The sequence below is a fragment of the Loxodonta africana genome, chromosome 2 (assembly GCF_030014295.1).
Source record: "Loxodonta africana isolate mLoxAfr1 chromosome 2, mLoxAfr1.hap2, whole genome shotgun sequence".
Taxonomy (NCBI): domain Eukaryota; kingdom Metazoa; phylum Chordata; class Mammalia; order Proboscidea; family Elephantidae; genus Loxodonta; species Loxodonta africana.
The window spans coordinates 176,713,520-176,857,698 of record NC_087343.1 but is presented as its reverse complement, the minus strand read 5'-3'; the positions used below and the strand labels follow the sequence as shown (position 1 = coordinate 176,857,698).

The 144,179-nt window shown below is 42.9% G+C and overlaps 2 long non-coding RNA genes across 4 annotated transcripts; both read right to left on the bottom strand.

Annotated features, from left to right (window-relative positions):
* Positions 1 to 24,673: 24,673 nt before the first annotated feature.
* Positions 24,674 to 136,113, bottom strand: LOC135229446 (uncharacterized). 3 transcript variants are annotated; one of them, XR_010320154.1, is made up of 4 exons: positions 112,408 to 136,111; positions 77,554 to 77,697; positions 75,625 to 75,864; positions 24,674 to 32,693 (listed from the first exon to the last, which is right to left on the bottom strand). It is a non-coding gene; the product is annotated as an uncharacterized LOC135229446 (long non-coding RNA). The 3 variants fall into 3 exon arrangements; XR_010320157.1 differs by having other exon boundaries at positions 75,625 to 75,775; XR_010320150.1 differs by having other exon boundaries at positions 24,678 to 32,693; positions 75,625 to 77,697; positions 112,408 to 136,113.
* On the bottom strand, positions 99,476 to 112,401 carry LOC111751299 (uncharacterized). The gene is made up of 2 exons (XR_002786385.2): positions 103,302 to 112,401; positions 99,476 to 102,403 (listed from the first exon to the last, which is right to left on the bottom strand). It is a non-coding gene; the product is annotated as an uncharacterized LOC111751299 (long non-coding RNA).
* Positions 136,114 to 144,179: the final 8,066 nt, after the last annotated feature.

The following is a 144,179-nucleotide window of genomic DNA, read 5'->3' as shown; positions in this document are numbered from 1 at the left end:
GAGACTGACTTGATTTGTAAACTTTCACTTAAGCACAATAAAAATTATTAAAAAAAAAAAAGTTTCCATTAAGTCAAACCCAGATCATGGTAACCCCACGTGCATCAGTGGAGAACTGTGCTCCACAGGGTTTTCAATGGCTGATTTTTCAGAAGGAGATCCCCAGGACTTTCTTTTGAGGTGCCTCTGAGTAAACTCAAACCTCCAAGCTTTCAGTTAACAGCTGAGAGTGTGAACTGTTTGCACCACCCAGGGACTCAGAGCTGCAAATTCCTAATGAGGGGTCGCCCAGCCACCCAGTGCCGTAGAGCAGCCACCAACTCCAACTCTCAGGAGGCAAGCTAGAGCTAGGACACCTCTTTCCCTCACACAAGCTGTGGGCTCACTCCAGGTGCTCAATTGCTCTAAGGAGTCGGGGAAGAGGAGTTTAAATCCTCTGTAATCGCCTTCAATGCCTCCAGCATTCCCCAGCAAATAAACCTGCAGTTGTCACTTACTATGTAAATAAAGCCTCACGATATATCTCCAGCATCTTGTTGCATTTTGCTGACTATGTTGAATTATCACACATGTTGAATTTTTGAAAGTAGATCACTGGGCCTTTCTTCTTAGTCTGTCTTAGTCTGGAAGCTCTGCTGAAACTTGTCCACTATAGATGACCCATGACCCTGCTGGTATTTGAAATCCTGGTGGCATAGTTTCCAGCATCTTAGCAACACACAAGCCACCACAGTACAACAAACTGACAGGCAAGTGGTAGTTCCAAGCATATTGTTGTTGTTGTTGTTAGCTGCTGTCAAATCGATTTCAACTCACAGTGACCCCATATGACAGTGTAGAACTGCCCATAGGGTTTTCTAGGCTATCTGTTTACAGGAGCGGATCTCAACGTCTTTCTCCCACAGAGCTGAGGGGTGGGTTTGAATCACCAACCTTTGGTTTAGCAGCTGAGCATTCCAAAAACCCTCCTCTGTCTATATTGAGACTGCCACTGTTGGAAGACTATCTGTCCCCTGACTCTCAGTCTATGAGAGGGGCCAGCCCCTGAGATGGCAGGGCCCTGGAGGTCAGGCCTGAGGAGAGGTGCCCCAAGCAACGTAAGGACCAAGGCCCTCTAGAATGTGGTAGTATCCTCAAAGCCTGTGCTCAGACTCCAGTGCAGCAAGGGAAGACTGGCTGACCAGACACTTGACAGAATTGGAAATATGTTTCTTCAATGTCCAGATTCCTTCCTACCCCAGCTAACCTGTGTACCCTCAGGATGAGGTGGAAGATATTTCTCTTCAAGGTCGTGAGCAATCTAAAAGCAGAACTGGGTCTAGAAATGGGTCTCCTGACACACCCTAACAAGGGTTATTCAATCATCTCATCATCCAGAGATTAACTGGGAGATTCCTTTTAGGACTTTTAAAAACAGAAAGCTTAAACCAAAAGGGTAAGATGATAAAATATCAGGCCACATGGCAGGTGAATCAGGTGAGTTCTCTTCTCCCCCCTGCAGGGGAGGGTGAATTCTGAACCCCACCTGCTTGCTTCTGAGCCTCCAAACCTGCCTTTAAAACAACTCAACCTTTTCCCACCAAAAAAAAAAAAAAAATAGATCTGTCCCTTTTATTGGATGCAAGAGACAGATGTGTGAAGAGAAGCACACATTTGCTTTCCCCATTTATAACAGATGGATACACTGAACGAGGGTTCCATTTTGAGAAGGGAGCACAAGGACACTGGGCAACTTAACTTTTGCTAGACATTGCCCAAACCCCCATCCTTTTAAAGAGCAAGAAACAGAGGTCCAGAAAGGGGATATGACCTTGAGCAAGGCCACAGTCATATCCCAACCTCAGACCCTCTGCTACCCACAACTACTCCATGAGACAATAGTGCTTTTGCGAAATCAGCCCATTGGTGGCTTCCCGAGTAGGGCTTCCTACGAACCCTCTCGGCCCTAGTCAGTTGGCTCAAGATAATCAGAGGACGTCATTCAGCTCATTGTCTTAATGAACATTATGATCTAATGTTGGCCCTGTCTTGGTAACTAGTCTATTATAACAGCAGTTTGGAGTATTTCATCCTAAAGGTGGCACAGGCATAGGAGTTCTTCAGGCAGGGTGGCAGAACAGCATGGGGAGACAGACAACTTTGGCTGAAGACCCTTTTTTATAGGAGACCCTTGGTTCACCCCATAGAACTGATATCAGTTGCTCCCTGATTTAATAGGACAAACAACAAATACACCTCCTTTTCTTGTTCCCTACAAATGCCATTTGGCTTTTTGTTGCATTTTACAGATGGGAACACTGAGGATTGATATTTTTCCCAGAGTCAACAGGCAAGTTTGTAGCCACAATCTAAGGTTCACCTGAAGTCACCCAACCTCAGGGACAAAATATTATTAACCCATAGGCTACACTCTTTCCACAGTATGGTGAAAAGAGCCCTGGATTTAGTGCCAGGGGACCTGGACTCCAAAATCTGCAAATTTCTTATTGTGAGATTTTCTTCCCCTCTCCTGCTTCCCCATTTGTAAAATTAGGAGAGTGACCTGGAGGACTTCTAAAGGCTCCAAATTTTTCTGAATTCCAGATTCTCATCTGTGAGATCATGTACTCAGCTCACTCCTGAATGCCCTTCAAGTCTTCACTCAAGCTCCCAATAAGAAATCTTTTTTTGAGTAGATGTGTTAAAAGCCAGACTGATTCAGCTCTTGAAAAGGATAATTAAAGCCACTAGTAAGTCAATTGAAAACCTGCTGACTGGCTAAGCATTAGCATTAGCAAATCACAAATATAGACTGGGGGAGGGGAGGGGAAGGGAGGCAGGTGGTAGGGAAGGAACCTGAAGGATATTAAGATAACTCCCAAAGAATACAAGCAAAATGTTGTGTGCTCCATTTATGCTCCCAGCTCCTGAACCGGGTGTTCACTGGGCCCCTGTCTCCTAAACCTGACCCACCTCACCAGGCTCAAAGCCTAGTACCACAAGGAACATCAGCAGAACATTCTAACAGGACTTAGCAGGAGCTTCATACAAACTACTTGCCATTCTGAACACATTTTGTACTTTCTAACCTCGGTGTCTTTGCTGGAGCCATTTTTCCTATCTAGAATGTCTGCTCAGAAAGCCCAGATCTCACATTCAAATTGCTAAGAACACTTCCTTCATAAAGCTGTCCCTAGTCACTGAACTTCCAAAGCTCTTTGCACATCACTTGTGGAGTTCAGTACAGGCTCACCTCTTGTCACTCATGTCTGTGTTTTATCTCTCCTGCTATAATACCAGATCCTGAAGTCACAGGTAGTGAACGATTCACCTTAAGACTTCCCAAGGCTAGCACCATCCTTGGCCAATGGTAGCAGTGAATTGGCTCATTGTTCCCCCATTTAGTGCTGACCTCAAGTCTAGGAGACAAAGGTGGGGAGAGACAGTTCCCTAGCTCTCCCCATACCAGAAAGGCCTCCTCCCTTTCTTCTGTTTCCCAAAGGCAAAGTCTAGATGACGATCCAATGGTCAAAGTTCCAGGAAATTCAATTGTTTTCGAGTGCCTGATAACTATGCCTTAAAAGGGCTCCAGCTGTGTTGTAGATTCCTCTGTCTTGCATTGCTTTCTTCCATGATGCCAGCCAGCACACCTAGGCTGAGACTCCCCCCACCCAGGAGAAGGCCAACCTCTCTTCTGCTCCCTTTTCTCTCTTCTACTTTGGGCCATTGGGCTCAGTTCTAAATAATTTTTGTTTCCATATGAGTCGGAATCAACTCGACGGCACTGGGCTGGGTATCCTGGTAATGTTCATTGTGGTATTAATCTCAGGGCAGAGAAGTAGGGGGGTGGGAAGATGGGTCCCACAAAGGGGAAAAGAATTGATTGTCCATGTGGAATGTAGAAATTCCTGAGTTCTATGCCTATGATGCTACCAAAACACCATCAAAATTGTAATCGGTATTGTTATATCCGCATTTTACAGGTCAGCAAACTGAGGCTCAGAAAAGAGAAGTAGCTTGCCAAGGATACACTGTTAACAAGAGACAGAAGCAGTAGTCCAAATCCAGATCAGACTCGCAGCCCGCTATATTAACTACCAGAGAAGCGGGAGGGCCCAAACATGACCTCCCAGCCCAGTCTGCCTCATAAACTCCCTCACAGTCTCAGTCCGTACCTCCAGCTGCTTTAACTTTCCAGCCTCCCTCTAAACACTGACACTGAGCCTGGGAGAAGGACTGGCACCCTACAAGCCATGTTGACATTGGCCCAGCTCTAATTGCAGCTCCCACAGCTGCTGGAGCAACGCCTCATAGACAAACCAAGCCAGAGGCATGCTCATTCCCAGCCCGACTGGCTCCCACCACAGGCGGCTTGCTCAAGTGGCTTTCAAAGAGCCCAGCCTGAACCCCTGATGTGGGAGGAATGTGCCCAGCCCTGACTCTCTTCTTATTTTTAATTATAAGTCCCCATTAAAACCACTACAGCAATGAGGCACACACCAGGCAGCATACTTCAGGACAATTAGCACACTCCTCAGGTGGCTCAAATGGCCCTGGCCCTGGCCTAGGGCCGACATAATTGCACCAAAACATACGGCCTACAAGGAGGCTCCCATTTTAAGTGGAAAGAAACAATTAGTCACACAATCTATTGGGCAGATCTGTAGGAAGTTATGCAGTATACATAATTTAAAAGTTTGCCAGGGGTTGAGATATATAGAAATCATCTTTTGCCCAAGGCTCAGTTTGCCCAGAAGCAAGCCTATCCTGCCCCCCATGCATGGTCCTCACGCTCCGTGTTTGCTTGCATACACCTACTGCATGAAGCAGACTACTGTAATTCTGTGTCCAGATCACTGGAGACCTGAGCATTCCATTCCGGGATGTGGGAAATAATTAGTGGGGCAAAGAGGTTCTGGAACCCCATCTTCCTTGCTGCCTCTTTCTGAATCCCCAAGCTGCTAATTAAAACCTGCCCCTAAGGTGGCTCCTAGCCAAGTCATCCTGGTGATTCTGAGAAGTAAATAAGAAGAGCAAATTAGAAGACCAGAAAGACCTTTCTGAACACCAGGAGAGCCACAGAAAGTCACCCCGAGGCTCCCCAATTTCTATCTGAAGCCACACTTTGCGATTCCACATGCAGAAGCCTTCTCATCTGCATTCGATCACCTCTTTCAATTGCACCTCCCACAGGCCAGTGGTGCCACTATAATTAATATTCAACTGGCATTTCCACTGCGCACTCAAAGCCTGTTCTTTCAGCCTTTTCAAATCCAATTCAAACCAAAGTAATCTTTGCCCTTGCGTTTTGGTTCAGGCGGCAGTGATCATTGGGATTGCAGATCATGGTTTATCAGCATTTATTGAACAACAAAGGAAGCCTGCATGACATTGGTTGTCACTAGGCCTCTGACTCCCAAATGAAAATTAACAGGCAAGCAGGACACAAATACTGGGGCAGAGAGGAGGCAGCTTCTGGGAGAATTGTTGTCATTTTTCATACAAGACTGTGGAGGTTGTGAGGTTTTGAAAAAAGGGGCCATCTGATAGGAGGCAACCATTGTTCGATCAATCACTTTTCACCTTTCAGGCTTCATTAGTTGTGGATCTAAAAAAAAAACAGTTGCCATAGAGTCAGTCTGACTCATGGCAACCCCATGCGTATAGAACTGTGCTCTACAGGGTTTTCAATGGCTAATTTTTCAGAAATAGATCATGAGGTCTTTCTTCTTATGAGATGCCTCTGGGTGAACTAAAACCTCCAACCTTTTGGTTAGCAGCTGAGTACTTTAACCGTTTGCGCCACCCAAGGACTTCAGGTATATATTACCTGTCTTTAAAAGACCAGACAAGGTCATATTTCCTCTGAAGCCTCCTCTGAACACTCCAACCCACAAAGAGCTCCTGTAGAGATTTTCTGTCACCTGGCTTCCAAAGCACATTAACAAATTACCATTTTATATGTTGCACTGGTCAAGGCCCTAGCAAGAAACACATTCAAATTAGAGTATTTGAGAAGCACTTAATAAAGGGATACTAGAAAAATTTTCTTTTTTTTACAAAGGGATGAGAAGGTTGTAGGGAACCACAATACTAGTGCCAACCCCAAACGTAGTAACAGAGGCTTCCATAACTACTTCTGTAAAAGGGTGAGGGAGGAACGCTTGTGGTTAATGGAATCCAGTCCAATACAGAGAAGGCAGAGTGGAGAGGACCACCTTACAGTAGTTGAGACACCCAGTGTCAGAAATGAAATAACCCCATAAGTAATACTTCAACCCTGCTCTCTTTCCTCTCATCCTCAATCCCTCCCATCTCTTACTGATACTCCTCACTGACAGAACACAACCAGGGCTAAAGGGCAAGGGACTTCAAATTTTAACATGCATCAGCACCACCGGGAGGGCTGTTAAAATAGATTGCTGAGCACCACCCCAGAGTTTCTGACTCAGTGAGTTTCAGTCAGAACCTGAGAATTTACCACGGGTGATGCTGGTGTGATGCTGATCCTAGGCCCACAGGTAATGCTGGTGTGATGCTGATCCTAAGACCACACTTTGAGAACTACTTTCCTAAATCCTACCATACAGGCCAGCCAGCTGATGTTCAGAACAAGGTGTAAGAGGTGGGAAGTTGATCTAAATTAGCAACGGGAGAATATCCAGCGCACATGCATACGTTGAGTCTATACCCTTAGACCAGGAGTCAACAAACTTTTTCTGTAAAGAGCTAGATGGTAAATATTTTAGGCTTTGCAGGCCATACAGTCTCTATAGCTACTACTTAACTTTGCCTTTGCAGAGCAAACACAGTCATAGACAATACCTAAATTAATGAGCATGGCTGTGTTCCAATAAAACTTTATTTACAAAAGCAGGCAGTGTTCCATAGTTTGCCAGCCTGCATCTTAGACCATAAACTCACTGAAGTCTTATCCACTTTGATGTCTCCACCATGTTCAAAAACAAACACCATAACCATTCACTGACCATCCACAAGTATATGCCAGGAACTTTATGTGCATTATCTCTTTGCTTCAAGGAAACCTAGATGTAATCTGCTCCAGTTAGGCTCAGCACTTGGGTAGCTCCCATGCACTCATTTGTTAAACAAACACTGAAGCCCTACTGTGTGTTGGGAACTGTGCTAGCTCACCCGGGATCCAGAGGTGACTGAGACAGCCCCAGTCCTGAGCTTTTGGGGTTTAACCAACTAATAAGAAGGTGTCAAGGAAGAATACTAAGATGCTGATAGGCTTGAAGAACAAACAGGACGACTATCCCTCAGAAAGAACAGAAATAGCTCTGACCTCACCAACAAGAGCTACCAACACCCAGGTTCTACTCTCTGGATTCATAGGTAAAGCTTTTGCCTTAATCTTAACCTTTTAACCCATTGCCATCGAGTCAATTCCAACTCATAGTGACCCTGTAGGACAGAGCAGAGCCGCTCCATAAGGCTTCCAAGAGTGGCTGATGGATTTGAACTGGCAGCCTTTTTGGTTAGCAGCCAAGCTCTTAACCGCTGGGCCACCAGGGCTCCCTTAACCTTTTAGGTGAGTTTAGAAGAACCCCATCTCAGATGGAACCCTAGCTTAAGTAGTTTTAAAAACTCCTGCATATGATTCTTATTTGCAACTAGAATTGACGACCACTGTTTTGGGCTCTTGCCTAGTTGCTTTGCAGCAACAGAATTATTTTGGTTTTTCTCTTATGTCTTTTATATTCTGGTTTTTAGTAGGCTACTGACTCCTAATAAACTTACAGTAAACTTTATAAAACTCACTCCAATTCCCCAAAGCCTTCCAGGTACAGTAGACAATGATATATCCATGTTTACACCACTTATTTTTTTTTTTTTTCCAAAGCACTCTCAGATGTATTTGTCTCAAGTGGACCTCATGACTGCCCTAGGAGAGAGACAGCACAGCTGTTATCAGTCATTCCTAAGAGAAGGAAACTGAGGCTCAGGTAACTGACGTGCCAAGCTCATGCTGCAAGTGAATGGCAGCGCTGGGACTAGAACCCAGGTCTCTAAAGAGCAGTGGCTCTCCAACTTTAGACACACCCGGGAGTCCCTTAGTGGTACAAATGGTTAACACACTCAGCTGCTAACTGAAAAGGTTGAAGGTTCAATTCCACCCAGAGGCACCTCAGAAGAAAAGCCTGGCCATCTACTTCTGAAAAAGCAGCCATTGGAAACTCCTACAGAGACATTTCTGCTATGGCACACATGGGGTTGCCACGATTTGGAATCAACTCATTGGCAACTGACTGGTTTGTTTAAGACACACCTGGGATATTTGTCCCAATGCATTTGTCCTAGGCTTCAAACCAGGAGGTTCTGGTTCAGTAAATATTGAGTGACATACAAGTAGTTACATGGTCATAAAGCTTGCCCAGGTGATTCTTTCTCTTGGTGAAACACTGCCATTGAGGATATCATTTAGCCCATAAACCCATTGAAAACCAAACCTATTGCCCTCAAGTCAATTTCAACTTATAGCAACCCTATAGAACAGAATAGACCTGCCCTACAGAGTTTCCAAGGCTGTAATCTTTATGGACCCCCACGTGTCTGTCAGTTTGTTGTACTGTGGGGGCTTGTGTGTTGCTGTGATGCTGCAAGTTATGCCACTGGTATCCAGATACCAGCAGGGTCACCCATGGAGGACAGGTTTCAGCTGAGCTTCCAGACTAAGACAGACTAGGAAGAATGACCCAGCAGTCTACTTCTGAAAAGCATTAGCCAGTGAAAACCTTATGAATAGCAGCAGAACATTGTCTGATATAGTGCTGGAAGATGAGCCCTCTAGGTTGGAAGGCATGATGGAAAACTCAATATCATCAGTCAGAACAAGGCCAGGGGCCAACTGTGGAACAGACCATCAATTGCTCATATACAAGTCAAGGTGTAACTGAATAAAACCAGAGCAAGTCCACGAGAGCCAAAATACGACCTTGACTATATCCCACCTGAATTTAGAGACCATCTCAAGAACAGATTTGATGCATTGAACACTAATGACCAAAGACCAGATGAGTTGTGGAATAACATCAAGGACATCAAACATGAAGAAAGCAAGAGGTCATAGGAAAGAAAGAGAAGACCAAGAGGGATGTCAGAGGAGACTCTGAAACTTGCTCTTGAATGTCAAGCAGCTAAAGCAAAAGGAAGAAATGATGAAGTAAAAGAACTGAACAGAAGATTTCAAAGGGTAGCTCGAGAAGACAAAGTAAGGTATTATAACGACACGTGCGAAGAGCTGGAGATAGAAAACCAAATGGGAAGAACGCACCACGTTTCTCAAGCTGAAAGAGCTGAAGAAAAAATTTGAACCTCGAGCTCCAATACTGAAGGATTCTATGGGGAAAATATTAAACAACTCAGGAAGCATCAAAAGATGGAAGGAATACACAGAGTCATTACACCAAAAAGAATTAGTCAACTTTCAACCATTTCAAGAGGCAGCATATAATCAGGAACCAACGGTACTGAAGGAAGAAGTCGAAGCTGCACTGAAGGCACTGGCGAAAAACAAGACTTCAGGAATTGATGGAATATCAGTTGAGATGTTTCAACAAACAGATGCAACGCTGGAGGTGCTCACTCATCTATGCCAAGAAATTTGGAAGACGGCTACCTGGCCAACTGACTGGAAGCAAACCATATTTATGCCTATTCCTAAGAAAGGTGATCCAATCAAATGCAGAAATTATCGAACAGTATCATTAATATCACGTGGAAGCAAAATTTTGCTGAAGATCATTCAAAAGCGGCTATAGCAGTGTATCGACACGGAACTGCCAGAAATTCAGGCCGGATTCAGAAGAGGATGTGGAACCAGGGATATCACTGCTGATGTCAGATGGATCCTGGCTGAAACCAAAGGATACCAAAAGGCTGTTTACCTGTGTTTTATTGACTATGCAAAGGTATTCAACTGTGTGGATCATAACAAATTATGGATAACATTGTGAAGAATGAGAATTCCAGAACACTTAATTGTGCTCATGAGGAACATTTACGTAGATCGAGGCAGTTGTTCAGACAGAACAAGGGGATACTGAGTGGTTTAAAATCAGGAAAGGTATGCGTCTGGGCTGTATCCTTTCACCATACCTATTCAATCTGTATGCTAGGCAAACAATCCAAGAAACTGGGCTATATGAAGAAGAATCAGGCATCAGGATTGGAGGAAGACTCATTAACAACCTGCATTATGCAGATGACACAACCTTGCTTGCTAACAGTGAAGAGGACTTGAAGCACTTACTAATGAAGATCAAAGACCACAGCCTTCAGTATGGATTACACCTCAACATAAAGAAAACAAAAATCCTCACAACTGGACCAATGAGCAACATCATGACAGACAGAGAAAAGATTGAAGTTGTCAAGGATTTCATTTTATTTGGATCCACAATCAACAGCCGTGGAAGCAGCAGTCAAGAAATGAAGAGACGCATTGCATTGGGTAAATCTGCTGCAAAGGACCTCTTTAAAGTGTTGAAAAGCAAAGATGTCACCTTGAAGACAAAGGTGTGCCTGACCCAGGCCATGGTATTTTCAAACACAACATATGCACATTAATGCTGGAAGATAAGGAAGGCCGAAGAAGAATTGATGCCTTTGAATTGTGGTGTTGGCAAAGAATATTGAATATGCCATAGACTGCCAAAAGAATGAACAAATCTGTCTTGGAAGAAGTACAACCAGAATGCTCTTTAGAAGCAAGGATGGCAAGACTGTGTCTCACATGCTTTGGACATGTTGTCAGGAGGGATCAGTCCCTGGAGAAGGACATCATGCTTGGTAAAGTATAGGGTCAGCAGAAAAGAGGAAGACACTCAACGAGATGGATTGACACAGTGGCTGCAACAATGGGCTCAAGCATAAAAAGATTGTAAGGATGGCACAGGACCGGGCAGTGTTTCATTCTATTGTGCATAGGGTCACTATGAGTAGGAATCGACTCGACAGCACCTAACAACAACAATCTTTATGGGAGCAGACTGCCACATCTTTGTCCTACAGAATAGTTGGTGAGTTCGAACTGCCAAACTTTCAGGTTAGCAGTCAACTGCTTAACCACTTCACCACCAGGGCTCCTTACATTGAATATTATCTTGCCCAGAAGGAAGGGAGTGAACCAGCTAACCTAATCAAAACCTCTTCCAAGCCTATGGTATTTCATTTGCTTTTGTCTTCATCCTCTCTTATTACCTACAAATATTAGCTTTCCAGAGAAATTTTTTTTAATTAAAAAAAAAAAAAACAGTTGCCATAGAGCTGATTCTGACTCATGTGCGTCAAAGTAGAACTGTGCTCCATAGTGTTTGTGATGGTTGATTTTTCAGAAGTGGATCACCAGGTCTCTCTTCCAAGGCACCTCTGAGTGGACTCAAACCCCCAACCTTTAAATTAGCAGTTGAGCATGTTAACCATTTGCACACCACCCAGGGACTCCAGAAAAATAATAGTCAAAGACAAACTCTAGGTCAGTAATGACCAACGGGTTTCAGTTCAACATGCCAACTCCAATCCATCTGTCATGGCTTCCTAGGGCCTTGGGTGGAGAAGTTATGAGGCTGTACCAGGCATAGCAGGAAAATGTGCTGCAATCAGTGATGTCCGCCACAGACACAGTGAGGGTTTGGGCAGCCTAGTATTTTCATTGCACTAGATATTGCTTTATCCCCAGTTCTGTTCTTATTTTTCTACTTACAGAATATTTCTACAAAAAGAGACCTAGTTCCGGACTGTAGATAATGAGAAATGATTTTTTTAAATTGCTTCCATGCTGCGCATAAACTATGGGTTCTGCTCGAGACACTCTGGATGCAATGATTCAAATGTAAATATCCCCTGAAATCCATCAACGTCTAGGTAGCTGATTAAGCCCCATGGACTATGACAGTGTTCCCTTTTCTGATCTTCAGGCATTTTTGATTTTTGTGAGCTGATCTATTACCACAGTGAGGAGGCTTTCTCACACATTCTGCTCCTGATAACAGATGAGGTGTGAAATTGATTCTGAACACCTAGGGGGGTTATGATTTATCATCATACATTAGGCCCTGTGGAGCTTTGCTGGATGAATTCCAACTACACTCAGAACATGGCCACACTTCTGGAAAGAGGACATTTTATTGACTCGAGAGACATTTAAATACAGATGTTTCACAGTTAGCACTCAAGAAGAAGGAGCTACCCTTTATTCATTCAATCAGCAAATACTTACTGAGAACCTAACATGTGCTAGGTACTATTCCAGGAGCTGCAGACAGAGCACTGGATGAGGGAGACAAGGCCTCTTCTTTTATCACTAGAGCAGACTGCCCTCCCTAATTGTAACTTATACTTACTGTAGAGTGAGCACCCCGACAGCCTGGTCCCTGGGGACTAATACTTGAGGTGGCCTAAGAGGACATCATCCCACACTTTTCTGGGTTGTAGATACTTGGAGGAGCCAACCTGATGATGGTTAATGCTGTACCTTCAAAGGCTGTTACCCTCAGTACAGAGAAAGAGGAACCCATGGAAATCTCTGGAACAATGCGTACAGCACATGAGCCTCTCAGGAAGTCAGTAAGTGGAGGAGGAGTTTCAGGCAAAAGCTTTACCTAACTGGAAATATGATAAGTACCTGGAAAGAAATCTCTCTTCTCTCAACCAAATGCCTAAAACCCTATTCTTAGCACAGGATTGGGCAAGGGAAAAGAAGGGTAACCCATCAGAATTGCATAGTGATATGAACTAAATAGTGTCCCCCAAAAATATGTGTTGTAAATCCTTATGATGCTATGCACCAGGTTACCCTAGAGTATCAGACAGCTAGTACTACAATACTTCTGCATCACAAAACATTCCAAAATGCAGTCGCTTGCAAGAGCAAGCATTTTTTTTTTTTTTTTTGCTTACAGGACTGCAGGCCTGCATTTGGCTTCAGCTTCAGGTCAGTCTCTGTCTGCTCCACTTTTCCACTCTGGTGCTCAGGCTGAAGGGGCAGTGGTCATCAGGAACATGTTCTTTTCAGAAAGTCCTGGCAAACTGTTACTTTGCCCACATTCCATCAGCCAGAATAAGTCCCAAGGCCAAGCCCAACATCAGCAGAAGGGGTAAATGTCCTCTTCCTTCTCTAGTACACGGCAAGGTCACATGGCAGAGGGAGGGAGTGAAGAACTGAGACCAATAATTCAATCCACCACACCACGTCCATTGACAAAGTACCGCAAGACTTCCAGAGTAGTTGGTAATGAGATTTTCTCTACTTATGGATTCTACATTAGGTCACCTAATAACCCTGCCCATGTCTAGCCACAGAGGCAAGTCATGGGGCCTGGGAGCAGTGCCCACATGTGCGTGGACAGCCCTGTGCTGCCGCTGAGTGTGGTGAGCAGTGATAGTGGGAACAAGGTGTGCGGAGATCCACCTACTACCTTGGAGGGGCCCAACCATGGTAAGGCAGGCCCCACCTCCATCCCTGCCTTTGGGGTCAAGTCCATATGGGAACCCTTGGCATCTGGGTATGTACTCATTGCCTCACTCATAGGCAGCACTCTTGACCACCGGCATCATTTAGCCAATAGCAGCTTCATGGAAAGGGCACATCAACAAAATCTCAAAACCAGCAAAGTAGTTGGAACTTAGAATGATTTTATAAATGATATGTACCATAGCTTAAACCCTTTGGCAAGTAATTTTTATAACTATATGATAGATTGGAAAAAAGAAATTTTAAAATTTAGTTTTAGATTATTTTATATTTTAATTTTTTGTATTACCAAGCAAGTTACTAAATATTTCTAACATGGCCCTTGCATACTACATGCCATAGGAATTACAATCCTGTTTATTCTTGTACTTCTCTCTCCTGTTAGACTGTGACCCATTCCATTCCGGAGTGCCTCTGCTCCTATTGCAGACTAGCACTTGTCCGGTAAATACCTGAATCACAGACTCATACAGCTGAAATGGACTTTAGAGATTACATCCAGGATTCACTTTACAGACACTTGGGAAAACTGAAACCTGGAGAGAGAAACTGACTTGCCTATTATATAACCAGCTATGACTAGGACCCAGGCCCCCACCCCACTCTCAATTCAAAGGGACACTCTAGCCTAATGATTAAGAACTTGGGGAGCAGAGAAACAGAGAAACAATTCCACCTCTGCCACTTACTTGCTGTACGATCTTAGGTAAATCGTTTAATTTCTCTGAGCCTCTGTTTGCTCATTTGCAAAATTTAGGTACTCCTTCCTTCTAGGGTTGTTGAAATAATCAATGAAACTAGGTACGTGTACACATAGTTGTGTGTATATGTGTAATATATACAGGTACAAACACATATAATATACGCATATGTATATATTACGCTCTCGTTATTATCATTATAGGAACCCCTGGGTGGTGCAAACAGCTAACATGCTTGACTTCTAACTCAAAGACCGTCAGTTCGAGTCCACTGAGAGCCACCTTGAAAGAAAGACCTAGCGATCTACTTCTGAAATCAGCCATTGAAAATTCTATGGCAATTGCAGCTAATGTCACAAAACAATACGTGTATAAACTTTTGAATGAAAAATTACCTTGGGTTGTAAACTTTCACCTAAAGCACAATTAAAAAAAAAGAAAAGAAGAAAAGAAAACCCTAAGGAGCACAGTTGCACTCTGACTCACGTGCGGTCACCATGAGTCAGAATTGACGGCAACTGGTAATCAATAATGATCGTATGGCTTTTCCTACTGCTCCAGGGAAGTCTCTGTTGTTTTCTCATCATAATCCAAGCATCCCTCTTCTAAGACACCCCCTCCCATGACCAAAAAATGAACATGAAAAGACAGGATGAAGAAACAGAACAAGATTCGATTGACCCTAATGTCAGTAACAAAGCTTGTCTAGGTACCTCTGTGGCCATGCCGGGCAGGGTTATTAGGTGACTTGCTGTAGCCTCAGTGAGTGGAGAATTTCTGTTTATCAACTACTCTGGAACTCTTGCAATATTTTAACAAATGCCATGTTTAGAAGTAATACAAATAGCCATAGCTTTAATATTTGTTGGCTTTAATGCCAGGGTGGATCTGAGGTACCATCATGGTCTCTAAATTACTTGTAAAATGTTGCTGGGGAAAGCAGGCCAGCGTTCAGACACAGGGCTCAAAGCAGTATGCTCTGTAGCCTGAACAAGCCAGTTCTTGGGTGGGTGGGTCATCAGCACCATAAACTCACTTTTGGCCTAGGAAGCACTTTCCAGGGAAAACCCTTGTAGGCAGACACAAGAATTCAGCACTAGCAAAACACCCTAACAACTAATTTAATTAGGAAAGAAAACCAAAACTGTAGGTCTATAAAACTCCTACCAAGGTCAAAATCACCTAGAAAATAGATTAGGTACAAGCCATTGATTCTCAACTCCTAGTAACCCCATGTGGCAGAGCAGAGCCACCCCACAGGCTATAATCTATACAGGAACAGATCACCAGGTCTTTCTCCCAAGGAGTAGTTTTCCTTTAGATGCCAAGCTCTTAACTATTGTGCCACTAGGGCTTCTCAGACGCAAACTAGCAAAGCTTAAACAAAACCAAGTCTTCCAGCTCCTGCTTTGGGCCTTTTCTCCACATGGGGTCAAATTTAAAATAAACACAAATTGGACTTCAAAAGTCTCAAAGAGTGACAAAAGTCTTTAACGTGCAAAAAGGGGAAATATGCCATACCTAGAAAATAAAACTTAACTTCCTAAAAGTCCTCCCTGGTCATCCATACCTCCTTACCAATGGCATCACTAGGGGGGTGCAAGGGGTACAGACCACACTGGGTGACAGTGTCAGAGGGGGGACACCAAAGTGGCTGTCTATAAAAGTTTTATGCAGTGTTTCAGCAGAAATTAATTATTTTATATGAACCACCAAAACCAAACCCACTGCCATCCAGGCGATTCCGACTCATAGCGACCACATAGGACAAAGTAGAACTGTCTGATAGAGTTTCCAAGGAGTGCCTGGCAGATTTCAACTGCCAACCTCTTGCTTAGCAGCCATAGCACTTACCCACTACGCCACCAGGGTTTCTATTATTTTATATATATATATATTTCTGTACTTAGCTATAACCACAAAAACATTTTTCGTAACCCCAGCTTACATGTATCAATATACCTACAAGGCTAAAATTCTATGCTAATTTACTTTTTGAACCTTCTAATGCTCTCTGGTCAGAACTGTCATTAATACCTAATTACAGTGACGCTTCAAATCCGTGGTTTTGTCTGCACACGCTACAAACACGCGCTGCTGTTTTCCTTGCTGCCAGTATTTTTATCAATCCTACCAAGCCTGTTGCCTTTGAGTCATTTTGACTCACAGCGACCCTATAGGACAGAGTAGAACTGCCCCATAGAGCTTCCAAGGAGTGCCTGGTGGATTTGAACTGCTGACTTTTTGGTTAGCTGCCATAGCACTTAACCACTACACCACCAGGGTTTCCATAAAAGCTGGTTTTGTCAAATTTCCATTTTAGCTACAATATTGTGGTAATTAGTATTTGTAAACCTATATCAATAACTTTTTTGAGAATGAAGCAGTAATTAAAGGAAAAGAAGAAGTGATATATGGGAATTATGATTTACAAGTGACAGTAGTAAAAAAAAAAAAAAAAAACATTACTAAGGACTCTGTATGGTCTGGTACAGGAAGGGGCCCATGGCGGGGACAGCGGGAGGACATTACGAGTAACCACACTGGGAGACACCAACCCTAGTGACACCACGGCCTCTCACCAAAGTTGCCCTGACTACAGCCGTTCTCCTTCATGACTCCACGCAGTACGGTTCTCCTTCATGACTCCACGCAGAACCTCTCAGCTGTGTCCCACACCCATCTGTTCCACCCTCCAGGTGGTGGCCTCCCTGGTCGCCTCCTGTCTTCCTTCTGCAGCACCTCCGTCTCCTCCCACGGTCTCAGCTCTGTGACTCTGCCCACAGCCCCAGTCAGCACTGCAAAGCCCGGAGGCTGAGTAACCAGAGGCAAGACCAGGAGACCGTGAATATTTATTCTTTAGTATTTTCTGCCCTAAAAAAAAGAAATTTTTTTTTAGTGCCATTAAATACATTTAAAGCCATAGTAAACTAAGTTATAAAAGCCACCATCACAAGCATTGAAAGTCAGTGACTTGTTTCCTGAATCATTTTCTTCTCCTACTGCTCAAAATGGATCACTCTAGTTTGGGAATCTCTTGGGGCAGAGTCACCTAAAAGTGTTACTTTCAGTACACTCTTCTGTTCTTCTTCTTAAGGTTCTAAAGGAGCCCCTGGTGACTTGAAGTTTAATCTCTTTTGTTTTGGGACTCCCTTGTTTCATTTTCCCAAGCCTCAGGCGAATGCATGGGAACCACATGACCTTTACTCAAACCTTGCCATTTTTAAAGGGCACATTTTCCTAGGCCTGGATTTCTGTGAACAGTTGAGAAGGTGACATGTAAACCAATTTCTCTTAAATTAATCCAGAGATGGGCACGCTGGTTCTCCTGGGAGGGAATGCCATTCTGTTGGGTTCTGTTTTAAAGGGGTCTAAACTGAATTACGAAACCCTGGTGGCACAGTGGCTAACAGCTCTGCTGCTAACCAAAAGGTGAGCAGTTCAAATCTACCAGCCACTCCTTGGAAACCTTACGAGGCAGTTCTAATCTGTCCTATAGGGTCGCTATGAGTCAGAATCGACTCAACAGCAACCGGTTTCATTTTTTTTTTTTTTTAGCTGAATTACATTATGTAAAAATATTATGTGTGTTTTGGGGTACAATCATAAAACTATGTTATCTCCAAACCACAGTGGCTCAGGATTATGACAGTGTAAAATAGGCACACTAGGATGCCTGAGAGCAAAAAGCCTTTGCCTCATTCCTGAGCTGAGTTTACTGTTGCTGCAAAGGTGGACATGCTGTAGTGGAAAGGCCACAGGCCCTGAAGTCACAGTACCCAAATTCAAGTCATGGCCCTTCCTCTAAGGGCTGGGACCTTGGCCAAGTGGTATATTGACTGATCTCCTAGTAGATTAAATATGACCACAAATTCTTTGCAGCATCTCCCATCAAGAGGTAGAGTTTCTCCAATCCTTGAATCTGGAGATCTTGTGACTTGCTTTGATCAAAAAGAATATTGCAGAAGCAACGTGTGCGAGCTCTGGAATCTTACAGCTTTTGTGTCCTCTATCTTGGATTCTGTCTTGAGCTGCCACATAGGGAAGCCAGTCTAACCTACTGAAGGACAAGAGGCCACGTAGGGGAGAACCAAGGCCCCTAACCAACATCCAGCACCAACTGCCAAGTACAGGTAAGGCCATTTTGGCCCTTCCAACCCAGCTAACCCTCCAGTATCCATCCACATGAGTGAGCCCAAGGACAACCAGCAGAGAAACCACCCTGATGACTCACAGAATCATGAAAAATGAGTCATTGCTGTTTTAAGCTGGTAAGCTTTGTGGTAGTTTGTTACACAGCAAAGGTTGACTGAGCCTCTGTTGTTGGATAATATAGATCCAACCATTCCTTTGTTTGTGCAGCAAAGAGTAACTAAGGGCCTGCTACGTTATATCTATAGAATATATATTTATATACAATTCTGAGAATCAAATGAGATAATAGATGTCAATGCATTCAGTAATATTAGTTTCATTGTTATTAATAGCACCTCTCTTTCACTGAGCTCCTGCATTTTGCTAAGCACTTAAATTCACTTCGTATTGGATCCTCTCAAAGTGTCAGACAGTGTCGTTTCCAGCCTTCTCTGATGGACCTGATCCATTGACACCTGCCCTTCTACATTCATTTGCAGTCAGGTCTGCCCTTCAATAGAAGGGTGTTTGGGACTTTCTCCTTATAAGACCAGAAATTCATTCTTTTCAGAGAGCATACCACCCCTACCATAAAGCACTAAGGCAGAGAGCTTTGCCATTAGCATTCCAATAAGAGGCTTTTTAAAAATTAATAATAATAATAGCTCAAATTTACTGAGCATTTACTATGTGCCAGATAATGTATGCTAAGCTTTTAAAAATATATATATAAACTATAATTTAAGACTCAAAACAACACTCTGAGATTTAAAAAAAAAAAAAAAAAAAACCCAGTGCCATCAAGTTGATTCTGACTCACAGCGACCCTGTAGGACAGAGTAGAACTGCCCCATAAAGTTTCCAAGGAGCACCTAGTGGATTCAAACTGCCAACTCTTTGGTTCGCAGCCGTAATAATAACCACTATGCCACCAGGGTTTCCATACTCTGAGATAGGTACTATTATTATCCCTATTTGGGGGTAAGAAAGCTGAAGGCTCAGTGATGTTAAATAACTTGCCTAAAGTCACATGTATCTGATGAACCGAGATTCAGTTCCGGGGAATTTGAGCCCAGAGCACCACCTTTAACCACAGCCCCGGTCTACTCACTTCAGCTTTTCCTTGCCACATTTCTGTGCAGCTCCTAACACTTGTCAGGGACTAAGAACTATCTTCTTCAAGCTGAGCTGTCTAGAGATGAAGTTCTATGGCCATGGCGAAGTCATCTCCTTTTCTGGACCTCTGTTCTACACCAGGTAAATTAGGCAGAGGGTTCAACCTAGATGTCAAAAATCCTCCCAGCCCTGAAACTTACGATGGCAAATTCTTCCCCAACATCTTGTTATATTCGAAGTTTTATTCTCTTCCTTACTAAAGCAACCAAAGAGCATTGGAAGGAAAAAGAAAAGCAGATGCTATAAAATGTGTTCTTTAACTAACATAGGGAAATAAAAGGCAAAGAAGGGGTTCTATTTATATCTCCCCTGAGGATTATGCCATAATCTATACTATTTGATTTTTTAATGCATTCATTCAGTGCCAGGAGCCTGTAGGGTGCTCTTTAAGCCTGACACTGAATGAAGTAATTCAATTAAAATAGGCTTGAGACTTTTACAAGGTATTAAACTCCCTAAAGAGGAGATTTAGGACTTGCTCAAGTCAGCTTCAGCATCAGCATCAGCAAAGCCTAGGAAAGTGTAAGAAGGACTCGACAGTGGGTAATTCTGGAGACACTGGAGGAGGTGAGTTCCAGGCTGCCTGGGAAAGGGGCTGTCAAGGTGGGAACTGTACCTCAGGGAAAACAGGCTCTGCCAACAGCTTCCCAGAAGCTCACTGGAGTCTGACATTCATTTTATTATTATTATTGCCGTGGATAAAACCTATCCTTCCATAGCAGGAAAGGAAGTTTAACAACTGTCATTAACAAGTACTATTTGTTCAGCACTCTTTATATCCTAGGTGGAGCACTGGTCTAAGCACCTTTCGTGTAGTATCTTATATAGTTCTATAACAAATGCAAGAGGCTAAAAATTATCAAACCCACTTTATAGCTACAGAAGGTGAAGTGCCAAGAAGTACCATGGCTTGTTCAAGGTTACACAGCTAATAAACTGCAGATTCAAATGCAAGCCTGAAGTACCAAAGCCAGAGCTCTTCAGCATTATACCCCTTAAAAGGCACATGTTCCTGGAGGAACCTGAACTGGAAAGAGGGGTAGGGGAGAAATACGTAGATACAAAGAAAGGTAGACACAGTTCTTTCCCTCAGGTACATGCAGCCTTATTGGCAAACATGACTCAGCTCAGAATAACTCATATTAATTACAAATGACCGAGGTCAGATCCATACAAGAGAACAGGTTTTCACATGGGCAGGGCAGAGTAAATGAGATTACAGGAAGAGAAGGTTGTGAAATGAGCAAGCTGAGGACCTAAAATCCCCATCCCAAGTCTGCCCAACACCAGCCCAACTAGCAGCTTTTTTTTTTTTTTTTTAATGCTGTGCATTGCTTGGGATAGGGATTGTGTTTTCCTTATTTGGCTCCATATCTCCAGTATCCAGCACCTGCATTTTGTTTGGAAAACAGAAAATTGCCTGAGGAAGGAAAAGAAAGCACACAAAATTAAGTAAACAAAGAAATCTCAACCTTCAGTTCAATCAATCGCCCCTTAAGGGAAAAAAAAAAAAAGTGGGCGTGGATCTGAGCTATCTGTTGGGTCAGGCACAAGAGATGCTAAAGGCTCCAGTTTGAATTTCTAGCCCTAGATGGTTGGTTCTGAAACTTGAGTGTGCATCAGAATTACCTGGGGAACTTGTTAAAAAAGATTGCTGAGATCCTCCCCCAGAGTTTCTGATTCAATACGTGGGAAAACTTTGAAAGTTTGCGTTTGGAACGAGTTCCCACGTGATGTTAATGCTGCTAGTTCAGGGTCTATGCTTTGAGAACCACTTGCCTAGATCAATAGCGCTCAACCTCTGATGCACTTTAGAATCACTTTGGGGAGCTTATAAACACACCCAGGCCATCCTAATTCCTGACCAATCACATCAGAGTCCCTGGGGGTGGAACCAAAGCATGAGTGTTTTTTGAAACTGGACTAGGTGATTCCAAAGTACAGCCAAAGTAGAAAACCACAGAGGGAGTAATCTAGGCACATATGCAGGTTTTAATTAATCCACTATAATAAGGTCAAATGGATCCTGGCTGAAAGCAGAGAATACCAGAAGAATGTTTACCTGTGTTTTATTGACTATGCAAAGGCATTCGACTGTGTGGATCATAACAAATTGTGGATAACATTGCAAAGAATGGGAATTCCAGAGCACTTAATTGTGCTCATGAGGAACCTGTACATAGATCAAGAGGCAGTCATTTGGACAGAACAAGGGGGTACTGATTGGTTTGAAATCAGGAAAGGTGTGCATCAGGGTTGCATTCTTTCGCCATACCTATTCAATCTGTATGCTGAGGAAATAATACGAGAAGCTGGACTATATGAAGAAGAACCGGGCATCAGGATTGGAGGAAGACTCATTAACAACCTGCATTATGCAGATGACACAACCTTGCTTGCTGAAAGTGAAGAGGACTTGAAGCACTTACTAATGAAGATCAAAGACCACAGCCTTCAGTATGGATTGCACCTCAACATAAAGAAAACAAAAATCCTCACAACTGGACCAATGAGCAACATCATGATAAACAGAGAAAAGACTGAAGTTGTCAAGGATTTCATTTTATTTGGATCCACAATCAACAGCCATGGAAGCCCACCCACCGGTGCCATCGAGTCATGGAAGCAGCAGTCAAGAAATCAAAAGACGCATTGCATTGGGTAAATTTGCTGCAAAGGACCTCTTTAAAGTGTTGAAGAGCAAAGATGTCACCTTGAAAACTAAGGTGCGCCTGACCCAAGCCATGGTATTTTCAATCACATCACATGCATGTAAAAGCTGGACAGTGAATAAGGAAGACTGAAGAAGAACTGACACCTTTGAATTGTGGTATAGGCGAAGAATATTGAATATACCATGGACTGCCAAAAGAATGAACAAATCCGTCTTGGAAGAACTACAACCAGAAAGCTCCTTAGAAGCAAGGATGGCGAGATTGCATCTTACATACTTTGGACGTGTTATCAGGAGGGATCAGTCCCTGGAGAAGGACATCGTGCCTGGCAGAGTACAGGGTCAGTGGAAAAGAGGAAGACGCTCAACGAGGTGGATTGACACAGTGGCTGCAACAATGAGCTCAGGCATAACAACGATTGTAAGGATGGCTCAAGACCGGGCAGTGTTTCGTTCTGTTGTGCATAGGGTCGCTATGAGTCGGAACCGACTTGACAGCACCTAACAACAACAATATATATTGATCACTTACCACTGAATGATCACTCTGCTAAGTCCATTATTACATGATGTCATGTAGTCAACACAACAACCCTTCCAGTGGGAACTATTATTTCCATTTGAATAAAAAGAGAGTGGCAAAATTAAGTAATTTGTCCTAGGACATAAACTGGTAAGCGACAACCTAGGAGTCAAATTCAGGTCCCTGTCTCTGTAAAGACTCCTAACCACTAGGGGTCTTCAGATCTCTTCCCCAAGCCACTTACCACGCTGGTCTTTGCCTTAAATCTTCAGTGTTTTATGAGTCCAGAAACAAAAAAACTGAGATGGAACAATTTCATCAACTTCCTATTTGGCATCATATAAACAACATATGGAGCCCTGGTGGCGCAGTGGTTAAGAGCTACAGCAGCTAACCGAAAGGTCAGTAGTTCGAATCCACTGGCCGCTCCTTGGAAACTCTTCATGGGGCAGTTCTACTCTGTCCTATAGGGTCACTATGGGTTGGAATCAACTTGACAGCAACAGGTTTGGTTTTTGGTTTTAAACAACGTGTATGTGTGGTTGCTCACACAGGCATAGATTAAACACATAAATGTTGTTGTTGTTAGCTACTGTTGAGTCAATTCCAACGCTCTCCAATACCGGTTCTGTCTAATTTTTGGTGATTTTTCAATTACTACATTGTTAATCCTTCCAATACCCTGTTCACTTCTTTCCTTGATTTTCACACCTTCAATGAGCTTGCTCTCTGTCTCTATTCAGCCACTGTATTCTCACCCCAGATCCTAGACTTTCTCATTACCAATAACAAAAACCCCTCCAAAATCTCAGTTCCAAGCACTCTCATTCTCCAACCATCACTCCCACACTTCCTACTTGCTCCCTCTAGTATCCTGACTCCTACAATTCTTCAACTCCACAGTGGCCTGTGATCCTTGAACTACCCCTTCCACTGTCCCTCACCATCAACCCATCTCCATACCCTCACTTACTTCTTTACACGGCTCTGATTCTATGTTGTTGTTAGGTGCTCTAGAGCCAGTTCTGACTCGTAGCAATTCCGTGTACAACAGAACAAAACACTGCCCAGTCCTACACCATCCTCATAGTCATTGCTGTGTTTAAGACCATTGTTTCAGCCACTGTGTCAATCCATCTTGTTGAGGGTCTTCTTCTTTTTTACTGACCTACTTTACCAAGCATGATGTCCTTCTCCAGGGACTTGTCCCTCCTGATAACATGTCCAGAGTATGTGAGAAAAAGTCTCTCCATCCTTGCTTCTAAGAAGCCTACTTCTTCCAAGACAAATTTGTTCATTCTTCTGGCAATCCATGGTATATCCAATATTCTTCACCAATATCATAGTTCAAATGTGTCAATCCTTCAGACTTCCTTACTCATTTTCCAGCTTTCCCTAGTGCATTGTTATAATCAATCCTTCTTGCCAAATCCCCTTGCCTCTTCTCATTTTGTCATTTTCCCTTGGCTAAAACACACCTTCCTCCACTAAAGCCATGCCTCTGTGCTCTGCACCTGTACGCTGAGAGGTGAAAGTGACCCAAGGAAAACATAACCACATCAATAGGGTCATGGTAAAGTCATGACCATGAACCTCAAGTGGCCCCTAATGCTCATCCATTCACTCTCCTACCCTCCTAGATGACTCTTTTGTGCCTTTTCCTCTTTCCAAACCACATTTTCTACCCCCCATTTTCAGCATTGACTTTGCTTCCCTAAATCATTAAGAAAATAGAAGCAATCAGATGAGAACTTCCACAGGCTCCCACCTTCTGTTTTCGCTCCTGCATCTGCACCTGTGCTCTCCACCATCCCTCCTATTGCTATGATTGTAGAACTACAGAGATTATCCGCACTTGCCACCCAGGGATTCCAGCCCCTGCAGCACCACTAAAACCAATAATCCGCTCCCATGTGCCAAATTCTCCAGCTCTTCTAATGATTGGATGATACCATTGAGACAGAAAATGAGCCATGTTGGAGGTGCAGATCTCTTTTCTTTTGTTAAATTGACAACTTAAATTATTCCTTTGTGTTTTGTCCCCAAGTAGAGAATCAGGCTTTTGATATGCTATTATTTCAGCCAATGAAAGGCTGGGCACCCTTGTATTGTTCCTTCTAGTGGACGCCTATTTATTGAGTGGATGCCTACTTATCTGGTTTCTACTGCTTCAAGTACAGTGACCCAGAAAAGAAAAATAAAACAGGATTCTAAGTCCTTAATGTATTATGTGTTTATTTGGATTTACAAAGAGCACTTGTTTGACTCAATTAGTAAAGATAAAATCTTACTCAAAGACTTTTTTCCTTCTGGTCACAGAAGATCTCAACAGTGAATAGTATATGGGGATGGGATGTACGGGTTTGTGAGGTAAAGGGGAATGCCACTCTCTGTCTTTGCTTTTCCAGACAATTTTTGAAAATACACTATGATTTTTCTATGCTTCCTTTCCAGCCCATACTGTCAACAATTCAAATTCTCACTTTCCTTATTATATTCTTTGGGGTCACAGCAAAGGTCTTCTAGGATACTTGCATTTTAGTTTACCAGGAGCACTTACCATCTGCCTTGGCTCTAGGCAAGTGCTCTATGTCTGTTATCTTAATCAATCTTCATACCCATGTTCATAAGGTAGGTAGTATTTTATCATCACCCTTATTTACATATTGGGAAATGAAGGCTATCAAAATTGAGAGATCAGCCTAAGGTCTCTAGCTACTAAGCAAGGAAGCTGAGAATCCAACTTGGGCAGTCTGACTCCTTAGCATGAAGACAAAGAGACATCCCAGAACTTTCCATTCCTCTATCAGAGATTCACTCCTTTTTGTCTTAAAGTCCACCGAGGTGCTAGAGAAGGGGAAAGAGGGAGTCCTTTCTTGGGGTCACCAAGATTTTGTTAAAGGTGATGGAAAAAATTGGAAACAAATATTAGTTATATTTGCACAACATGATGAACATAATATCAGTGAATTGTACATGTTAAAAAGTGTTGAAATGGCAAATATATGTATAAATATATTCACCACAATTTAAAAAAGATAGGAAATGGGATGAATGGAACAAGTTTCACTGAGAAGATAAAAAATGAGTTAGGTCTTACAGAATAAGTTGACTTGGGCAGAAGAAAAGAGAAGAGTGGGGGCGAAATGCAAATTCTGCTGGTGGGGAAGTTACACTTTAAGTTCTTTTCTTCTAACGCATTGTCAAGAACTGGGTGGTCCCAGTCTCTAAGTGGCTGAAGGAAGCAGTCTGAGGTAGTGACTTCTGGAGTAAGACAGTCAAGGTTTGAAGCTGCAGTCCTCTTATCAACTGTGTGACCTTGGACAAATCAACCTCTCCGAACCTCAGGTTCTTCCTAGATAAAATGGGATAGACTATGGAGTCCCAGTGTGGTGTAGTGGTTAAGAGCTACCACTGCCAACCAAAAGGTGGGCAGTTCAAATCCAGCAGCCACTCCTTGGAAACCTTATGGGGCAGTTCTACTTTGTCCTATAGAGTCACTATGAGTTGGAATCAACTTGATGGCAAAGGGGTTGTTTTTCTTTTTCTTTTTCTTTTTTGGTATGATAATACATGCTCACATTCAAGTTGGTACCAAATGTTCACTAAAGGGATATCAACGAACTTTGACTACAGTATTAATTGAACTCATACAGGTGAAAATGATGGAGACTTGGATCAAGGTGGTAATGGTGAAGATGGTGAGAAGTGATCAGAGTCAGGATACATTTAAAGGTAGAACCTTCAGAATGTAAGAAGTGAGAAAATGTGAGAATCAAGTTTTACCTTTGGTAACTTGGTGAGCATTGATGTCACATACAAAGCTTTGAAGGCTGGAACACATACATTCTTTCGTGTGTGTGTGTGTGTGTACATGCTTTAAGTGAAAGTCCATATCTCAAGTTAATTTCTAATAGAAAAATTTATACACATATTATTATGTGACCTTAGTTGCAATTCCTATAATGTGACAGCATACTCCTCCTTTCAACCCAGGTTTTCTGTGTCCATTCAATCAGCTCCTACCCTTTTCTGCCCTCTCATCCTGTCTCCCAACAGAAGCTGTCCATTTAGTCTCATGTATCTACTTGAATTAAGAAGCACACTCTTCACGAGTATTATTTTATGTTTTATAGTCCAGTCTAATCTTTGTCTAAAGAGTCAGCTTCAGGAATGGCTTTCATTCTAGGTTAACAGAGAGTCTGGGGGCCATGTCTCCTGGCATTCTTCTAGTCTCAATCAGACCATTAAGTTTAGTCTTTTTACATGAATTTGAGTTCTGCACCACACTTTTTTTTCTCCTGCTCTGCCAGGGACTATCTGTTGTGTTCCCTGTCAGGTCAGTCATTGGTGGTAGCTGGTTACCATCTAGTTCTCCTGGCCTCAGGCTGATGGGTTCTCTAGTTTATGGGGCCCTTTTGTCTCTTAGGCTAATATTTTCCTTGTGTCTTTGGTGTTCTTCATTCTCCTTTGCTCCAGGTGGGTTGGGACAAATTGGTGCATCTTAGATGGCCACTTGAAAGATTTCAAGACCCCAGATGCCACTCACTGAAGTGGGAACCAGAACGTTTTCTTAATAAACTTTGTTATTCCAGTTGACCTAGATGTCCCCCAAAATCATGGTCCCTAGACCCCCACCCCTGCAACTTTGTCCCTCTAAGTATTTGGTTGTGTGGAACACATACATTCTTAAACGGGAAAAACAATACCTTAGATTCTGCTACTCCCTGCACATACAGTAACATCAAGAGCTCCAAAAATCTTCTATCTAAGAAGCCATCTCTACCAACCCAACAAGTGGCCAGAGGATCGTTTCTTTTAAAGGAGGTACCTCTGTAAGCTCCCACTGCCCATTTCCACCACCTTTTACTCCCCCTACTCTACCATAAACAAAAAGTCTGTGCAAGCCCCTGATTCTTATATGAAATTGTAGCTTTGCTGGCTTCAACCTCAATTTAAAATAATTAGCACAGTAAAATCTCAATTTATTTAAGTGTGTGTGTGTCTGGAAGAAAATACAGCCAAATGTTAACATTTGTTACCTCTGTATAGTGGTATTACATGTGATTTAAATTTTCTTCTTAATACAATTCTGTATTTCCCAAAATCTTATTAATGAACAATAACTTTTGTTATATGTTGAAAAAAAAATACATTTCTTAAAAACTAAATCTCTAGGACGATTAAAAAAACTAAAATCTATTTACTCCTTGGCACGAATGAATGGAGTCTTTATCACCATGTGTAAGTTTTGAAGAGTAACTAGGAGGTAGAAGACCCTGAGCATTCGATGGGGTTGGGGATATCTAACCAGGTTAAAGGCAGACTTCACAATATGGTCAATAACAGCCCTGCTAGAAGCTGAGGTTAATTTATGGAAATCTCTTCTCCATCTCTGCATGTGTGTTCAAGAGAGTAGCCAGATGGTTCAGATCAGGGTCATGAGCCATGGGAAATACAAATATATGTGGTATTTCCGAATACTCTTTCAGTGGGGTTACTGCCAGCCTAAGATCAAGAGATAGCCTGTTTTTTAAACAAATAATTAACCTGTTTGAAATGCAAACAGAAGCAAATTCAAAAATAGGCTTCCTCATGAGAACCATGGCTGAGGCTGAGTCAGCCCTGACCAGATCTCATGGCCATGGACTGAACTTGGTTGGAGAATCACCAAGGTATGTGGCCAGATTTGGCCACTGAGGTGAGAAAGAAAGGAAGTGAGATGATTTGGGGCACCACACCCCACTAAGGAAAAGAAGAGTATAGCTCTCATTGCCCAGCCTACACCTCCAACTCAATAGGCCTTCTGCTCCAAAGACTTTAAACCTTTGGCTTATTTCTACTGTTCCTTGGCTAAACTGACAAGGATCTGTTTATTTTGGCTTCAAGCAAAGAATAGGCCCCCCTGAGCCTAGGATTTCAAATACTCAGCAGTTTGGCTAATTGATATCTGGAGGATTGATAGACTTTTTCCTTCCAAGGACAACTTCTTCCTGCAGCATGTACATGGGAGGTATGTAGATGGATGGAGTCTTTAAAAATAGAAAGAAAAAAAAAAGTTACTGTAGAGTTGACTCCAACTCATGGCGACCCCAAGCGTTACAGAGAAGAACTGCTCCAGAAGGTTTTCCCGCCTGTTATCTTAATTGAAGCAGATAGCCAGGCCTAGCTCTCACAGTACCACTAGGTGGGTTCGAACCACTCACCTTTAGGTTAGCAGTCGAGTGCAACCCCATTTGTGCCATTCAGGCACCCTTTAAGAATCAAGAGCCCAGAAAAGTCCAGGAGCATATTTTCCTTCTGAACGATAACATTAGAGGGACACTTCATTAGATTTTTTTCATCACATCCTCATATTAACCCTTACTAAGAAAAATAATACAAAACTTGGAAATAAAATAAGGGATGTATGCAGGCCCTTCCGATGCCATCCATTAACAGGCTCATCAAAGAATTATTTATCAAGTAGAATCCTCCTTTGTTTGATTTTGATATTCACTACTTGATTAAAGAATAAGCATTGTGAAGTTATGTGTTAACTTGCAGATTTCTGTCCCAAAGATTACTATTACCTTGCCCTGTATCTTTTAGCAGTCATTTCAGCATTCCTTTGACTTACTATATAAGTCTCTTTTCTTCAAATTCTGTTTTGAGCCAGCTGTACCATCTTACTGATTAATTCATTCATTCATTAGTTGAATAAAATCTTTGACACACATTCATTCTCTTTTGTATGGGAGTCATTTTTTTTTTTTTTTTTAATTTACTCTTTGACACTCTGTGGGAAAGTTATCCCCATTTGGCAGTTGAGAAAATCTAAGTCTCAAGGAGAGTGAAAGAGCCACATCTTATTAGAAATAGAGCCAGATCTTCAACCCAGTTCCAACACTAAAGTTCTTTCTACTTTGCCAAGCTAAATAGCTGTGTGGCCTTGCCAAGTCAATTTCCCTCTCTGAGAACAGGTAAAATCAATGACTGTGACAGTTCCTTCCAAGTTCTTTTGTGGTGTAAACAGCTAAGCTCTCAGCTACTAACTGAAAGATGGGAGGTTTGAATCCACCCAAAAACCTGGGTATCTACTTCCAAAATGTCACAGGCACTGAAAACCTTATGGAGCACAGTTCTACTCTGATAGACTATGAGGTCACTTTGAGTCAGATTTGACTCAATGGCAACTGATTTGGTGTTTTTGTTTTTTGGGTTTTAAAATTCCTTCCAGACCTACTATCCTCTGGTAAGGTTAATTACTTGGCATAATGGTAATAATAGGCCAGTCTGATCTTCAGGTCCTTTCTCATTTCATGCCATCCCATCCCTATCTCTAACTATAGCACTTCAGGAGGGAGGACTGTTCTCCCCAGGCAGGAGCCCACAGTCCTTAATTTTCTCTCTCCCCATCAACACGGACCTATCCCATATTCCATCCATCTGGGCACCATCCAAATGAGGAATCTGCTTATGTTATAAACTATAAAGTAACCAAGGCCAAAGCTAAAAATGACTGAAGAGCTAATGTCACACACATATACGCACACCCTACCTCCCAGGAAAGATAAAATCTTGACTGGAGTGTCTGGTGGAATCTAGCCAAGGTGAGAGGCAAGTGGAGTAGCTTTGTGAGAGCAGGGGAACCTTAATACCCTGCATCAAACGTATTTGCAGGACCAATAGAATGGACCGGAGCAGTGTACTGGCCTGTCCCAGTGTCCACACTGCCCCAGCTGTGAAATACTTTGAATATCCCCCGCTTTTTTGGGCTTGGATCATAGAGTCACATCTGCCTCTGAGTATATACAACAGTGACAAAAAAATTCTCTGCATCTGTCACTAGTCATTCAGTTTCTCAAACTCAGAATATAACATTTGCACTTGAACACTGCTGTTGATTAAAATGATTGGACTTGATTCTCATTATTCTTCATTAAATAGAAAAAAGATGGTTATATATTTTTCTTTTCACTTATTAATCTGTCCTAATCTTTCAACACTGACTATTTCTTCAATGCCAGAATTTACATAATGAAAACAACTAACTCAGAGACTCTATTAAGGATAAGGAATGAGCTACCATCCTGATCCCTTCAATGAAGCTTGTCTTTTTAATGTTCTGTTTCCCTCCTCCCTGGCAATTAAAAGACAAACATCTCTGCTGGGGGAGGGTATGAGTGCACATGTTTTACAGAAGAGGGAAACTATGGGGCAGTTTTCGCCACTGCCAAGGCTGTAAGAGCATAGACTATAGGGAAGGTCATTTCAACATCATTCATTAAAAAGATAATGACAAGAGCCTGCTTCCGGGTTAATGTCAGATAGCAAGGGGATGTTCTGGACTAGATAAGACACAGCACAAGTGGTCAAAGGTGCATGTAGGACAGTGGCCCTCAGCCCTGGCTGCCCATTGCAATCATCTGGAGAGCTTTAAAAATGCTTGTGCCAAGAAAGCGCTCAGACCAATAAAATCAGAATGTCTGGTAGTAGGGCCCGTGTGTAAGAACATTTTAAAAGCTCTACAGGTGATTCTGGAGTCCCTGGGTGGTGAAAACAGTTAACAAGCTCAGCTGCTAAGCAAAAGATTGGCAGTTTGAGCCCACCCAGAGACATCTCAGAAAACAGGCCTGGTGATCTACTTCTGAAAAAATCAGCCATTGAAAACCCTACAGAATACAGTTCTACTCTGTAGGTCACCCTGAGTTGCAACCAACTTGAAGGCAACTGGTTTTACAAGTGTTTCTAATGTACAACCAGGGTTGTAAACCCTTGGTGTAGAAGGATGCACGCTGGAGCTTTGCTTATAGAAGGAAAACAAAAACAAATAGTGTATAGCTTATTGATTGCAGTATGATTAGTTAAGTTACAGTCCATCCACACAGTGGGATGCTATTTGACCTTTTATTTTTTTAATGAGGCAAACCTAGAAGTTTTGGGCAAGATTATTCCTGCCATCAATGATTTAGGAACAGTGATTAAAGCCTATAAGCTTTTCAGGAGCCTTTAAAAATGTTAGGTAGATAATAAATTGATTGATCAATCAACTGATTGATCGGTCGATTCATAGGTACCAACAAGTGAACTCTAACTTATGGTGACCCTACGTACAACAGAGCAAAATGTTGTCCAGTCCTGTGTCATCCTCAGAACCGATAGCATGTTCAAGTCTATCATTGCTGCTATTGTGCCAATCCATCTCACCAAGGGTCTCCCTCACCCTCGCTGGCCCTCGACTTCATCAAACACGATGTCCTCCTCTGCAACATTAACTGATGCAGGGCAAGTAAGTCAGACAATGTTCTGTTGTGATCCATACGGTTTTCACTGGCTAATTTTCAGAAGGAGATCACCAGGCCTTTCTTCCTAGTCTGTATTAGTCTGGAAGCTCCATTGAAACCTGTCTACCATGGGTGACCTTGCTGGTATTTGAAATACCAGTGGCATAACTTCCAGTATCACAGCAACATACAAGCCAGCCCAGTATGAAAAACTGACAGATAGGTGGTTGAAAATATTAGACACTTGGATTAGTTTCCTATGGCTGTTATAACAAATTACCATAAACTTAGTGCATTAAAGCAACACATATTTATTACCTTATAGTTCTGGAGGTCAGAAATCCAAAAGGAGTTTCACCTGGCTAAAATCAAGGTTCCTTCTGGAGGCTCTCAGGGAGAATCCGTTTCCTCGCCCATTCCAGCTTCTAGAGGCCACCCACATTCCTTGGCTCCTGGCGCCTTCGTCCATCTTCAAAGTCAGCATCTTAGAATCTTTGTCCTCTCTGACTTCTGCTTCTGTCCTTACATCTTGTCTTCTGGCTGTGATCCTCCTGTGTCCCTCTTATAATGGCCCTTGTGATTACATCAGGCCCACCCCAATAACCTAGAGTAATTTTCCCATCCCAAGATCCTTAATCACAGGTGCAAAGTCCTTTTTACCATGAAAGGTAACACAGTCACAGGTTTCAGGGATTAGGATGTGGACTTCTTTGTAGGACCATTATTCTGCCTACCACAAGACCTGAAAAAAAAAAAAATTAATGACAAAATATAAAAAGAAAATGGCATAATTGCAACTAATAAATGTTTTCTACGAAATATGTCATCTCAGTTATTAGATTTTATATTCATATAATTTTTATCACATTTAAAAACAGTTTGTAAGTTATATTCTCTCCACAAGAATTCCCGAGTATACAGACAGGGATTCACACAATGTGGTCCCCCAAATAGCAAGATCAGCGTCACCTAAGAGCTTGTTAGAAATGAAACTCTTGGACTACCCCTCAGACCTACTGAATTAGAAACTCTGGGTTTAGGGCCCACTGATCTGTTTCAACTTGCCTTTCAGGAAATTCTGATACATGCTTAAATATGAAAACCACTCCGTTAGATGATTGCCCCCCCAAAAAAAGAAATAATAACTAATATAAAAGAAACGATAAGTAGCCAAATAATTTACAAAGCAAAATTTTAAAATTCATTAAAAAAAAATTCATTCTGCAAAAAAAAAAAAATACATATAAAACACTTTAATATGTTTGATAGGATGTTAGATGGGGCCTCTAGATGTTAGTTTCCTAGGGCCTAAGGTCTTCAGAAGTCCTTAGTACTCAGAACTATGTCCATGTGAAAACAACACATTGCTTCATCAAAAGCACCTCTTCTTTTCTACACGGAGTTCCAGAATCTCTCGCCAGGAGGTCTGCCATAACACCTCCACCAGCACCAAGTTAGTTACTTTTCCTACACACTCCCCCAGCACCTCTATCTACCTCTGCAATAGCATCCAACACAGCGTGCTGGGACGGCCTATTTACCCCATTAGACTACCAGCTCCTTGAGTGTAGGGATAAGCATGCATTAGTCCTCCTCAGCTAACACAATATCTGGATCACAGCAGTTACCAATAAATGAATAAGTGAATGAATAAGTGACTGAGCACACGCATACATAAATAAATGAATTAGATTGTATGCGAAATTTTGTTCATTCATGTTTTCTGGAGAAAGGGCCTGTACATTTCGCTGAATTCCCAATGGGACACACGATCCCAAAGTGCTTAAAAAACCACTGGCATAGAGATAGGATGGAAACCTTGGTAGCATAGTGGTTAAGTGCTATGGCTGCTAACCAAAAGGTCAAGAGTTCAAATCCACCAGGCACTACTTAGAAACTCTATGGGGCAATAAGTTGGAATCAACTCATTGGCAATGGAGTTGGTTTGTTTTTATAGAGATAGGATGGGATGGGGGAAGACTCAATGATTTTACATGGCTGGCCTTGGCAAGAATTTCTAACAGATTAAATAAGAGTGAGCAGCCAAGAGTGTGACAAGATGGATAACACAAAAGAGCAAATAGAGTTTACCACATAGAACCTGCTTCATCAAGCTAACCATTTCTCTTTGAGTCCTTGAGGTTCACCAGTTCTCTAATTTTAAAAAAACAAATGAATATTCTACTCATTATCCTGATTTCAGTCCCGGCAGACTCTAGCTAGGCGCAGATGCTTCCAACATTAAGAAATTTCAAGAAAGAGCTTGTTTCTGGAACACCTGAATCCTCAGCTGAGGGAAAAGCCTGGCACCAATCTGAGTCACATTCAATTCTGTAGATTTTTAACAAGGTCCTACTGGGTAAAACAGGCCAGGAATTCACAGATGATCATGCCATGGCTTCTGGGAGCTCATGGTTTCTTGGAAGAGAAAGATAATCTTTTGATAAAGATAATCAGAGAAAAGCAAATTAAAATGATGATGAAAAACCTTTTTAAACCCATCAGATCTTTGGGTCAGGATATGAGGGGAATGGAACCCTCAAGGTAAAAAATAGTAAGGCCATTCTAGAAGACATTGTGTCAATGTTTAAAATGTAGCAACCCTACCACTCAACAATTCTACTCCTTCTATATACGCCCAAGAAATGATAATACTGATTCACAGGAGGACTTATCTAAGGTTGTTTTCCAAATCTCCTGTAAACCCCAGATGCTCTCTTTGTTCCTCCTCCTACTTTCAGAGAACATGTTGGAAACATTGGTTAAATAATGCCCTACCACAGGAGGAAGAATTCAGATGTAATATACTCAATCTTCACCACCTACCTCCATAATTCCCATCTAAATCCCATGTGGTAGGGCATTATTTCGCACTCAGTTTCCAGAAGAGGGGGACTATTAGAGGCCAAAGGGTGCTGAAGACAGAAAACAATTAAAAAATATGGCCCTGGATGCAATAGGCATTTTGGCCATTTCTGTAAGAGAAAATAGAATGAGAAACTTTGAAATTAACCTCATGGGGTCATTTCATCCACTTCTGTGCCCCAAAGGCACAAATCTAGGAAGTCTTCTTCTATTTTCTCCCAGGGACTACTTAAAATTTTGAGTCAGATGGACTACTGAACCGTTGGATGGAGGGGGCATAGGGAGCTAAAGGAGAAACTGTAATTGTACACATAAGTTTTGAAAGTAGAACCATAGTCTGGAATATGACTACGTTGTAAATAATTTCAAAATGATATTGATGCTTACATGGTACTTGAAACAACCTTGAAAACATTATGCTGAGTTAAATAAGTCAATCGCAAAGGGACAAATATTATATGATTTCACTTACATCAAATACCTAGGATAGGCAAGTATATAGAGATCAAAGTTTAATAGTAGTTACCAGGCGCAGGTGGGAAGAAGGGGAAAAGGGGGACTCGCTGCTTAGGAAACAATGAGCTTCTGTTAAGGGTGACAGGAAAATCTGGAAATGGATAATGATAATATAATGGTTGAACAACATGATGTTGTTGTTGGGTGCAATAGAGTTAATTTCAACTCATAGTGACCACACGGGACAGAGTAGAAACACCCCAGAGGGTTCTCTTGGCAGTTATGTTTACAGAAGCAGATTGCCAAGTGTTTCTTCCATGGAGCAGCTAAGTGGGCTTGAACCACCAACCTTTTGGTTAGCAGCCAACCACTTAACTGATGAGCCACCAGGGCTCCTTGAACAACGTGATAAATATAACTAATTTTACTGAGTTGTACATGTGAAGAATGTTGAAAAGGCAAACAATTTGTTACATATATATTTACCACAGTAGAAAGATTGATTGATAAACCGATAGATGATAGGCAGATGACAGATGATTGATAGATGATAGACTAGATAGATAGATAGATGATACATAGATAGGCAGACAGCAGACAGACAGATAGATAGATAGATATCAGTGCAGCCCTGTCCCAGTTGCTTAAAAACCCAAGTTTCTCTATCTGTAAAATGAAGATTATAGTAGAATCTACCTCATAGGGCTGTTGTGAGAAATAAATGATATAATAACTATAAAGCATTTAGCACATTGTAGGTAGCCAGTAAATGTTAACTACTGTCCATAAAATTTTTCCTGACTTTTATTGTTATACTCAAAAAACTTGCTAAGTCTTTTGGTGTTCATTAAACTAGCCACTGAAATAAAAGCTGAGCTCAGAATTCAAATTTTTTAAAGCTGAACAATAACTTAGAGATCATCTAGTCCATTTTTTCCCATACCAAATCTAAATTGTAGTACAAAACAAAAGGTTAACCAGAGCCGCTCTAGTTGAAGGCGGTGGTACATGCAGACCCGCCATCTTGCTCTCCACAGAGAACTCTTGCTCAGAACCCTGGGATACTGCAGGGCATCATTTGAAAACCACAGCTCATCTAATCTCTTCATCTTGTACATGAGGACTGTGGGACTCAACACGGTCACATGGGTAATCAGGGACTAACTGCCTGAGCTAGACACAGGATCTCCAATATCGTGGAATTTACCAACTAGTTATGGAACCAGGATGTAAACATGTTAGGATGTGGAAGAAAGTCTATACCTAACGTTTTCAAGTTGTGTCATCAAAGCCTGGGCCTGGGCCAATACCCTTGCACTTTGGGTTTCATTTTCTCCATTCAAATTTCTGTTCTTAACAACTTCCGTCTTAGTTTCCAACATCATGAGAACTGATCATTTGTACGTTCAGTGACTCCTGTACCAAAATATTTTATGAATTTATGTTATTTATTCCCTAAATGAAATAAAAAATAAATATGTACACATTGTATTTGAAGAAAATAATTTAGACAAACATCGCTACATAATTTGGAAATTTTTTTAACTCAGCAAATATTAAGTCTGATTTCTGTTATTCATCTGTGAATGTAAAATAAAGCTTTATTTTTTAAATCGTATTAAGAAATACTTCAAATATACAAAATAAGCTCTATTTACTCTGTTCGATGCCTGATTCTGAACAGGGCAGAGTGACAGCGAAACTAGTTGCTTAGATCAAATGTAACTCTTCCCTAACGTCAGGACTGAGGATTAAATGATTTAGAATATTTTATGTCTTCATAACTTCCTACTAGGAAAGGAACAATCAAAGAGAAGTGAGATACACTTCAGTGCTCTAGCCCACTACCTGGGGTTTGCAGTTTCCATGGCTACAGCCCTTCCAGTTCATCCTTTTAAAGTTATCTCTCAAAGCTACATTTGATTTTCTTGGGAAAAGTTCCTCAGACAGCCTAGCCTATGTTTTGAATGCCTCTTAAAAAGTCTCAAATGGACAATAATGCTCACAGCAACATTTTTCACAATAGCCAAAAGGTGGAAACAACTGAAGTGTCCTTAAACAGATAAATGGATAAACAAAGTATGGTACATACACACAATGGTATACTATCAGCCATAAAGAGAAATAAAGCCCTGATGCATGCCACCACATGAATGAACCTTGAAAACATCATGCTGAGTGCAATAAGTCAGTCACAAAAGCTTAAATATTGTATGATCTCACGTATATAAAATAAGCAAATATATAGAAACCAAAAATTATTAGAGGTTACTACGGGTGGGAGGAAAGGGGAAAGAGGAAGCTCTTGCATAGGGGGCACTGAGTTTATGTTAATGGTGTTGGAAGGATTTGGAAAAGGATAGGGAGAATGGTTGTACAATTTGAAGAAAGTAATCAATGTCATTGAATTGTACTCGTAGAAATTGTTGACATGGCGTATGTTTTGTTATGCATATTTTCACCACAATAAAATAAAATATCTCAAATGGAAACAAATAGGAGCTTCAACAGGACTGGGGTGCAGATGAAGTAGGGCTTCGATTTCCCCTCTGTCATGAATTGAGTTGTGCCCCCCAAAATATCTGTCGACTTGGTTGGGCCATGATTCCTAGTATTGTGTGATTACCCATCATTTTGTCATCTGATGTGATTTCCCTACATGTTGCAAATTCTATCTCTATGATGCTCCTGAGATGAGATTATTAACAGGTATGTTAATGAGGCAGGATTCAATCTACAGAATTAGATTCGTTTTAAGGCAATCTCTTTTGACATATAGAAGAGAGAAGTGAGCAGAGAGACATGGGGACCTCATACTACCAAGAAACAAGAGCCAAGAAAATATTGCATCCTTTGGACCGGGATCCCTGTGGGGAGAAGCTCCTAGTCCATAGTAAGTTTGATGACAAGGACCTTCCTCTACGGCCGACAGAGAGAGAAAGCCTTCCCCTGAATTTGGACTTCTAGCCTACTAGACTGTGAGAGAATAAATTTCTTTTTGTTGAAGCCATCTACTTGGGGTATCTCTGTTATGGCAACACTAGATAACCAAGATACCCCCATCAGCATCTCCTCCTCCCATCTCCCCTGAGCAGACAAATGGTTCTTGCACAACTTATACCTTCAAAGACCAACCAAACAACCAAGAAAGAGGAAGGCCCAGCCTCTGCCAGGCAACATTTATAGTCTAGTGGTTAAAGAATCAAAACACATTGACATTAAAAGGGAACAAACATTCCAGGGGAAAATATTCTAGGCCAAGTTAGTAGAATGGATTGTAACTGCCCTGAAAACTTAGACCACAGAGAAATCACTGCTGAAATTTAGAAAAGACTTTGGTAAAAGAGATGGACCATGAACTAAGCCTTAAAGGATGGTAAGATTTGGAGGAACGGAAAGGAGGGAGAGCGTTTCAGGTGGGCAAAACTGAGTGAGCAGAGACCCAAAATATGAAAGGATAATATGTATGGAAGCAAGGCAAACAGATAAACAGTGAAAAGGCTTGTCTGTGTGGATTTATGCTGTTTGGTTAGAAGCAGAAACTGAGGACAGACATAGAGGGCCTTAAATATTAGACTGAAGAGTTTATACTTGACCTTGTTATTGTTTTTAGTTGTTGCCAAGTAGGTTAAAATGCATACGGAATCAGACAGTTGTGATCCATAGGGTTTTTACTGGTTGATTTTTGGGGACTAGATCACCAGGCCTTTCTTCCTAGTCTGTCTCAGTCTATCAGTGCCACTGAAACCTTCTCAGCATCATAGCAACACACAAGCCTACACTGACAGATGGATAGTGGTGCTCTGGAGGTGCATTGGCCTGGAATCGAACCTGGGTCTCCCTTATGGAAAGCAAGAATACTACCACCTGAACCACTGATGCCACCCCCTGCCCCCATACTTGACTTTGTTCCCTCCATTTCCTAGTGGCTGAGGCTAATCTGATGAAGTACTGTAATTCATAAGCAGGGGTTAATGGCATATGCCTTCCCTCCTCCTCAAATAACCTATTACTGGCAAATATCTTCCTGTTCCATAGGAAATCCCCATCTATTGGTTAGAGGCTGCACGGAGAACTGTGCTGAGAAACATTCTAAGGTCCCACCTGAGCTCATCAGAAGTGCTGTGGTTTATTACTGGCAACTGTCAAGAGTAAACTAGGAATTGCAGTAAGCATGGCAGTGCAGATGCTATTTGTCAACTGTCTTTTATTCAAAAGGAATAATTACAATGGTAAGATATTCAGGAATCAGAGTTGCTTAAGGCGAAAGTGTTGAGGTGTAAAGGAGGCCTTACAAATTCTGCTAATTAGGTTAACCACCCAGTCTGTCTAGGTTCAAGACCAACCCCAAAAGAATGTTGTTCCCCAGACTAAAAGTGAGATTATTAGACACTAGTGCTGACATGGAGTCCCTGGGTGGCAGACATGGAGTCCCTGGGTGGCACAAACAGTTAAGCTCTCAGCCACTAACCAAAAGATTGGTGTTTTGACTCCACCCAGAGGTACTACAGAAAAAAGGCTTAGCAATCTACTTGCGAAAAGATCACAGCCATTGAAAACCCTGTGGAGCAGGGTTCTATTCTGAAACACATGCAGTCCCCGTGAGTCAGAATCAACTCGAGGGCAATTGGTTTAGTGCTGACATCTGGCCTCAGCATGAGAAAAAAGCATGAGAGAGTACTATAATTGATTAGTGATGTCTGCCATGGGCTCAGCCGTGAGAAGTAGTGCTATGAATGTTTCATACTTAACTATCCCTGCATTTTTTTTTTACCAAAAGAGACCACATTAAAAATGAGTGTTTCAGGTATCAGAACTGTCATAGAAAAATTGATAGCAGACCTTCTGCCTTGATTCTGGGGTTTTCTTACCCATGAAGCCAATATTCACTGTAAAGAAGTTCCTGACCAGGGTTGTTGCTGCCAGTGGCATATATTTCCCCCAAAGTTGCTAATCTTTTCTTTTCTGTTGGAAGCCAGGCTTACCAAATTTAAATTTCAAAAAAGGTATGGCTGGGAGGAGAGCCAGAGGCCATTTTGTGACCTGATATCTGTTGATTTCAATAAAAAGGGAGGGGGGCAAAAATTCAATCGTGTTAAGATTGGCCAGTTGTTGATCTATATTTCTCCCTCCTCTTTATAAGCCTCATTGTAGCTAACTTCTTCAAGCCATTTGCTTTTTCTGGAATCAAAATGGTTTCCCTATATGCATATAGAATAATTGCTCAGAATAGACTTTATATTCAAGGTTTGTCCAGTTTGGATTATTTTTGAAAGAATCAACTGATGGAAAAAGTGGATTTGTTCTGTTTTGGTTAGGTTTGGTTTAGTTTGGGATATTCAGTTATATAACCAAGTCTTTCAAATTATGTAACCAAATTGAGTGGAATGTAACAGACCAGCCAGAATGGGTGTTCAGAGCCAGGACCACAGAGCCCACTCAGAGTTCAGGGATTTTGAAGTCTTTAATCATAGCAGTTTTGTTTATCATGACCTGTTTCTTTAGTGAGACCTAGTCAGTATTTGTGAACTTGCTGCCCACACCTGCCAATGATTTGAGTGCAGATCAGGCTTCCCAGGCAGCTTCTCACCCTGGTCTTTGTTCTCACCGTCTATAATTTTCTCTCCTGTTGGAAGCCTTTCATCTCCTTCCCGACCACGCTCCTGGGGAAGATGGAGTTTGTCGGCAGAGAGAGAGAATTTATTTTCTTCTTTTTATTCTCCCTGTAAATGCAAACAAGCGACCTACACTACAAGAGCTTTCCTATTTGCAAAACACCCCAGGGTGTTTTGCAAAAATCAATCTGACCAAAAACCATAAAATATAAATTCACCTGATACAAGCACAGGATGACTGTGGAGATTTTCACCCTACCTCCAGATGACAGAGTATCTATACAGATGACTCCGGAAACTGCATCAATTACTAGAGCCATCAGAAAAATCTCAAGGTCAGGGGAATTTGCAGGAAAAAGAAAGCAAATGAAATGCATCCTTAAAGAGGTCCCTTTGCCTAAGAGCCGCCCCGTCCAAGCACGTTCGAACAAAAACGCGCCCGGCCGAAGCACGACGCGCATTCGAACAAAAGTAGATGATTTGGGCAAGGAATTTTCTACCTTCCCTTTGTGATTTCGCGGCTCTGTAAGAATCACAGCCCCACCATCCATTCCCAGAGGCGTTTTCTAATCTGGAGTCTGTGATGTGCTCCTGTTGTCACAGAAGAAACGAGGATTGCACTGGGAGTGGGGGGAGGCGAACAGGAGCGAGGGACACAGCTGCTGACTATTGATACATATAAAATGTTTATTTTTCCCTAATTACAAAAGAAAATATTCTCATTATTTAGAGCAGAAAATTTACGAAGCACAAGGAAGCAAACAAACAACAAAAAAAATTGAAATCGCTCCTCCAGCCAGCAGCACCATTGCCTGCGGTAGAATTACCTGGTGTATATATACAAAATGAAGACTCCTGGTTTAACCTCAGATCTGCAGAACACAGACCTCTAGGGGTGATTGCCCAGGATCTGCACTTTTAAAAGGCACTCCAGGTAATTCTTGAAAGCTTCAGGACTTCCTCTCTAAACTGTCCAAAAACCCATTGTCATCGAGTCAGTTCCCCACCCATAGTGACCATATAGGACAGAGTAGAACTGCTCCAGAGGTTTTCCAAGGCTGTAATCTTTACAGCAGCAGGCTGCCACATCTTTCTGAAGTAGAGAAAATACATTTTCTGTACTGTTTTAGTATTAAAATAAGAGAGAATATATTTTCTAGTTTAGCTGTGTAAGCTGTGATTAAAATCTTTAGTCTTTAAAAACACTGATTATTTGCTCTGGAATCTGTGTCATGATTGTTCCATTGTAGAAAAACAAATTCCATTGTAGAAAAACAAGGTAATCAAGATTTTTATTGATTAAACCATGTTTCTCTCCGAGGTGACAAAAACAATGAGCGATACCATCAGCACCCAAGATAATCGAGCAAAACCCGGACCCATCCAGTGACCAAAACCACGATGGCGTAAAGAAGCCTGCAAGACGTCAACAATAAGTCACTTCGTCATTACATCCCCCTCAAAGAAGAATCAACATTCCCAGGAATTTCTAAACTTTGACCCTCTCCCTATAAAACTCTTTTGTAGCCCTCTTGGGGCAGACAGAATCTGGGGGAAACTTTGCCCCCTCTGTCTCTTGAACACAGTGTTCAATAAAGCCCTCTTGCTGCTTACCTCCTCCTGTCTCACTATTGGCTTGCGGCAGGCGGCTCGAATCCATAATTTGTGGTAACGTTTCTCCTGTGGAGCTGCTGGTGGGTGCAAACCACCGACCTTTTGGTTAGCAACCGAGCATTTAACCACTGCACCACTAGGGCTCCTTCTCTGGACTGTAAATCCTATGTATACAGATATTTGTGTTCCTTTTTGTTCACCATTGTATCCCCAGGGCCTGACGCATAGATGGTACTCAATAAATATGTATTGAATAAACAAATTCCATTCCATCTTCTTTCTTGTGCATAGAAAAAAATCTAAAAACCAGTTCCCATCAAGTAGACTTGGACTCATGGGTTTTCAATGGCTAATTTTTTGGAAGTAGATTGCCAGGTTTTTCTTTCAAGGTGCACCTGGATGGGCTCAAACCTCCAAACTTTCGGTTAGCAGCCAAACACATTAACCACGTGTACCACGCAGAGACTCCAAATATGTATTGAATAAATACATAAATTCCATTCTATCTTTTTTCCTTGCATATGTATTTTTCTCTCCTCTTTTTTTCAAAACATATCTTCATAGTTCTCAGTGTTAGATAAGGCACTTACCATGTGCCTATCCCTGTCCTACGTGTTTTGCAAGCATTATCTCCTTTATAACAAACTCATAAAGTAATTATCCTTTGTAACCCGCATTCTGAGATGAAAAATCTAAGACACAGAGAGCTTAGTATTTGTCCAAAGTCTATAGCCAGGGAACTGGTAGAAGCAGATTTCAAACCCCAGTAGTGTAATTCCAGAGTCTTCATGCTTCCCATCTGCATTAGCCTTGAACTTCTCAGGTTTTCAGTATTGTTCTACAACCATCTTTCTTAATGGTAACATGGTATTCTGTTGTACAGATTCGTCATAACTTATTTAAGAAATCGTTGGAAAAATCATAGCACTAAATTTTTCATTTATATCCCCTTGGTGACCACGTTGTTGTTAGGTGCCATCAAGTCAGTTCCAACTCGCAGTGATCCTGTGTACAACAAAATGAAACACTGCCTGGTCCTGTGCCATCCTCACAATCATTGCTATGTTTGAGTCCATTGTTGTAGCCACTGTGTCAATCTATCTCACTGAGAGTCTTTCTCTTTTTTGCTGACCCTCTCTCTAGCTTACCAAGCATGATGTGCTTCTCCAGGGACTGGTCCCTCCTGATAACACATCCAAAGTATGTGAGACAAAGTCTCACCATCCATGCTTCCAAGGAGCACTCTAGCTGTACTTCTTCCAAGACAGACTTGCTTGTTCTTCTGGCAGTCTGTGGTATATTCGATTTTCTTCACCAACACCATAATTCAAAGGCTTCAATTTTTCTTCAGTCTTATTCACTATTCAGGTTTTATATAAATATTAGGCAATTGAACATGTCATGGCTTGGATCAGGTGCACCTTAGTCCTTAAAGTGACATCTTTGCTTTTTAATACTTTACTTGAACAAGGTCTTTTGGAGATTTGCCCAATGCAATACGTATTTGATTTCTTGACTGCTGCTTCCATGGGTGTTGATTGTGGATCCAAGTAAAATGAACTCCTTGAAAACTTCAATATTATCTCTGTTTATCATGATGTTGCTTATTGGTCCAGTTATGAGGATTTTTGTTTTCTTTATGTTGAGGTGCAATCCATACGAAGGCTGTGGTCTTTGATCTTCATTAGTAAGTGCTTCAAGTCCTCTTCACTTTCAGCAAGCAAGGTTGAGTCATCTGCATATCACAGGTTGTTAATGAGTCTTCCTCCAATCTAGATGCCCCATTGTTCTTCATATATTCCAGCTTCTTGGATTATTTGCTTGGTGTACAAATTGAATAAGTATAGTGAAAGGATACAATCCTGATGCACATCTTTCTGATTTTAAACCACACAGTATCCCCTTCCTTGTTCTGTTCAAACAACGGTCTCTAGATGTATGCACCGGTTCCACACGAGCACAATTAAGTGCTCTGGAATTTCTACTCTTTGCAATGTTATCCATAATTTGTTATGATCCACATAGTTGAATGCCTTTGCTTTAGTCAATAAAACACAGGTAAACATCTTTCTGGTATTCTCTGCTTTCAGCCAGGATCCGTCTGACATCGGCAATGATACCCTTTGTTCCATGTTCTCTTCTGAACCTGGTTTGAATTTCTGGCAGTTCCCAGTCTATGTATTGCTGTAACTGCTTTCGAATAATCTCCAACACAATTTTACTTGTGCATGATATTAACGATATTGTTCAATAATTTCTGCATTCTGTTGGGTCATCTTTCTTTGGAATGGGCACAGATATGGATCTCTTCCAGTCATTTGGCCAGGTAGCTGTCTTCCAAATTTCTTGACATAAATGAATGAACACACTCCTACTCATATTTATGTTTCTTTAGAATCATTTCCTAAACCTGTAATTTCTAAAGCAAAAGAGATGAACATTTTTAAATTTATATTGCTAAATTGTTCTTCTAAAGTATTTTACTAAGGTACACGTCCACCAGCAACATGTTGTGATTGTTGGTGTTGTTGTTGTTAGGTGCAATCTAGTCGGTTTTTGACTCACAGTAACCCTATATGACACAGTAAAACTCTTCCGTAGGGTTTTCTTGGCTGTAATCTTTACGGCAGCAGATCACCAGGTTTTTCTCTCCTGGAGCAGCTGAACATTAACAATTGCACCACCACGGATCCTTCTCAGCAACATAGAGGTACCTGTTCCCTCTACTAAAAAATAAAAATAAACTCAAACTCTGAATATAATTAAAAATATATTTATGGCTGTCATATTTTGGGGGGTGCTTTAGTCCTTTTTGCATGGGCCAAGATTTAGTTTCCTTGGTTTACCATAACAAATCACCAAAACTTGATGGTTTAAAACAGGAAACTCTCCAAGTTCCGAGGCCAGAAGTTGGAAATCAAGGTATCAGCAGGGCTGTGCTCCCTCCAGGCTCTAAGGCAGAATCTGCCCTTGCCTCTTCCAGCTTCTAGTGACTCCAGGCTTTCTTATTGGCTGTATCACACCAACCTCTGCCTCCATCTTCATTTGGCCTTGTCTTCTGTGACTGTGTGTCTCTTATAAGGACACTTGCATTGGATTTAGGGTCCTCCTTTTTTTTTGGATAATCCAGGATGATCGCATTTCAAGGTCCTTCACTTAATCACATCTGCTAAGACTCTTTTTCCAAAGAAGGTTACATTCACAAGTTCCAGTGATATGACATGGACATAGCTTTTGGAGGCCACCATTCAACCCACTGCAGGGCATTTCTCACAGGGAAGGATCTTGGAGGTTACCAGTAAACAAAGAATTACTGGTAGGCAACAAGAAAGAACTAAGTTTTTCCCTATGTATTCTGTGTATGCCTTAGATACTGCTCCCCCAACATATTTTGGGTTTTGTTTTGTGTTGGGGTTTTTTTGTTTTGTTTTGTTTTACGTCTGTACTTCAACTAACATTACACCACCACCATCCCAGCACTCCTGACCCTCTCCCCACTCTGCCCTGACCCTTGGTGTTTAGGATGTTTTCATTTCTAAGCACTTTACAAATTCATCTCCTTGCTCTTCTAGCCCTTGGTGACCACGTTTCTGAAAAGCGCTGAAGAAGAGGGAAGGAATTAACATGGATGGGAGACTAGTTAAAACCAAAAAACCAAATCTGTTGCCAAGCCGACTCCAACTCATGGGAGCCCCATCAGTTACAGAGTAGATCTACGCTTTATAGGGTTTTCTTGACTGTAAACTTTATGGAAGCAGATCACCAGGCCTTTTTTCCATGGTGCCACTGGATAGGTTCAAACCACCAACCTTTTGGTTAGTGGCCAAGAGCAAACACTTTGTACCACCCAGGGACCCAGAAGGCCTGCTAAGGGCCAAAAAAGCCTTATTCACTGTGGTTACCAACGGAGTACTGATAAAGAAATCAAGGCTCAGCCGCACTGGGCAACTTGTCCAAGGTCACACAGGAAGTAGAGAGGCAGAGTCTGGATTCCCTGAGCTGGAGCTCTTCACCACCACTCCCTACTGCCTGTCTCTCAGCAGAACATCCGGCCTCAGAGAGAAAAGAGAGCTATGAACAGGCTGACTGACCTAGCAACCCTAAAGGCAGAATAAGAGGTGACTTCTCCCTATGTCAAGGAGGAGAGAAGTAAAGAGCCTCCCCCCTTGGCCCAAATGATCAGAACAGTACCATCACTCCTTCCAGTCTCTGGCTTCAAACACTTCGCCCCTGGTGTTACTGAAATCATTATCGATCCTGCACGTTCTCTAAATGAGCTTGCAATCTACCACAGCCACAGACCTGCAGGCTCCTCACAGCAGCTGCTTCCTTGATCACATTTACACTGGGAAACGAGAAGCTAAAAGTGGATAGAGACAGTTTAACAATGTTGCGCAAAGGCATCGCGTGCAAAGAGGGCTGTTCTTCACTAAGAAACAAAAGAGGATGGTTGAGTCGGAGCCCAGGTATTGCCCGAATTGGCAACTCCGTCCTTCCCAGCCTCTCTGTCAAGCTCCCCAAGCTCCATGAGGGCAGAGGCTGTGTTTACTCCCCATTCTGCTATCTGTTAGGATAGCTTTCAGCCAGAAATAACTGACGAAAAAGCCAAGAGGGCTTTAAACCATTCTGCATTTATTGTTTGCTAAATGAGAAGCCCATGGGGCCAGCGATGGTTCAGTGGTAGAATTCATGCCTTCCATGCGGGAGAGCCAGGTTCGATTCCCAGCCAATGCATCTCTTTCACAGCCACCACCCATCTGTCAGTGTAGGCTTGCATGTTGCTATAATTCTGAACGGGTTACAGCACAGCTTCCAAACCAAGACAGACTAGAAAAAATGGCTTGGCGATCTACTTCCAAAAATCAGCCAATGAAAAACCTATGGATCAGAACTGTCCAAGCCGCAATCCACACGGGAATGGCGCAGGCCTGGGCAGCATTTCGTTCTATTATGCCTGGGGTCACCATCCGTCCAACTCACTGGCAGCTAATGACAAGGAGTGAGAAGCCCAGAGGCAAGCAGCCTCAGGGTTGATCTGGCAGCTCTCCAGCAACCATCCCGGCCCTAGGCTCTCCAGCTTTCTGCTCTGCATCTTCATGTTGGCTGCTCATACCCAGGCTTGTTGGTCCCTGCTCACAAGACATCTGCTCCAGCCCCAGGCCTCAGCTACAGCCCCAAGCCTCAGCTACAGCCCCAGGCAGGAAATGGGGAAATGAGGCAGCACCATCCAGGTCCCATTCATAACATCCATCTTTTTTATCCAGAAAGAAGATGCTTCCCTAGAAGGCCCACACCCTTACTTCCTCTTACATCTCATCCAACTGAGGTCACATAACCTCCAGCTGCAAGGCAGGCTGGGAAGGCTAATAAGATGCATCAGCTTTAACAATCATGAGTCTTGACTGGGGATAAACAAATGCTTGCTCCAAATAGAACTGGGGTTCTATGAGAAAGAAAGAAGGTGGGGCTGGCAAATAACAATGTCTGCTGCAACTCTATACTCAGCACATAGAGGAATGCCTGGCACATACTGGGTGCTCAGTAAAGTCATGTTCAGTGAATCAACGAGCACCTTTATTCTATAACTAAGGATGGAGGAAGGAATCTAGACTGGGGAGCAGAGCTGAGGAGTAGCCCAGAGGCATCTGCTTCCCATTTAGTCTTAGAATGGATTTGAGCTCCTATGGTTGGGGGAGTGAAGGCCAGAAACCAGTGGAACCATAACTCATGAGCATCCAACCAAGAGGCAATGTGGCGCAGTGGTTGGCAACTCAGGCTTTGGGCTCAGCCAGTCCTGGGTTTAGGTCGTTTACTGTGTGATCTCATGTTTTGAAGCCTGATCTTTCCTCATCTATAAAATGGGGATAATTATAACTACCTCGTGGAATAGCAGAAGTCCCTGGTTTTCACAAATGGTTAAGCACTGGACTACTAACCAAAAGTTTCACAGCTCAAATTCACCTAGAGTCACTTCAGAAAAAAAAAAAAAGGCCTGGTGATCTGCTTCTGAAAGATCACAGCCATTGAAAACCCTATGGGACACAGTTCTACTCTGAAACACCATGAGGTGGAGTTGACTCAATGGCAACTGTTTATTTAGTTGTTTGCTCATTCATTTGTCTGTCCATTCATTCTGTGGGGTAACTGTGAGAGTAAAATAAACCATTCATATTGGCTCATGCCAGACATATACCGGATGTTTCATAAATGGTAGTTTATACAAACCAAAAAGACAAACCTTCAAGTAATTGTCTGCCTCCAGGACTTCAGGAATATCAATATCCTGCTTCCAGTTTCGAAACTTCTGTTCCTAAAAAATACTCATTTCTGATGGCCAAATTTGAGTTCAATTTGGAGGGATCTAGAACCATCATTTTTTTTTTTTTTTTAGAACCATCATACCTTCCTGAAAGTTTGATGGCTCAGTCTTACATAAGGCACTGCCAGGGCTAACCCTGGACACAGGGAGGTGTGTGGAGGCTGTTTATTCTGGAAAGGGCCCACCCTTCTTCCTCTCACAGGCCTTGTCTTGTTGTTGTTGTTGTTGTTGTCAGGTGCTGTTGAGTCAGTTCCAACTTATAGCAACCCTGTGTATAATAGAATGAAACACTGCCTGGTCCTGAACCATCCTCACGATTCTCGCTGTGTTTAACCCCATTGTTGCAGCCACTGGGTCAATCCATCTCATTGAGAGTCTTCTTTTTAAATGACTTTCTACTTCACCAAGCATGATGTCCTTTTCCAGGACTGGTTGCTTCTGATAACCTGTCCCAGGTACATGAGATGAAATATCGCCATCCTAGCTTCTAAGGAGCTTCCTGGTGGTACTTCTTCCGAGACAGATTTATTTGTTCTGGCAGTCCATGGTATATTCAATATTCTTTTCCAACACCATAATTCGAAGGCATCAATTCTTCTTTGGTCTTCTTTATTCATTGTCCAGCTTTTAGATGCATATGAGGCAATTGAAAATATCATGTCAGGTGCACCTTAGTCCTCAAGGTGACATCTTTGCTTTTTAACACTTCAAAGAGGTCTTTTATAGCGGATTTGCCCGATGAAAAACATCCTGTTGGATAGCCAGATAAATGATTCTGCCCACTCACATTCAAAAATCTATTCATTAATGGGATGCAATTCACATTATGTGTCACTAATTACCCTAGGAAGGCAGTAAAAAATAATAAGGAACTACAATTTAATTGTTCCATAATGACAGGGAGTTCCAAAGTGGCCTCTTGAGTAATAAAATTAACATTTAAACTAGTTCAGTCAAAGAACCTTCCCTTAAATATAACTCTTCACTATTGATGTGGTTTACTTATTTATTTTCTCTTTGGGCAGCTCCAAAATATCACAAATTTATTCTTAACTTCGAGAATCTGTCCAACATTCCAGGACAGTCGTTACAGTGTCTGCAGGGTTTCAAAGGAAGTACAGACACCAGGAGGGACTCTGCTTACCAACCACCTCTCTGTCTCTCTCTCTCTAAAGTTAGATTGCCCCACATTTATTTAAACAAGGGTAGAGAAGTTTCTCAGAAGTGAGTGCAGCATGCTTTAGCCCCAAAGTCCCTAAAGGGGTTGGAAAGTGTGGGCAGCAGCCAAAACACTGCCTTAGGTAGGGGTCCTACAAGATCTAAGAAGTAAATTTTTTCCTGGGACACCTTCCTTTTACACTTGAACTTATGTCCACCATTTTAGGACATTCTCTGTATGTCCATTTAAAGGAATGTTTTAGTTTTATAATGTGCATGTGAATTCCTTGACAATTCTCTCTTTGAAACATGGGTTCTAATTTCCTTTCCCCTGAATATGGGGAGGGGGGTTAATGATTCCCTTCTAAAAAACTGTGGCAGAATTTATGCCCTGTGACTTCCAAAAATGGGTTATAAAAAGGATACAGCTTCCACCTGGCTCTCTCTCTCGAGATGCTTGCTCCGGGAGCCCAGCCGCCATTTTGTGAGGAAACTCAGCCCATAAGTGGCCACATGTGTGTGTTCTGGCCAGTAGACCCAGTGAGGCCCCCAGCCAACAGCAGCATCAACCACCAATACATAAGTGAACAAGTCTTCAGATGATTCCAGCATTCAGCCTTCAAGCTACCCTCACTGAGGCCCCAGACATGGTGGAACAGACACCCAGTGTTCTGAATTCCTGACCCACAGAAACCAGGAGAGATATTAAGTTATAATCATTATCTTAAGCCACTATGATTTGGGATAATCTGTTGTTATACAGCAGTAGATGACAAATACAGGAATGTTTTACAGACATTGGGTTTCCTGGCTCTTTAACTAAAACCCTAAGGCCAGCAAGTTCCATCGTCATCCACCCAGGGCAGAGGAGACTACAGAGGATACCCAGCTGTGTCTGTTGGCCATCTCAACCACCACTCTTCCAAAAGGCCCACCACCCTGCCATGACATATTCAAGAGAAGTTCTTATGCCCTGAGCAATTTTAAGGTTGAAGGATTTTCTTATAATTCACAAAGATGGGACTAAACACAATTTAACAACCTGGAATGTTTGCTTCACCTAAAGAGCTAAGGACTGGCATTGATAATCCAACGAAACAGCTTTGAGAGAGTCCCATCATGTGGCTCATTTCACACATGCATGGGAGAAAGGAAAAGGCAACTGAGATAGAATGGCTGTGTTCTGTGCCTAGTCATGCCCATTCCTCCACACCTGGCCCTGACTCCACTCCACTAGCCCCACTGCCCCCTCACCTCTGCTGCATATTCCTTCTAGCCAGTGCAGCTGTCTTCTCATGCATTCATTCCTTCCTGCAACGTTTATTGAGTGCTTACTGCACCAGGGTATACAGACATTAAACAACACATCACACAAACAAATAATGACACTTGTCATAAGTGAAATGAGGGAGAAATACAGCTGCTTTGGGGGACCAAAGAGCTTTGAGGCTGAGACTTGTAAAATCAGGGGATTGGCATGGCAAAGGAGTAGGATGGGAGCCTAGGGAGCACACGCCAAACAAAGCAATATCATGGGCAAAGGCCACACAATAGGAGGAGAGTTTGTAGCATCTGGGGGCCTGAAGAACAACCAGTCAGGAGGCTGGGATCAGAAAAAGCAAGAACAGGAGTACCCTAGAAGAGCCCGAGCAGGGACAGAGCAACCAGGTCACATGGGACCATCTAAAAAGATTTTTTCTGTATTCTAAGAACAATGAACAGCTACAACAGTGTTCAAAGCAGGAGTATGACGGGATCCAATTTCTTCTGTTAAATAATTTCACCCTCACCCCCGAACTCCACTTCAGGCCAATCTATCATTTCCCATCTGTGTGTACACATCTATATAACATAGGCCACATTATATTAGAGCTAGCTCTTTAGGAGTCTCCCCCTCTAGACAGTAACTCATCAGGCTCCCCATTGCTCATGGGATCAAGTACACACTCCTTTTGTGGCCTGCAAGGCCTAGCACCATCAGGCATTTGTCCAACTCTCTGACATCATCCTAGCCACCTCCTCTGCCCTCTAGTCACTCTCCATGTTCCGCCCACACTGGGCAACATGTCACTTCCTCAGGGGCCTTCCAAGATGCCCTGGCTAGGATAGGAACCCCTGCTAAATATTCTTAGAGCAACTAATCTTCCCCATCAGAGCACCTACCAGGATTTATATTATTATTTGTATACATTTTTTATTTAGTATCTGTCTCCCTTCTACCTTAAGCGTAGAGGGCCTGTCCGCCTTGATCACACAATTGGCTTTCCACAAATAGTCGTTGAATGACAGAATGAATGAGTGAGTGCATGAATGGATACATGAATGGATGAAGTAATGCATGACTCCGGTGGCCATCCAGGCCAACTCAGCAGCTGATGTTGGAGATCTCTCTCTGATTGCCCTTCAGTACCTTCATGACATAACCCCTTTGCTGGCCTCGCTAACACTCTACTGGAAGACATCAATGTTAACAAAAGCTTTATGGAAAAAAAAGAAAGTAGAGGTGGGTGGAGAAGGCAGGGAATGCATTTCTGACAATCTCTAAGTAGTTATTATATTAAACCTTCTGCCAAGCAAGAGAAAGAAAACTGGAAAACACCCACACTCTGTTAATTCCATGTAAATGCTGACATGTATGGGACTTTGACCACATTTACACAGAAGCTTCTCAAGTCCAGAGTACTTCAAATTCTTTTGGAGGGACTAATGAGGTCAAATAACAATCCTCTATGTCAGTGCTTCTCAATCTATCTCTGGTAACAGATTGCTTTGTTTTTATTTTCAATCCATCACAGATCGATACTTTTATAAAGTACAAAAATTATAAGCTTCGATGTGGCCACAACGTGCTACGAAAGTTTCTATATGCTTACTCTCTATGTCTGTACTTAACACGGGTAACAAATATTTAGCATACCTACACCCATTTGGAAACCCTGGTTGCATAGTGGTTAAGAGTTAGGCAGCTAACCAAAAGATTGGCAGTTCAAGTTCACCAGCTGCTCCTTGGAAACCCTGTGGGGCAGTTCTACTCTGTCTATAGGGTGACTATGAGTCAGAATCAACTCGACGGCAATGGGTAGTTAGTATGGGTACACCCATCTGCAGACCACAATTTGAGTAGCAATGTTCCAGGTCAGTACTTACTCCCATTGTCTCATTCCTCAGCCATGGCAGACATTGCTAATCGATTGTCACACATTTCCCCATCTACCAGTAGTCGATGTTTGGCTTTAAAACCCTTCTCATCCCATTGTTGGAGACAGCTACCACTGGGCAGACAATCAGGGATGACGTGGGAAATGAAACCTATTTACCATTCCTGCTCTACATGGTCTATGAACCAGCCATTTGTCATATTCATGCCCATGATGAGACAATTTCTCTGTTTTTGCTTCCAGCCTAAATGAAAGCTTCACAGAGAATATTCAATCAAAATTAGTCATCCACTCAATAGCCATCTCACCAAAGGCAATCACTCCTGTTCATTTAGTCAAGCAATGATCTTTTTGCAGTTTGAGAAGTTCTTAACTCACACACAGTAGAAGATGTAGCAATCTGTATCAGCTACAGGAGCACCTAGTGTGTTCTCAGGTGGAAATTGTATAGCTCACATTTGGGAACCTGCGATCACTGGCATTCCATTGCTTTAACTCCTTCTTGCCTCAAATTCTCCAGTCCTGTGGTGTACCTGCTTTTAGTTCAAGGTTGTCACAAGAGCTCATTCGCACTGAATCGTTTTCTCTTCTCATTATCCTCTTCGTCAAAAAAGTGAGGATTTTCATGCCTCCCACATTCAACCTTTTTCCAAGCAAGATTAAAACCCCTCAGCTCTTCTCTGGTAGCCCATCAAGCTGTAATGCCAACTTCCAGTCAGTCATTGGAGAGGTCAAGGAAGAACCATCCACAACAGGGAGAGAATTGATCTGTCATCTGTGTGTTGCAGAACTGAGGCTAACTCTGAAGAAAGGCAAATTTCACTTTATACATTTAGTCTCAACTTCGCTGTAAAGTTCGCCTTGAAATGCTTTGCAACCTCCTCTTAGGCTCTGATAACCACAGAATCACAGATTATTGGAGCTAGAATGGGCCTTAAGGAGCACCTGTCTAATCCAAAGCCACCTTTTGATGAGAAGAAAAACAAATGAAGTTAGTTGGAAGAGTCCAAAGCCTCTGGCTCTCTTTACCAACCACCTGGATGAACTTGGATGAGCTAATTCACAGGGCTAGTGAGAATTAAATGAGATAATGTGAACAAAAGTGCTTTGAAAATGAGAGCATAATATAAATGTTGGTATTTAACTGTCTTCTCACAACCTCACAGTAAACTAGAGGCAAACCTCAGTGTAGCACAACAGGGAGCCAGGAGGGCATGAATGATCCAGTCTGCCTTCCAACAAAGACCTACTTTGACTACTTGGGAACCAGAGTGAACATATGGAAATGTATTATGAGTCCAAGAAAGAGATGATTGTAACTTACACTAGAGTGGTGATTATGAAAGAAAAAGTGGACAGATTCGAGAAATATGTATAAGGTAAGGTCATTAGGAAGTCCCTGGGTGGTGCAAATGGCTAACACGCTCAGCTGCTAACTGAAAGGTTGATGGGCTGAGTCCACCCAGAGTTACCTTGAAACAAAGTCCTGGGGATCTATTTCCAAAAAAAAATCAGCCATTGAAACCCCTATAAATACAATTCTACTGTGACACACATGGGGTCGTCATAAGTTGGCAACTGGTTTTAGGACCATCAGGGCTAGGTAATGGATTGAATATAGGAAGAGGGAGGGAAAGGGAAGGGCTCAGGATGGCATTCTGGCTTATCTTACTGGATGATGGTGTTGCTCAATGAGATAAGAAACAGTGTGAGACACCCAGTAAGGTGCGGCATAGAAAGGAGATCACAAGATCATTTTCAAACACATCGAGTTCAAAGTGCCTTTGAGATATCCAAGTGCACTTGTCAAATAAGCAGTGAATGCTGAGGGGATATGTGTGACTCAAGGTACAAAATGTTAAGTCATACACATGTAGGCAGGAGCTGAAGTCATTGGCTAGGATAAGATCACCTAGGGAGCAAATGTTGTTGATTCTGACTCATGGTGACCCCACGTGTGCAGACTAGAACTGTGTTCCACAGGATTTTCAAGGTTGTGACCTTTTGGAAGCAGATTGCCAGGCCTGTCTTACGAGGCATCCCTGGATGGGTTTGAACCACTGGCCTTTCAGCTAGTTGTTGAACACTTAACTGTTTGCACCACCCAGGGACTCCATAGGGACCAAATAAAACCAAACCAAACCCATTGCCATCGAGTCAATTCTGACTCACAGTGACCCTAAAGGACAGAGTAGAACGCCCCATAGGGTTTCCAAGGCTGAATCTTTATGGAAGCAGATTGCCACACCTTTCTCCTGCAGGATGGCTGGTGGGTTGAAACTGCTGACCTTTGGATTAGCAGCTGAGCACTTAACCACTGCACCGCCAGGGCTCCTCAGACAGCAAATACAGGGTAGGAAAGAAGTAGAACTGGGACTGAGCCTAGAGGAGCCATAATATTTAATGGCAAAGGAAGATGAACCTCAAAGGAGACAGAGGAGAGGTCAGAGAGACAGAAGGAAAAGCAGAATCGCGTTTTCATCCAAGGACAGAGAGTACTTCAAACAGGAAAAAATATCCAGCAGCATCAAATGCTGCTGAGGGTTCATTTAGGATAAAGACTAAAAAAATAACCATTAAATTAGCAATGAAGGACAGCGGTACCTTTTCATGATAGAGCCCAAGCTCCAATCCGTTCCAAGCACCTATTCCTTTCCCCCATTACCATACAAAGATCAAAGTGGACCTCCAACCTTTGGGAAAATAAATCTTCCTTGGAGTTCCAAATACTATGGCTCTTTCAACATGGCAGCTTTGAACTTCAGCTAAGCCGAAGCCTTCTTGGAGATCCCGTTCCAGCCTACATACCAAGAAATCCTACATACTGGGATTGGTTTTGTCTAGATCACAGAGGGCAAATAAGCAGCATGTGTATTAATACCATCAAACCTGGGTCCACATCAGATATCCCTAATTGATCAGAAGGCCCCACCTGAAAGCATGCATCTCTGGGAGTCACTGTCTCTACATCTCACTTTCCAGGATGTCTGGACAGCCCAGAACCTTGGATCCCTGCCTACCTCATTGTCCCCCAGTCCTCATTCCTCCTTGAGAGAGGAAGAGACAGTAGAGGAGTCAGAGATGAGAGACATTCCCACCCCAGCGCCTCTCTGTCCTTGGCTCCACATCCAAGGCCAGTGGACTGCACTCAGCCAGCCAGCCGGACTGTTGCATCTGTTCCCAATACCAATGTGATTCACAGTGATTTGCTTTGGAAATCAAAGCCTGGAGATCGACTGTGATGTCTAAAGAACAGGCCCTGCACGGCTGGAGAAGGGGACTGACTCGGCTCACAGCAGAGTTCCCATTTGTTTGGTTTTTCCTATTGGAAACAAACTCCCAAAGAGTCCTGCCCAGCATGGATGGTGTGTGCCTCCTCTGGAGTTTGACTTGGGAGGATAATGAGCTAAACAAAGGAGCAGATGATCGAGGAGCTTATTTGCAGTCTGCACAGTTTATATTTAGCCATCTTGTGACTGGGCTGCTGCCTCCGTGTGGCAATTGCCCTTGGGAAATTCAAATCTGGGGGATGCAGAGGTGGGGCAGAATGAGGGCGAGTAAGGAGGTGTTTAAAATGCTGCCTTAGGAAATATCTAGAATAGACAAGTGCATAGAGGCCAAAGCTTATTAGTGGTTACCAGGGGCTGATGGGAAGAAGAAACGGGGAGTTATCGTTTAAGGGATACTGAGTTCAGGATGAGGAAGAAAATTTGGAAACAGAAAGTGGCAATGGTCACACAACATGGGGAACATAATTAATGTCACTTAATTGAACACGTAAAATGGTTGAAATGGCAAATGTTTTATTATATATATTTTACCACAAAAAATCATAAAAATATAAAACATGCAAAATCCTCATCAAAAAATGCTGCATTGGGGCACAGGAAGGAGGGTGAGAACAAACACGTTTACTAAAACTAGGATGAGCACAGTGTTTTGGTCGCTTACAAGAATAATCGAAGAAGATACAAAAATGTGTAATAGTGTGTAAATTGCCTTTGCACATAGGAGCGTGAAGTTCTCTGTCTTCCCTTCATGCTCAGCCTCAAGCAGCTTGACTAAAGAGGGAGGTAAATGGGGGATCAGAAAACCCAAATTGTACTCCTAGTCTGCCGTCTGCTATGAGCCATTTTCTTCTCTGTAAAATGAAAGGGCTAGAGAAGACAACCCCTAATGTCCTGTGATTTCGCGCATGGTTAGATAGAGAGGCAACTGTCTTAGTTTCTTAATGCTGCTATAACAAAGTACCACAAACCATGTGGCTCATAAGAACATAATTTTATAGTCTTGTAATTCTAGAGACTAGAAGTCTGAGCCAGAGTATCAGCTCTGTTGATAACCCTCTGAGGGCTCTGAGAGAGTACTTATTCCAAGCTTCTCTCCTAGCTTCTGGAAACTCCCAGCAACCCTTAACATTCCTTGGATTGCAGCTCCATCTGCCTCCACCATCACATGGCTGTCCTTCCTCTGTCTTTCTGTCTCTTTTCCTCTTTTATAAGGATATCATTTAGATTGGGTTAGGATCCACTCTATTCCAGTATGACCTCATGTTAACTTCACTGACAATGTCTTCAAAGAACCTATCTCCAAACAGGACATGTTCATAGGTACCTGGGGCTAGGACTTCAACATATCTTTTGCGGGGACGATAATACAATCCACAACAGCTACCTACAGGATGTACAATGGGAGGGGTGGAGTAGGAAGCTACAGGGTAAAGAAAGAGCAGTCATGTAATGGAGCACTCTGCAATCATTAAAAACCGTAGTGCTAATATCACCCAACAAAAAATGAATTATTAAAATGTATCTCAAAATTAAAGAGAACTGATGGTGCTAAAAAAAAAAAAAACTAAAATCTATATTAATTGAGACTCAAGGTATGATGCATTGCTAAGTGATAATGGCAGCTCCAGCATGAAGCAGTTGATCATTGTCATTTAGGCAGCCATGGAATGTGAGAAGATGATCACTGAAGGACAGGGCAGGGAAGGCAGACCCAAAGATCTCCATAAGAAGCAGAATCCAAACAGAGCCTCACCTCATTCCTGCTGACCCTGTCCACTCTATATTTTGGGACTAAGTTAGTGCCTGGGATTGTGGTTCCCAGAAACTGGGGCTGCCAGAGAAGGCAGGATTTTATAGGATTACAAAGTATATAGAATTACATAGGATTTTTGTTTTTGCTATTTTGTTGTTGTTGTTGTTGTTTGTTTGTTTGGGCTTTTTGCCTTTATAACATTTGAAGGCTGAGTGCATGGAGGGATAGCCCAACCCACACTTTCCCCAGCCCAAGATACCAGAGGGAGTGTGGACATTACATACAGTGAATAAAGCAGAGGTCCTTAGGGGCCTGGTACCATTGGGGCATCTCTTAGAACAAGGATGTAGCTTTAGGCAGAAGCTCCACCTCCTGGTGGGTCCCAGCCTCCTGGAGACAGCCCTGTCTGGGCACAAATCTTTCAATTCTAGAATGACAAGACAGAAAAGGATCTTATAGGTGATCCCTTGTTCCCAGTACAGTCTCAATTCAAGCTTCCCTCAAGCTGGCAGCCTCATGAGACAGTTCAATCAGGTTCTGACTTCAGGAAAATGGGGGGTTTAATTTGAGTTTCAGGGGGAAACTTGCTTCTTGCTGATCATCACAGAGTCCCCTATATCAGATCCAAATGCCTCATCACAATCAGTGGCAATGAGGAGACTGACGGCCATGGGGTGCAGTGAGACAGCCAAGAGCCTCTCTCTCACCACTTGCCAAAATCCCACTCTTAGCTCTTTGTTGCTTTGTGTGAAGTCATATTAATCTGCCGAAATGAAAAGGTGTCAGTCAGGAGAAAAGAACTTCCTCAGTAAGGAAGAACCCATAAATTAGAAAGTACACAGTAAGCACCTAAAGGGGGCAGTTTTCGCATCTCAACTATCTTCACCACTCAGGTTGAGTCAGAAGAGGCTTCTGGCATGGTGTAATCCTTTATGAAGGAGCAATTTAGGCTCAGAGGGGTCACGTTTCTTAATCAAGGTCACACAGCACATTGAGAAGCAGGACTGGGACCCTCTGGCTCCTATGAACATTTTGAAGGGCTCTTAAAAGCCAAATTCTAATCCAAAACCCCAGTCCTTTGTTTACAGATAGTAGGAACCTCCGCCACCAAACACCCCTTTTTGAAATTTTGCTTTGCTTCTAGCACTAGTCCCTACAGTGATCATGGTGTGAAGGATAAAATCATCCAAGTAAGTAGTGTTGGTGGCTCTGAATCTAGACAAGCAGAGCATAGACTTTGGAAACATGATGTATTCCACACAGGTGCGAACCCTGTCAGATTGTCTTGGTGCACCTGGGTGTTTAATTCAGGGCTTCAAGCTGGTTCATTCAGGTTTGACTCCCTGCTGAAAATTTGCGTTTCTAACAAGTTCCCAGGTGATGCGAATGCTGCTAGTTAGGGACCAATTCTGAGAACCACCAGTAGAGGCGAACCAAAACTAAATCTGTTGCCCGCGAGTCAATTCCAACTCATAGTGACCCTAAAGGACAGAGTAGAGCAGTCCCATAGAGTTTCCAAAGAGCACCTGGTGGATTTGAACTGCCAACCTTTTGGTTAGCAAACATAGCATTTAACCACTGCTCCACCAGGGCTTCCACTGGTAGAGCAGTGGATCTCAAAATTTATTATACATAAGAATCACCTGGGATCTTGTTAGAATGTAAATTCTAATTCAGTTTGTCTGGTGTGGAAATGCAAATTCTCAGCAGGGGCTCAAACCAGAAGGTACCAGTTCCAAGTCCTGGTTTAATTTTCCTTCTTCCCAGGCTTCAGCCTTGGTGCTCCTGCCCCCTAGTGGCCAGCAATATTTACTGCAGGCATACTCCTGCACAGACAACAAATTAACGGAAAATTAGGTGAGAAGTCACAATCTCCAGAAATAGAGACAACCCGCATCCATCTTTAAAAAAGCAGGCCTGATTATGATGGGAAAAAAAATTAACCCACTCACAAAAGCACGACTACCTAGATTTTAACCCACAACAGATTTGAACTTGTAGAGAAATGAGTCCCGCCCACCAAGACTCATGGGCTGAAAAATCAATTATGTAACTGACCCAAGGCCTCATGGAATGAGGGGACTCAGAGAACCTGATGGGGTAGGAACAGAAGGATATAAAATGGAGAAAAGGGAAAACACCGGCATATGATGCCCCACAACAAACACTGGTGTAAATGAATCAAAGTCTTAACGCCCCCACTATGCACAGCTACACCCAGTGAACAAACCACCTCCACCTCCCTTGTTCAGTTAAGACCTCCTCCTTCTGCCAATCTCACCTCAACGTTTCCTCTGACTCAGCAGACAAGATGGGCCCCCATCATACAATCCCATGACACCTGGTACTTCTCTATCATAAGATTTTTACACTCCCTAATTATACATTTCTTTGCTTGTTCTCTGGCCCACACACTAAAGTGTAAGTATCATGAGGGCGGGCACTGTGGCTGCCTTGTTTACTATTAAATCTGTACCCCTACAATAGTGATTAGCACATAGGAGGACTCATTAAATACTTTTCAATGAAATCAAGAAAATTTTAAGTGTTGGTTGAATGAAAATTAAGGAACACAGCCAGCAGAGAAAGCAGAGCTGGTATACCAGGTCTGCAGGACTGTGTAGCTTCCCAGAATTACACTCATTTAGAGCTGACTGCATGATAAGGCCTGGTGGTACAGTAGTTAAGCACTTGGCTGCTAACCAACAGGTAGGCAGTTTGAATTCACCAGCTGCTCCAAGGGAGAAAGATGTGGCAGTCTGCTTCTGTAAAAATGTATAGCCTTGGAAACCCTATGCGGCAGTTCTACCCCGTCATGTAGGATTGCTATGAGTCAGAATCAACTCAACAGCAGTGGGTGTGTGATAAGTGGAATCCCTGGATGGTGCAATTGGTTAACGGGCTCAGCTGCTAACTAAAACTTTGGAGGTTTGAGTTTGCCCGGAGACACCTCAGAAGAAAGTCCTGGATCTACTTTTGAAAACTTAGTCATTAAAAACCCATTAGAGCACAGTTCTACTCGGACACACATGGGGTCACCATGACAAAGGTGACTCGACGGCAACTGTGTGATAAGTGCTGCCTCTGTGTGGCCCGGGGTGGTGGCTCCCTGCACTGGGTCTCCATTTTCCTATCTGTAAATTAAGGATTTGGCATATGTAATATCAAAGTCATTGGCTCTCAGGTATCAAAAAACCAATGTAAACAAGGTTAAGGGAGAAAAAGGGAATATATATTGCTCATGAAGCTGAAAAGCCATGGATTCAGGGACGGCTTCATCCAGGATAAAAGCAAGTTCATCAGAGCCTGCTGTTCTCTTCTCCATCGTCCATCCTCTCTTCCCCTCTGTGTTTGCTGCACTTCACAGGCAGGCTTTTTCTATGTGGTGAGGCAGCGGAGGTTCAGTGGTAGAAGTCTTGCCTTCTGCACAGGAAACTCAGGGTCGATTCTCAGCCAATGCATCTCATACACAACCCGTCAGTGGAGGCTTGTGTGATGCTATGATTCTGAACAGGTTTCAGTGGAGCTTCCAGGATAAGACAGACTAGGAAGAAAGGCCTGGAGATCTACTTCCAAAAAGTAGCCATTGAAAACCCTATGGATTACAACTGTCTGATCCATTAGGGATCACGGGGTCGGGTAGCATTTTGTTCCGTTGTGCATGGGGTTGCCATAAGCTAACAACCACCTTCATTGTAAGGGTCTCCGGCAGACTGGGCTTTCATCCACACAGCAGAAACACAGAAGGGCTCTCTTCTGAATGTTTCAGCCCCAAATCCCAGAATTACCTCTTGCTGATGCCGATTGGGTGACATGCCCTTCAGAGAGCGGAAATTCTCAGGTTCCCCTGAACCAGCTGTATCCATCCCCCAGAAAGGCAGCTCCGCAGAGGGCAGTCAGGCAGACATTATCAGAATGTGGAGACAATGGCTGCTAGACACCTAAAAGCAAAAATGCACTGCAGAGTAAGCGACCTTTAAGGACTTTTCCAGCTTTGAACACCCTGATGTGATCTGGATCTTGAGGCAGGGGAACGGGAGCAAGAATAAAGCCATGAACCCTCTCCAGAGTTAGCCCAACCCCAAATCCATTCAAAAACCACAACTGCCAAATGAGACCCCCTCACCCATTCTGAACAGAGAGACGGTGGGCATCAGCAGCCCTGGCAAGCAAGCAGTTGACTTTGACCCTCCAGAAGCCACGGGGCATAAAAGGAATGACATTTTCATAACACCACTAAAAGGGAACATTTCCGTTTCCCGAAAAGATGGACATTATCAGTGAGATTCATTTTTTAAAAAATAATAATAATCTTATTACACTTTCTTTTTCACTGCTTTTTTGTATCTCTGGTCGAAATGCAGCAGGATGTAGGTTGCCATAGTGATGGCTGAATTTTTTAAATAACAGGGCTCAGGAGCTCAGGCTGCTGGTTGTACCAGCCCCAGGCAGGAAACGGTGGGGGAAGAAGAGAAACAGAGGCAGGGTGAGAAAAGGAAGAAAGCTGCTGGGCTCATCCCAGGACACTGAGACTTCTCCAATTTGTTTTCCTTGCAGAAGGCTGTTCTCTGCATTGAGGATAAGGCGTAGGAAGCACAGAGCCCAGCTTCTTCCTAGAATGAGAGAATGTAGGAGCTCAAACGCATGAGGAACCAGGAACTAGTTGCTGTGGAGTGGCGACCTCTACAGGGTTTTCAATGGCTGGTTTTTCAGGAAATCACCACGCCTTTCTTCTGAGATGTCTCCGGGTGAATTCGAACTTCCAACCTTTGTTAACAGCCAAGCACATTAACCATTTGCCTGTTCCATTGTGGTCGATTCAATCCCAATTCATAGCAATCCTACAGGGTAACCATTTGCACCATCAAAAAGAGAAAAAGAAATCCGTTACCATAAAGTCAATTCCAACTTGATTCCAACTCATGGCAGCCTCATGTGTTACAGAGTACAGCTGCTCCATAGGGTTTTCTTGGCTGAAATCTTCACAGAAGTAGATCTCCAGGCTTTTCTTCCACGGTACTGCTACATAGGGTTCCAACCTTTAGTGGCTAAGCGCGAACCATTTGCACCACCTAGTGGCGTAGCAATTAAAGAGCTCAGCTGCTAACCAAAAGGTCGGTAGTTCTAATCCACCAGCTGCTCCTTGGGAACCCTACAAGGCAGTTCTGTTCTATCTTACAGGGTCACTATGAGTCAGAACTGACTTGATGGCAATGGGTTTGGTTTTGGTTTTAGGGACTCCTTATAAGTCACCTCTCCAACCCTTACCTGGTGGTCTCTTGTGACAAATGGATTTCTCCCACATTTATACCCCTTCTTACTAATAATAGGCCAAATTCATCCAAGTTTTAGACAGGCCACTGGAAACCTGATCCTGAGAGAAATGTCCAAAGGGCTGGAGACACCAAGAGCTGGAGCCCACAGGATTGTTCAGTGAAAGAGAAATTTGAGGTTAAGAGTCCAGTAGCTGCCAATTCAAGCAGCCCTAGCCACAAATCCCAGTCCTGCTCTTCTCTCTCGATTTGTGATCTTGGACAAGTGAATTAACCTCTGAGCCTCAGTTTCTCATCTGTAAAGTAGACATAGCAATGGTTCCTGTGTCACAGGGTAAGTCTGAGGATTAAATGGTATGGTCCATGTAGAACCCCTCGGCGTTATCCCTGGTGAATGCTCAGTAAATGACAGCTTTTTTAATTATTAGGTTCTTTCTGTTTGGCCCCAAGGGATTCCTCAGACTTAGACTCAATTTTGTCTCACCACAATCACCATCTAAGAATGAAATGGAAAGATTCATGAAGTGGTGAGTTCCCCATGACTGGACATATTCAAGCCAACCGAGGCCAGCGAACTGCCTGACAGGGACATTTTTTTTAAATAACTTCAGGCTTCAGAAGACAGGGTCTTGCTGAGGGAGACTCAGGGAGTTGACCCACCACAGAGCACCCAGTTCTTCACCCAACACCCTGCCGAACTCCCAAGGCAGGGAAAAGGGAAACCAGAGGGTAAGGCAGGGGGAAACCAGGAACTCAATTTCCCAACCAGGAAGTACAGAATCGACACACAAACACTTGTGGGAACAGGGTGGTTCTGACAGGAGATGGTTTATCTCTGCTGTCTTTTCCTGCTTGCCCCAGCAGACCTCCAGAAAGGACTCGTATTCTCAGCAAGCCCGGTTTCTTGTCTCCTGACCAAAATGGCAGGCGGCCAGGGCCCTTCTGTGTTTGACAGGGAAGTGGCTGCTAAGAGTTAAATAATAATCAGGCAAAGATTGTTCCTCTTAGCTGGGACAGTAGCAGGATTATTGGAGTTAAAATGAACCTGGCATTTCTCCAGAGGCCCCAGGAAAGAGGGAGAGAGCCTAGGAAAACGGGCCCCCTGAGCCTGCGATCTACACCCCTGTGGCCTCCCCATCCCGGGCCTATACCCTGACAATCAGGCTGCTTGGAGCCTAGAGTTTCCCATCAGCATTCCCACCCCAACCCCGCTTCACTCCCACTCCACCCTCCACCCCCAGCAATGCCCAACCCCGCCCCCCCCATCTGGCCACAGTGGGAGGGAAATTAAGGAGGAGGAGGATGAGATAACAGGCAGGCTCAGGGAGGGGGAAGTGGCCAGGGTATTCACACCAACAGGCCATCCTCCTGTGCCTTCCCAAACAAAGGAAAGAACTCAGGGTCCCCAACTCTGTGGGAGGCAGGAGGCAGCCATCCAGTACTGGCTTTGACCTTGGTCAGTTGCTGGTGCTACCCAAGATCAACTGACCAAGGGCAAGCTCAGATCCCAACCTACCTCTTCTGCCCCCATAAAGACTCCAAGATAGCCCTGCCCACCTTGCCCCTACACATAAACACACACAAGCCTGATATCAGGAATAGGATCGGGGTGGGGGTCTAGAAATAGTACCCAGGGATTCATACACACTAGGCTTAGATACGCACAACACATCCCCTGAAGGAGCCACAAAACCTGTCAGCAGAAAGGCCCCTGGGGACTGGTGGTTAGGGGATAGGAAGGAGACTTATTTTTCACTGTACACCTTCTTGCAGAATTTCTCTCACATGCACACATTGCTCTTTCAAGAAATAAATGCCATTCCTCTTTCTAAGAGAACACACACACAGAATCTGTCCTTTGCCCTGGCCACTTGGAGTCAGGAAAACTAACTCCTAGTTCTACCACTGATCTTGAATCAGTGTGAGGTCAGACAGGGTCTTAAGCATCCTTTGCCTCAATCCCTAGGGCTATAAAATAGGATTGATAGAAACCTACTCTACCCTCTCACAAGCACTTCAGGAGGTCCCAGTGGAGTACCAGAGTTGCACAAACTCTTAAGCACTTGGCTACTAACCAAAAGATTGATGGTTGGAATCCTCTCAAAGGTGCCTAGGAAGAAAGGCCTGGTGATCTGCGCCTGAAAGGTCACAGCCACTGAGGACCCTATGGAGCACCATTCTACTCTGCAACACGTGGGATTGCCATGAGTTGGGGTCCCCATGAGTCAGAATCGGCAACTAGTTTGGCTTTTGGTTAATGAGATAAAAACAACTATAGTAATGATAATAGTTAAAATATATCGATGCTTAGCATGTACTGGGGTAGTCTCTGGGTGTCACAAATGGTTAAGTGCTTGACTACTAGCTGAAAGGTTGGCAGTTGGAACCCATGCGGAGGCACCTCAGAAGACAGGCCTGGTGATCTGCTTCTGAAAGGTTGCAGCCTTGAAAACCCAATGGAGTAGTTCTCCTCTGCACACATGGAGTTGCCATGAGTCAGAACTGACCCAAAGGCAATGAGCACTACCACCACGTACTGGACACATTTCTATTGTTGCAATTAGAAAGCAGTCCTATAAGACAACCCGTTACCGTTGAGTCGTTTCCGACTCATAGCAACCCTATAAGATAGAGTAGAGCTGCCCCCACAAGGTTTCCAAGGAGCGGCTGGTGGGTTCAAACTGCGGACCTTTTTGGTTAGCAGCCGAGCACTTAACCACTGCACCACCAGGGCTCCTCCTATAAGAGAGTGATTGTCATAAGCTTCATTTTTAAGAGACAAGGAAAATAAGGCAGAAAAATGTTAAGTAACTTGCTCAAGGTCATGCAATTACATATCTGGCTGTCTGACTCCAGTGCCAACATTTTACCCACTAAGCCCAAAATGGAGGATTAATATTAGCGCTCATTATGCTAGCTGTAGCTCCCTCTCCCAAGATGTTTGGTGGAGAATCTGTCTTCCTCCATCTGTTTGCCCCAATATTGGGGTCTCTACCTTTACCCAAGACAGTAGAGGGAGTCCCTGGGAGGTATAAATGGTTAATGTGCTTGGCTGCTAACTGAAAGTTTGGAAATTTGAGTTTACCCACAGGTACCTCAGGGCAACTGGTTCAACTGGTTACAATCTAGAGGTGGGGAGATAAATAAATCCCAAAGTTGGATCCTGGTTCTAGGAGTTAGAATTTGCTGCATATCAGAGACCAGGATCGTGAGTCCACCTCTAACTGAGAAGGGCATGCAGCAAGGAGCCCCACCTGAGGCTCATATGCCCACAGTTAGTTTGTTGCCTCCCCACCCCCACTGTTACTATGGTAACAAAGGATTTGGGATGCTAGTCCTCAATCCCTGTTCCTAATTTTCAGAACCTTTCTAATTCACATTTCCTCTTTGAGCCTTCACTTCTCCCTTCTGTTGCTTCTCAGTCCTCTATAACAACTATCAACTAGTGGTCATGCAGCCCCTTCTCAAACACCACCAGGGACAAGGAGATCATTACCCCCCACGTCCCAACCATTTTCAAACCACCCTTCACTGCTGGCAAAATCTTTCTTCTATTGTCCTCAAATCTGTTTCCCTATTTTTTTTTTTTCCACCCACTAGTTCTTGATCTGCCACCTGGGGTCTCATATCACCTCAACAGTCCCTCAAATAACCGGAGATCATCCTCATGTTCTGCCTAGGTCTTCTCTTCTCTAGGCCAGTGGTTCTCAAATGTGAGTTGCATCCGAATCACCTTGAGGGCTTGTTAAAGTGCAGACACTGGGGCCCATCCCCAGATATTCTCATACCATATATCTAGGGTGCTCCCAGGAATTTACATGTCTAAGGAATTCTTGGGTGATGCTGTTGCCAATGCTTGGGAATTGCTCTTTGGGAACCACTGCTCTGGATAAACATTCCTTATTACTTTTAAAACTCCTCCTGTGTGAGGGTTCCCAGGCCTCTTTACCACTCTAGTCTCTCTCCTCAGGATCTGTTCCAATTTGTCAATATGGCATCCAGAACGAGACTCAAAGCCTTGAGAAGATGGTTTGAGTTACAAGGAACAGATTCCCTTGGGTTCCCTCAAGTAGTGGGAGGTTTATGGTATACCACAGAAAAAGAGGAACTTCAAATTCATGGCGGGGCCTACTAGGCCCCAAGCTGATGAGACCTATCGGGAAGAGCTGAGATGGCAACACAGCTGGGTCTTCACATCGAGGAAAGGAGATCTCATCAGTCTTTTAGCAGCAGGGCTCTGTTCATCCTCAGCTCTCGCTACCTCTTTTTCTACTATTTCTGTTGTCACCAAACAACATCCTTACCCCTTCGACCCTTGTAAATTTTTTCCACAGCATAGCTTCCTCATTCTTGCTTCTGTTTTCTCCTGGTTCCTTACGCTCCTTTTGGCCTTTACAATACCATGTGGCCTCTCTCCACAAACCATTTCAGCTTCTGGACCGGCCACCAGCTACCTAACTCACATTGTTTTTCTCGGTTCAAATTCCCAAAAGAGAGATTCAGGGTAAGCCAACTCGTTCCAGTTTGGATAAAGTTTTCAAAGTAGTTTACCAATTGGCAGCCCTTGAGCCTTTATCCAATCACTTGTAACTGGCAAATGTTGAACCACATGGGAGCAGCCTGCAACCCATTGGCCACCAGTAAGTTTCATCTTCCATACCAACTCCCATAAAATAACATTGGATGCCTAGAGACCTGTGTTGAGAAGGATTCAGATGTTGTTGTTGTCGTTAGGTGTCATCAAGGCAGTTCTGACTCATAGTGACCCTATACACAACAGAACAAAACACTGTCTGGTCCTGTGCCATCCTCACAATTGTTATACTTGAGCCCATTGTTGCAGTCACCGTGTCAATGCATCTTGTTGAGGGCTTTCCTCTTTTTTGCTGACCTTCTACTTTACCAAGTAAGATGTCCTTCTCCAGGGACTGGTACCTCCTGATAACATATACAAAGTACATGATACAAAGTCTCAACATCCTTGCTTCTAAGGAGCATTCTGGCTGTACTTCTTCCAAGACAGATTTGTTCGTTCTTCTGGAAGTCCATGGTGTATTCAATATTCTTCACCAACACCATAATTCAAAGGCATCAATTCTTTGGTCTTCCTTATACATTGTCCAGCTTTTGAATGCATATAAGGCAATTAAAAACACCATGGCTTGGGTCAGGCGCACCTTAGTCTTCAAGGTGGCATCTTCGCTTTTCAAGGCTTTAAAGAGGTCTTTTGCAGCCGATTTGCCTAATGCGATGCATCCTTTGATTTCTTGATTGCTGCTTCCATGGGCGTTGATTGTGGATCGAGGTAAAGTGAAATTCTTGACAATTTCAATCTTTTTTCCATTTATCATGATGTTCCTTATTGGTCCAGTTGTGAGAATTTTTCTTTTCTTTATGTTAAGTGTAATTCATACTGAAGACTGTAGACTTTGATCTTCGTCAATAAATGTTCCAAGTCCTCTTCATTTCAGCAAGCAAGGTTGTATCATCTGGAAATCACAGGTTATTAATGAGTCTTCCTCCAGTCCTAATGCCACATTCTTCTTTATATAGTCCACCTTCTTGGATTATTTGCTCAGCATACAGATTGAATAAGTATGGTGAAAGGATATAACCTTGCACACTTTTCCTGATTTTAAACCACCCAGTATCCCCTTGTTCTATATGAATGACTGCCTCTTGGTGTATGCAAAGGTTTCTTATGAGCACAATTAAGTGTTCTAGAATTCCCAGTCTTCAAAATGCTATCCGTAACTTGTTATGAGTCACACAGTCAAATGCCTTTGTACAGTCAATAAAATACAGGTAAACACCCTTCTGATATTATCTGCTTTCAGCCCTGATCCATTTGATGTCAGCATATCCCTTGTTCCACGTCCTCTTTTGATTCCTGCTTGAATTTCTGGTAGTTCCTGTCAATGTTCCGCTGCAATCGCTTTTGAATGATTTTCAGCAAAATTTCTTTTGTGTAAAATTTGTGTAAGATACTCTGTCTAAACTCAGTAGGACATGATTAATTAGTGGTATCTGCCATGGACATGCAAACAAGAAGCCTCAGCCTATATACCTGTTACTTGTCATCCCTCATGTTAGAGCATGTGGTCTAATGAGGATGAACTAAGTGGGATCATCACTTTCCTCATTCTGAATATTCTACTTCTCTTTTTGAGAACTAAGATTACATTTGCTTGTTCAGAGAGCTGGATCCCACTGTTGCTTTACATTGAACTTCAGCCAGATAAAATCCCTAAGCTTTTTTCACTCCTGCTACTAAGACACTTTTCTTACATTCTGGATTGTCAAAAAAGAGAAAAGAAACAGAACTGTAAAATTTTACATTTGTCCCTAATAAATTCTACCTCATTTGATATAGCCCTTCCCTCCAGCCTATTGAGATTCCCTTAGTACAAATGATGTCTTTTTCTGGCCTATTTGATAGAGTGTAAAATCTGTCTGCAGGCTTCTGTCCGTGAAATGAAAGTGAAATGTTTTAAGTTACTTTCTTTACAGAACCGATGTTGGTGTTGTTTTAGGCGCCGTCAAGTCGGTTCCAACTCATAGCGACCCTATGCACAACAGAATGAAATACTGCCTGGTCCTGTGCCACCCTCACAATTGTTGCTATGCTTAAGCTGATTGTTGCAGCCACCGTGTCAATCCATCTTGTTGAGGGCATTCCTCTTTTCCAGCGACCCTGTACTTTACCAAGCATGTTGTCCTTCTCCAGGAACTAATCCCTCACGATAACACATCCAAAGACTGAGACGTAGTCTCGCGATCCTTGCTTCTAAGGGGCATTCTGGTTGTACTTCTTCCAAGACAGATTTGTTCATTCTTTTGGCAGTCCATGGTATATTCAATATTCTTTGCCAACACCACAATTCAAAGGCGTCAATTCTTTGGTCTTCCTTACTCATTGTCCATCTTTTGCATGCATATGAGGTGATTGAAAATACCATGGCTTGGGTCAGGTGCACCTTAGGTAAATTTAGACAACTTGCCTCCATGGACATACTTTGCACCCTTTGGAGGACACACATGCAATAATTTCCAGACATCATTTTAGACTAACAAGGACACGTGCTTATTTGTCCACTGTGACCACAGTAACAATAACCAAAGATAGTAATACTACTTCATGGGGGCTCCTCCAGTCGTAGCACAGTAGCTGTCATTCATTCAACAGCCATTCTGTGTGGTGGGTGCTTTAATACATTATTTCTAATCCTTACAACAACCTTAAAAGGTAGATTTTATCACCCCCTTTTTTTAAGATGAAACAACTAAGGCACACAGCTAGTAAGTTGTAGGGCTGAATCCAAGCCCATCTGCCTGACCCCAAATCTTGTGCCCCTTCCACTGTGTCACGTGGCTTCTCTCTGAGCCTACCTCTTTGAATGACTGCTAAACTTGTTGAAAATGGCTGAAGGGAGAGATTGGGAGCTCATGGATGTAGTTATCCATGAATCACATGTTTAAAAAGCATCGCCTATATTATGTTTTAAGGAGCTCTGGTCGCACAGTGGTTAAGCACTCAGCTGCTAACCAAAAGGTCAGTGGTTCCAGCCCCTCAGCCACTCTGCAGGAGAAAGATGTGGCAGCTGGCCTCTGTAAAGATTACAGCCTAGGAAACCCTGTGAGACAATTCTGCTCTGTCCTGTAGGTCACTATGAGTTGGAATCATAGTTTAAAAATTATGATATATCTGTACTTTGAAACATTACACAGTTATGAAAATTAATAGAGTGGGTTTGCATGTATTCACAGAAAAGACATCCAAGATTTACTGTTAATGGGCCAATGAAAACCTTATGGATCACAATGGTCCAATCCACAACAGATCATGGGAATGATGCAGGACTGGGCAATGTTTCATTCCGTTGTACATGGGGTTGCCATGAGTTGGAGGGTCACTCGATGGCAGCTAACAATAATATTTACCTTGATCTTATTTTTTTTTTAACATTACAGTGACATTTTTGGAGGTAGAGAATTATGGGATATTTCCAGCTTCTATTCTTACTGCTTCCATTTTGATTGATTTTTATAACATTTATATATTACTTCTGGAACCCCCCCCAAAAAATTACAAAAACCTTGTTAAGATCATCAGTTACCCTTCCCCTTTCCCTCCAGTCCTTCTCCCCAACTTCTGAATTCCATGCATCTATAAAACGCACGGAAACCTTGGTGGCGTAGTGGTTAAGAGCTATGGCTGCTAACGGGAAGGTTGGCAGTTTGAATCCACCAGGAGCTCCTTGGAAACTCTACAGGGCAGCTCTACTCTGTCCTATAGGGTCACTATGAGTCAGAATCAACTTGACAGCAACAGGTTTGGTTTTTGGGTTTTATACAATGGATGGAGCCCTGGTGGCATGGTAGTTAAGAGCTCTGCTGCTAACCAAAAGACTGGCAGTTCGAATCTACCAGATGTTCTTTGGAAACCCTATGGGGCAGCTGTACTCTATCGTATAGGGTCACTATGAGTTGTAATCGACTTGTCTGCAACAGGTTTGGTTTGAGTTTGGACACAACGCATAAAGCCTTGGCAGAGCAGTGTTTTGGAACTCGGCTGCTAACCAAAAGTTCATCGGTTCGAACCCACCAGCAGCTCCACAGAAGAAAGATGTGGCCAGCCTACTTCCACAAAGATTTACAGCCTTAGAAACTCTACAGGGCAGTTCTACTCTGTCCTGTACATTTGCTATGAGTTGGAATTGACTCCCCAGCAATGGGTTGGGTTTGTTTTTCTTTAATACAATGCATTCAGATCTGGGCCTCCTGTGTCAATTGATGTCGACAATAAGAAATACATAGTCGCACATAACAAGACCTGAGTCACAAAAGGACCTAAGTTGGCTAATTCCGTGATTCCTGGACATCATAAAGTACCTTTGCACTCTCCTGTCCTCAGCTTGAGACCTGGCTCCCATCACTGTCATTACCAGGTTCTGGCAGTTCCAGGTATCACAGTGGTTATATAACAACTAGTGGAAAACGCAGAACTGTATCTTCCTATGCGACTCTTTTTATCAGCAAGAAAACCTATTGTAGGAGCACCCCAGCAGACTTCCCTTCACACCTGCCATGGCCAGAATGGCATCACATACCCCTGCTAATCCAAACACTGGCAAAGAGGAGGAGGTCACCAAGCCTGGATTGGGCAAATGATTTGCTCCCTGGGGCTGGAAAAGCCCAGCTTCCTTTGAGGCACATGCTTGCTTGTCTACTCTCTAAAGGAGGAAAGACCCATGGGTGGACAACCAATGGTATCACAACTATTCCCTAAATTATGACTTCATATTCCTTTTATGAGTGTTCTAACCCAGCAATTCTCTGTCCCCTGGATATTCTCAGAAGCACATTGTTTCTGAATCAATTGTACTAGGTTTATAGACTCTTCTGAGTTGTTCAAGTGTCAGCTAAAGTGCTCCAGAATTTGTTACTGTTACTACTGCTGACAGGGATATTCATAAAAGCCTCCAGAATGGGTTGTGGGAAATGTCACTATAATGATGATTGAGATACACTGATTAAAATCTCCACTAACAACCCAAAGCCACAGTCCAGCTGATTTCAGAAACAGAATTCTGAAAGTAAGCAAGCAAATGGTGTTTAGTGGTGGTAATATACGACTCAGTTTAGCAGGGTATACGGCATGTGACAAGAAGGATTAAGCTGAATAACTTTTAGGGGAGAACTTTAAACACAACACAGACCTACTTCGGATGCTTTTAAAGTGTAGCTTTCTAAAGGTAAGGTTCAATGTCCTATGCCACCTCTGAACAACTGGAAGAAGGTGCCACCCTTTGGAGTTCAGTCTTTTGTTTATTTGGGAAGTCAACAAGCCAATGATTTCAAGCCTTGTGTTGCCAACTTAAGGAATTTCTGATGTGGCATCTATCATTTTTCTAGGAGATGAGGTGGTGAAACATGGCTGCCAAGGAGAAAGTGAGAAGGAGGACAAGATGCTTCCCCAGGACCTTGAATTCACCCTTATTTTTATGTCTTCCCCTACCCCTTATCACTACCCTTGTCCCCTAAAATTCCCTAGGTGTTGACTTGCCTCTTGTGCTGGATGGCTTTTGTTTGCACCTCCTGAGATGCTTTCCCCTCTTCTCCACCTAGCTTTGTGCCCTAGAGGCTGACCTGTCTGGATGCACCAGCGGGCTCCTTGCCCTCTGGCTTCCATCTGGGTACCACTCTGGCAGGAGATCAACAGGAAGGAATAGGGAGAACTTGGAGAGTAGGGTTGGGAAATTTCTTTTCTAAGCTTCCTCCCTGAGAAGTCCCCAGGGGCTGGTTGCATGCCACTGCCCAAGGGCTCAGCTCAAGTAAGGAAGCCCTCTCACACAGTCGTCTCTGTCCCCCAGTCCCAGTAACAGCCCTCTCCTCTTGCTCCTAAAGGCTTAGGAGTGGTAATGGAGCCTCACTATCACTAATCCAGGGTGCTGCACTATGCCTTGTGGTTTTCTTACACTCTGCCCACACCTTTGTAAATAGTTTCTTTATTAAACTCAGCTTGCATTATCCTAATTTGAGGGTTCCATCTGTTTCCTGCTGATGTACCTCTCTAACTTGATCATCTGTGGGTTTAATGTTTTTGCTTGGTGATATTACCGTGGTTCCTGCATCCCATGTCACTACTCTGCACAGTGGCAAAGACCTCAGCCTCTGAAGTCACATAGAACTGGGCTCATATCCCACTCTGCTTTCTACAGCTAAAAGACCTGGGGTCAATTACTTCACCCCTTTGAGTCTCAGTTTCTTTGCCTACAAAAACAGCATTAATAGTAGTATCTGCCCCCAGATAGATGCTACATGGATCAAATGAGACAATAGGCAATGATGTGGACTGTGACAAATTATAGAGTTCATGCTCCATGTAAATAAAAGGCAGCAGCTCCCCAGACCCAAGTGATGTTGTCACGAAGAAAAGTCATTCCAGGGTTGTCACATATTCTGATGCTTCTAGAGAAGCCAGAAATACAGATTTATAGATAAAATCTCTCCTTTACTAGAATGTGTGCTTCATAAGGACAGTAGTGACTACCTTATTCATTACTATATCCCCAGTGGCTAGAATAGTGCTTGGTACACAGCAGGTGCTCAAGAAATACTTGTTGAATAAATATACCAATTTTTAAATATTGACAAGAGGGGCCAAACAAACTCAAAGCCATGCAAGTGCTGTCCAACTGTGAGACTCAACACCTCCTTAAATTTTGTATCAAAGGCACCTCACTGCCTCACCCTAGTTCTGACCCTGAACAAAACGCTCCTACGAATTGCTAGTTTAGACTCCTGCTATAGAAATAATCACAACTGGAAGGCCATAATAAATGATGGATCCTTTCTGAGCCCCCTCTAATTATATAATACCATCTTTTTAGATTGTGCTTTAAGTCAAAGTTTACAAATCACGTCAGTCTCTCATACAAAAACTTACACACACCCTGCTGTGTACTCCCAGTCGCTTTCCCCCCAATGAGACAGCACACCCCCTTTCTCCACCTAGTATTCCCCGTGTCCACTCAGCCAGCATTTGTCCCCCTCTGCCTTCTCATCTCCCCTCCAGACAGGAGCTGTCCACATAGTCTCATGTGTCTACTTCAGCCAAGAAGCTCACGCCTCACTGGTACCATGTTCTATCTTATAGTCCAGTCCAATCCCTGTCTGAAGAGTTGGCTTTGGGAATGGTTCCTGTCTTGGGCTTACAGAAGGTCTGGGGACCATAACCACTGGGGTGCTTCTAGTCTCTGTCAGACCATTAAGTCTCTTCTTTCTATGAGAGTTGGGGTCTGCATCCCACTGCTCTCCTGCCCTCTCAGGGGTTCTCTGTTGTGTTCCCTGTCAGGGCAGTCCTTGGTTGTAGCCGGGCACCATCTAGTTCTTCTGGTCTCAGGCTGAGGTAGTCTCTAATTTATGTGGCCCTTTCTGTCTCTTGGGCTCATAATGACCTTACATCTTTGGTGTTCTTCACTTTCCTTTGCTCCAGGTTGGTTAAGACCAATTGATGCATCTTAGATGACCACTTGTTAGTGTTTAAGACCCCAGACACCACTCAGCAAAGTGGGATGCAGAATGTTTTCTTAATAGATTTTATTATGGCAGTTGACCCAGATATCCCCTGAAACCATGGTCCCCAGACCCCCACCTCTGCTTCACTGACCTTCAAGGAGTTCAGTTTATTCCGGAAACTTCTTTGCTTTTGGTTTAGTCCAGTTGTGCTGACCTCTCCTAAGATAACACCGTTTTTTCATGACTTGGGGTGCAGCCATCATTTTCAGAATTTTCACTGTGCAGCCCCTAGTTTAGATCACCTGCAAACAGGCACTTATTAAACAAATTCAGGGCCAAAAGAGGAGATGCAACAACTTGTTTCAGCCAGAACAGCTTCCTCTGTCACCACCTGCGGATACAAAGCCAATGAGCTGCAGATTTGTTCCTGAGTTTATAAATACCAAGGAGACAGCTCTCCAGCAAAAGAATGGCTCAGTGGACACACTGCAGATAAATAATGTATGAAACCACTTCTATTTTAACAGCAATTTGCAGTGACACTAATATTGATGAAAAATGTTAACATATGTTACACGATGTTATATTCAGTGAGAGATGGGGTTTGGCAGGCTCTGGACCATTTCTACTCTAGGCCGGAGATGTGAGAAACAGCAACTCTTAGCTGCTGGTTGCTGGCTCCTGTGTGCAACGGGCTGCTCAGGTCAAAGGAGACCAATACTTGATCTCAGTAAGTATCTTGTGGCGGCCACTGATAGTTGGTTGATACAACAATCATTCCCAAAACCCTCTTTCCTAGACAGCTTCTACTCCAGAGATTGCCACAGGTAAACGATCGCGTTCCCAGCTCTTCTGTATTTGGGAGTGGTCACGTGAAACACAATGATTCATGTGTGGAATTAGTGTATTTTCATGATGTGAAGCAGATGTGGTCAGCACCATCAGTTTTGCTCTCTTCCTGCCCTGAATTAGGATGTGATGTCTGGAGCCGTTGCAGCCATTTTAAAAACCAAGAGGCATGAGAGAAGGGGACTGCAGTGACGGCAGCTTTGATGTCACTGAGCCACTAAACCAATGCTGGTAGCTGCCCATGTCCAGGCTGGATGAGAAAAAATAAGTGCCTATTGGTACAAGAAACTCTAAGCTGAATTTTCTGCTGTGTACAAAGGAATTTTACAAAGGAATGCACTCCTGGTATTTGCCTTAACCTTTCTGTGCCTCTGTTCTATCATCTGTATAATGGGAATAATAACAGTACCTACTGTCATTGTGGGAGGTAGGGGTTTTAGTGAGAATCTGTTCAAAGTCTTGAAATAGAGTTTGGCAGATAGTGAACCCTCAGTGGGTGCTACTAACATTATTATGTATTAATAAAGAAGAAGCTCCTATAAGTCGGAATCGACTCGATGGCATTGGTTTTTTTTTTTTTTGGTCTGGGAGACTATGTTTTACACTCATAAAGCCATTACAAATAATGTCTGGATAAATACAAACAAAGGGCTAAAAAGAGAGATGTGTGGAGTCAGGACACTGGGAAAATAAAAGCATGTCCACTTCATGAACTACGTATGCAGCCGTTTAAGATACATGCAAAGACCATCTAAGGACATGGGAAAAGGCTTATGATAAATGTTCGATAAAAAAAAACAAAACACACACATCCAAAATGATCTTTAAAGGATGATCCCAATTATGTTTTTTAAAAAAAGTGAAAATGAAAAGAAATGCCCCAAAATTATCATCTATGTGACTAGGAATAATTTTTTCACCTTTAGGATTTTCTGAATTTTCTAAATTCTTTGTTAAAAAACATAGTGGTTGTATCTTAAAAAAATTATTGAACAATTAAAAATTTTTCTCTTTTATACACTTCCTCATTTTCCAAATTCTTTGCAACAAACATATATTACTTATATAATAGAAAAAATACAGTAGCTTTTAAAATAAGAAACCACATTTGTTGCCCGGAGACAGATGGAACCTGAAAAAGATTGTTAATGGGACCTGGAGCAGTAGGGCATATAGTTTCTTAAAAGCTACCAATAACGTAACTTTAACATTTTTTAAAGTATGACTGTACCCATAGGATGGAATCGGTCGTGTATAAGGGCTCCTTCCTGCTTAACAAGGACACAGGCAGCCGAATAACTCAGAGTGGGCTTCAATGTATGATTCTTCTGTCTTCAGTAATACTGGAGGAACTGAGATTTTTTTTTCCTTCATTCTAAAACCAAAAAAAAACAAAACAAAATCTGTTGCCATCAAGCTGATTCTGACTCATGGAAAGAGCCCATGTGATAGAGTAGAGCTGCTCCATAGAATTTTCATGGCTGCGACTTTCACGGAAGCAGATCACCAGGCCTTTCTCCTGAGGCTCTTCTGGGTGGGTTGGAATTGCCAAACTTTAGGTTTGTAGTAACACACAAACTGTTTGCACCACCCGGGTACCTCTTCCATTGTTCTAGGTTTATGTATATTCCTATAATTTTTTTAAATATTTTTTAAATATTAAAAAATAAATTTTATTATAAAAATTTTGAGTTTGAGTCTCAGCTCCACCAATTACTAGCTTTATGGCATGGGGGACAGACAAGTCACATAACCTTTTGAAAACTGTTTTCTAATTTCTAAAATTGGTGTTATAAGAATATCTATTTCACTGGGGAATTCTATGATTCGAAATATAATGATTTGTATGAAAGCGCTTTTATAAACTGTAAATCCCAGTACCAACTTTATTACAAAGAACATAGGCTCCGATGGTAAGACAGGGAACAGAGGGGCCCCCAAATCTGCAAACAAAGTAACAGGAAATGGGCCAGGTCACAGAAACAAAGCCATTCCCCAGAACAATGGGGCAGGGTATCAGAAAATAGCCCACAAACTTCTTTAAAGTTTTTTTTTTTTTTTTCCAGACACAGCCAGATGAAACTAGCCCCAGGGACATGCATAGAACACCCACCTGTGACCACTGTGTGACCTTCTACCGGGGCAGTGAGGGGCTGCAGCCACAGCTTGGGAATCGAACTCGGGGAGCGAAAGACTGTGCGGGCACGACACCCCATAACAAGTCCTGCTACGAATCCCAAAGGCCTCCGGGACAGGAGCCATCTTAAAGCCATCTTAGAAAGCTGCTGCGCACATACCTTAGTTAACCTATCCCCATCCAAAACAGGCTACTTGCCAGAAAACCGCACCTATACCTCTGAATAAACATGAATCTTCCCCCCGCCCCTCCACCCTAAGAATTTTTAAAAGCCCTTGCAAGTACTTCATTCTGTGAGATGGCGTATGCGTTGCTTAGGCCCTCCTCATCTCCTCTTTCAAGGCTCTTCAATAAAGCTTTGCTCGTGTGAAAAATTCTTTGTACCTTATCTGCTCATTCTTGACCAGTGAGAGGCAAGAACCTTATTCGATTCTGGTAACAATTAGGCAGACTTGATCCACATCCTGACTGTCATTTTAACAGTGTGTGAAATTTAAGTAAGGTAGATAACGTCCCTGAGCTTTAGTTTTCTCATCTACGAGACGGCGATGATATTTTTCATTATATATAAAACACCTGGAACATCGTAGATACACAATATAGAAAAGTTGTAATTATTATATTTTCTGCACTTGCCCAGAAATAATCAAGATCGACTCTCTTCTTGGAAGAGCTACCCTAGGAGATAAGAGCAGAACTTCCTATAGAATTACCACAGGAGCCAGAAATTCCACTTCTAGGCATATACCCAAAAGAATTAAAACAAGAACACAAACAGGCACTTGTACATCAGTGTTCATTGCAGCATTATTCACAATAGGCAAAAGATGGAAACGACCTAATGTTCCTCAACAGATGAATGGAAAAACAAAATGTTGTACGTACACACAACGGAATATTACTCAACGGTGAGGAGAAATGAAGTCCTGACACATGCTACAACATGGATAAACCTTGAAAACATCATGCCGAGTGAAATAAGTCAGTCACAAAAGGACAGATATTGTATAATTCCACTTATTGCATCAGTCCCTGGCTGATGCAAATGGTTTGCACTTTGCTGGTGACCTAAGGTTGGGAATTTGAACCCCCAGAGCAGCACTGTGGAAGAAAGGTCTGGCAATCTGCTTTGTAAAGATTACAACAAAGAAAACCCCCTATGGAGCAGTTCTACTTTGTAACACATGGGGTCGCCATGAGTCAGAATTGACTCGATGGCACGAGAAAACAACAGAATAGGCAAGTGTAGAGAGATTAAAATTTATTAGTGGTTACTAGAGGCAGGTGGCAGAGGGAGGAGAAAGGAGGACTCATTATTAGGCAGCGCAATGGTTAAGCATTCGGCTTCTAGTCAGAAGGTTGGCAGTTTGAATCCACCAGCCACTCCTTGAAAACCCTACGGGACAGTTCTACTCTGTCCTATTTTGTTGCTATGAGTCAGAATTGACTCAATCAGGTTTGGTGATTTTAGGAGTTTCTGCTAAGGGTGATGAAAAAATTTAGAAGGGGACAGTGGTCACAGACGTACAACAGAATGAACACAGTGTTACTAAGTGTATACATGAAGAATGCTTATACATGAAGAATGCTCATACAATATCAAATGTTTAGGTACATATATATTTACTACACACACACACAATTCAGTTCCCAAAAGCGTCTTCACACAAAGAAGAGAAAAAGGACCCGGGTAAGATCCCCCTTTCCCCACTACCTGCCACCCCTCGAGAGCATTGTTCCAGACTCTCTGACCACCCAAAGTTGTTTCTCCAAAATATTATAGAAAAGAGGTCGACTCTGCGAAAAAAACATTAAAAATGAATCTTCCATTTTAACTTATAAAATTTTGACTGCTGGGAGGACTTAGAAAGCCATATGTCCCTAAATCTCTGAAGCAACCAACCCAGTGCCGTCGAGTCGGTTCTGACTCATAGCGACCCTATATGACAGGGTAGAACTGCCCCATAGAGTTTCCAAGGAGCGCCTGGCGGATTTGAACTGCCGACCCTTTGGTTAGCAGCCGTAGCACTTAACCACTACGCCACCGGGGTTTACCTCTGAAGCACTGCAGCCTCATAACATGGACAGGCAGCAAATATTAAGTAATGTGTCCAACTTCCCACCATCAGTGTGAGCTGATAAATCACAACCTTCCTCTGTTACCTGAGGGATAACAAATCAATATTTCCATTATTATTATTATTACTCCCAAGGCACCTCTCTCCAGAAGCATCTGGCCTGTTCTCTCCCAACCACAGAGCCTTAAGAATGAAGAATCGGCTCCTGAGATCCCATCGATCACGGCAGCAAGAGAAAGCATGAGAGGGAAAGAGGAAAGGTAAGGGCACCAGACAAAAAAAAATAAAGACAAAGTCTGAAAAAGTTAAATCCCTAAGACAGTTGTTCAAGTTGTTGTCCTAGAACTTCCTTGACAGAATTTGTTGGGGGCGCAGATCCCTGGAGATGCTGAGTCAATGGGTCCGGGTGGGACCCAGGAATCTGACTTAATTAACAAGCCCTGCAGCTGATTTTCATGCTCTCTTAAGTTTGCACAAAAGGAGTCCTGGTGCCATAGCGGTTAAGCGCTTGACTGCTAACAGAGATAATCCCTGTTACTAAATGGATTTTATCTTTCGATGTACCTATTTGTCAAAATGGGCATGGAGGGAGCCTCTGACCACCTCATCTAACTTCACCAAGAGGACAGAACAATCGAGATCAACAGCCCAAGGCTGATTCCTATGAGGTGGAGGTCAGACATGTCTCCTCTCTCTGCCATTTTAGCAATTCTGAAACCAACCATCCATCCCACAGCACTCTCTACTTCTCTGCTGGGTTCAATAATCCACTGCAATGCCCACACAGAACTCACAGACCATACTCAGGATTATGGAGTTTATCAGGGAAGTTAACAGGTTACAGCTCAGGTTCGAGCATGCTCAGGATACAGTTCTTCAATCAGGGCAGCCTCTTTTCAATGGTGCCTGCCAAGTGTTAACAAAACTCTTTTAGCTCCGCAGATAAGTGCCCCAAGCCACCCCACTCTGCCGGTAAGCCTCAGCCTGAAGAAGCTAGCTCCAAGCATAGGTGACACACCTAGCTCCACCAAGTGCCCAGAGGCATCCTACTTCTCCAGTAAGCTTCCTGCCATAAGGCGCTCAGCTTTCTCGCTCCATGGGCCTATGTCCTGCAGGTTTCTCTATTACCGCTTCTTGCCATCTTCAGTGTTACAGCTCTCTCTCTCTCTCGCTCTGTCTCTCTCTCACTCGCTCTCTCTCTTGCTTGCTCTCTCTCTCGCTTGCTCTCTCTGTCTCTTACTCTCATTCACTCTTCTCTCTTTCTCTCACTCTCTCTTGTTCTTTGTCTTTCTCACGCACTCTGTCTCTCACTCTGTCTCAAGCATCCTTTCTGTCTGTCTCGCTGTCTCTCTCTGTCTCTTGCTCACTCTGTCTCTTGGCCGCCCTCTCTCTCCCTCTCTCTCTCACTCTGTCTCTCCCTCTTGCTCGCTGTCTTCCACACTCTGTCTCTCTCTCAAACTCCATCTCACTCTCTCTAACATGCTGTCTCTGTCTCTCTTGCTCTCTGTCTCTCACTCTCTCTCTGGCTTTCTCTCTCTTTGTCTCTGTTTCTCTTGCTATCTCTCTCTGGATCACTCTCACTCTGCCTCTTGCACTCTGTCTTTCGCTCTCTCTCTGTCTCTGTCCCTCACTCTCTCCCTCTCTCTCGTGCACTGTCTCACTCTCTGTCTTGTTCCCTCTCTCTCTGCCTCTCCCTCGCTCTCTCTCTGACTCTCACTCTCTGACTCTCTCACTCTCTGGCTCTTGTTCTCTTTCTCTCACTCTGTCTCTCTCTGTCACTCTCATGTCACTCTGTCTCTCTCTGACTCTCCCTCTCACTCGCTCTCTCTCTGGCTCTCTCTTGCTGTCTCTTGCTCGGTCTCTGTCACCCTCTGTCTCTCTCTCACTCTCTGTCTCTCTCGTTCTGTTTCTTGCTCTGTCTCTGTCTCCCTGGCTCACGCTCCCTCTGTCTCTGTCTCTCTCTCTCTTTCTTTTCTTCTCTCTGTCCCTCTTGCTCTTTCTCTCTGTTTCCTGATTCCAGGAGATTTTGGCTCAGGGATCCCCGGTCCAAAGGACACTCCACTCCTAGCTCTTCTTTCTTGTTGATGGTGAGATCCTCTCCTTCCCTCCTCTGGGATGGCTCGTTTTAAGCCTAACGGGATGGCAGAAACGACCAGTCATTTCAATAGGGTTCCACAGATTTTATTGGCATGGACCCACCCTCACATGGGTGCCATGAACTTTATTTGCATTACTAGGAAGCTCTCCAGTCCTCTTGGTGGGCCATGATTACCTTATTTGCATGGTTCTACCCAATCACTTGGGTGGGAGTTATCAGACCGTGGCAAGAAAGGTCGTATAAAAGCGATCCATTGCACCTATTTATAATTTTATATAAGTTAATCATACAAACCAAGCTATTGTAACCTGCTTTTTCCTTATATGCGTTTTGACAAAGCAAATATAACCTAAAAAATCCTTAGGAAACGTATTACTTAACAGAATCTTAACACAAATCCTCTTGTGAAACAATTATTTTACATAGTGAAAATTTTTTGGCCTACTTCTCCCAGATCCACCAGGTTATTTCTTCAAGGGTTTTGTAATTCCATATTTCATTTTTGATGCCTGGATGGCACAATTGGTTAAGCACTTGACTACTAACTGAAAGGCTGGTGGTCCGAACCCACCCAGACGTGCCTCGGAAGAAAGGCCTGGTGATATGGTTCTGAAAGGTCACAGTCTTGAAAACCCTGATGGAGTAATTCTACTCTGCACACATGGGGTCGCCATGAGTTAAAATTAACTCGATGGCAACTAACAATATCTCATTTATCAGGTCAGCTTTAGGGAGAGTTCACCTGTAATAAGGATGAGACTTCCATAGTAAATTAGTGTTCTGGCTCTAAATCAGTGACCATAAGACAGGGAGCAAAGGCCCTGAGATCGGAGGATGCCTGTTGGAGAAATAATGAAGAGACTGGTACGGTTAAAGGAGAAGAAAGTAAAAGAGAAATAGACTATACTATCAGGGAGGTAATAGGGGGTTGAGTGTGGAACCTAGGGATTTATTAAGACAGGGAACAGAGGGGCCCCCAAATCTGCAAACAAAGTAACAAGAAATGGGCCAGGGTGAAGAAACAAAGCCACTCCCCAGAACAATGGGGCAGGGTATCTAAAAATAGCCTGCAAACTTCTTTAAAGTTGCCTTTCAGGAGTAGCTGGAAAAAACCGGGCCCTGGGACATGCGCAGAACATCCACCTGTGACTGCTGTGTGACCTTCCACCAGGGGCAGTGAGGGGCTACAGTCCCAGCCAGGGAATCGAACCTGGGGAGCAAGAGACTGCGCAGGCGCGATACCCCATAATAAGTCCTGCTACGAATCCCAGAGGCCTCTGGGACAGGAGCCATCTTGGAGAGCTGCTGCGTGGGCACCTTAGTTAACATATCCCCACCTGTGCCTATGAATAAACATGAATCTTTTCCTGCCCAAGAACTTTTAAAAACTCAGCCCATCTTTTATTCAGTGAGATGAGGGTAAGCATTGATTGCTCTAGGCTCCTCCTCATGTCTGCTTGCAAGCCTCTTCAATAAAACTTTGCTCATGTGGAAAACCATGTGCCTTACATGCCCATTCTTGACCAGCAAGAGGCAAGAACCTTAATCCGGTAACAATTTTGGTGAGCCAGGAGGGAAGGGACCCTTTGCGTCCTGTTCTTGGACCCGAGGCAGTGTGGAGAGAATTGCTTGACCCCAGTATTTTTTTTTTTTTTTTTTAGTGGACTTAGGAAGCAGCTGCTGAGACTGATTTCTTCTCGCGTTTCTACACCGGGTGAGGGCTTCTCCCCTTACTCCTCGCAGCCCAACCTTAGTTTCATTTTCCTCCCGAGCAAAGTTTCTGCCTTTCTATCTGTTTTTCCTTGGAAACATGAAGCGCAATGACGAGGACTCAATGGAAATCCGAGTGGCGGATGAGTTGCTCGCCCAGATAAGGCCACCCGGGAGTCCCCCGTGGATGGGTGTCTCATACTGTGGGGGCCGGAGGCACTAGTGAAGGGTGAAGCATCCCCAGAGCGACAGGTTTTTTCAAACCCTAGGGACCAAGGGACACCTGAAGGGTCCCCAGTGCAACGGTCTAAACTGACTCTAGAGACCAAGTGACACCTTAAACCTCAGGGACTAGGGGGTCTCCCCGCCAGAAATTACTACAGAAAGGTCTACGGAGTGTCCCCAGAGCAACAGGTCATTTGACCCTAGGGACCAAAGGAAAAATTTCACGAACGGTCCCCAGAGCAACAGGTTTTTTCAAGCCCTAGGGACCAAAGGACACCTTTTTTTGGCCACAGTGCGTAGGGAATTTCTGACCCACTGGTAGTGAACTCTTGGCAGGAACTGCAGGCTACGCCTTTTCCTCTCTTTCCTCTCCAGGTGGCCTCTTGCCCAGCCACTTGTTTCAGCCGCGGTTATTGTGTGTCTGGATACTGTCTGTCTCTAGATGGTACACCCTGTTTCTGGGGGAATGCATGTAGAGGTCTTTGTTTGGATTGAGAGATTGAAGCCCCTCTGTTTGGTATTTGGGATAAGAGGTATCTGGAAAATTAAAGTGGAGATTCAGATATTCCTGACTTGTCTGGTCCTGACTTGTGCTCTCTGTTTGTCTTATGTGTGATCAGCACTCTCTGGGAGGTTGAGACTGTGAGATTATCTCAGTTACCTCTGTCTGTGTGTTATGTGTAATGTGTGTGTTGCATAGAAACTAACTGGTGAAGAGCAATTCAGGTTGAATTGTAGCATACTTGTGGAGACCGCTGAGCGTTTACTGATTGGGCTGTTTACTGAGCAATTGGTCATGTTTTTTACTCCACGTGGTTTGAAGAAAAAAGGTAATTTTGTCTTAAAGGAAAAGTAGTTCCAGAACAGCAAAAGAAAAAGAAATTATTGTCTTCTGCCTTTCAAAATGTCTGGAACTGGGATGACAGCCTCCAGTTTCCTTAGCTAAGAACTGGATTCGTTTACGAAACTGCTAAAGGGCTTTGGTATTTACTGCGTAGATAGCCTTTCAAAATGCCTCTGTATGTAAATGAATGAGAATGGGCTAATCTTGTCTACCAAAAAAAAAAATCTTGTCTACCTCGAGTGAAAAGGTAGGTAGGGTGGGGCAAAATTAGGCCCCCTTAGCCCCCAGCCCTCAGCTGCCAAGGCCACAATGGAACATGTCTGAAATGGCCTGGAGAAACGTTAGTCAGTTGAACAGAAACCTTGTGATTTCCAAAGCCAGCTGATAAAATTAGATTGGAAAAATATGAGAAATAGTAAAAGTGGAATGAAAATTTGGAATATTTTTAAAAACTTTATTTCAATTAGTTATGTTTTATGGTTTACAGGCTTAAAATAATTTCTACGATCTTTTAGGTAATTTGTTGATGTTAAATTGAGTATTATTTCTTTATTGCTAACTTGGCTGATTTATTTTTTGAATCTAAAACGTCATTAAAGCCAATAGTTTGGAGAATTCATCATTTACTTACGAAGTTATTTTTGTTGCTGTTCAGGTATTTAGAGCCTTAATAGTCTTGGTATATTCTTGATGTATCCTGACTGTATGGTATTGTGTCTTGGGATTATGTATTACAAATTCATCATGGCAGTTTGAATCTGCCAGGTGCTCCTTGGAAACTATGGGGCAGTTCTACTCTGTCCTATAGGGTCGCTATGAGTCGGAATCAACGGCACTGGGTATGGTTCTTTGTTTTTTTATATTAAGTTTTGTCATCTACAGATAAGTTTTTACTTTGCTGATTTCCTGAAAACACTTGACCAAAATAGCTAAACTAAAGGGTACTATAGGTTTTATGTGAGAATATTTTTGATGCTTTAAGGTCCTACTTTCTGGAGATGAGAAACCATTTTCCTCTTTTCTCCTGGATTGTCTAACTAGTGGGTTTAAATATTGTAACTCTTCAATTAGAAGTTCTTGTTGACAAACTTAACAGAGTTATAAATGTCATAACCAGAAAAGTGTCTGAAATTTGAGCTATGATTTTACAAATTAAAATTGCAATCGTAGGTTTGGCAAAATGTAGTTGTTGCTGAGGCACATGAAAAACAGTTACTGATGCTGCTTATGTGTGAACAAACACCTTGAAGTAGAGAAAATACATTTCTTTAGTGTTTCAGTATCAAAATAAGAGAATATATTTCCTTGTTCAGCTGTATTTTTTTTTTTTTTTAAGCTGTGATTAAATCTTTAGTCTTTGAAAATGTCGATTACTTGCTCTGGGATCTGTCTTACGATTGTTCCTTTATGGAAAAATAGGTTCCTTTGTAGAAAAACAAGATAATTGAGATTTTTGTTGTTGATTAGACCAGGGGACAAGACAATGAGCAATACCATCAGGACCCGAGATAACTGAGCAAAATCCAGATCCATCTGTGACTGAAACCAGGATGGCAATAAGAGACCTGCCAGACATATAGGTCACTTTGTCATCATGTCCACCTCAGAGAAGAATCAACATTCCTGGAAATCTCTAAACCCTGGCTCTCTCCCTATAAAACCCTCCATTTAGCCATTTTGGGGCAGACAGAATTTAAGGAACCCTCTGTCTCTTGAACACCGTGTTCAATAAAGCTCTCTTGGTGCTTACCTCCTCCCGTTTCAGTATTGGCTTTGCGGCAGGCGGCTCGAATCCGCGATTTACGGTAACAAATTCTGGTGCCCAACGTGGGGCTCTTTGCAGCTTGGCGGCCCCGGGCGGGGCTGGGACAGGCCAACTGACCCTTAAGTGGCCGCCAGAGGTTTTTTTTTTTTTAACCTCAAAAGGGAAATGTTGCCCGGTCCTTATTCTCGCCATGGCACCGCCAGTCCCTAGCAGCGCAAAAATAAGGTAAGCAGGGAACTAGACCGGCTAAGGGAAAAACCCCTGGGGCAAGTCCATGATTTCTCTCCCTGTTGCACTCAGGGCCAGGGCAGATAGAGCAAGTCCAGAGGGGGATTAGACGCTTGGTTTCTGAAGTGAGTGCTGCTTCAGATGACTGACACTGAAAGTAGGTTGGCATAGGGGACTCTTGGTGGCTCTAGAGTCTTGGTTTTGGTTTTTGGGTGTGTGAGTGAGGCTGTTGCGGTCACCTCTGTCATCCTGGGGTTGTCTGGGAGGTTGAGGCTGCTAAGGTTGTCAAGATTACCTGTCATTCTAGGGATTGTGTGAGGTTGAGATTGCCGAGGGTGTTAGCCTGGCCAAGTGGTTTTATATATATGTGTATGCGTGTGAATGTGAGAGCCTCGCTTGAACTTGACCGACGGTGAATGTCCAACTGAGGCACGCAAGGCGTTACGCCGTTTCCACTGCCGTGTCAGCCCCTGTCTGTATAACACCTGTTCCCAAATCCATGAATACCTTTGGTCCTGGTTGATGGAGCACGACGACTGGTTTCATAAAGTTTCTGTAGCATATCACGCTAAGGTGTTGTTGAAAAAAAAAGAAGAAGCGTCTCAGTGAGAATTGGGGACCAAAAATTGGTGTTAGGGGCATTTTGACTGAAATTAAGTTGATAACAGTAGAGATTGACTTTCAAGTAGGTCGGGCCATGAATTGCATTGAAGCAGAAAAGAGAAAGGGCCCCCAGCCTTCCATCACAGTTGAGAAACCACACCAGGGGACCAGGGATGGGAGGGGGATCCTCCATACCAGTAGAGTCCCCCTTGGGATGCATTCTGACCAGCTGGAGGCAATATAGCTATGCCCCAATGACTAAAACGAAAATGATTTTTCTATGCAATAGTATTTGGCTGCAATATAAGTTGGCAAGTCAGGAAGCTTGGCTGAGGTTTGGATCGTTAAACTCTAATACGATTTTTCAGTTGGATCTGTTTTGTAGAAGAGAAAAGAAATGGGACAAAGTCCCCTGTGTTCAAGCTTTTATGTCACTATATCAGAGTATCCACCCTTCTTCTAACCAAGTTCTTTTTCAAGGCAAAGAGAAGCCAAAAGTCCTTCCTGATTCTTCCAGCGAAGACCCATTGCTGGACAGATGGGCTCTAGTTTTGGCAATGGCTCCTCCTCCTCCTTATGGCAGTGGTGATGCTGCTGCTGGGAGAGGACAGGGTTGGGGGAGGAGAATGCACACTTCCCTGCTGGGGCTGGAACCAGACTCTAGTACTAGTCCATCGAGGGGAGACCTGGAGGAGATGGACAGTGGAAACGCGGTTTCAGGTATGGTTGCCCCTTCTCGTACCTAGTAGGGTTACAGTTTTTGGTGAGGGAGCCCCCAAACACCAGGCAGGGCAATATCCCCTTCGAGAGGCACCAGCAGGGCTGGATGAAGCAGGCGGTCCCCAGAGGCCAATACTGATATATACTCCATTTTCCACCTCTGACTTATATAATTGGAAAAATCACACCCCGCCATATCGGAGTGACCCTAATCGCATGACTGAACTTTTTCTTTCCGTGTTCTCAACTCACCTCTCTACTTGGGCAGATATACAGACTTTACTAACTACCCTCCTTGCTGCAGAAGAGCGTTGGGTGGTGTTAGAACAGGCACGAAAAGAGGCAGATAGACTGCTTGAGTTAGACCGCACTTATGAAACAAGGCCCCCAGGTGTGGAAGCTGTCCCTACCCGAGGTCCGGGATGGGATCATAATAGCGCTGGTGGGTGAGGTCAACTTCACCTATATCGGGATTGTCTCATTGTGGGCTTAAAGAATGGGGTCCCTAGACATAAGAGCTTGCAAAAATTAAGAGAAATAATACAAGGAGAAAAAAGAGGACCCTTCTACCTTTTTGGAGAGGGTGATGAATGCTTTCCAGCAATACATGGATATGAACCCTAAGACTCCAGATGATTTCCGACCTCTGAATATGACTTTCATTTCCCAAGGTGCCCCGGACATATGTAAAAAGTTACAGAAGCTAGAAGGAGGTTTGGGCATGCCTATAGGACAGCTGCTTGAAATTGCTTTTAAAGTATATAATAACAGAGATCAGGCAGCCAAACAAAAGGAGAAACAAAAGAAGGCTGCTTTGCTGGCCACTGCACTGTCACCTCCGAATTCTGAGAAAGAGAAGGGGCCTAGAAAAGGGCTAAGGCCAAAACATAGACCAAGACGCCTTTTGGGGTCAGACCAGTGTGCACATTGCAAAAAGCGTGGGCATTGGAAATGTGAGTGTCCCAATGCCCCAAAGAAACTGGTGCCGCCAGCCACCTTGCAGGCTTACCAAGAAGGACCATCCCCTGGAGATGAGTCCGAGTAACAGGGCCAGGGGCCCATATCACCATTGGCCGTCTCCCACCGTGAGCCCCAGGTGACCCTTAAGGTGGGAGGACACCCCATAGACTTTATCTTGGACACTGGGGCAACCTTCTCGGTATTAATCACGGCCGAATCACCCCTTAGCCTGCGGACCACACCAATGGTCAGCACTACTGGAAAACTGAGTACTCGCCCCTCCTACAACCTGTTAGCTGTGAAGTTGGAAATGAACTCTTGTGCCATGAATTCTTATGCATGCCCATATGTCCTGTTTCCCTCTTCAGGAGGGATATTTTATCAAAGCTTGGGGCTCAGATATCCTTTAGGCCTTCCTGACTTTTCATTCAGATTCCTCCAGAGGCTGCATGCACTTTCCAAGTGGCCCTCCTTAACGAAGAAACAATACCCCCTAGAGAAATCTCCCTTTACATAAGAGTGAGCGTGAACCCAGAAGTTTGGGCTTCGGAATGGCCCAGTCTAGCGAAGTCAGCCAAACCAGTAAAGATTACTTTAAAGCCCAGAGCCCCAGTTGTCAACCAGAAACAGTACCCGCTTTGCAAAGAAGCTTTGGAAGGCATAACACCCTTGGTGCATTGGTACATAACGTTTGGCCTCTTAAGATATTGTAGGTCTCCCTACAATACCCCCATCCTACGGGTAGTAAAACCGGGAACAGAAGAATACCGATTTATACAAGATCTGAAGAAAATTAACCAAATAGTAGAGGATAGACATCCAGTAGTCCCAAATCCCTACACCCTCTTTGTCACCATACCCAGCCAGTTAAATGGTTTTCAGTGCTAGATTTGAAAGATGCATTCTTTTACACCCCATTACATCCTGGCTCTCAGCAATTTTTTGCTTTTGAATGGACTGATGAAGCTATCAGGGCGAAACGACATCTTACATGGCAAGTTCTAGTCCAGGGATTTAAAAATTCTCCCACTATTTTTGGAGGAATTTTGACAAGGGGATTTAAGGTTCTTATAAAACTGAATCGAGGTCTGGTTTTGCAATATGTCAATGATATCTTGGTGGCTAGTGAAACTAAAGAAGGCTTCGATCAGAATACTTACTTTTAAATCACTTGGCAGAGTGTGGGTACAAAGTATCTGAGAAAAAGGCCCAAATTTCTCTCCCACAAGTTAAATATCTGGGATTAAGGATTTCTCAAGGACAGCAAGACCTCCTCCCAAGTCAAAGGGAGGCAATCATGCGGGGGGGGGGGGGGGCAGTCCCTGTCTTCAAAACGACAGCTAAGAGAATTCCTGGGAATGGCTGGGTTTTGTCAGGTTTGGGTTCCTGGGTTTGGAGTCTTGGCAAAACCCTTTATGAAGCCCTAAAAGGGGAAGAAAGAGAACCTTTAGTATGGACTAAAGAATGTCAGCAAGCCTTTGACAAAATTAAATATAAGTTGATGACGGCCCCAGGTTTGGGATTGCCCAATTTACAAAAGCCTTTCACACTGTTTGTGCATGAGAGGAAGGGAATCGCTGTGAGAGTTCTGACTCAGACTTTGGGCCCGGCCCGGTGCCCTGTGGCATACTTCTCAAAGCGATTAGACACTATGGCTAAGGGACAGCCACCGTGATTGCGGGCAGTGGCCACAACCTGTGACTTGCTTCTGGAAGCCGAGAAGTCCACACTTGGCCAAAAGGTGACTGTAAATACACCACATAAAGTTCTTCCTCTCTTAGAACAAAAAGGGGGGTTCTGGCTTATGGTGGGCCACGTGGGATGATATCAGGCCATGATATTAGATAACCCTAATGTTGTTTTAAATGCTGTCTCCTCCCTGAACCCTGCTACCCTGCTGCCAATAGCTGAAGATCCGCCGATATATGACTGTGTAGAAGTCATTGAAGAAGTCCATTCAAGTGGGCCTGACTTGTCTGAAGTCGCACTGCAGGATTCCGAAGTTGAAATATTCACAGATGAAAGTAGCTTCATACATGAAGGACGTCGGGCAGCAGGATATGTGGTGGTAACCCTGACAAATATCTTGGAGGCTGCCCCCTTGCCTAAGGGGACTTCAGCCCAGAAAGCTGAACTCATAACTCTCAGTCAGGCTCTTCATCTGGGAAAAGGGAAGTGAGTGACCATTTACATGGACAACAGGTACGCTCATTCAGTTTTACATTCCCACAGGGCTTTATGGAAGGAGAGAGGGCTCCTGACAGCCTCTAATAAAGAAATAAAAAATGTGCCTGAGATCCTTGAGCTCTTAGAAGCTGTCCACGATCCTCTCCAGGTGGCAGTGGTATATTATCCAGGGCATCAAAAGGGGCAATCCTTTGAGGCCGTTGGAAATCGGAAAGCTGGTATAGAAGCAAAAAAGCCTGCCTTACAAGAATGGGAAAAGGCAGGGCAAGAGTTAGCCCTGATTCTCCACTTAAACCTAAATGAATTCCCCTAGCCGTAATATACCCCCCAAGATTGAGATAGAGCGAAAGAATGAGGGTTTCAATCTTCACCAGGCGCTGGTTGGTTGACTAATCCTGAAAAGAAAATACTGTTACCAGAAGACCAGGTGTATAACATAATATTAACTCTACATGAGAGGACTCACTTTGGGAGAGGCGCCAACCTCAAATGGACCCAACAAATAGTTGCGAGACCAAAAATTCTCAAGGCAGTATGTGAAGTCACTAAAAGATGTCCGCTATGTGCTAAGAACAATTCAAAGTCAGTGTCCCACCCAGCAGAGCCAGGAATCCAACATCGATGAACAAACATGGGAGAAGATTGGCAAGTGGGTTTTACGGTGACACCTCGAGCACCTGGAAACTTCAGGTATTTACTGGTTTTTGTGGACACATACTCTGGGTGGGTAGAGGGTTTTCCTTGCCAGACCGAAAGAGCTTGAGAAGTGACTAAGGCATTACTTAAAGAGATTATTCCCTGATTTGGCTTGCCACCCTCAATTCAGAGCAATAATAGGGGGAGCCTTTGTGGCCCAGGTAAATCAACAACTTAGCAAGGGCTTGGACGTCGACTGGAAGCTGCACTCGGCACGGAGGCCACAGTCTACTGGAAAGACTGAAAGGATGAACCATACTTTGAAAAAGACTCTTGCTAAACTTTGCCAAGAAACCCACTCCCGTTGGTTACAGGTATTACCGATTGTTCTGCTTAAGATTCGCGTGGCCCCTAGAAGCAGACTCAAGTTAAGTCCTTAGGAATTTATATATGGGAGACCATTCCTGAAACAGTCAACTTTCCCCACGTCCATCATGACGGAGGTCAAAAAAAGAGATGGGGTCCGATGCTTAGGAACAGTTGTAAGTACCACTAACGAATATGCCTCTTCTCATTTGCCCTTCCCCTCTGATGTGCCTCTTCACAGGTTTAAGCCAGGAGACCGGGTCCTGTTAAAGGTTTGGAAAAATCAACATCCAGAAGATCAACTGGCCCCCACCTGGCTGGGACTATACGAAGTCCTTCTAACTACTCATTCCTCTCAGAAACTGGCCGGAGTAACTGCAAGGGTGCATCACACTAGAGTAAAAGTGGCCCCGCCTCCTGAGGAAGAACCTAGAAAAAGACTGAAGAATCCTCATACCTGCACCCCAGTTTGAGGCCTAAGTATATAAAAAAAAAAAAGTATAGATTCTCAAAAATTCAAATATGACTCTAATCCTTATTCTTTTTCTATTCCAGGTCGGGCCTGCCTCAACTGAGAAAGAGTCAAGCCAGGCTCCTACAATTTTCCAGTCAGGAGGCACCTTGACTTTACAAGTAGGAGATACCCTGACTCTCCCTTGTGTTATCTCATCTTTGACTCCTGTAGGTCCTATTAAGTGGATTCAAGAATCTCCAGATAAAGAGCAGTCTACAGTTTGAGGACCAAATGGAAATTTTCCTCAAGCTTCCCCTATGGCAGACACTACTTAATCTTTAAAAATCGTGATTTTTCTATTATTATTCAGAACATCACTGTATCTAATACGGGGACATATCTCTGTGTAAAATATAAAAAAGGATACCTCATGGATGTCGAGATCAGCCAGGGAAAGGGGACCTGTGTAATTATTGTTGGGAAAAAAGAATCATCTCACCTCCCAGATGGCTAGGACTGGTCATCTAATGGTCTAGCTACCATGTCCCAAGCCGTGGCTAAGTGAGGGAATCTCAGTGTGCCACCATTTGCCATGATCTTGTGCCACCCTAAGTCCTATGGCTGCCCCGGTTTTCAACTATGATAAAATTATATCTGAGGGTGTGTTAACACACCATGCTCCCCGAGCGCCTATAAGGGATTAGTGCAATATCCTTTTTCCATCCCTTGTTTTTTCCTCTCTAATCTATATAACCGTAGTACAAAAGAAAGCTGAGAATTAAAGTCCCAAGTACCCCGAGTATGAATAGATCAGCAAATTTTCAGGGATTTTCAACTCCTCTCTTAATACAATGAATCTCTTAACAACCCCTACTTATTACATTTTAATTAAAACATTCCAGATGTCCCAAATGAAGATCTGTCTCTACGTGCTCCACCGGGTTATACCTTTCTATGTGGAGGTAAGCCATACTCCAGTAGCGAGTTGCCCAACTCATCTGACTAGCCCTGGACTTGGGCCATCCAATGCTTAAATGGGATCCACTTCATGGGCCAATGTACCTTAGGGTAACTAGGCTTCCCCATCGAAGTCCATTCCACCACCAGCATTCCACACCCATCAAGAAAAAAGCGAGATGTTTTCTCTGTAGATCCTGTTACATTAGAAACCCAGAATTACAGATATAACCCAAGAAACTGGTTTTTGGTTGGTGGATTCTGAGGACCATAACCCCCGGACTAGAGATGTACCATATGAAAATGGCTATTAAAAACCTTTCAGATACAATCCATTTATTAGCCATGGGTACTGAAAGAGCCCTAAAAGCCCAGCAAGCCTCCCTAAATTCCGTGGAGGAAGTGGTCTTAGAAAACAGATTTGCATTGAACTTCCTATTGGCAAAATCAGGGGGTGTTTGTGCCATAATTAATAAGACTTGTACCTGGATTTATCCTTCGGGGGAAGTGGACATTGGATTGAAAGCAATCCATAAAGTCACTGAATGGACAGATCTCATAGCACGGCCCAGTGGACCGTGGGATTCGATCTCGAATCTATTCCCATCCACAGGATCTTGGTTAGTCTCCCTTGTCACCTTGAGAATTGTAATTTTAATAGTCTGTATTCGTGTTCCAGGTTTTCTGAAAATCTGTATCAAATGAACTGAGACCACCTTAAAGGCATGAAATATATTTGCCCTAGTTAGCCGAGAGGATTCTCCCATCAACCAAGGGGATGCTCACCATTTGATTCACTTAGACACTATTGCCTTTCATAATAACTCTACTTCCAACACCCACCCTAAATAAACATTCCCCAACTTCATGCCCCTCTTCAGGAGGAAGTAGCCAGATTGAGTGATGCCCCATTTCCCAAGATTGAGAAACCTTCAGAAAAAAGGTAGGATTGAAGTAGAGAAAATACATTTTCTTTAGTGTTTCAGTATCAGAATAAGAGAATATATTTCCTTGTTCAGCTGTATAAGCTGTGATTAAATCTTTGGTCTTTGAAAATGTCATTTACTTGCTCTGGGATCTGTCTCGCGACTGTTCCTTTGTAGAAAAACAAGGTAATTGAGATTTTTGTTGTGATTAAACCAGGGGACAAGACAATGAACAATACCATCAGAACCTGAGATAATTGAGCAAAATCTGGATCCATCTTGTGGTCGAAACCAGGATGGTGATAAGAGACCTGCTAGACGTCAACAATAGGTCACTTTGTCATTATGTCCACCTCAAAGAAGAATCAACATTCCTGGAAATCAATAAACCCTGGCCCTCTCCCTATAGAACCCTCCAGTTAGCCCTTTTGGGGCAGACAGAATTTGGAGAGCCCTCTGTCTCTTGAACACTTGCTGCTTACCTCCTCCTTTCTTAGTATTGGCTTTGTGGCAGGCAGCTAGAATCCGCGATTCGCGGTAACAACCTTATGATATTTGTTTCCTTGGTTCAAAGGCCTTAGGGTCATGGTTTCACTGGTGATTTCAGACAATTGGCCTAATGTTAGTGTTTCTGTTCTACCTCCTGATTTGCTGTGTGGTGCCTGAGATCTTAAAAACACATAGTGTTGAATATTTTTAATCAAAGATTCTATAACAAGATCATGATCCAAAGGAGGAAACCGTGAGAGAGTTGTACATAATTCTCCTGGAATCCAGATTTCTGGCTTTCGTAGAAGTTGGGGCAGCCCACACAGGCCATCGCCTTTGGGTGTCCTTTTGCAAACAGTTGCCCGGATAAACTAGCAAGACCATTTTGCTCTGAGCAATTGTGCTTTTTTTGAAAAATTCAGTCTGTTTTGAGAAACTAACTCCCAAGATCAGTAAGTAGAGTTATGTTTAGGATAAATCGATAATCATTTTAATGAGTCTTTTAGACAATGCTGCATGAGATACCTGTCTAATGTTTGTAATCAAACTCATCCTCTTGCTATACAGAAAATTGTGTATCTTAAACCAGGTTCTCAGAGGAGATCACCCTTATGGCTCAGACTCCATTTTGTCTTAGATTCCACTTCTGCTTCTGAATAAGTGACCAATGTCTGTTAATAGGTTAACCAAAGGGGGACAGCTTGCCCTCAGGGAGAATGCTTAGTATGTTTTAGATGAATTAACTGAAGGCCTCCAACGAGAAAAGCTAATAATGAAAACTTAATTGTCACATGTAAGTTTTTCTATATTTTCTGTTTTCTCCGGATAAACTTTGTGTGTTCCTTCTAGAAATGTTTTCCAACTGACAGTGAATTTACGTGGATAATTTCTTGTTTAGAAATTTGTCATCCTTTGTAAAACAAGAGTCAAAAGAAAGCTCTTTGGTCCAACACTCAGGGTATGGTTGGTAACTTTAATTCCTATTTATGGTGTATATAAATTGGAGAAATCTTTAGGAAATTTATCAATCACTGTGGGACTAGAGGCACAACGCATGTTCATGTGCCATTTTACTTAAGCCGGTGCAAAGAAAGGTTAAGAAGTATGTCAGAAGACCCTGAGAGGTTTAAGAATGTGTTCGTGAAACTCAACTTGAATTTTAATTTGACCTGGGGAAATGTGATGGTTATTTAACTCACTGTTGTAGTATAGACAAAAAGACCAGGATCCCAGCTCAGGCTAGAGAACAGGCAGACAATGCTAACCACCCACGTGCTGCGTGTGTCATAGGCCGGATTCAGAAGTATATGGCCAAGCCTGTTAATTATGATAAATTCAGAGGAGAACCCAACGGTCTTCCTCACTAGGCTGACTGAGGCTTTTAGGAAATAGTCTGACCCTGAGAGCCCAGAAGAAAAGACTTTGTTTGCTAGCTGTACATTTTATTACCCAGTCTGCAGCAGATACTAGAAGAAAGCTGCAAAATATAGAGACAGGCCACTCTCATGACTGGTTGAGGAAGCCTTTAAAGCCTTTAACAACAGAAGCCTGGCAGCGGAGGATAAAATGAAAAAAATAGACCCAATTATTGGCAATAGCACTTCAGGGCCCATCTCTAGGTAACCCTACAGGATCCTGAAGACCAAGACCTCCACGAAAATGTCTTCATCAGCCGGTGAGTATGCAGCCAAACCAAAGCAGGTATTGCAAAAAAGAGAAGCCATTAAAAGGCGGATTGTCCTGAGCATTCTAAAACAGGGCACCCAGTTGACTTCCCCCAGAGGCCAGTCCAGACAGGCCCACAACACCTGATGTCCCACTCCGAAGAAGAACAGGGGCCCTATCGATGAGGCCCAGAGGTCCACTCAGCTCCCGGCCAGAAGACCATTGCCACAACAGAGCCTTGGGTTACTCTCGACATAGGAGGTAAAGACACTGAATTTTTGTTAGACACGAAAGCTGCCTTCTCTGTTTTAACCCAAAATCCAGGCCGACTCTTCATTCGTGACTGTACAGTTATTGGGATTGATGGAAAGCCTAAGGTAAAGAACTTTCCCCCTTCCCTGTGAATTGAGCTAGAGAATGTAAAGAAAAAAACAGCATAAGATTGAGAATCAAAAGAGGGAGAGGCCAAGATATTTGGTGGGCAGTATAGAAAAAACTCCCCGCTATTACTTGGTTTCTACCCTTTTTGGGCCCTCCTCCTAGATACCCCAGAGTTAAAAGCGTGCCAAACATTAAACCTGCCGCCCTTTTATACAATTGTCAGCCAGACTGGTGTTACTGAGACAAGAGCTTTACTACCAGAAACATCAGCCCAAAAAGCTGAGCTAACAGCCTTGGTGCGTACCGTAAGAGAAAAGAAGGGGTTTTTCTTATGAAGAATGATGACAGTTATAAAAATAGTCACACACTATGGCAAGGACACCCTTCTAAGACTATTGTCTAAATGTGTAAAAAGGAAAAGGGCTGTTAAAAGAAATAATTCCCCAATTTAGACTACTGAGGTCTTTCCATGACAGTAGACACCGAAGTGTCTAGAGCCTGGACCAGGAGAATAGTACTACTCATTTTCAGCCCCTGCCTGTTTAAGCTTTTAGTCAGGCCAAGCTCCTGGTCATGCAAGGCTACCAACTGATTCCCCAAGAAAGGGGTCCCAATGGTGCCAGGTAGCGAGAGACTTCTACTCAGTTAGGCAGAAATAACACCCCAGTCCAGCATGAAGAAGTTACAGAAGCAGAGACCTCCATCCACATTCCCATAAAGATTTATGGGGTTGAAGTCTGTCAGGGAGGTATAAGGCAGGGAGCAAAGGCCCTGAGATTGGAGGGTGCCTGTTTGAGAAATAGCGAAGACACTGGTGTGGTTAGAGGAGAAGCAAGTAAAGGGGAAATAGACTATACTATCAGGGATTTTTTTTATCAGGGAAGCAATAGGGGGTTGTGTGTGGAACCTAGAGACTTACTAAGACAAGGAACAGAGGGGCCCCCAAATCTGCACACAAAGTAACAAGAAATGGGCCAGGGTGCAGAAACAAAGCCATTCCCCAGAACAATGGGGCAAGGTATCTAAAAATAGCCTGCAAACTTCTTTAAGGTTGCCTTTCAGAAGTAGCTGGAGAAAACCAGGCACAGGGACATGCGCAGAACATCCACCTGTGACTGCTGTGTGACCTTCCACCAGGGGCAGTGAGGGGCTATAGCCCCAGCCAGGGAATCGAACCCGGGGAGCAAGAGACTGCGCAGGCGCGATACCCCATAAGTCCTGCTACGAATCCCAGAGGCCTCTGGGACAGGAGCCATCTTGGAAAGCTGCTGCGTGGGCGCCTTAGTTAACATATCCCCACCTGTGCCTATGAATAAACATGAGGTCTTTTCCCCCTGCCCAAGAACTTTTAAAAACTCGGGCCAGTCTTTTATTCGGTGAGATAAGGGTAAGCTTTGCTCTAGGCCCTTATTTCTGCTTGCAAGCGTCTTCAGTAAAGCTTTGCTCATGTGGAAAACTACGTGCCTTACCTGCTCATTCTTGACCAGTGAGAGGCAAGAGCCTTATTTCAGTAACGCCCACACGAGAGATTATCTGGGACTTAAGAGCATTTGGAGCTTCTTGTCAGATATCTGGAAACCCTGGTGGTGTAGTGGTTAAAAGCCACAACTGCTAATGGAAAGGTCAGCAGTACGAATCCACCAGGCGCCCTTTGGAAACTCTACGGGGCAATTCTACTCTGTCCTATACAGGGTCGCTATGAGCCGGAATTGCCTTGATGGAAGTTTGGTTTTTTTTTTTTTTTTTTGAGTCAGATTTCTGGATTTCTTCAGGTGTCCAGGGCTGAACACACTGCTGTCTGGTCTCAGCTGTGTTTCACCAAAGCTCTATGTGTGGAATGAGTCACTGGCAAAATGCACAGTCTGATAAGCAAAGGGCGGAAGTGGGCAGAGTGTGAGAGGGACTGGTGAGGTCCTTGATTTGATAAGTACAGCCTGAGGATACACTCATGCTAGGGGGTTTCATGGGAACCAAGGACGCTTTTGCATCTGCTTCTGAAAAAAAGTGTTTATACTTTTTTAGTTGACATTATTTTATGAAATCGTCCCCATTTTCGTGACAAGGCTTGGTGTGAGGTTCACTATGATCGTGCACACAAAGCCCTGAGCGGAATGCCCAGCACAGTGCACTCAGTAAATGTCAGTGTCACTGAGAGGACAAGGTGAGGATCAATGTACTGCAGGGTCTCCCACCTTGTGCCTGCCTCCCCTCTCTGGACCAAAGCACACTTTCATTCTTTAGACTACCGTCAAAAAATAACACAAGATAATGTTAAACAGGCAAGGCTGACTTTATAAAAAAAATTATTGCAAGAAGGAGGGGAAGGACTATCGTAAGCGGGGGGGGGCAAGAACACTGTGTGGTGGAGGGGGAAAGCCATTGCAATGGGGCATGAAACAGACCCAAGTCTGAGTTCAACTCCCTGGAATTAAGGCTTGCAAGATTTTTAAAAGCTGGTGTGGGCTAGTGGACAAATAATGAAGAAAATCAAGAGGGGTTGATCACTGGGATGGGTGAGTGATTTAGAGTTTGTAATTAGGGCCAATTGACTCAGAATGCTTTCTTTTCTTGTAAGAAGGCCACCTGGATCCTGGGAGACCCAGAGAGGGAGAGGGAGATAAGGGTAGAAGGAGCCTGTCTAAAGTTTATTCAAGCAGAGGAGATCACGAAGACCATCTTGGTCAGTTCTTTGCAGTAAGCTGTTTTCCAGAACTCAAAAGAGGTTAAGGGGATTTCTTTAAGCATCACTCTTTTCCAGGATCATATGGCTTAGGTAAAATTCAACATCATCAGTATACAATGAGGTAGAAATTTCAGGACACCAAGAGACAGAAATGAATCAAAAATGAGTTTCCAAAAAACAAATCACATCCTTTATTCCCTATCAAACAAAAGCCAAATAAAGTCCAGATAGAACTTTCGCTGCCCTCAGCCCTCTGCCTAAATTAGATGGAAACTATCATCGTCTCAGCAGTCCTGAACCTCAGAACAGGCCTGGCTTACTTGGTGACAGAGAAGTACAACAAAAGAGCTTTACCCACAACAGGCAACAAACCATTCCAGAAAATGGAACCCAACCAGGTACTCTCGAGTCGACTCTGACTCATGGCGACCCCATGTGTGTCAGGAGAACTGTGCTCCATAGGGTTTTTAATGGCTGATTTTTCTAAAGTAGATCACCAGACCTTTCTTCCAGGGCACCTCTGGGTAGACTTGAACCTCCAACCTTTCAGTTAGCAACTGAGAATTTTACTGTGTGTACCACTCAGGGACTCTCCAGCAAAAGAAGGGGGGTATTCAAAAGCTTTGTACTACTTTTCCCTGGGAGAGACTGAGGATGATGATAAAATCTAATTACAACCGCTTTTCCTTGTTCATGTGACCCTGATACTCCCCAGCATGTTTTCTCCTTTTTCAAAATGGGCAACTGAGAGCTTGACGTAACTAACACCATGATGAACCTATAAGTTGTTCTTCCTCTGCCTGCCTCCTTCACATACCTCTGTTAATGACTTTGTTTTGACCGAAATGACTTTGTTTTAAACTGATGCAAATAACCTTTTGTTCTTTCCAACCACCTGTGGCATACAACCCCCACAGGAAAATCAGAGCCCAGGTATCTGGTATGTGTATCTTTAGCCTAATAAAGAGATGTCTGACAGGTATCTTTTGTCACTACCCTGTAATGAATAACTCCTCTTGAGCATACATCTGGCCAAGTAACTACAAAGACACTTCTAACTTCTGTAAAAGTCTATATAAACTAAAGTAAAATTGCTTTCTGGGACTCCAGAGAGACAGCCTGTGTTACTGCCAGTCCTGGTGATGTATTCATCTCCAGAATAAACCTTCTCACTCTTTCTGACTTGGAGTACATTTTATTGGCTCGACTGCTCCGGGGCACGGACCCTAATCCCCGAATCGGCTAACATTTGGAATACGAGGGCGCTATTAAGCCCTAATTGTTTATAGTGGGGAAGGAAGCAGAGATTCAAATAAGCGGAGAGGAGGCCCATAAGTCATGGTGTACCCATGTTTTTCCTCCTCTTTCACCACAGATGTGTGGACTATCTTTAAAAAAAAAAAAAAAAGACCAGTAACCTCGGCAGTGATAAAAAATAATTGCACATCTACTAATTCTGTCTGAACCCATGAAGAAGGAAAAAAATCATTGCATAGCAGTGCCAGATGTCTCAAGTCTCATTACAGTGATTTTTCCCAGGAGTCTCCTAAAACAGCATGTACAGCACTCAGAAGAGTACCTGGGTCATCGTAAGCAATCAATACAGGTAAACTAGTAGTAGCAGCAGCAGTAGGAAGTGACTTGCTGAAATCATTCATTCAGCTAGAACTAAGGTCTTCAAGCAATTAAATGAGTGCTTTTCCCCTGAACCCATGCTACCTATTCATTCACAGCCCGAGACTTTGCCCTTCTCTTTCTAGTCTTCCATGTTCTTCAGCAGGCCTTGGATCTGTTCTCTCAGGGTCCCTCAGGTCCGTGATGACAGAGATATCCCAGCTGAAGAACTGAACTTCACAGGTCTGACACTGAGACGACCCATGGAATTCAGTTCTCAAAGCTGAGGATACACATAGGTTTTTCCAGAGACAGCACAAAGCCACCTCCTCGTGTCTTGCAGCCTGTCCCAGCCCTGCAATATACAAGAGAGAAATGTCTGATGAATCCAGAGCAGCTGCTTCCCCGACCAGATCTAGTCCTGGCACTCCTAAGTCGTAAGCATCTCACGCCAGGTAAAACAAACACATTTCATCTTTTGACAGATTCAGCCATTCAGTAGTGGCTACCTGGACTGCTGAGCTTGGAAGGATTTTGAGGTAGCATCTAGGCATATCTGGAGGCATAGCGATTGGAGAACAGACTTTGGAGTTAAGCTGCCAGCGTTCTAATCCCAGTGCCACCCCAGCCAGCTGAGTGATCCTGGGCAAGTGAATGACCTCTCTGACCCACAGTTTCTTCCTCTGCACTATGACGCTATTAAGAGAAAGAGACCTACATCACTGAGTTGTGGAGAGTAATTTATGTTGAGCACAGTGCCTGGCATGCAATAAAGACCCATTAAATATTAGTTTTTATATCAGAACCAGGAAAAAAATGTCATGATAGATTAACAAAGCTGGCCAGTATTGCAGAGAAAGCAGTTGCCGTATCTTTCCATGTCTGCTTAAACTTACATCTGCATATATCCATCGCTGGGCTACACTCATGCCTTTCATTCCTTCTGTGCCATGCCAGGCTTCGTGCTCCCACTCATCCATGGGCCTAAGCCAAAACTCTGGGCATTTTTTTTATTCTGGCTGCATCCACACAGTAGTGATTACTACAGAATGTCTTATATTGCTGTCTTGCAGCATCAATTCCATTTGCCCAAAACCTTCCACTAGGCACTTGCTTTCCTCGAGTGGCACGTAATCGTTTCTCCACCACCCTCAACACAACATGCCCTTTTATACTTAGAATATCATGTAAAATACAATAGAAATATCAGCATTTGAGGGTCTCCACTTGTGTATCTCTTAAGTGAGCCTTACCTCCCATTTTTGCATGAAGATATGGAAAGGGGAAAAGTGATGCTCTCATCTCAAATTGCTCCAAATTAGGTGACACTGAGGTAGGAAGGCCAGCAGCACAGAAATCTAATGGGAAGGGGGAACCAAGTGATAGAATAACCACCCCTTTCCAAGTGTCAATTGCATGCCAGACCCAAGCAGGCACCTGACATGCAAATCTCACTTCGCCCTCACAAAGACCTAGAGGGGAGACAATACTGTTGTCCCCATTTGACCAAAAATATATACATAAATTAAAAAATAAGAAGGAGGAAAAGTTAATCAACTAAAACACTCACCCAAGCACATACAACTCGGACGTTTAACCATTCTGCTTCAATACCTACTTCTTAGACAAATTAAAAAAAAAAAGTTTCTTCCCCCAAAGGAATTTAAAGACTAAATAAGGTAGCAAGGTATGCAGCTGAAAAATATGTAACCATAGAAGGCAACTTATAAAATGTACTAAGCCTGACATGAACAAGTGCAGCAGCTGAAGACATCACTGGAGGTTTGGCGCCTGGGAAGGTGTGCTCCTCCCACTGTTGACCCTGTCTCCATAAATGGAAGCACCACTCACCCAGAGGCCCTGGCTAAAACCTTGACTCTTCTTTCTTTCACACTGAAAGACAGACCTCATTCAAGGCATAAAGTTCAGCTGGGGAAATTCCATGGGACCCCACCCCTCAACCCCCACCCCACCCCCCAACCCTCTGCTCAGCTGCAGAGGAGCACATCCTGTCATGCTGTGTGTGGTGACTACCAGTATTTTTCTAAGTCAGGTTATCAGCTTTTGTTTTACCCTCGTCTTATTTTGCATCCCAACCCCTGCTGCCGTTCCTGATGCTTAAATTTATTTTTGCTCTGCTTTTATTTCCCAGGGATGCTTTAAAACCCAGAGAGGTCCCCGTCATTCATGCATACATGCATTCTTTCGTTCATTCAACAAACCTTTGTTGAGTTCCTATGTGTGCCAGGCTCTGGATATAAAAATATGGCCATTGCCTAAACTCTGCCCTCTAGAAGCTTACAGACTCACAAAGGTAGACAAATGGGACATTTCAATCCCACACACTAAGTGCCCTAGTCTGGGGAGACACAAAGTGCTTTCAAAGGACAGCTGTCCCAGACCCGTAGAATCTCTCCATCCACAACCAATCATTCGACACTGGTTATGGAGCACCTACTATGTGCCCCGCCCTGTTCTAGGTGCTAGGGATACAGCACAGAGCAAGACAGACATGGTCCTTGCCCATATCCTCGTAGGGATGGTGATATAACAGGAGAGACTGAGATATCATCAGTAATTGTACAAACAAGTGAGTTCAAATGTGATAAGGCCACCACTGGAAAGGTACAAGATCCTATGAAGCACCTGGGCATTAGGAGGAAATGACATTTAAGGAGAAATCCTGAAGAATGAGTAGGCTTTGGCCTGGTAAGGAGCAGGCAAAAAGGAGTCTCAGGCAGAGGAAATAGAATGTTCAAATGCTAAGATAGAATGGGACCAGGCACGCTAGCAGGAACTAAAAGGGGGTTTGTACTGGACTGAAGAGTGTCGCCCCAAAATCATATCCTATTCAGAGCCTCAGAATATGACCTTATTTGGAAACAGGGTTGTTGCTGATGTAATTAAGATGAGGTGGGCTCTTAATCCAATGTAACTAATGTCTTTATTTAAAAAAATTAGAAAAGACGCAAACAGAGACGCACACAGGGAGAAGGCCATGTGATGACAGAGGTGAAGACTGAGGTGATACATCTACAAGCCAAGGATCCCCGGCAACATTAGAAGCTAAGGGAACAGCACAAAACAGATTCTGCCCCAGAGCCTTCAGACAGAACAGGGCCCTGCCAACACCTTGACTTTGAGTTCCTATCTCCAACAAATAAATTTCTGTTATTTTAAGCCACACAGTTTGTGATCATTTGTTACAGCAGCTCAAAGAAATCAGTATAGGGCCCCTCTGCTAGGGCGGATAACTGAGAAGACTGAGAATGGCATGTTTTAAGACAGGCCTAGACAGACTCCTAAGACAGAGGAAACAGGGAAGGGGTATGATCCAGAATGCATTTTTTAAAAATATTGTGGCTGGGTGTGGAGGAGAGCAAGAAATAGCCCTGGGATATCCATCATCTAACCACGCAATTTAACATTTGCTCCCAGGGGGGCTTGCATCCATCAATTGTGAAACTGAAATTCTCAAAAACAGGGATGATATTTTCGACCTTTTACCCTTCTCCCCACACCATTAGTGCCTTCCCCATGGTGGACAATTAGAAAACATTTCTTGATTATTTTGTGATGACAAATTCTAGGTTTTTACTATGATTAACAACTTCTTGCCTCTGCCCTCTGAAAGATCCCCTCTGGCCCCCGATCACTTTCCTACCCTCTCCTCCCTACAAGCTCCCTGAACAGTCACCATATGGCACAGAAAGTCCAGAGCCAGAGGCCACGAGGATCTGTACGGAGAACCTCTGCAGCCACCACAGTCCACGCCCCACCTCCCACGGCGCCCAGTCAGTCACCCAGACCCTCCAGTCTCCAGGCCCCTAAAGTCTACATCTCAAATGAGGCAACTGCTTGCTCATATGCGACTGAAACACCCAGGTCAAGATGAAGTTAAACTGCACAGCTGGAACCGCTTCTCAGCCAGAAAGGAGAACAAGGCAGAGCAGCTCAGCAGTGTAATTGCCTCCCATTTACCAGCTCTTACTCTGCACTAGGAGCTGTTTTGTCAACTTCATGAGATTTGTATTCAGAACACACGAAAACAAGAACAATGGGAAGGCCTTTAAACCACTGACCATTTACATTCATCAACACTACTGCTTCTCCCCATTCTTAGCATGTCCCCAGAGCAGAGCCCAGGAAAACTGTGGTTGAATTAAATCAATAAAAAGCTGAATTTTAAAACTGAGCTCAGTTGTATAACTGTTGGGCAAGTGTATAACTTGTCCTATGAAAAGCAAACCTCAAAGAAATCCACACCAAATTTGATCACGGTGCATGATGCTAGAGGAGCTATTTGTTTTTATTTCTAAAATTCACTTCCTTTTATGTTTTTCCCACCATTTGAGGGAAAAGTAAAAACTAACCCAAAAGTTGATATAAATAAGATTTTGCCAAAAAAAAAAAAAGTTACCGGGGTACTTCTTTCAAAGCTAAATTAATTCCAATCTAACAGTTTACTCCCAAAAGGTATAAAGGAGATCGATCCAAATTATTGTATATGCTCACTATAAACAAAATTAAAAAAGAAAATTGAGTGGTAATAGGGAACTCAAGGCCGAGAAGGGAATAATAACATGTCATGGTGTTGGCAACCAATGTCACAAAACAATACGTGTATTAATTGTTTAATGAGAAACTAATTTGCTCTGTAAACTCTCATCTAAAGTGTGATAAAAAAAAAAAATCTATATAGTGAAAAAAAAATTGAGGTTGTCAAAGATTTCATTCTACTTAGATCCACAATCAACGCCCATGGAAGCAGCAAGTCAAGAAATCAAACAGCATTATTACATTGGGCAAATCTGTGACAAAAGACCTCTTTTAAATTGTAAAAGCAAAGATATCACTTTGAGGACTAAGGTGCACCTGACCCAAGCCATGATATTTTCAATTACTTCATATGCATGTGAAAGCTGGACAATAAAAAAGGATGACAGGAGAGTCTTTTATAGAGCACTTTAATTTTTTTTTGAGTTTGGATAATTATCTCATTGGGATCCCTACCTGTAGCCCAAGAGGCATAGAAATGTTAAAAAAAAAAAAAAAGCAGGGTCCACACCTTTGCCAATAGCAAGAAACTACAGGGCTAATCCTCAGCAATGAACTTCGACAGCCCTTTGTACAAAACAAAATCCCCTTCTAACTACCAGGTGAGTTCTTGCAAGAAGACAGACTTGATGAAGCACACCTCACCAAACAAATATCACAGCAGCCCATGCACCCGGTACCCAGCACCTCAGGGTGCCCTGTAAGACAGGGACTCAGGGCCTGACACAAACAGGCTTAAAGTCTGCAAAAACCATGTCAAGGCATGACTCACTATGAGTAGGTGAGACTTTTCTCTCTGGTCTTGCAGACTGTGCATTTCAAACTTGGTCATTGTTTCTTATTTTGTAATTAAAAAAAATTTTTTTTTGAAGCTCCACATAGGTTTCTAACGGTCTTCACTGCCTCTGCCAGTGTGTTGTGGCCCTGCCTGTATTCAGGCTCCATTCACTTTGTAGTTATTGAATTACCAGACTGTGGGTAGTAGTCATTTCATTAGGGTCACCATCTCCTGAAAGGCTCCTCTTACTCCCTTCCCTACGTTCACAGTCCTCAGTGTTCATCTCTGCCCAAAGATTACTCTCTCTCCCATCTCCAGGGGTGAGCTTTTCCGAGGCAGATAATGTATTTTACCTCAGTGCACCCCCAGCCCTTAGCATAATGTCTCACACTGGCTCACAATGGCTCACGGAAAGAATACAAACATTCACCAAAAGCTGAATAATTATAATAATAGCTATTATCCTAACGGCTGAGATTTATTGAGTGCTAACTATGCACCAACCATTGGTCTAAATGAATTCTCACTTAAAATGCACAGTGAAGCTATGAGATAGGTACTATTATTAACATTATTTTATTATTAAAAAAATTTTTTTTTTTTTTTTTTTTATTATAGATGGGCAAAAATGAGGCTTGGAAAGGTTAAGTGACTTGCCGAAGACCACGTAACTAGCAGGGTAGGGAACTGGGATTTCAATCTCATTATTCCGACTCCAGAACCAGGCTTCTAACCACTCTGCTGCACTGGCTGAATGAATTACCAAAGTCATCCAGGCCCCTGGGTGGTGCAAACAATAAACACACTCTGCTACTAACCAAAAGGTTGAAGGTTCATATCCACTCAGAGGCACCTCGGAAGAAAGGCCTGGAGATCTACTTTCAAAAAATCAGCCACTGAAAACCCTATGGAGCACAAGTCTACTCTGACATACATGGGGTCACAATGAGTTGGAACGGGTTTTTGGTTTACAAAGATTGCCAAGCTAATGAGACTTACCTGCCCTATAGCATGTGCTGCCCAAGACCAGGGCACTCCCTTCTCCTCTTTAAACCAGGGCCCTCATCCCTTTAAACCAACCCTCCATCATCAGCCAGGTCTTCTTACACACTAGAAATAACCATCCCTCCTAAAGGGGCTCTTGGGCAAACTTAATAGCAGACATAATGGTCTTACAAAATCTGCTGCTACAAAAGGCAAAAAAAGAATTTTTTTCTCTTTCTGAGCGACTAAGTAACATGAATTGCGGGAGGACGAGTCTTCCATCCATTGCAAGATGATGGTGTGTTTTAATGGTAAATGAACACAGCATTCCCAAAGCCATCAAGTTAATGAATCAAGGAAATCCTCAGTCTTCTCCTTATCCTAGATTTCTGTCTTCCCCACTGTCATTACCGTCTTGCTTCAAAAATCATTTCTGGGCCTTTCTGCTGCTCCACAGAGCTGGATTGTCACTTTAAAGCCTGTTAACTAACTGGAATTGCTGTTTTGTAGCTGCAAATAAAATTCACACGAGCGCCGATGAGTTTATCATGAGAGCTAATTAATTAGCCGTTATGGAGGCCTGAACAACTCTGTCTCCGAAGTACAGACAGAATGTTCCTTAGAAGCAAGGATAGTAAGACTTCATCTCACTCTCTTTGGACACTCTATCAGGAGGGACTAGTCCCTCGAGGACTTCATGCTTGGTAAAGTAAAAAGGGTCAGCAAAAAAGAGGAAGACCCTCAATGAGATGGATTGACACAGTGCTCAAACATAGCAATGATTGTGAGGATGGTGCAGGACCGGGCAGTGTTTCATTCTGTTGTGCATAGGGTTGCTATGAGTCGGAAGCGATGGCACCTAACAACAACAACAGTGGAGGCCTGAAAATAGAGTTCCATTTCATTAACAAAGACATATAATTTTTTGGTGAACATTGTTCAGGTTTAAAAACACTTGCTCCTTGGTGGGGAAGGCAGGGAGGTGGAGGGAAAATGGGAAGTCTGTGTTGATTAGGAGATTGAAAATAAAGAATATTTAAAATATTAACAGCTAACATTGAGTTCGAGTCTGTCCTACTAGGGCCCCCTCTGAGTTGAGTCCTCACAACAATCCTAGGAGATGGGCACCATTTTTATTTGTACTCTGTACGGGAGGAAACCAGAGCACACGACTATTGAATCCTGGAGCCACATTCATACTCTGACTCCAGAGCAGTGGGTCGAAACCAGGGACAATTTTGCCCCCCCATGACACATCTGGCAATGTCTGGAGACATTTTTGATTGTCATGAGTGGGGTGATGCTACTGGTATCTAGTGCTAAACATCCTATAATGTACAAGATGGCCCCCGCAACAAAGAATTATTCAGCCCCAATCTCAATGGTGCTGAGGATGGGAAATTCTGCTCCAGAGCCTCATCCTTACTATTGTGCCCCAGGCTTGGCTCAGAGGAAAGGGCATTCCATATATAAAATGAGAAATTTATGATCACCCACCACTACCCACTGCTGTTGAGTCGATTCTGAGTCACAGCGACCCTACAGGACAGAGCAGAACCGCCCCAGGTGGAAATACGAAAGCAGACTGCCACGTATTTTTCCCACGGAGCAGCTGGTGGGTTAGAACTGCTGACCTTTTGGTTAGCAGCCAAGTGCTTAACCATTGCGCCATGAGGGCTCCTATAATCCATGACCACACCCCTCCCTATTCACTAGCTGTGTGATCTCAGCAGCAACAATATCCATAAGCCAGGGTTGATAACACTTTACTTGCCTGAAGAGAAGTTAGACTTGACCTCTTAAAGCCCTTTGAGACCTCAAGTTCCCTGTCAAAAACTATGAACTCTCTAGAAATAATAATACAGGTATCATTAAAAATGGCAAAGAGAGCAATAGCATACAAGTGAGATTCTAGAAAGACATCTGTATACATGTGGAAATTTAGTCCCGGGTAAAAATATCCTTTCAAAGCAGAGAAACTACTCAAAAAACAGCAGATTGGGTTATATAGGAGCTGTCTGTACTATCCATGCCACTTTGCTATAAATCTAAAACTATTCTGAATAAAGTTTATTTAAAGAAAAAAACAGGGAAAAATTGGTATGAGCCAGAAGCAACTCAACGGCAACTGGTGTTCTTTTTGTTTTGGTTTAATTTTTATAGAAGAAAAAAATGTCAGATCACTGTCTCACACCATACACAAAAACACGCTGCAGATGGATGAAAGAACTAAATGCAAATAAACAATGTAACAACAACAAAAAAACCTATAAAAGTTTAAGTTGTCATACAGACAACTCCAAGTGTGCAGCCTAGAACTGTGCCCCATAGGGATTTCAACATCTGATTTTTCGGAAGTAGATCACCAGGCCTTTCTTCCGAGGTGTCTGGGTGGACTCGAACCTCTAACCTTTCAGTTAGCAGCCCAGGTGTTAACCATTTGCACCACCCAGAGACTTCGAATATATCTATATAATCTTCACTTGGGAAAGATCTTTCTAAACAAGGCACAAAAAACATTAAGACTGAAAGATTTGAGACTACCTATCTGGCAATGCAATTGTGCACTGAAGAGGAAAGGAACACCAATTCAGTAAAAAAAAAAAAATCAGACATGGATGAACCTTGAAAACATGCTGAGCAAAAATAAGTCAGGCAAAAAAGGACAAATATCGTATGACCCACCTATGTGAAATACCTAGAACAGGCATATGTATAGAGACCAAAGTTCATTAGTGGTTACCAGGAGTGGGACAGAGGGAGGAGGGGGAGGCATTAGGGGGCTCTGATTTTCTGCTAAGTGTGATGGAAAAATTTGGAAATAGTGGTGATGGCTGCATATGATGAATGTAATTAATGTAAAAAATGTTGAAGTGGCAAAATGTTTTGTTATATATATTTTTACCGTAATAAAAGAATCTTTTTTTTTTTTTTTTTTCTCGCAGCTTTCCTCTGGGAGAAATTTCTCAGCCAAAGCTTTGGAATCTTGGATACAGAAGTCAAAGGGAAGGCTCTTTGGGCAGACTCCCATAGGCCTACTTCTCTAAATTAGCTTTAGATTTAGAAAGGAAAATTCTCCTTCTTTCTCTGTACCTGGTGTCAAGGGATTACAGGAAGTCTCTAGCAATTTGGTAGAATGTTATTGGTGCACAGGGATAATCCTAGAGCCTAAATCTGGGCTTCAGCAGGATGCTGGGCTCTTGCTATCTTAATGTCTGAGCTGATCTGGGTAGCGATTCCTCCTGGGAGCAGCTGGTAACAACAATGGTAGCCAGAGGACTGCTGGCTCCCACCAAAATAGTGGCACTGCATGACCCACCCAAGTACCCCAGGAGACAAAACTAGAGAATGTTTCTCAGCTCCACACCCAAAACTCTGGAATTAGCTTACCCTGAGATGTACAGAAGGAACTTTGTGGTACAGTGGTTTAAGCCCTTGGTTAAAGGTCAGCAGTTCTAACCCAGCGGCCGCTCTGTGGAGAAAGATTTACAACCTTGGAAACCCTATGGGACAGTTCTACTCTGCCTATAGGGTCACTATGAGTCAGAATGGCAACGGATTTGGTTTTGGGTTGGTTGTAGGTTATAGGTCTGAATCGACTCAACGGTACCCAACAACAACATAGGTTCTAAATCACTTCCTGACCCCACCCTACCCCACCCTGAAAACAACAAAAGGTTAAAAATATCTTCCTTTTGGAAATGGAGCCACACCTTAACTAAAACCCTGGAAACATCTCCAAGCCGCTGACATTTTTATATTTACAGACCATGACAAAAAGTCTCACCTACTTTAATATCATTCAGTATGCCTTAAACATCTTGATTATATCTTTAATGTCCCATTTATTCTGCAATAACCCACTGTACAAAAGCCTGCTGCCTCTAAAATGGAAGATAATAAATCAGCATACAAGGATTATTTCTCCCAGCTCATACCCACAGAGAGCTCCTAAAACGTCCTTGTATCTTTCCCAATTCAGCCGCTGTCCCCCGCGCCCCCTCCTCATTTTGCTATGTCCTCCTGCCCACCCGGCCCACCGTTTGGCACGTTTCCTGCCCGGGGTTTACCACTCCACTCCGCAGCCTGCTGCTATCCAAGCGAGGAAGAGAGCCGTCAAGTGGCTTGAGGAACTGCATCTTTCTGGAGAAACGCTCTTGCTCACTGAGGTAGAGGAAGGCACACAAAGGCCTATTTGCATATGCTTTTATTCCATTTCCACACCCTGCACGCTAACTAACGCTCTCTGGAAAGTCCCTTCTCATTCCCTCCTCAGAGTGGCCACGGGGGAAGAGGCTGGGCCAGAATGGAAGGCTCCAGCCTGACAGTGTGAGACTCTCCCTGGGAGAAGCCTCAACCTCCCCGCCCCCACCCCCTGCTCCCCCCGGATTCCTGCTGGAATCAGACCGCCGGGTTGAGGCTGGGGACCCTCTTCCAGCACGCCCTTGGGAGCAGACGACAGGTTTGGCCTGAGCACTCTAGAGAGTTCTGAGCAGGATGCTCTTGCCCCCCTTCAGCCACCCCCGGAAGTTCTGGTCAGGCGTTGGGTGCCCGGGCTTCCTGTCTGTACTCTCCGCAGCCCCACGGGGAAATCCCAAGAGCTTGATCGGCTGCCCAACGAGCCTGTTGGCTTTTCAAGTACGCACAGGCTGAGTTTCGGCCAAAACCTCAATTTAACGTTAACCAAAAATAAATAAATAACATGTGTGCTGGCTTTTTCTTTTTTTTCTTTTTCTCTTTTGTTAAGAGAATAGGCCCTCAGAGTAAGGATCAGGGAGAAAGCACTTTTTCATTGCTACAGACACACCAGGCCTAGATCTGCTCAACATTTCAATGAACAGATGCTGCTTGAAGTGAGCTGACAGGAAGGAGGCCCACAAATCTCTTCCCAAGCACCCTTCTCCAGAAATTCACAGCAGTCTTGTGTCTCCGCTAATAGTTCAGTTTCAACGGGCCCTTCCTATGTGCCAGCACTGTGTTAAACGTTTCACACGTATGATCTTTCTGAATCCTATGGCAGTCATGTCAGGTAGCCAGCATTATATCCTCATTTTACTGACAAAGGAATTTTCTCTTAGGGAGTTAAGGTGACTTGCCCAAATGCAGACAATAACTGCTTCCATGGGTGCCCTTCAAGCTTCCTCTCCCCAAACTAGAAAGACCTTACTAGGCCCTTGGAGTCTGTAAACGCAAATTCAGACGGCCAGCCAAGGTAATTATAACCTCTTTACGCTGGAAATCTACCAGTGGACAGAAAAGCATTAGTTCAAAGATTTTTGCTTCCCTGACCAGGAGGTGTTTTATTAACTCTCTCGGATCCCAAAAGGTTTCTATAAACTTCTATTATAATTTTTTTAAAGCAAATATTTATTGAGCTCTGACTATATGCCAGACACTGCACATATATGTTCTTGTTCAATCCTTCCAACAACCCTGCAAAGTAAAAAATATCCCCAGGTTACCAATGAGGAAACTGAGGCTCAGAGAGATTTTAAAAACTTGCCCAAGATCACAGAGCTAGAAATGAGCACAAACAGTATTTGAACTGAGGTTTGCTCTCCCCAAATCCCTAAGCCCTCTATATTACATTGCACTGCCTCCCAGGGGGTCGACATCGAAGCTATCATGGTGCAATTCTCTCCCACTAGAAAGTGAGCTTCTCTGCGAAGGAGCTGGGCCTCTTGCATCCAAGTAGGCTAGGAACCAGCCTCCAGGCACTAAGTTGCATATGCTGAAACACTGGACAGATAGAAGGGAGGAAAGATAAGGAAAACGTAACCAGTTAAGAACACTCTTACCCCCCGCTGTATTAAAGAGTAAATGATGTGTTCGTGAAGCTTTTATAAAAGGTTAAAGGCTGTATGATGTCAATTAATGCCATTCCTGTTTAAAGAAATCCAGAATCATTTAGATCCATTAACTAGAGTGGGAGTCAACTAGAACAAAACAGGAGGAACCTAGGCCTGCCTGGTTTCTGCTAACAAGTGCCATTACCTGGTTCCAGTCAGTTAAGTTGACTTTTACATTCCTAAGGGCTGCTTCACAACACCTGGGACTGATTGGTATGTTTTTCAGAAATAGGCAAGTGAATGTTTGGGGCCAGAGTTTAAACAGCTGTGTGCCACCTGCTGTGTGCACCTCCATTGCCTGCCTTTTGCTTCAGTAAGAATCAACTTGTAAAATCTTGAGCTATGCCACGGGTCCCACCCTGTGGGGAGCGACAGTGAAGAAAACCAAAAACACAAGGGAAAGATTAGTCCAAAGGACTACTGGAACACAGCTGCCACAGCCTCCACCGGAGTCCATCACAATTAGATGGTTCCCAGCTACCACCACTGGCTGCTCTGACGGGGATCATAAGAGAGGGTCTCGGACAAAGCTGGAGAAAAATGTAGAACAAAATTCTAAGTCACAAAAAAGACCAGATTGACTGGTCTGACAGAGACTGGAGAAACCCTGAGAGTATGGCCCCCAGACACCCTTTTAACTCAGTACTGAAGTCACTCCTGAGGTTCACCCTTCAGCCGAAGATAAAACAGGCCTCTAAAACAAAATAAGACTAAATGGGCACACCAGCCCAAGGGCAAGGACGAGGAGGCAGGAGGAGACAGGAAAGCTGGTAATGGGGAATCCAAGGTCAAAGAGGGGAGAGTATTGACATGTCGTGGGGTTGGCAACCAATGTCACAAAACAATATGTGTATTAATTATTTAATGAGAAGCTAATTGCTCTGTAAATCTTTATCTAAAGTACAATTTAAAAAATATCTTAAATCACGTTTCCATGGACAATATATGGATTTCGCCTCATCATTTTATAATCAAAATATATCATTTTTGGTGGTTTTTTGAGCAGAGATGTTTTAAGCATCATTTATTGAGCTTTTTTATTAGGCGCCAGGCAAAGTGCAACACACATTATCTGCATTATCTCATTGAATCCTCATGAGATGGGTATCACTATACCCATTTTACAGATGACGGTGTACAGATGACTGAAGCTCAGAGAAGCTAAACGACTTTCTGGAGTCACAGAGTCAGTAAGCTACTGCTGGGAGGAGGGGAACCGTTGAAGAAGTATGAGTCTTCCTTGTGACATGAACACTGTCCCTCCTGGTTTGGAGCCTGACCTAACTATCATGCTACATTTCTTACAGGTGCTCATAAATGTGGAAATTAATTGGATCACTGGGTTGGAGCTCTTTTCTACCCTGTTACTTAGGAGGCAACAGAAACAACGGTATGAAGATTTTTGAGCCCTGCGTTGTTTTACTTTAATGCCATGCAGGGCCACTCACACTTGTGAATACTTCACCGCCCCCCACCACCATTCCATGGTATTAGACATTTTAAAATACACCATATACCCCACCAAAAACCAAACCAAGCCCGTTGCCATCAAGTCGATCCCAATACTCCACGAAACCAAAAAAAAAAAAAAAAACCCATTGCTGTCAAGTCAGTTCCAACTCATAGCGACCCTACAGGACAGAGTAGAACTGTCCCGTAGGGTTTCCAAGGAGCAGCTAGTTGGTTCAAACTGCCAACCTTTTGGTTAGTAGCTGTAGCTCTTAACCACTGTGCCACCAGGGCTCCCAGTGCTCCACAGTAAATACTAAATACAGGTAATCCTCACTTTTGCATGTGTTTCAGAACTATGTCCTCAACTTCCATGGTTTTGTGGTAACACTGATGTAGGGATGGAGTTAAAATTCATAAACTGATACAATGTTATGATGTCATGCTGGGTAGGCATTTAATTAAACATTTATTGATTTTGCTTTTACAGTTTTTTGAATTTTGGAGCCAATTTCTTTTTTTCCACAGGCCCTTGAAAAGCACACACACCCTGTGCAGAAAAACACCCTGATGTTTTACCTGGCTCCGTGTTTAAGGAATCGCCTAGCACTATGTTTCACATTGGACATACAAGAGGCTTGACAATCTTGCCACAGTGTGGGTTCAAAGGAACAAAAATGTGAAACTGGAAAGATGACCTCAACTGTTTCCCCAGAGTATTATGGGGACATCTCTGCCAGAGCTCTTTGGCCTTTAACTCTTTGATTCAGTACTAGGAAATTATGACAGAGATGGTTATGAAAAATAGCCCCAAGGGTCATGACAATGCTTATATTTGCAGCCCCCTCAGTACATGAGATGCTTGAAGTTCTTGAACCCTGGAAATCCCCAAATATACAGCCACTGCTGTCGGGGCGAGAGTAGAGCTGGTACCCTGATCAGCTTGCCCTTCAACTGGGACCCAAACTCGTGATCCATCTCCCCACAGTCTCTACAGGCACAAGTGAGGGCTGACGGTCCCTGGTGGACTACCCCTACCCAAAAGGACTTCTTCTATAACCAAATGCCCCTATGCCCCAGCTGCTCATAATGGCTACCACATCCCAGGTCCCTCTTCCTCCCACCCCCTATCATATTACACAACAGCCTGGTATCCACACATTATACCATTACTTTAACTTTCCATTTGTGCACAACTGGTCTCTTTAACTGGTTTAAGTACCTTAAAGACAATAGGGAGTTAAGTAGAAAGAATTGGGGTTTAGACTCCAGCTCAGAAAAAAATAACTTAATCTCCGTAAGCCACTCTTTGCTAAAGTCAGGAATAACACCTACCTGATGGGATTGTTTTGAAGATTTAATTAAAAAAAAAAAACAAAAAAAAAAACCGCCATTAAGCACCAAACATAATATATGGTCCGTAGTCTCTCAAAAAGACAGTGTGAAAAGGCCACCTATTAAATCTCTCTGCCATTTTTGCATGACCTTTCCTCAAGCTGGCCATCCAAGAGCTATCTGAAATTGTGTGCCCAGTGAAGAGAGAATACTACACAGTCATAAAAAGTCAGGAAGACAATAACGATACCAACCATGTTCCTGCATTCTGAGTCTACTCCTGAATCTGATAATGTGGAAATGAAAAATCAAGCATCTCTGGATGCAACAGCAAAGGAAGTTGATAAAGCCCTCCCATCTTCAGAGGTGGGAAAATGCAGTAATAATGACCCATGACCTGTGAGGGCACCGTGAGTGGGGACAGAGGGCCACCTCCTGGGAAGGTAACCGGGAGAAGACAGGCACTGCCTACAGAAAGGGGCGCACTTGACCCATCAAACTGAGGAAATAACCAATAATGTGGGCAAAGATTTAGCCAAATAATGCTCATGAGTAAAGAGGTTTTAACATCAAAATACTGGAATCAAATCTAATTGTCCAAACTAGAAAGCTGGTTAAATAAATTTAAAAAGAAGCATATCCACTCTGACAATTTTCTTCCCACTCTGACAATTTAAAATGATGATGTTAAAGGATGCTTAATAATGTGGGGAAAAAAAAAAAAACCAGGTACGTTTTAAAAGGGGAAATGGTACTATAAAACAATTGTTGTTGACATCTAATTTCTGCAACAAAAAGTGAGGGCAATACACCGAAAAGATAAGAGTAGTTATTTATTAAAGGGAGCAAGCTGGTACTACATGAGATCTTTCTAACTTTTTCTCATTTGTCCTTTTTACATTTAAAAACAAAAAAAAAAGGTATTAGTTTTATTAAACAAAAAGAGAGAAAATAGCTTGAGATAAAGAAAGACGGAGGGAAGAAAGAAAGGAGGGGGAGGAAGGAAGAAGAGAGGGAGGGAGGGAGAGAGGGAAGAAAAAAAAGAAAGGAAGTAAAAAAGGGGAAAAAGGAAGTAAAGGTGTCAGAAAGCAGAGGTTTGTGAACATCTTTCCACTGAGCTGCTTCCACCTCTGCAAACCTTTCTGCTCTGCCTCCTTAAAGCTTCAGGGTGAGGGGAAGCAACACTAACCCTGCTGCTAGTAAAGGCTTATAGAAAAAAGACTAGGAACACATGTCCAACCCACTGTGAGACAGTAAGTACTGATAGATGAAAGATAAGAGCATTCTAAGAGTACTTTTAAACAAAAAATGACTCTGTTTTTCCCATGTACTCTTAAAAAGCTTGAAAGAATCCTGGAACTACCCAAAAGCTTTCAACCAAGTGAATGATCTAGAATATGGGAGCATCATCTTCTTTAAAAAGCATCTCAAGGTAAAATACACTTTACAGTAATAGTATTAGGGAAAAGATTTTGTGGAGCAGAAGGACTTCTAGGTCCCAACTTGAGTCTGGCGAAACCCATAGTACAGTGTTGTGAGCAGAGACTCAGAGCCCCCGTCTTTAGGCCAGGAATGGATTACCCGACAACCAAGGTATGCACAGGCCTATCTGTAGTGCACAATTTCATCTCTTTTTCACCACATCTTTGATGTGAAATTGTGCACTACATATTAGTAAGTAAACACAAGTAAACCCGTGTGTACCTTGCTTACTGTAAATCCATGCATACCTTGCTAACTGGTTAATCTGCTCCTGCTAGATTCAATTCTTATGCTTCTGCTTCCCAGGTGGGCAACATACTTGACCTCTTCCTGCCTCTGTGGCCTCATCCTTGGGATAGTAATAATAGTAGTACCTCCTAGGGTTTTTATTAGTATTATATGAGTTGTTGCATGTAAAATGTTTAAAACCGTTTCCAACAGGTAGTAGCTACTTCATAAATAATTTATCATGGCAATAGTTATTGTGTGCTGGCTACCTAGTGTCCATTCTCCTTCCCAATATTATCCCAGTCTTCCTTCGTGAAGTCACAACTCCCTTATTGTTAACCTTCTTATATTGGTTGGAATTGATGCTACTCTCACCTCCAAAGGTGGGTACTGATTGGCTGTCATGGATTGAATTGTGTCCCCCCAACATATCTGTCAACTTAGCTAGGTCATGCTTCCTAGTATTGTATGTCTACCACTTTGCCATCTGATGTGATTTCCCTATGTGTTGTAAATCCCATCACTATGATATAACGAGATGGATTAGGGCAGTTATACTAATGAGATCTACAGGATTAGATAGTGTCTTAAGCCAATCTATTTTGAGATACAAAAAAGAGAAGTAGGCAGAGAGACATGGGGACCTTATACCACCAAGAAAGCAGCACCAGGAGCAGAGAGTGTCCTTTGGACCTGAGGTTCCTGCACAGAGAAGCTCCTAAACCATGGGAAGATTGATGACAAGGACCTTCCTCCAGAGTCAACAGAGGAATAAAACCTTCTCCTAGTGCTGGTGCATTGAATTCAGACGTCTAGCCTACTGGACTATGAGAGAATAAACATCTGTTTTTTAAGGCTATCCACTTGTGGTATTTCTGTTACAGCAGCACTAGATGACTAAGACATTGGCTTAAACCATTAATTTGTCAGAAGTGATTAATGATGATTGGCTCAGGAAAAGCCACGTAATCCATTCCAGACCAATGAGAGAGAAGGAATTCCAGGGCTTGTGCAGAACCAGATGAAGAGACTCTCTCTTCCCCTGGATGATGTAGTATAAGAATATGGGGTCTGCAGCTGCCGTCATCATTTTGCTACCACAAGAGTGGATCTGTAGCTGCCAGAGCTGAAAACGAAGCCATCACTAAGGAAAGCTCTTGGTGATAATCACTGGAGTCCCTGGATCAGGCCTCACCTGAGAATAGCCTACTGCTAAATATTTTAAACTAAATAAACTGTTATTTAAGCCAATTCGGTCTTCTCTAACTTGCACATAAGAAGCCCTAGTTGATTCACTTTTCTGAGATAAGTAACCTTTTGCATTTCTTCCTCTGGACCCTAATCATGTTCCTAAAATTCTCTACAGCAACAGAATTTGATAAAGAGTTGAGTCTCAGATTCTCTTTCATTTTCTCTGAGGAAAATGAAAGCAAATAACCCTTCAGCTGCCCCTCCCCTGCCCTATCTCAATTATTTCAACCCACCCCAATTTCTAAGGTCTCCTCTGAAATCAGCAACAAGCCATAAAAAATAGTGCAAAGCATAGAAACTAAGTCAAATGATTAAAACTGTGTGTGTGTGTGTGTGTGTGTATGTTTTAACTCAGTAACTACGCAAGAGGGGAATTTGCAACAGTATACTTACCCATTTCTTAAGAAATTCCACTACAAACCCAGCTGGATGTTTCTTGGATTTTGTGATGATCTACTTTTTTTTTACTTGAGGGATAGGTCACAATACTCACAGCACTGAACCACCCCACACCTAGGCCGATGTCTCACATCTAACAGATGCCCACTAGTCACTTGTCGAACTGAAATGCCCATCAATTGACTACACCCTGCTCGACCCACAGTTGCAACCATTTATTGAGCACCTGCTATTCACCAGGTACTTTGCCAGGCGATTCATATACGATATCTTAGATAATTTACTTCAAAGCACATCTGCACAGTAATTACTGAACTATTTATAGATGAGGAAACAGGGGCTTGGCAAGGACAGGCAACTTGCCCAAGGCCATACACGTAGTAAATACGGTGCTAAGATTAGAGCTCTGGCCCAAGATATAAAAGGCCCATTGACAGGGAAACACGCATCACATGAGTACCAGAGATGAGCAAAAGATCATGTGGTTACAAGATGTAAAGGTCAAGGGCAAAGATATTTCAGAGGTGGGAGGCTGTGTGATGTAGAGGAAAAAAGAAATAGGAACTCACACATTTTGCTATGATTAAGCTATGTGACCTTGAATAAGACAAAGAATTCATTCATTCGTTTATTCCACAAATATCCATTGCTGGTCTACTAGGTGCCAGGCTCAATAATAAAAAAAAAAAAAACAGTGAAAAAAACAAGCCTAGCTTTTCTCCTTGTGAAACTTGCAATCCAATGAAGACTTTAGAAATGGGAAAGTCACTCAGGATCACCTAGTCCAAGTCACTCTTTGACAGATGGAAAGACTGAGGCCCAGTGTCTTAACTATCTAGGGCTGCTATAACAGAAATTCCACAAGTGGATGGCCTTAACAAAGAGGAAAAATATTCTTTCACAGTCTAGGAGTTTAGAAGTCCAAATTCAGGGTGCCAGCTCCAGGGAAAGGCTTTTTCTCTTTGTCTGCTCTAGGGGAAGTTCCTTATTATAAATCTTCCCCTGGTCAAGGAGCTTCTTAATGCAGGGATCCCGGGTCTAAAGGACGCACTATTCTCCTGGCACCTGTTTCTTGGTAGTATGAGGTCCCCCTGTCTCTCTGCTCACTTCTCTCATATCTCAAAAGAGATAGGCTTAAAACACAATCTAATGTTATAGACTGAGTCCTGCCTCTTTAACATAACTGCCGCTAATCCCACCTCATCAACATCATAGAGATAGGAGTTACAACACAAAGGAAAATCGTATCAGATGACAAAATGGGGGACAATCATACAATACTGGGAATCGTGGCCTAGCTAAGTTGACAGACATTTTGGGGGAACACAATTCAATCCGGAAAGAGGGAAGGACTCAGCCAAATTACACAATGAGTTGGTTAGAGGCAGAGCTGGGGACTACAACCCAGCACTTCATATGGCTGTCTCAGAACTGTTTCCCTACTACAATGCTCCACAAATGGGAAGACAGGTAACTGCCTCCCACACCTCACAGGACTCCCATAACAACTGAGAGGGAGTATTTGAAATCAGTTGAAAAGGCAAACTATTATGAACCAAGATGTTCACCGCAGCACCGTCAGAATGCATGCCCACGCACAGACACTGCAAACAAATGTGCTCCCAGTGGGGCGTCGCTACTCAAACTATGGGACGTCCGTGTAATGAATGCCTTAAGCTACTAAATAAATATAATAAATGTTAGATTTATAATAATATGTGTTAGATTTATTGGCTTGGCCTGGAGATTGACCCTGGTCTTTTGTTCATCATGTTGCCAAGTAAAGAAGATAACACGATCTGGGTGGGGACTGGAAGATGGGGGGGGGGTCATTAACTTTTTCTTTATATAACATCTAGCTTGGGTTTTTTTTTTTTTAACTTTTAAAAATTTTTTTTGTGTTTTACATATCATTTTTGGAAAGACAGGTAATATATTCACATGGTTCAAAACGAAAAGAGGCAAGGACATGGTGGCTGAAAAGAGTCCTGCCTACTCTGCCCTCCAGAGGCTCTAGGTTCCTCACAGGCTATCAGTTTCCCTTAGGTCCCTCAGGGGGTATTTTATGAAAATACGGTGATCTCCATGAGGATGCCTGGTACATAATACTGCACCTTGCTTTTTTCACTTAACAACATATCTGGGTAACATATTTTATTATATTTAACAAGCTTTCTTTTCTATGTTGTTGTTAGATGCTGTTGAGTCAGCTCCGACCCATAGCGACCCTATAGGACAGAGTAGAACTGCCCTGTAGGGTTTCCAAGGAGCAGCTAGTGGATTTGAACAGCTGACCTTTTGGTTAACAGCCAAGCTCTTAACCACTATGCCACCAGGGCTGCATTTATTTAATCACCTCCTTACTGATGGCCATGTAGGTTGTTTCCAATCTTTGCTTAAATGAACCATGCTGAAAAGACTGACCTTGTAACTTTTATTAGATTATGTCACTCCTCTTCTCAAAATATCTGGTGAAATCCTGTTTCTTGCCATGGCCTACGAAAATCCTTGCAATGGCCCATATGGCCCACCCCTTAGCCCTGGGGCCTATTTCCCACCACCACCCCCTGCCCTCTCCTTGCTGTTCCTCAGCCCTCTCCACCCAGTGCCTCATCGGCTCACTCCTTCAGCTCCTGTGAGGCTTTACTCAGATTGCACCCTTCTCAAGAGACATCCTCCCAGCATTTCCTCTCTCCCTCAGCCACCCCACACCATTTTTTCTGTAGCACTTATCACCACCTAATATACTCTATAATTTTCTTATTTATTATGTTAATTTTTTGCCATCTGTCTTCCTCACTAAAGTATAAGCTTCCCTCACTAAAGATGGCAGGAATTTGTGTTGGTTGTGGACACTGATGTGCCCCCAGTGCTTAGAACACAGTAATTGGAACATAAAAAACCAAATGAGTTGTCTTCAGGTTGATTCTGTCTCATCGCAGCCCAGTGTGTGTAGGAGCAGGACTGGGCTCCGCAGAGTTTTCAATGGTTGATTTTTCAGAAGTAGATCCCAAGGCTTTTCTTCCAAGGAGCCTCTGGGCGGACTCGAACCTCCAACCTTTCAGTTAGCGGTCAAGCGCATTAACTGTTTGCACCACCCAGGGACTCAAATTGCACATAATAAGGTCCCAATAAGTATTTGTTGAATGAATAAACAAATTTGTCATTTCACATATGTGTGAGTATATTTTATTACATACATACTTTTAACAATTAAAGTATAAGGGAGAAAAAGAAAGGCATATTATATTTGTAGGAGGGAGCAGGAGAGTTACAACTATAGTCATTTTCTTTCAAAACAAGACCTTTACATACAGCAATGGTGCATGTTTCATGTGCTTTGTTTGTGTCACGTACACATCTGCTCTCCTCACAATAACCTGTGAGTTAAAAACCCACTGCTGTTGAGTCAATACCGACTTATAGCGGCCCTATAGGACAGAGTAGAACTGCCCCATAGAGTTTCCAAGGAGTGCCTGGTGGAATTTGAACTGCCGGCCTCTTGGTTAGCAGCTGTAGCACTTAACCACTACACCACCAGGGTTTCCAACCTGTGAGTTAAGGACCGTTATTACTGTTTAGAGTCAATGAACCTTGGGCACAGAGCAGTGAAGTGATTTGTCCAAGGTCACACAGCTGGAAGGTGCAAGATGTCACAGCATAGGACACAAGCATAGGTGGCCTGGCTCCAGAAACATGCTCTTAACCACTAGGCTTTACTGCCTCTTAACATTCCAGTCAGTGGCCTTTGTAAAGCAAGTAAGATCCTAGAGTCCAAATTCCTAATTTTATTTTCACACATACATACACAGAGCATCGAGAGAAAATGAACCTGCTCCTGGTTGACAATTTGTTGAGATTGAAATAACTCACTCAGGTGTGCCCTGCAGTGTGTAATGAAGCCAGGAGTGGAATCCAGATTGTCCTTATTCCTGAGCCCCTTAAGCACCATACCACCCTGCCTGCACTTGGGCCAGAATGAAGAAAAATAGGACAGTCATACGTCTGGGGTAAATGGTTAACACGCTCAGCTGCTAACCAAAAGGTTGGAGGTTCGAGTTCACCCAGATGCTCCTCAGAAGAAAGGTCTGGGGATCGATCTACTTCTGAAAAGTCAGGCGTTGAAAATCCTGTGGAGCACAGCTCTATTCTGATGCACAGGAGATCGCCATGAGTTGGAACTGACTCAACAGCAACTGATGATGGTATGCATGTAAAGGCCAAGGAGCTTCCAGGGGGATCATCACCGCCAAAACTCACAGCCACCAAGGCTGTTTCAGCTGCTGTCTCCTCTGAAAGTTTTGATTTACAAGGTTCTTTTGACAGGAAGTGTTGCGGGTTCAGATCTTACCTTGATCAGTGCAGTGGCCCAGAGCTCTCAAAGCAGTGTTAACAGGGCACAAGATAACACCACTGCCAGGCTTGAAATACTATGGAAGAGCAGTTGATGGTCATCCTCGAGCTATAGTTATGGCTGTTGGAGTGGCCGGGTGATGGGCAACGGGAGCACACATACAGCCCTGAGGCCCATTTACTGTTGCTTCCCGGTTCCTAACGGAGCGTGCTAAATCACACTTCCCACTCCAGTAATATATCCTTGTGGGGCAGGCCAGGATGTGGAGAGCTGACATTTAGCATGCCATCAACCTAGAGCAGCCTCGTGAGTCTCTTGTTCCTTGTTTGCATTTATGAAACAAAAACGAAGAAATAGGGCTTATGTTTATTTATGAGTGGTTTCCTAGTGTTTCGCTTACTTGAGATGGTCACCAGCCTGAGAGTTGGAAGACCTGTATTGAGATGCTACTGAATAGTTTTTGACAGTCACATCTTTAAACTCTGATTTTCAGTTTTTCTCATCTGTAGAGTAGACAGTTGGGACTAAGGCTGCAGATCTGTGCTTGGTTCCACTCTGAGCATTTCCCCTGGCCAGTTCCAGGACATAAGACCCACTTTTCCTGAAGCTGCCCAGTTCCTCACACCTAGCCAGTGCTGGATCACCCAGAAGGCAGGCTATGTCTGTGCTTGCTGTTGTTGTTAGCTGTCCTTGAGTCACCTCTGACTCATGGCTACCTTATGTTTAAGGGAATGAAACATTACCCAGTCCTGTGCCATCTTCATGATGGTTGCTATGTTTGAGTCTATTGTCTTGGCTATTGTATCAGTCCATCTCACTGAGTGTTTCACTCATTTTTGCTGACTTTACCAACCATGATGTTCTTTTCTAGTGATTGGTCTTTCCTGATGATGTGTCCAAAGTAAGATCCAAAGTCTCACCATCAATGCTTAGGGTCCCAGAAAGTCATGAACACCAACAAAGTAATGATTTAAAAGAAGCTGCTGTGTCAACAAAAACATCGATGTGGTCACTGTGGGAAAACATCTGAATTTTGTTGGAATATCTTACACTAAATTTATGAAATTACTTACTGGCGTCAGGAGGGGAACCATGTCTTTCTATATTTATAACCTTCAAATCTAACCCTGTTTTGAAAATTTGGAATTATAGGGCTACTGACCTTCTCCCTGCCTTCCTTCTTTCCTCTCTCCAGTCATCTGAAAGAACTCCTAAAAACCTCTGTGTCTTGGTTTCCCATTTTTAAAAAGGGAACTATTGCCCACAGCTAACCCACAAGGTTAAAACCCCAGATTTAAACATAAACAGATACAGATCACTTGCCATGACAGCAAAGAACTGTGTGCAAGGGTATTCTTTGCAGCTGTCTTAGGCTAGGTTCTCTGGAGGAACAAAACCGGTAAAGCGCATAAAGATATATAGAGAGAGATTTATACCAAGGAAATGCCTCACGCAGTTGTAGAGGCTGGAATGTCCCAACTATAGAAGGTTCTCCTGATTCACATAGCTACAGGGGCTGGTGAACCCAAGATCGGCAGGTCAGAGAGCAGGGCTCTTGCTCACAGGCTGCAAAGATAGATGAATCCCAAGATCATCAGGCAAGACCGAAGGTAAGCTGCTAGCTCAAGCCCCAAGAACTGAACTGATGAACAGGAACCAGCTGCAGGATCCAGAAAGAGCAAAAGCCCACGAGCCTTGCCAGAATGTCCACTTATATTCGATGCAGGGCACACAACCAAGAACTCCTTTCAACTGATTGGCTACTCACAGAAGATTCCATCATGGAGGTGATCACATTATATCAAATCTAATTATGGATGTGATCATGTGACTGCCAACCACTGAGAATCATGGCCCAGCCAAGTTGACACACAACCTTAACTATCACAGCAACATTACTTGTAATTATAAAATAGGAGAAATCTTAAACATCCATCAATGGTATGCATTAAATAAATCATGGTATATCCATTCTAAAGAACACTAAACCAAAAAAAAACGAAACCCACTGCCATTGACTAGGCAGCCCTTAAAATGAATGTAGTAGATCTGTATATGCCAAAATGAAACCATCTTTGGAACGCATTTCTAAATGAAAACAGCAAGATGCAGAGCAACATCCAGTAGGCTCCCATTTGTGGTGGTGTTTTTTTTTAAAGGAATCTATATTCACATATGCTGATTTATACATGGGATATTTCCAGAAAGATAAACAAGAACTGTTAGCAGTGGTTGCCTCTGGGGATTAGGCTAGGCAGCCTGAGTAGAGGGAATGAAACTTTATCTTCATTCTATACACTCTTGTACTCTTTTTTTTTTTTTAATCAGGTATAGTACGTACTTCTATTTAAATAAAGAAAAGGGTCACATTTATGGATCACATTTTTATCAATATTAATAATAAAAGAGAATGAAATATACTCTGTCAATGCCAGTTAGAAAGCTTTGTTCATGTAGAGAACTGATGGAGCATTGATTTGATGCAAAGTGCCACGCTGCGTGCACCGGTGATACAGAGAGGACAGAGCCCTGGCCCCTTCCTGTCAGAGGGCACAGCAGTTACCATCTCAAGCTCTAGAGGGAAGTGGACTAGATTCAAAGGGCAACTCCACCACTTCCTTGCTGGGTGACTGTGGGAACCTCAGGTCACCTCCCTGAATCTCAGTTTCTTTATCCGTACAATGGGGATATTTAAAGAGCCTATCTTTCCTGGTTCCCCATTTAGCTGTTGTGAAGAATAAAAGAGAGTAGGCAAAAAGCTCAGCCCAGGGCCTGGTTGTTAGTAAATGATGATAAGCATGGGCTGCTGTTATGACAGGAATCGCTCTCTATCTGAATGCTAGCTACTGCTCTCTCAAAATCAGAAGACTATTAGTTTTTGATAACCCATTATTCCTCCATATCCAAGCACGCAATCTGAACTCAGGAACAGAATAGATTCAGAGAGTTTAAGGGATACATTTATTCCTTACTTAAGAGGGATATCCTTATTCTTAAGATGCTTAGAAGAGGGATCTGAGCGAATCCCTGAAAGATAAGTAGAACTTCAATAGACAGACTTGGGGGGGTGGGGCATCGGAGGAGATGGGGATTCCTTGCTGAGGAAACAGCATGAATTAAGAGAACAAAACAATAAGGACATCTGAGGAATGGCCAAGAGCCCAGCATGGGTACCTCCCTCATGGGAGACCAGTGAGCCAATCCAGATATGGTTTCAAATGCCATGATGAGGAGCACTCAGAACAAAGTAGATGCTGAAGGTTGAGGAGCAGTGGAATCTTGACATAACCAGGAGATGATGAGGGCAATACCATTAAGAATAGAAATAAGAAGATGGAATCTAAGAGAACTCAGGATATGGACTGCCTAGGATTTGGTGACTGCTTGGATGTTTAGCTGGGGAGGTGAGGAAGAAGTTGAAGAGAAACTCCAGACTTATAGTTAACACAATAAATCTGAGCTTTCCATAACAGATGGAAGGGGAGATGGGAGTACATGTGGGTATGTATAATGTTAGTATGTGGGTATGTATAATATTAATATATATAATATACTTGAACACAATTAACTCTTTTAACTTCCAAACTGTCAGAAGAACTAAGCAATCTTCCCTTTAATTCATTCAATAAATATTTATTGAGCACCTATTGTGTATTGGGGTCTCTGAGTGGCACAAACAGTTAAGCTCTCAGCTACTAACCAAAAGGTTGGGAGTTCAATCTGCCCAGAGGCACCTGGGAAGAAAGCCCGGGCAATATACTTCTGAAAGATCATAGCTGCTGAGAACCCTATGAAGTACAATTCTACTCTGAAACACATTGGGTAGCCATGAGTTGGAATTGACTCAATGATGACTGATTTTTTTTGGTATTGCGCACCAAGTACTGGGCCAGAAGCCAGAAATTTAACAGTGAAGCAAACACAGCCCTTGATCTCATAGACCTTAAAATCTGCTGGGAGTCCAGGCTGGTTAAACAGCAATCACAATCATGCTAGGATAGAATTCATGGGACACTGGGGAATCTAATCCAAGCTCAGGCATCAGAGAAGGCTTCAGAAGTGACTTCAAGGCTGAGAACAGAAAGAGGAGTAGGATTTAAGCAGGCAAACTCATTGCCATCGAGTGGGTTCCAACTCATAACGACCCTACAGGACAGAGGAGAACTGCCCCACAGGGTTTCCAAGGAGCGGCTGGTGGATTCGAACTGCCGACCTTGAGATCAGCAGCCAAGTTCTTAATCACTGCACCACCAGGGCTCCTTAAGCAAAGAGCCAGGAAACAAAATCACAAGCATGAGAAACAGTAAGCATGATGGCCCCGAGAGGGAACGCACGCAGACCTAGAGGAACTACAGACGTGTCATATGGCTGGATGGAGAGGTAAGGAGAGGGCAGAGTGGAGCCTGAGTGGGACCAGATGGTGATGTAAGCCGTATGCTCTTCATTCACAGCAGTTACTCTCTGGGCCTGTCTCAGAGGTAACACGGCCCCTGCCCTACAGCTCCAGGCAAATGCATCCTTGGAAGAAGCCTCTCCCCAAGCCCCTGTAGAAGCCCAAGTCAGACCAATGAGGTGGAGCCAGGTTTTGATTTGAAAACGATGACTTTGCTTTTGTATCAGATTTCTAAATAGGGAATTTTTCAGCCCTACCACTGTCATGTGCACTGACTTCCTCCTTTCACCCCCTTAGGAAAAAAAAAGAAGAAGAAAAATTGTGTAAAAATCCATGTGAAGGTGGATGTCCTGGTGTGAAGCAGTGGGACATTCAACACTATAGAACTTTGTAGACTTTCTTCATCCTCCATTTGGCAGTAACAGCAGCATCTAAGACCTTGAATTTCTGTGGGCCCTTACCACCATTATCTCACCCACAGGACACAGCAAGAGCCAATTTGATTTTGATGTTGGCTCTGATGCTTGAAAATATTATGTAGCTTGCCCACAGTCACCCAGCAATTTGTAGATAGGAAGGACGATTTTTGGGTTTCTTTCTACTTAGCGTCTCCTTCTGTTTCCCTACATTCCGTTTCTGTTTGCTTTCCCCAGTCTCAGCTGCATACGATAGAGACTTAGAGATGAATATGAACAGAAAAGTACAAGGGAATTAATAAGGCCTCATCTGTCAGGGAACTAATGTAGGGGTGGCCCATGCTCTGTCGCCATGTGAATTAGAAAAAGGCTTGGACAGCAGCTGGGGACACCTTGTGCAGGGAATAACCTGCTCAGCATATGGGGAGGCCATGGTAGGCTGAGGTAGGCGGAATTGGCGTTTGAGGGAGAATATACTGAACACATGTTTACAAATGAACTGAAGTTTCACTTGAGTAGAAAATGTACAAGCTGAATAAGGCACAGAATCAATGGTTTGGCACCTAGAATCCATGAATAGGCATCAAGGGGGTATGAAACATCCAGCAATTTTATATAAAATGTTACCTAAGTTTTTCCAGGGAGACGTTTATCACTTTCATCATTTTCTCAAGGGGCTCTCTGATCTACCTATCTAGCACATACACACACACACACACACACACACACACACACACACAGAGAGAGGCATAAATTTTTACTTAAAAGCCACTGGTATAACTTAATCTTTCATTTGACTAATAAGGAAAGAAAGGACCAGAGATGTTCAGCGTCCTGTCTAAGCCACATTGCTGATTAGTGATCTGATTGTGATAAAAACTCAGGTCTGCAACTCAAATAACAGGTCTCTCTATGCTTAAGGGAAACCCTGGTGGCGTAGTGGTTAAGTGCTACAGCTGCTAACCAAAGGGTCGGCAGTTCAAATCCGCCAGGCGCTCCTTGGAAACTCTATGTGGTAGTTCTACCCTGTTCTGTAGGGTTGCTATGAGTCAGAATCGACTCAACGGCACTGGGTTTGGTTTTTCTATGCTTAAGACTAATGGAGACCCCAGGTGTTACAGAGCAGAACTGCTGCATAGGGTTTACTTGGCTGTCATCTGTACAGAAGCAGATCACCAGGCCTTTCTTCTGTGGTGTCACTGGGTGGTTTTAAACCACCAGCCTTTAGGTTAGTAGTTGAGTGCAAACCATTTGCACCACCCCGGGCATCACCATGAGTTGGAATTGACTCAGAGGCAATGGGTTTGGTTTTTTGGTTTTCGATGCTTTATCACATTATCATCTCAATAAGACATCTTTATCCAGAGAATTCAACCTGGTCAGGAATGTCTCAGAACTGGCAGCAGAGACCTCACAAGAAGGAGTCTCTGAGAGGAGCAAGGCTGCATTTCCAAACATCTGCCTTCCAGTGCCGTTTAGCCACCTTGCTCAGCCGAACTCCGGCTATAGCAGGCCTGCCTTGGTGGTTGAGCAGATCAAAGGCCACCAGGGATAAACTCTGCTGTCTTCTCCTGTCTCCTCAGCCTTCCTCCCACCATCCCCCATACACATTTGCAGGCACCTGCACCTAGTGACCAGGCAAGACTCAGGAAGCATGTGGGCTGGAAAGCCACAGGTTGCTCAATCAGTGCTTAACAAAATAAACTTGTAAAAAAGCTTGAAGTCCTAAAGCCCCCACAAATACACTCAGCGCTCACATGACCACCAAGGACGTGTGTGGGTGGGATGGACTTGTACACTCACATTCACCTTTCTCGGGTGCCTAGTTTAAAAATATTAGGGACAGGGCCACCAGTTTCCTTCAGCGGTTGTAAGCACAAAGCAAAACGAAGTCCTTCTTAAGTCCTAGATGTCCTTCCAATGAGAATCAGGGCTCCAAATAGATCCAAAAGAATTTTAGAGATCTTCTCCAACTACCTCGTGTTACAGGTGATGACAGAGAGGCCCAGGGAGGCCAAGCAACAGGTGTAAGACATATAGCTAGTAGGTGGCCCCTTGACTCCAAGGCCAGGAAGCCATCCACCATACCAATATGCCCACAGTGGCAGATATTTTGTCCACTGTTATATGAGAGATGCTTTGGGTGGGACATAGATGAAGCTTTAAATAGCATTGAATCACAAGAGAAAATTAATCCCTTTCCCCTTCTCTTTTAGTCCTTCTGATTACTTTGACCTTTCATTACCAATTTTTTTTTTTTTTTTGGTGGCATGTGTTTTCAGTACTGGAATGCATGCTTACTAATTGTGCTTAAATTTTTAGTTCATAGTATGGATTTTGAGAAATACAATCAGGTAATACAAGCCACCAGTAAGGCGAGTGACACTCTGGCGCCACCAATCTGTGGTGTGTCAACATACCAATAAAAACTAAAGAGGATTTATTGCTGGCGCCTTTCTATTAGGTTAAATGGGAACCTCCAGTTTTCCAAATATGACAAAGAAAAATCAAAATAAACCCATCAGGGCTCCCTAACTATCACACAAAATCAAAACAAAAAACCAAACCTGTTGCCATCACATAGATTGCCACTCATAGCAACTGTATATGACAGAGCAGAACTGCCTCCATATGGTTTCCAAGGAGCAGTTGGTGGTTTCGAGCTGCTGACCTGGGGATTTGAACTGCTGACCTTTTGGTTAGTAGCCAAGCTCTTAACTACTGTGCCACCAGGGCTCCACTGTCACACAGGAAAGCAGTTAGCCCTGAACTGAAACTCTCCTTAACACTTAAGTTACTACAGGTTGAACGGTATACCAGACATTTTTTTGCTTCTGAACCTGTAGGTAGCACCTTATTCTGTTCTTATTCTGCATTCTGTATTTCCTGGATGTGTTAGTTTTGTATGGAATGCTCAACCTACGCAACAATGAGGCTCCAGCTCCGTCTTCAGAGCTTCACGCACTTCAGAAGAGACCCACCTTGATACCAAATGCGTTAGAATTGGAATAACAGAAGAAGGTGCTACCTACATGTTCAGAAGCAAAAAAAAGTGTCTGGTATACCGTTCATCCCGTAGTAACTAAAGTGTTAAGGATAGTTTCAGTTCAGTGCCAATGTCTTTAAAATCTCTTTAAAACTTGTTAAACTCCCTTTTTCTAGAAAGCAGGCCTTTGTTGGAAAGCAAGTGTCAGTATCAGCAAGAATTGAATAACAATGTTTTGTTTTGTGGGTGTGTATTTTAGTGAGCCCTAATGGCGCAGTGGTTAAAGTGCTCAGCTGCTAAATGAACGGTCAGCGATCTGAACCCACGAGCCACTGCTTGGAAGAAAGATAGGGCAGTCTGCTTCTGTAAAGATTGATAGCCTTGGAGATCTACGGGGCAGTTCTACTCTGTCCTACAGGGTCGCCATGAGTTGGAATCAACTTCAAGGGCAGTGGGTTTTCTAATTAGGTCAAGTAATACAAGTTTTTCATTTATGTGCTAGAATAAAGTCCCATTAAATATATGTATTTAGATGAAAGAAAAAATTGAGTCAATTTAAAGAAAAATCTAAAATGAATATTTATCACTTGCTATGTTTTTTTATGATACAAAGTAACCTAAAAATATCATGTCAATGAACATAAAACAAATATTACTTCATAATAACTTTTTAAGCAAATGACTCAATAACTAAAACTTTTTTTTTATGTCACTTTACACATGGTGTCTACACATGACTAGAAATCTATCACATGAACATGGGGGTCACCTCCGTACTCTGTGACTTCCTCTCTTTATTCCCCCCTTACCTCCCAGGGGACCTCTGGGAGACCAACGTGCCGCCTCAGGAGTGTCACATGAGTTGATTACAATGGGAAGGGCAAACAGCCCATTTCACCACGGAGGGACTATGAGTCGTTCTCAACACTGGCTAGGAACAGCGCCTCCTAGTGGACACTTTGGAAATTTGTCCCAGCAATTTTTTGTCTTCTGTATAGGCCAGCCTGACACTCATTCTAATTACTTTCCAAGTTTCCTGTGTTTTATATGCTTAGGTAAGCTACACTACCTATAAATTTCACCTTGTATTTGTCACAGAAAGGGGTTTTTGTGGCTCAGACTGAGAACCACTGTCTTAGAGCATACAACAGTCAGATAGGTCCCTGCTTTAAGGGCTTACAGCCAGTGTTGGAGGTGCCACTAAGAAGATTATTTCACAATGAGAGGTGTCATTCCCCAGACTGACCAAACTCTCTAGTCTTCTGACCAAATGCTGCAACACACCAAGCTCAGCTCCAAGGACTTCCCTCTGAGACCAGTGTCACACAGAGTAAGCCTTCCTTCTGTGGAATTGGCATGTTTCTCCCCTGTAGAATTGATTACCCTGTCTCTGGAGCCTCTTAATCCAGCATCGGTGTTTAAGAATCCCTACCTTTTCAGAGTACCTGGATTTAAACCCAGCTCCACCACCTTCTAGTTGAACTTTCCACAAGTTTCATGCTGTTGACAGTCCAAGTGTCCAGCAATTAAAAACAAGTGATCATACCCACACACCCAGCCCCCTCCCAACCCAGTGTTGCTCTGAGATCACATGCTATGAAACATGGGAACACGTGGCACAGCCCCAAAACAAAGTAAATGCTCAATAAATGTCAGATGGTGTGGTGACAGTGACAATCTTCCCCCCATCAATCCCAGTTTTCAGCTGAAGATCATAGATGCCTTTATTATCTAACTTTATCCGATGGGAAGTGACTTGCTCAAGATCATGTTGCTGGTCAAGGGCAGAGCTGGGAATTGAACCCAAAGATGACAACTACACACCCCCAAAATCTCTCCTTTGCTGGATGAAAAATTCTTTGAGGTCTGTGACTTTTGTCATTTTATATTCTTCACAGCACTTAGCATAGGGTTATGCATATAATGGATATGCAACCAATGAAATAAATATGAACATTTATGAAGTGATCATTCTGGACCCAACACTGTGCAAAGTACTATAAACACATTATTTCATTTGTTGCTCACAATAACTGTATGAGGCAGCCTCATTCACAGACAAGGAAACTAAGTCTCAGAGAGGTTAAGTAACGTGTGAGGATTCAAACCCAGCCACACTAACTCCTGGGCTCTCATCCATTAGACCAGCAGTTCTCAAACTGTTTGGTTTTAGGACTCCTTCACACTCATAAGAATTATTAAGGACCACAAAAAGCTTTTGTCTATAAGGATTTTATCTATCACTATTTACAGTATTAGAAATTAAACATTTTTATAATATTTACTAATTCATTTAAAAATTACAATAATAAATATGTTAAATATAACTAGCATATTTATGAAAAATATCTTTTCCCAGACAAACATTTCATGAGAAGGATTACACTGATTAACATTTTAGCAAATCTATTGAATGTCTGCCTTAAAAGAAGACAGCTGGATTCTCATATCTGCTTCTGCATTCAATCTGCTGTGATATCACACTTCGTTTAGCTTCTGGAAAACTCCACCATATGTTTGGGAGAGAATGAGAGTGAAAAAGACAAATAACATATTATTGAAACAATTTTGCCTTTATGCACCCCTGAAAGGGTCTCGGGGTTTCCCCTGGGACCTCCAGACACCCTTTGAGAGCTGCGCTCTCTAACATGCCATCTATAGGGTGAATGAGCAATGGGTTATGCCTTCCTGAGAGTCACTTCTCCAGGAGTTCATTATTATTCCAACTGTGTCTCAGTTTCTTAGTGCTTCTGTAACAGAAATAAGACAAGTGAGTTGTTTCAAAGAACAGAAATCTACTTTCTCACAATTTAGGAGGTTCCCAGCACCCGGAAGGTAGAAGTCCAAATTCAGGGTTTGACTCTAGGGGGAGGTCCTTTCTTGTCTATTTCAATTACTGTTATTGTTGTTCTTAGGTGCCGTCTAGTTGGTTCTGACTCATAGTAACCCTATGTACAGCAGAACAAAACACTGCCTGGTCATGTACTATCCTCACAATTGTAGCTATGTTTGAGCCCATTGCTGCAGCCATTGTCAGTCCATCTTACCGAGGGTCTTCCTCTTTTTTTGCTGATCCTCAACTTTACCAAGCATGATGTCCTTCTCCAGGTACTGGCCCCTCCTGATAGCATGTCCAAAGTACATGAGACAAGATCTCACCCTCCTTACTTCTAAGAAGCATTCTGGCTGTACTTCTTCTAAGGCAGACTTGTTCATTCTTCTGGCAGACCATGGTATAGTTAATATTCTTTGCCAACACTGTAATTCAAAGTCATCAATTCATCTTAGGTCTTCCTTATTCATTGTCCAACTTTCACGGGCATATGAGGCATTGCCTTGGGTCAGGTGCCCCTTAGTCCTCAAAGTGACATCTTTGCTTTCCAACACTTTTAAGAAGTCTTTTGCAGCAAATTTCCCAATGCAATACATCATTTGATTTCTTGACTACTGCTTCCATGGGTGTTGATTGTGGATCCAAGCACAATGAACTCCTTGAGCCCTAGAACATAATGAATACTCAATAAATATTAATGTTCATTTTTTTTTCCAAAAAAAAAAGTTCTTTCTTGAGTGCAGTGAATTGTAGTAGGCACCAAGGAGAAAAACAAAATGGCTAAGTACATGGATTCTGGAATCACTATCTAGGTTCAAATCTTTGCTCAATCACTTCCTATTTCTGTCATCTTGAGCAAGTTACTTAAGCTTTCTGTGCTTCAGTTTTTTCATTGTAAAATGGGGATAAAATTAGTACAAGGCACTCCTTGGAAACTCTATGGGGCAGTTCTACTCTGTCCTATAAGGCTGCTATGAGTCGGAACCGACTCAACAGCAACAGGTTTGGTTGGTTGGTACCTTGGAGGATGATTGTGAATATAAAATGACAAAATGCATTCAAAGCAATTAGCACAGTGCTTGTCACCTATTAAGACCTCAGAATAGTCACCTATTATTAGATACCCTGAAAAGGTCACTCACAGAGGACCTGAGTAGTCAATGTCAAGTACTAGATAATTGGCAGAAACAAGCAGCATACTAGGAATTATGAAGTGGGAGAGGCCGAGCGGAAGCTGGTCTTGGAAGGGAAGGAATTGAGCCAGTCATGAGAGACTAACAGGCAGGATTTTGATGATTGAAATAAAGTAGTAACTGCTACATGAAAAAAAAAAAAAAGAAGTCCTTGACAACTTCAGTCTTCATTTATCATGATGCTGCTTGCTTATTGGTTCAGTTGTTAGGATTTTCATTTTCTTTATGTTGAAACGTAATCCATACTGAAGGCTGTAGTCTTTGATCTTCATCAGTAAGCACTTCAAGTCCTCTTTGTTTTCAGCAAGGACGGTTGTGTCATCTGCATAATGCAGGTTGTTAATGAGTCCTCCTCCAATCCTGATGCTATGTTCTTCTTTATGTAGTCCAGCTTCATGGATTATTTGTTTAGCTTACAAATTGAGTAGGTATGGTGAAAGGACACAACCCTGATGCACACCTTTCCTGATTTTAAGCCAGGCAGTATCCCCTTGTTCTGAAGGGAGAAAAGCCGGGGAAAGGGGCTAATGGTAATGGAAAATTATAACTGATTAAGGGTAAGATTGTACAACCAAGGATTGAAATTCCTATCAAGAAGCTGTATATCAAGGTGGAGCCAACATTGTCCTACAGACAGAAGCACCACGTCGTCCCTCTACGGCAAAGACCCCAAAAACTAAGTAAAACAGAGACAAACATCAATCCTGGAACCCTAAGCATCAAATGAAGAGATAAAGAACTCAGACAAGCAGCAAATGGAAGAAGAAACTGACAGAAAACAGCGAGGAGAGATATGTGCAGAGGTCCCTTATCAGCTAACGCAGCATGGATTCGCCATCTGGGACTACTGTCAGAGATTGGTGGGCAGGGAGCACCGGAAAGCAGCTTCACAGAGCTCCTAGCAGGAGACAGAGCACTCAGTAACTAGTGATATATGCTTTCCGAGCCCCCACCCTTCTTCCCTGTCCCAGGCCACCGCTGCTTTCTGCCAACCACAGTCTCTTGGCTGGGAGGCACCATGCCACTTAGATTTGCCCTGCCCACACTGGCCAGTGCCATCAGTGCCGTTTGTTTGTTGCTGGTCTTGCTTTTTTCCACTTCTTTTGGCTTCCTCCCTGTCTCTCACCACCTCCCCCTCCTTTTTCTCGAACACCTGGCTCTGTGTGCCAGCTTTGCTTCCTCTTGAAAGGCTGTGAAGCACTGCTCAGCTGGGGAACTGCTTCCCTGGACCGTGCCACCGTGCTGGTGGGATTCCTGAGGCCTTTGTTTTGTTTTGTTGTGTTTGTTTTCCTTTTCTTTTCCCAGATTGGGAGCCCCATCTAGCCACGCTGTACTGCCTGGCTTGGGAGCCACTTCCTTGGTTTGCACAGCCACTCCACTGGGATCCCAGGGGGCATTTCCTTTTGTTTTGTCCTGTTTGCTCATTTGTTTTCTTTTTCTTTTCATGACTTGGGAGCCCCTTCTAACCAGGCTGTACTGTGCAGTCTGGGAGCCACTTCCGAATCTTTGCAGCCACACCAGTAGGATCGCTGGGGGCTTTTCTTTTTCCCCCCTTTTTGTTTTTCTCCATTTCTCAGTTTCTCATCTCTCCACTCCAATGACAAGCTCTCTTAGCACTCTTTTTTTGTTGTTTCTTTTTTATTTGTTTGTCTTTGGCTCTTGTTTCTCTCTCCTGTCCTACATTCATTTTAGCTCCACACATCACAACCTCCTCCCATGCACTGAACATCACATCTCCGACCAGCATAGGTACAGCCTACTGGAACCTGCCCTGCACTGATTCCCGGCCCACCCTGTCAGCTCTAGTATGTGCCACAAAAAACCCATCCCAGCCCCTCCCTTCAGCTGGACCAGCCCTGCTGCATCATAGCTGAATGACCAGCCTTGTCCACTGGACATGGAGGTGAAAAGTATCATGCCCACAGACGAGCAAGCAAGCAACAAAGAATGCATACCCTGCCTGCTCAGACATAATCAAATAAAACAAAAAACAAACAAATCTACAATCAATAAATGAAGAAAATAACTACTGAGTGTCCCGAAGACAGCAGACAATGTCAAAACATATTTTTTAAAAAGGGCAGAATGGTTCCGGTAGGCATCTAAAATAAAACACCAGATGACCTTCCAGTAGAAGAAAAGGCACTAGAACTACATGACAGGGAATTCTAATCTCTAATATTCAGAACTATCTGAGAGTTGAAGTAAAAAGCAGACAAAAATGAGGAAAAAATAGACAAATTCATGGAAAGGGCAGACAAATTCATGGAAAATACAGACAAAAAATGGAAGAATTCAGGGAAATAACACAGGAACAAAAAGGCAAAATAAATTCACAACTAGAAATCATATAAAAACAACAATTAGAAATCCAAAAGATAAACAAGATTTCAGAAATGGGCACTATCATAGAAGGGCTGAGGAGTAGGTTTGAAACAATGGAAGACAGGATCAGCAAAATTGAAGACAAACACTAGATACCACTTTGTTTGAGGGCAAATCAGAAAAAAGAGTAAAGAAAAATGAAGAAACCCTGAACATTACATAGGATACGATCAAAAGTAAAAATCTGCAAGTGATCAGAGTTCCAGAAAAGGGGGAGAAAACGGAAAACACAGAGAGGATCATTGAAGAACTGCTGATGGGAAACTTCCCTAATATCATGAAAGATGAAAAGCTGACCATTCAAGAAGCTCAACGAACCCCATATAGGATAGGCCCCAGAAGAAAATCACCAGGGCATATCATATTCACACTTGCAAAAACCAAAGACAAAGAAAGAACCCTGAGAGTAGCTTGAGAAAAACGAAAAGTCACATACAGAGGAGAAACAATAAGACTGACCTCTGATTATTCAGCAGAAACCACGCAGGCAAGAAGGCAATGGGATAACATATATAAAACCTTAAAAGAAAAAAAATTTCAACCAAGAATATATCCTGCGAAACTCTCATTCAAATATGATGGTGATATTAGGACATTTCCAGATAAACAGAAATGAAGGAAATATGTAAAAAAAAAACAACAAACCAAACTTAAAAGAATTATTAAAAGGAGTCCTTCAGTTTGAGAACAAACAACATCAGATGACAGCGTGAATCTAGAATGCAAGATTGCACCAGCCAGATATCAACCTAGGAAATGAACTCTCAAGGACTGTACAAAACCAAAAGATTTACAAGAGGGGACCAGAGAGATTACTCTGTAAAACAACATCATCAAAACAATAAAAGAGGGAATAAATGGTATAGATATAGAACTTTCTAATGGACAGGAAGCCAAGGCAATACCAAGTGAAAAAGACTGGTTCAAACCTAGGAAGATAAGGTTAAATTTCAAGGTAACCACAAGGTTAACAAATGTGCTCATCGAAATAAAGAAGAAAAACATAAAGTCTCAGTAAAAGCACGCGCTACAAAAACAAAAGAAATGAAAAAAAAGAAACCCCACAAACAAAAGGAATTCAGCACAGAAGAGTAAGAGGAACAAAGAAAACGTCAGCACCACAAAAAAAAGCAATACAAAATGATAGCAATAAACTCACGCCTATCAATAATTATAATGAATGTAAATGGCCTAAATGCACCCATAAAGAGAAAGAGAGACAGAATGGATTAAAAAAAACAAGATCCATCAATATGCTGTGTGTAAGAGACATACCTCAGAAACAAAGACATAAATTTATTGAAAATCAAAGGCTGGAAAAAAATATGTCAAGCTAACAGCTACCAAAAAAGAACAGAAGCAATACTAGTCTCAGATAAAATAGATTTCAAAACAAAATCTACAATAAAAGACAAAGAAGGATGCTATATAGTGATAAAATGGACAATCCATCATGAAGACATAACCATAATAAACATCTACATACCCAATGACAAGACTCCAAAATACATAAAGCAAACTCTAACAGCACTGAAAAGAGAAATTGACAGTTCCACAATAACAGTAGGAGACTTCAACACATCACTCTCAGTAAAGGACAGAATATCTAGAAAGAAACTTGAAAAAGATACAGAACAGCTAAAGGGCACAATCGGCCAACTTGACCTCATAGACATATATAGAACACTCCACCCAACAGCTGCAAAGTATACATTCTTTTCCAATGAACATGGAACATTCTCCAGAATAGGCCACATCTTAGGCCACAGAGCAACCCTCAACAATATCCAAAACATTCTGATAATACAAAGTATCTTCTCTGACCACAATGCCATCGAGGTAGAAATTAACAACAGGAGACCAAGGGGGAAAAAAAAATCAATCACATGGACGCTGAATAACACCCAGCTTAAAAACACTGGGTAATGGAAGAAATCAGAGATGAATCAAAAAATTCCTAGAATCAAATGAGAATGAAAACACATCATACCAAAACCTTTGAGACACAGCAAAGGCAGTCCTCAGAGGTCAATTTATAGCAATAGATGCACACATCAAAAAAGAAGAAAGGGACAAAATCAAAGCATTAGCTATACAACTCAAACAAATACAAAGACAACAGCAAAAAAAAGCCCACAGGCACCAAATAAAGGAAATAATAAAGATCAGAGCAGAAATAAATGAAATAGAGAATAGAAAAACAATAGAATCAACAAAACCAAAAGTTGGCTCTTTGAAAGGACTGACAAAATTGACAAACCGCTGGCCAAACTGGCAAAAGAAAAACATGACAGGACACAAATAATCCAAATAAGAAATAAAATGGGAGACATTACAACAGACCCAACAAAAATGAAAAGGATCATAACAGAGTATTATGAAAACCTATACTTCAACAAATTTGAAAACCTAAAGGAAATGGACAACCTTCTAGAAACACATTACCTACCCAAACTAACACAAAACAATGTTGAAAATTTTAACAGACCTGTAACAAGAGAGGAGATTGAAAAGGTAATTAAAAAAATAACTCCCAATGAAAAAAGGCCCTGGCCCAGAAGTCTTCACTGGAGCATTCTACCAAACATTGAGAGAAGACCTTACACCAGTACTACTCAAACTATTTCAGAACAAAGAAAGGAATCAATACTTCAGAATTCACTCCATGAAGTCAGCATAACCCTGATACCAAAACCAGGCAAAGACACCACAAAAAAAGAAAATTACACACCAATATCTCTCATGAATATAGACGCAAAAATTCTCAACAAAATTCTAGCCAACAGAGTTCAACATCACATCAAAAAAATAATTCACCATGACCAAGTGGAATGCATACCAGGTGTGCAAGAATGGTTCGACATTAGAAAATCAATCAATGTAATCTACCACATAAATAAAAGGAAAGAAAAGAATCACATGATCATCTCAATCGATGCAGAAAAGGCATTCGACAAAGTCCAACACCCACTCCTGATAAAAACTCTCAATAAAATAGGTATAAAGGGGAAATTTCTCGACATAATAAAGGGTATCTGTGCAAAACCACCAGCCAACATCTTTCAGAGAGGCTGAAAACATTCCGCTTGAGAACAGGAACAAGACAAGGATGCCCTTTATCACCACTCCTATTTAACATTGTGTTGGAAGTTCTAGCTAGGGCAAAAAGGCAAGAAAAAGAAATAAAGGACATCCAAATTGGTAATGAAGACGTTAAACTGCCCCTATTTGCAGATGATATGATACTATACATAGAAAACCCAAAAGACTCCTTGAGAAAACTACTGGAACTAATAGAAAGATTCAGCAGAGTACCAGGATACGAGATAAACATACAAAAATTAGTTGGATTCCTATACACCGATAAAAAGAACAGTGAAAAGGAAATCAGGAAAACAATACCATTTATAATAGCCCCTAAAAAAATAAAATACTTAGGAATAAATCTAACTAGGGATGTAAAAGACCTATGCAAAGAAAACTACAAAACACTACTGCAAGAAACTGAAAGAGAGATTCGTAAAGGGAAAAACATACTGTGGTCATGGATAGGTAGACTCAACATTGTGAAAATGACAACTCTACCCAAAGCAATTTACAAATACAATTTAATCCCAATCCAAATACCAACAACATTCTTTAAGGAGATGAAAAAACTAATCATTAACTTTATATGGAAAGGGAAGAAGCCCCGGATAAGTAAAGCACTGTTGGAGAAGAAGACTAAAGTAGGAGGACTAGCACTACCTGACTGCAGAACCTACCATACAGCTACGGTAGACAAAACAGCCTGCTACTGGTACAGTGACAGATACATTGACCAATGGACAGACTTAAGAACCCAGATGTAAATCCATCTACGTATGGTCACCTGATCTTCAACAAGAGCTTGACATCCATCAAACAGGGAAAAGACAGTCTTTTGAAGAAATGGTGCTGGTAAATTGGATGTCCGTCTGCAAAAAAATGAAACAGGACCCATACCTCACACCATACACAAAAACTAACTCAAAATGAATCAAAGACCTAAATATAAAGCCAAAAAATATAAAGTTCATAGAAGGAAAAACAGGGTCAACGCTACAGCCCCTAATACACGGCATTAGCAGGATTCAAACCATAACCAACAACACACAAACTCCAGAAGATAAGCCAGATAACTGGGATCTTCTAAAAATTAAACACCTATGCTCATCAAAGGGCTTGACCAGAAGAGTAAAAAGAGAACCTACAGACTAGGGAAAAAAATTTGGCTATTACAAATCAGGCAAAGTTCTAATCTCTGAGATCTACAGGAAAACCCAACACCTCTACAACAAAAAGACAAATAATCCAATTAAAAAACGGGCAAAGGAAATGAACAGACACTTCACCAAAGAAGACATTCAAGCAGCCAACAGACACATGAGGAAATGCTCGCGATCACTAGCCATTAGAGAAATGCCAATCAAAACCACAATGAGACACCACCTTGCCCCCGCATTACTGGCAGGAATCAAAAAAACAGGAAATAACAAATATTGAAAAGGCTGCGGAGAGCTTGGAACTCTTATGCAGTGTGGGTGGGAATGCAAAATGATACAACCATTTTGGAAAATGATATGGCACTTCCTTAGAAAGCTAGAAATAGAAATACCCTATGATCCAGCGATCCCACTCCTAGGAATATATCCTAGAGAAATAAGAGCCATCACACGAATAGACAGATGCACACCCATGTTCATTGTGGCATTGTTCACAATACCAAAAGATGGAAACAACCTAGATGCCCATCAACAGATGAATGGATAAGCAAACTATGGTACATACACACAATGGTACAAACTATGGTATATACATACACAGCAATAAAGAACAATAATGAATCTGCAAAGCATCTCATAACATGGATGAACCTGGAGGGCATTATGCTGAGTGAAATAAGTCAATAACAAAGGGACAAATATTGTATGAGACCACTACTGTAAAAACTCATGGAAAGGTTTACACACAAAAACAAACAATCTTTCATGGTTACAAGGGAGGGGAGGAGTGGGGATGTAAAATCACTAAATAGACAATAGATAAGTGGTAACTTTGGTGAAGGGTAAGACAGTACACAATACTGGGGAAGCCAGCACAAGTTGTACCAGGCAAGGTCATGGAAGCTCCATAGAAATGTTCAAGTTCCCTGAAGGATGGAATTGCTGGGCTGAGGACTGTGGCGATCATGGTCTTGTGGAACATCTAGCTCAATTGGCATAATGTAGTTTATAAAGA